This window comes from Oncorhynchus clarkii, chromosome 22 (assembly GCF_045791955.1).
Source record: "Oncorhynchus clarkii lewisi isolate Uvic-CL-2024 chromosome 22, UVic_Ocla_1.0, whole genome shotgun sequence".
Classification (NCBI taxonomy): Eukaryota; Metazoa; Chordata; class Actinopteri; order Salmoniformes; family Salmonidae; genus Oncorhynchus; species Oncorhynchus clarkii.
In genome coordinates, this window is record NC_092168.1 from 8,891,790 (window position 1) to 9,035,968 (window position 144,179).

At 41.7% G+C, this 144,179-nt stretch overlaps 3 protein-coding genes across 16 annotated transcripts in view; all 3 read left to right on the plus strand.

The window, feature by feature from the left end:
- Positions 1 to 8,797: 8,797 nt before the first annotated feature.
- On the plus strand, positions 8,798 to 76,383 carry LOC139380291 (RNA-binding motif, single-stranded-interacting protein 1-like). Of its 14 annotated transcripts, XM_071122874.1 has the most exons (15): positions 20,341 to 20,394; positions 20,650 to 20,668; positions 31,147 to 31,325; positions 41,554 to 41,612; positions 45,610 to 45,707; positions 59,278 to 59,435; positions 60,442 to 60,521; positions 61,175 to 61,290; positions 61,583 to 61,632; positions 61,714 to 61,801; positions 62,577 to 62,627; positions 63,855 to 63,965; positions 64,252 to 64,329; positions 64,519 to 64,597; positions 73,525 to 76,383. In XM_071122874.1, the coding sequence occupies exons 3-14, from the start codon at positions 31,174 to 31,176 to the stop codon at positions 64,588 to 64,590; spliced, it is 1,113 nt and encodes a 370-aa protein (XP_070978975.1). In that variant the 5' UTR covers positions 20,341 to 20,394; positions 20,650 to 20,668; positions 31,147 to 31,173; the 3' UTR covers positions 64,591 to 64,597; positions 73,525 to 76,383. The 14 variants fall into 14 exon arrangements, with proteins under 14 accessions (XP_070978963.1, XP_070978961.1, XP_070978968.1 ...); XM_071122862.1 differs by lacking the exons at positions 20,341 to 20,394; positions 20,650 to 20,668 and adding an exon at positions 8,798 to 9,036 and having other exon boundaries at positions 45,610 to 45,701; XM_071122860.1 differs by lacking the exons at positions 20,341 to 20,394; positions 20,650 to 20,668 and adding an exon at positions 8,838 to 9,036.
- Positions 76,384 to 82,747: 6,364 nt separating this feature from the next.
- Positions 82,748 to 88,526, plus strand: LOC139380293 (CD302 antigen-like). The gene is made up of 6 exons (XM_071122875.1): positions 82,748 to 83,171; positions 85,371 to 85,496; positions 85,662 to 85,772; positions 86,340 to 86,522; positions 86,874 to 86,891; positions 87,056 to 88,526. Exons 1-6 carry the CDS (start codon positions 83,081 to 83,083, stop codon positions 87,244 to 87,246), a joined length of 720 nt encoding a protein of 239 aa, XP_070978976.1. The 5' UTR covers positions 82,748 to 83,080; the 3' UTR covers positions 87,247 to 88,526.
- A 9,923-nt stretch (positions 88,527 to 98,449) lies between these two features.
- LOC139380322 (bromodomain adjacent to zinc finger domain protein 2B-like) overlaps positions 98,450 to 144,179 on the plus strand; it is an 85,890-nt gene continuing 40,160 nt past the window's right edge. Inside the window, exons 1-2 of the mRNA XM_071122920.1 lie at positions 98,450 to 98,647; positions 114,736 to 114,779. The gene's annotated coding sequence lies outside the window, so the exon portion shown is untranslated. The remainder of the gene's footprint in view (positions 98,648 to 114,735; positions 114,780 to 144,179) is intronic.

Here is a 144,179-nt window from a genome sequence, read left to right on the forward strand (position 1 = left end):
AGCTAGGACATCAGGGTTAAAAATAATAAAACAAACTTAGGGAGGAGGCTTCTGGTGTTAACATGCATGAAACCAAGGCTTTTACGGTTACAGAAGGCAACAAAAGATAGCTCCTGGGGAATAGGAGTGGAACTGGGGGCTACAGGGACTGGGTTAACCTCTACATCACCAGTGGAACAGAGGAGGAGTAGGATAAGGGTACGGCTAAAGGCTATAAGAACTGGTTGTCTAGTGCGTTGGGGACAGAGAATAAAAGGAGCAAATTTCTGGCCGTGGTAGAATAGATTCAGGGCATAATGTACAGATAAAGGTATGGTAGGATGTGAGCACAGTGGAGGTAAACCTAGGCGTTGAGTAACGATGAGAGAGGTTTCGTCTCTGGAGGCACCAGTTAAGTTAGGTGAGTCCTCCGCATGTGTGTTGGGTGGGACAAAAGAGCTATCTAAGGCATTTTGAGTGGGACTGATGGCTCTACAGTGAAATAAAACAATAAGAACTAGCCAAGACAGCAGTAGACAAGGCATATTGGCATTAGAGAGAGGCATCGAGCAAACACAGGTGGAATGGGCAGAGTGGGTTAGTTAGGTACATACAGGATCTGAGTTCGAGGCTGGGGCCGACAGGTAAACAAAATGAGGTACCGTGTTATTTAAACAGTCCAGGGGGCATCAGCTGTGTAGCCGAGTGATCATAGGGTCAAAAGAGCAGCAATAGGTGAGTCAGGGTGCCGTTCTGTAGTCACTACTATGCTAGGCGAGCAGGGACACAGCTATCAGAAAAGGTAGCGGGCCGGGGCTAGTAAATGGTTCTTCGGAGACATTGTGACAGCCTGTTGAAGCCTGTTGAAACCCCCTCGGTCGGACGGTTAGGTCAGTAGACCAGTCGGGATGGATCGGCGGGGCTCCGTGTCGGCAGTAAAAGGGTCCAGGCCAATTGGAAAAATAGGTATTGTAGCCCAAGAATTGGCTGAAAGACATCTTTGGCTAGCCGGGAGATGTGCCATGCTCGAGGCTAGCTCCAGGCTAACTGGTGCTTGCTTTAAGACAGAGAAGTTAGCCAGGAGTAGCCACTCGGATAGCAGCTAGCTAGCTGTGATGATCTGGTGTAAAGGTTCAGAGCTTGCGGTAGGAATCCGGAAATGTGGTAGAGAAAAAGCAGTCCGATATGCTCGCGCTGTGCAGACTGGCAGGAATTGACCGGGCAGAGGCTGGCTGATGTCCAAGTAAACGGTGATGACCGCAAAGCAGTGGCTAACTGACTACTAGCTAGTTAGCTGGCTGGCTAGCTCTGATGGGGGTTCCGGTTCTAAAATGTAAAAAATAGCAGATCCGTACCACATTGGGTGAGGCGGGTTGGAGGACAGTATGTTCAGTCCGTAGATGGAAAATGAGATTAAAAACATAAAAATATATATGAAATATATATGAAGAAAACGATGTATACATGGGACGGGACAGGACAAGACAAATAGACGTCCTACAGCTACACCATCTTGGAAAGTTGTTTATGATGATACCATCTATCTTTTCATACTTGTGAAAATCTTAATAAAACAGAAAATGGATACAATTCAATGGATATCAATCAACAAAGAGGTAAGAATATGTAGGCTATAAAAATATGTTGAAGGCTAGTTGTATTGGGTGCAAATGACTGAACTGCTCACTTTTGTGTCTATGTCTGCAGGTATACAAAGGTATGTCAATTGGTATTGGTATGTTATGCAGAGCACATTTACCATCCTCCCTTAATGAACCTCTTCAATTAATATCCCACAGTCCTCTACATTATGGACAAGGTATGTGTATGATAACCACAGTTTTTTAAAATTCACATTTACAACAAACCAAGTTATGAATACTGTCGTGTATGAATACTGGAATGTTTTGTTAATCATCTGTATAATTACAATTTGTTTGGATTCACAGACTTCACCCTCCCTACACCTCTGATGAATATAACAGGAAACCTGTTCGATCACCATGCACTGCAAAATCATTCTGGCTATGGATACGGAGAACATCAACACATTAACATCAACAAGCCATTGGACTGGGAGTATACCTCATATTTTTATTCTGCTTTGCCACTAAAATCATAATAAACACTGGCAACTAAAATATTGTGATATTGTTATGCATATTATTATTATTGACTGGAATAGATTGAAAAATTCACTGAAGCTGGAGTCTTATATCTCCCTCTCTACCTTTAAGCATCAACTGTCAGAGCAGCTTACCGATCACTGTACCTGTACACAGCCCATCTGTAAATATCACTACCAACTACCTCATCCCCATATTGTTATTTTTTTGTTGTTGCTCTTTTGCACCCCAGTATCTCTACTTGCACATCATCATCTGCACATCTATCACTCCAGTGTTAATGCTAAATTGTAATTATTTTGCCACTATGGCCTATTTATTGCCTTTCCTCCATAATCTTACTACATTTGCACACACTGTACATAGATTTTTCTATTGTGTTATTGACTGTACGTTTGTCTATCCCATGTGTAACTCTGTGTTGTTGTTTTTGTCGCACTGCTTTGCTTGGCCAGGTCGCAGTTGTAAATGAAAACGTGTTCTCAACTGGCCTACCTGGTTAAATAAAGGTGAAATAAAATAAATAAGTACAAAAAATAAACAAATTGTACTCCGCCCTATGGGACTCCCAATCATGGCCGTATGTGATACAGCCTGGATTCAAACCAGGGACTGTAGTGACACCTCTTGCACTAAGATGCAGTACCCTTGACCACTACGCCACTCGGGAGCCTGAATGTCTATACCCTCAGTCTGTGGTGAAGCTCAGCATGTATCTGCTGCACATCCTGGCACAGTGACTCTTTCTCCGCAGACTGTATCCAGGGATCACCCTCTTGGGAGCCCTGCTTTGTAGTTGTCATCCATGACCCTCTGAGACATTCCAACCCCGACCTCTTCACCTGGTGTGGATGATTTACACATCCAGATAGGCCACAACAACCACAATTCAGATTACACCTCTGATGTTTCCTGTCTCGAGGGGACTATACGGCAGTAGGGTTGTGACTCTCCTCCACAACTCACAATATTAGTTTAAGTGGTTGCTTTGACCATAAGGCTAGTGGGTACAGTCCAGTACATTACTGGGGCCAAGCTTCCTGCCATCCAGGACCTCTATACCAGGAGGTGTCAGAGGAAGGCCCTAAAAAGGGTCAAAGACTCCAGCCACCCTAGTAATAGACTGTTCACTCTGCTACCACACAGCAAGCGGTACCGGAGTCCAAAAGGCTTCTTAACAGCTTCTACCCCCAAGCCATAAAACTCCTGAACAGCTAATCAAATAGCTACCCAGACTATTTGCATTGCCCACCCCCGCTTTTACGCTGCTGCTACTCTGTTTATTATCTATGCATAGTCACTTTAATTCTACCTACATGTACATATTACCTCAATTACCTCGACTAACCTGTTCCCCTGCACATTGACTCTGTACCGAGTTCCCTCTGTATATAGCCTCGCTACTGTTATTTTTCTGCTGCTCTTTAAATACATTTTTTACTTATCTATTTTTTACTTAACACTTATTTTTCTTAAAACTGCATTGTTGGTTAAGGCTTTGTAAGTAAGCATTTCACTGTAAGGTTGTACCTGTTGTATTCGGTGCATGTGACAAATAACATTTTTTATTTATTTTGAATGCTAGACTTGAAAGAAGTATAGGTACGCCTATCATCCATATTCCTTCTGGTTTCTGTATGCATACAGAATTTCTTTATACTCCCAAGTTAACTAGATGTAAACCAATTCTGACAGATGCCATGTGCTGCCCCTCCCCCCAGCATATTAGTGTCAACTTGACACCTCAAAAAAGCAAATTTTCCATTTAAATGTCTCTGCTATCATAAACCAAGCATGTTCTGTAACACAATCCTTGTCACCTTTTTCTAGATAGATCCGACCCACTTGGTTAGGTCTGAACACAGTCAGGGGAAGCAGGAATCTGATTTGCTGCTTTCCTTCTTGCATTTGCACACATTTTTATGAGATCAAAGGAAAACTGACAGTCATTGGATTCAAGTCGGCGCAGTCCACTTTTCCACATAATCTCAATGACATTTCATACTCAAAGTAATTAAAGGTGTCATACATACTATGTTCAAAATATATTGGAAGTGTTCACTAAATGTTCAGTAAAAAAACTATTTGACCCAGCAATACGCATCATAAAGTGTGAGAGAGAGAAGAAATGCAATGCCGTCAAAAGAAGAATTTCTAAAACTGCTTGTCTTGTAACGCTCTGCCATGAAGCCTTCAGTGATATAGAAAGAAGGACCCCATACATTTTTGTGTAAAAGTCTATGGGGAAAAGGAGGTCTCTAAAGGAGGTCTCTAAAGGGGTTCTCTAAAAGAGTCACTAAAGGGGGGCCTTTAAATAGGGTCTCTAAAGGAGGTCTCTAAATAGGGTCTCTAAAGGGGTCTCTTAACTCAATCATAAGACGTCAGCTGGTGAGGTCAAATAAGGTTCGTAATTGCCCTAGTTCTCCTGGCCATTAGGTCATCCTGTGACAAGATTATAGTATATATGTCAAATGTTCAACGTTGGCAATATCCTTTGACTTTAATTAAAGGGCACTGAGTGTATGCAACAGTAGATTCCCTAACTGTCTACTTAGCAAAATGACTCCTCTGAAACATTTAAATGGCTGGGCCCCATCTGAATTAAAACACTGATGGCACTGATCTGTCAATTGAATTTCTGCTACAGATGTAATGGCACTTATAAACATTTTATTGATTGTTTGTAACAGGTTATAGTATAGAGGCTATTCATTCAATCTCCATTGCCAGTCCTTAAATGAATGCAAGCAAGGCGTGGGTGGATGTCTTCTTCTGGTTTGCCAATTCCAGACAAGGAACTCCAGATATTTTTATTGCACGATGTTCTTTACATGAGTGAGTCTTGAATGACAACACTGAAAGAGACACTCCATTTCTAGTCGAGATGGGGTCTGTCCTGTTGGATGCACAGCCCTCTGGAGCCGGACCTAAGCAAGCCAGTAAATCTTGGACCATCTGATGGTTTACCCCATGTCTTCGAAGCTAGCAAAATAAACAAACTGCTGTAGGTCTGCAGAAACGGGAGATCAGGCTGAGGGCAGAGCAGAGAGAGAAAAAGCTCAAGCATGCCGGGGGGAGGGAAGAGGAATGCTGAGAGAAATCTCACAGATCAAATTTCAGGAACCTGGCAGTCCTGAAATGAAACTCTAAAGTCAAATGAAATCCACAAGGTTTTGGAGGTCGCAGAAAATATTATACTACATTTTGGCTTTTTAGTCAATTATTTGTGTAAAAATGTTCAATTCTGGAAAACAGACCCCCCAACTCAAATATGTTTTGGTTGGTCCAACAGTAGAGTGATTACGTTATAAGTCGGTATCCGTCATGTGGGAGATATTGTGAGTGGAGTATGGGGCTATTTTTCACCTGTACACATTTTGCCCTGGCCCCTGTAGTGAATTATTCAGTTTGATAAATGAGCATGTCATCTATGTACATCTGGAAGTGAGTAGCAGGACACATAGACAGCAGATAATAAATGGACAATGAAGGGAGCACCAAGACAACCAGTGACCCGTAACAGACCCTCCTGAGCCTTTAAAATGTAACGGATAAACCAAGTCCATGGTCATGCCATTGCCTACAGAGCTCCGGTTAGATGGCAATGGTGAAGAACAATGAACACGGATAATTGTTTGGAACAAACGTGCCGTGTGCTTGTTTTTCCCCCATCTTGGTTTGAAGCACAGTGCAAATCTTCTGATGGTTGATTTTCAGGAGGACTACTTTTTGTACTTGACAAAAGAGTCATAACCACTACTACAATATACTGTAGTAGTGTTATGTAGTAGTGGCCCAAAACCAGTCACTGCCGCAAACCTGTGGAAGGTTAGTTTGGCTCCATGTGGCTATAGCTTGCTCTAATTACTACAGGATCAAAGAAGAGAAGAAGCTCTTTATCCTCATCAATGGATTCAAACAACATTTGCAACAGACAGCAATAAGACCATGTGCGGACATCATCACACCATCATCACACTGCACTTTAATGAAGATGAATATTACTACTCCACCTGTGTTTGGATATTTTTGGGAGGAATTTTTAATAAAGTTTTATTCAAATGAGGTTGATGAGTCCTCTGTCTTTAAATCAGAGGCGTCATGCAGAAATAGACCAAGCCTTTCCTGGCTGGGCGATGGGAGTTTCCTGTTTCTGCTCTCACTGGTCCCTGACCGTTACCACATAGGACTGGGGTTGAACTTCGGAAAAGCTCCCCACAGTTCTAAACAATCAAGAACCAAATGTCAGGGCTTCATATTCCTGAGACGGAAAAAGTGGTGATTATAATGTAAAATGTCTCTCCCTTTATATGAGTTGTGGTATTGCAGAGGAATGCAGATGATACTGTACAGTGTATCCTATATTTTGTACAGTGATACTGCGGCTTTGTGTCCTGAACTCTGTTCTACAAAAACACAATACAGTTCCTCATTCTATGTTCTCATCAACAGCCCTTCTTAGTTGGTACTACCCAATAAGAAATGCATAATGTGTGGCTGTGTATGTGTCCTTACTACTTGAACAATTTGTTGATAACAAATTCATGCAATAGTACTTCAATAGGACTTTCATAATTCAAAGAACATCCCTGGAGCCAAATCTGGCGACCATTGTAGGCCTATTTCCTGTTGTGACCTTTCACATAAATGTGTTTCATTGACAAAAACCCGACATAATATGCTCCCTTCCCTTGCAGTTTCCATGACTAATATGTGAGGATATGATGGTGATTTAAAGAAAAGCTATCGAAGTAGAATCTTGGTACTTGTTCTTGGCTTGGCAGATATTTGTTGGTATACAACTGTGATAGATTGGTTTGATTAAATGTGCACAATGTGATCTGTGCATTGTGATGATATCAGGCTTAGTTTTAAGTTAATGACTTTAAATGGCCTTGTTTTGATGCCATGAAGGGTAGTGTACTGTGTAGTGTACCATCACTCATTGAACCAATATGAGTGCTTCATTACAGTCAAGCACTTAGGGAGTGAACGCTATATACGGATTACATGGAGAAAATCGAACCACCACCTGTTGTATTCAGCGCATGTGACAAATACACAATTTGATTTGATTTGTAAAAGGTAGGCCTATGGCATAGCCCCTCATTTTGAGTATTTTTTAATGATTTATGGGGGTGCAATTTTAGCCTTTAGGCTATAGATTGCGTGACCCATCGGAGAATCAAGAGATGAGGGGCGGCATCGGGCACACATCGATATATAGTCTAATAAGCAACTAATTCTAAAACACTGAGAAATATTGAAATTGCATCAATAACAATTACATGACCCTCCCCTAGACTTGACTTTAAAAATATAATACATTGGGATCTATTCCTGGATACTGATTGGTTAAAACCGCATTCCAGCCGGCTATTATAAACTGTTTACCAATTTAAATAGAGCAGTAAAAATAACAGTTTTGTCATACCCGAGGTATAAGGTCTGAAATTCCACAGCTGTCAGCCTATCAGTATTCAGGGCTTGAACCATACAGTTTAAAATCCTAAAATTAAATCTATGACGTTGAAATGCCTATTTACTCTGTTCTATATCACTCTGGCATCATTTGTATGGATATATACAAAGAAATGTCAACAGAAAACTGGTAAAACAAAATTAAATGCGGACAGTTTGCAGTCTTTCCAGCTTCAGTTTGAAGTGATTGTGTTAGTTGTGTTGTTGGCTAACTCCTCTGAACAACAGTGTCGTGATGAGCACATGTTCTATGCCAGGCGAAATAGCGCATCATTAGCTCATTGTTAAAATCAAAACAAATGGTATTGGTCACATACACACACGGTTAACAGATGTTATTGCGAGTGCATACGCAAATGCAGCTACTTTGCTGTTATTCTGGCTGCACTGTTTGACGTGACTGTAAATTTGCAGCAGTTGGCTGGCTAGCAACTAGGGGATAAGGACGTTGCCAGCCAGTATGGCCATGGTACATTTAGTAGGAACAACTGGGTCGCATACATAGATACAGAACAAGAAGACTTAATGACTGGGTAGTGTCTCTGGCAACCTAAACGACAGAACAAACGACCAGTCGGCTTGGGTAGCAACCTTAGATGTCTGTCGGGACTATATCTGGTGGAAGAATGAAATAGTATGAATAAATTAATCAAAATATATATTTGTATTAAAATATGTCAATCATTATTTGAATATGTTGGTAACTCGTTGTATAAAAGTGATAATGCCCTCGAAGCTGGTGTTTGGAGGATATATTGGCACGGTTTGCCAGCCCGAGAGGAACACCCGTGCCAATATATCCCCAAAACACCGGCTTCTCTGGCATTATCACTTAACTAAACCCTCCCCTTGACTGAAATTGAAAAAGCATTTCAATTTCCTCAAAGTAACCATTCTGTAAATGTCGATCCTTCACTTATTGATGTCACATGGCAATGTTTGGATTGCTGGTGAAAAGGTGAGTACTTGTCCAACATCGGAGACTGATGTCTGGAGAGTAACTATAGGCCTATGGAATTCCAATTCATCATTGACTGAAACTTCGTTATTGTATCTTCAACTACAAATTGTATTATCTAAATGCATAAAACTGTTGTATTTAAACTATTCTGAATGAGGTTTCATGCATAGCCAACTGGTCAGCATTAGCTCTAGTCAGAATGTACACACACCAGAGAAAGCCCATTACCCGAATCAGGTCCAACTCCCACGCAGAAACGCAGTTCATTTGCACTGAGGCTGGCTGACATTGGGACATTCCACTGTTTCGCTGTTTGGTTCCAGGGTGAGGTCTCCCGCCCCAACGAGAGAATTGACTTTGGAAAAACGGAATAGACGGAAATATTGAAGTAACCGACTGGTTCATATTTCTATATTCATGGGAAAAGCGTGGCAACAACAGATGTACCCCCAGTACTCGTATTACTACCCCCAATACCTGCAAGCGAAGGTAAAGTAAAACAGTGTTCAATGTACTTGAAAAGTAGCTACATTGTAAAAAATGATCAATGCGCGGTTAGATTCGACAATTGATAAGAAAATGTTATTCATCATCTGCCCCGATTATTGTACTCTAGTTTGTCTGTAAGATTTCTTGTTCGTTAGGGTTATGTTTATGTAATTTGAAACGCATATTCAGGAAAATATGTTGAGATGACTATGACTTGAAGCACAAATGAATGCTGTAGGCTATTTAGTGCATCTCAACACCTGTCAAACTCTTCTGACATACATATTTGTTGTTACTATTTATTACTATTGACTTGGATCATTTAGATTCACATTGGCCAGATTGTGGCTCTCCAGGGTTAGCTAATAGAAAGGACATTCAATTTATAGGATTACTGTTATTACCAAATCCCTTAAACACTGCCATGTATAATTAAAGGTGCAGTGCAGTCAACAACGTGAATTTCTTGTGTTTTATCTATATTTCCACACTATGAGGTTGGAATGATACTGTGAAACTGTGAAAATTGTGATAATGCCCTTTTAGTGTAAGAGACCGTTTTTGTTAGATGGTGATGTCACCAGGCAGTAAATTAGTTAATAGACCAATAAGAAAGCGAGTTCCAAACCTCACTGCCAATAACATCTAGTTTTCAGTATTCCCCTCCCCACTCCAAGACAGTCCTAGCAAAATCCGTGCTTAAGAAATGGGTCTTTGCTAAGAAGCTATTTTTGGTTTCTTTTTGACCATTTTAATTGAAAACAATCACTGTAAGGTACTTAATTGTTACCCAGAAATGATTGGATATTGAGATAAAAAAAAAACGCTGCATTGGACCTTTAAGTATTAGATCAAGATACACCCAATTTTTTCAACTATTATGAATGGTTTATGTAGTATTTGATATTCTGTTTTGTATGTATTCATGGTCATAAGAGCGCAAGTCAGGTTTCATAGAATTCTTTATAGCATCATTAATACATTTTGTGTTGAAAATCAGAGGGTATATGGGGTCAACTGACAGTCCTCAGTTGACTTACAGACATCTCGTATGATCATCAAGAGGCTCCTACAGAATACTTTGCATCACTTAGTCTCCATACATGTTTAATCAGCTTGGCTGCCTATTAAATGACAAGGTCCCAGAGCTCCAGCCCTGTAGGCTACTTAGTATGCAACTGTAAAATGAGGATATGTTTTCAAACAGGGATAGACATCTGAGTGTGTCGATCCAATGAAAAGGACATTAAACAGGATTTTAGAATGACATTGTGTTAGCAACAGCCTATTATAGCTGTGTTATGAATGCATGGGCTGTTTATTTACCACTTGGATATAATTTGAAGTAAAAATAAGTGATACTAGCAAGAGCAGGTTACGGGTTTCTCTTTTCTTTGAAGATATCGTCTGAAGAGAAAGTATTAGCTTATTTGCCAAAGTTAGTCAACATATCACCTGCATTCACAGCTGCTGGTCATTTAGTCATAAAATGCTTCCTTAACTCATTCTTCCTACTGATGTGCAATATTCCTCAATGTTTGTTCCTTCTAATCCCATTCTTCCATTGACTAAAGACTCATTCTTTGAATTTGATTCAAGAATAGGGCCATTCATTTGATTTCCGCATGGAAAGGGATGTGGCCCCATTCACTTTGTTTTATGACACACCAGATATGTGTGGGGTGGCCTTAATACAGAAATGGCTTGTCCACTTCAAACAGGGCCCTGCTTTGTGGATAACTGACATGGTGGTTTACATTATCACTGTCCTGCTGTGTCCTGCTGGCCTCTTTGCTGGGATCCAAATGAAATGACTCTGTTATTGTCTTATTGCGGGGGCCTGGCACAGATTTCTCTCCATGGCTGTAAACACGCCGTCTATTTAGGTGTGTATCTGATGTTTGAAGCATTTAACACTTAGTGATATTCTATGGTCTTTTTTGGTGATATTAATTTTGTATAGAAGAGCTGTAATCACATTCAGGCAGTGCATAAATATTGCATTATTCATTGTTTCTTGTTTACTGTCAATTTGTTATGAGATACAGTCACAGGAATGAAAAGCAGTGACAAAGCACAGAAAATTTGAGCATGTTTTTGATGCAACTTTCTGTCTCGGCAGGAGACCAGCTACCGTACTGTGATTGAGGAATTCAAGTGGCGCAGAACAGGCTGCTTTTAAGTTAATAACCGAGTACTTGAACACTGGTGTCAGTGCAAGTGACATCTATCTATGTGAGTGATCCAGTATTGGATTGAACAGCTAGACTAGGGGGTCACAGATTTGCAGTTGAAACAACTGATTGTCCTGACTGCTGAAAGAGTGTTTACATTGACGTAAATAAGCTTTTCCAAGTTTAATCACGGTTCAAATCCTCACAGCTCCCAGTCCTGAAATAAATAAAAATCAATCTTATTTGTTGTCAACACAAGCCTTTAATCAATGAAAAGTGAACACATGAACTGCCATCGGACATTACATACAGAGACTGTGAACAATGGCATTATGCTGAGCCTGAAAAAGCCCTATACAATGTTTACAATAAAGTTTGGAGAGTTGCTTGGCAGCGGAATGTATACAATTGAACAGCACACAGAGGTGCTGCTCTTTATGTTGGCGCAGGGCTGAAAGAGCACCCATTGTGCTCCTATGATTCTCATTCTTGGCGACTTTTGACATGAGCAAAATGATGGCCTACCCAGTGCACAGTAAAACCCACCCTGCTGTTGAGTCTCTCTCTGCCAAGAGGCTCTCATAAAAAGAGAGAATACATTGACAAGTCCCATCAGGGTTAGAAAGGTTTCAATGGTGACACGTGGGCCATAAAGGTAATCATGTCTTATTCATTGCTTCTCGTGTAAATAATGTAAATGAGTATGCAACTAAATAAAGCAACAACGGTTATAATATCAATCGTAATATAGCAGGAATATTGCAATCTATGTTGTTGATTTTTACTTTGCAAAGACAATTATTATGGAGGCAGAGCGTAGTCGGGGTTGAACAAACGTACATTTTCACTTCTCATCAAGGCCCTTATTATCTTTTTTCATGAGAACATGTCTTATTTATGAGGAAAACCAATAAACATCTCGTATCAGGCTATTTCATCGATAAATAATTCATGAAAGGGGAAATTGATTATGAAAAACGGGGGATAGGAAAGAGTATTGAAAATGAGTGCATGTCAATCATGTATTTTCTAGCAATACAGATATTCATTATTTCTGCTTATAATCAACTGAATATCAGATAATGAATGTGGGTTAGTCAATGTTCACTATTTGCTTTCAAAGTAAAACAATAAATAACAAAGGTCTATTTTGTGGCCACGATAGTATGAAATGAAAATATATATTTTTTCCCATTTGGAATAAATTGCATGCTCTACATTAAGTCGTTGCTAAGTTTTGGGCACTAGATGAAACGTCCTTAGAATTCTTACAAACATTCTTCAAATATGAATGTGTCTTTCATCATGATCGCATAGAAAAAACGTGACAAGTGAGTTTGCAATGTTCTATTACAACCCCTCTCAACTGACCAACAATTAAGCCAAAGCTCTCTGATTGAGCAATGTGCTGTTGACAGCAAAACATCAGTGTTTGATATTCTATCCCCCTGTGCTGTAAGTCAAACATAGATCACTTGCCACATGATCACATCCCTTTGGTGCAGACATCACATGACCAGTGAGTGCTGGAGACAGATGGGCAGAGTGCTGTCTGTCATGGGGATCTACAGTGCAGCATGTTAACTCTGTCCTGTCCAAGCTCCTCTCTGTTTATTGTTGAAAAACTGTCTGCAAAGCAGACTTCTGGCAAAACTAAGACTGATTTACATTTTTATTATGAGGAATTTGTGTAGTTTTAGTGCTGTTTTTCTAAAGTAAAAGTTTGTGTTACAAGACGGACATTATCATGAGTGTAGCATCCACTCTAAAAAGCTTTTATTGAATTGTCTCTGCAATTTGATACACCTGATGGCCTGCAGAGTCTCCTTTAAGACTAATCGAATGTAATACTTTGATAATGTTTTGTGTGAGATTTCCTAACTGACTAATTTTATTATTTTAATTTGATGAATTTGGAAGTATGGAAAGACTTTCCATTCATCTACTCTTAATCTTGGATAATGAGAACTTTAGGTTGAGCTTTCCTACCCCACCCCCATGCCTTTATTGTTTGTCTTCCTGTGTGTGACACACACACACATTTGTCTTTGTGGTTTACTTGTTTCCACCCTAACGCGCTGGGAGTCGTCGAAAATGATTCTGTCGCTGCCTCAGTGGGGCTTTGGCCCCCTAACTCACCCCTTCCATCCAGGCAGGAAGGTAAATATACAGAGCTGTTTGTAAAGACTTCCTGGGACTGCTGGGACTCTCTTTCCTCCACTTGAATTTCAGGGTTCCGTGGTATTGCTGGATCACATTCTGAGCGAGCTAACGGAGAGGAAGGAAATGGATGGGAGAGAGATGTGAGCCTTTCAGAGGAAGTATTGTTGTGTTAAACCTTATAGCTGCTCTTAGGCTCGAGAAAAACGTAGGGCAGTCTTATGGTTCTATGTGCTGTGAGTGCCTGATTCCTTTTAACTGACGAAGTAGCTGATTTCCTTACCATCAAAGGGTGTTGCAGGCTAATGTATACCGTTCCCATAAATGTGCATGTACACTGTAATGGTGTGTATAGTTGTCATCTATTATTCAAGCTGCTAGATTCTGTGTAAGAGCCCTGGTGTCTGTAGGGTTTGATCTGGCATAGAGCCAGAACGAAATTGAAAGGTATGCACTGCGTGGGAGGGGCCTGCTTCCTGATCATTTGTTTGTTCTGCCGATTCAGCAGAGACAGCTGTATCATGTCAAAACAGCATGCTTAAAAGAACCGATTTGTGGCCGTGTGAGATTGGATCTCACCGCAGGCTTTTCTGTGATTGTAGGTTCACTCATAGGTGAGATGTTTGTCATACCTCATGAAAACAGAAAGACTTGCTTTGAGTCCGTAGAGCAGCAGCTCAAATCTTTAGTTTTATTTCATTGTCAGTATCAATTCCTAAAGAAAATAATAAATGAAGTTTCAGGTAAATAAATGCATTCACAAGAAATAACAATTACAGTTGGCTATATGTTTTATGTAATAACTTTGAAAGCTGTAGACCAGTGGAGGCTCCTCAGAGGAGGAAGGGGAGGACCATCCTCCCCAGTGAATTTCATAAAAATAAAAAGTTAAACATTTCAACAGTTTTCCTTTTCAGATAAAACTATACAAAATATATTCAGCTCACCAAATAATGTATTGAAACACACTGCTTTGCAATTAAGGTCTACAGTAGCCGCAACAGCGCTCTGCTAACCCGTGTTCTACACTGCATGATTGTAGCGGGTTTACTAACGCGTTAGTTATATTAGCTATGTTGACTATGATGTTATTTTAGCTAATATGGTGAGCTAGCTGCGGTTATGATACACTATACAGTATATACAAAACAGTGTGGACACCACTTCAAATTTTTGAATTCGGCTATTTCAGCCACACCCGTTGCTGACAGGTGTATAAAAGCAAGCACAAAGTCATACAATCTCCATAGAGAAACATTGGCAGTAGAATGGCCTTACTGAAGAGCTCAGTGACTTTCAACATGGCACCTTCATAGGAGTCCACCTTTCCAACAAGTCAGTTCGTTGAATTTCTTCCCTGCTAGAGCTTCCCCGGTCAACAGCAAGTGCTGTTATTGTAAAGTGGAAAAGTCTAGGAGGAACAACGGCTCAGCCGCGAAGTGGTAGGCCAAGCTCACAGAACAGGACCGCCGAGTGCTGAAGCGCGTAGCGTCTAAAAATCTGTCTGTCATCGGTTGCAACACTCACTACCGAGTTTCAAACTGCCTGTTGAAGCAACATCAGCACAAGAACTGTTCGTCGGGAGCTTCATGAAATGGGTTTCCATGGCCGAGCAGCCGAAAAAAAGCCTAAGCGCAATGCCAAGCGTCGGGTGGAGTGGTGTCGGGTGGACTCAGGAGCACTGGAAACACGTTCTCTGGAGTGATGAATCACGCTTCACCATCTGGCAGTCTGATGAACGAATCTGGGTTTGATGGATGCCAGGTGAACGCTACAGTTGAAGTCGGAAGTTTGCATACACCTTAGCAAAATACATTTAAACTCAGTTTTTCACAATTCCTGACATTTAATCTTAGTAAAAATTCTTAGTAAAAATTCCCTGTCTTGGGCCAGTTAGTATCACCACTTTATTTTAAGAATGTGAAATGTCAGAATGATAGTAGAGAGAATGATTTATTTCAGATGTTATTTCTTTCATGGGTCACTCACTTAGTATTTGGTAGCATTGCCTTTAAATTGTTTGACTTGGGTCAACACACTTTTTCAGTTCTGCCCACACGTTGTCTATAGGATTGAGGTCAGGGCTTTGTGATGGCCACTCCAATACCTTGACTTTGTTGTCCTTAAGCCATTTTGCCACAACTTTGGAAGTATGCTTGGGGACATTGTCCATTTGGAAGACCCATTTGCAACCAAGCTTTAACTTCCTGACTGATGTCTTGAGATGTTGCTTCAATATATCCACATAATTTTCCTGCCTCATGATGCCCTCTATTTTGTAAAGTGCATCAGTCCCTCCTGCAGCAAAGCACCCACCCAACATGATGCTGCCACCCCCATGCTTCACGGTTGGGATGGTTAACTTCGGCTTGCAAGCCTCTCCCTTTTTCCTCCAAACATAACAATGGTCATTATGGCCAAACAGTTCTATTTTTGTTTCATCAGGCCAGAGGACATTTCTACAAAAAGTAGGATCTTTGTCCCCATGTGCAGTTGTAAACCGTAGTCTGGCTTTTTTATGGTGGTTTTGGAGCAGTGGCTTCTTCCTTGCTGAGCGGTCTTGCAGGTTATGTCGATATAGGACTTATTTTACTGTGGATATAGATACTTTTGTACCTGTTTCCTCCAGCATCTTCACAAGGTCCTTTGCTGTTGTTCTGGGATTAATTTGCACTTTTCACACCAAAGTACATTAATCTCTAGGAGACAGAACGTGTCTCCTCCCTGAGCGGTATGACAGCTGCGTGGTCCCATGGTGTTTATACTTGCATACCATTGTTTGTACAGATGAACGTGGTACCTTCAGGCATTTGGAAATTGCTCCCAAGGATGAACCAGACTTGTGAAGGTCTACAAATTGTTTTCTGAGGTCTTGGCTGATTTCTTTTGATTTTCCCATGATGTCAAGCAAAGAGGCACTGAGTTTGAAGGTAGGCCTTGAAATACACCCACAGGTACACCTCCATTTGACTGAAACAATATAAATTAGCCTATCAGAAGCTTCTAAAGCCATGACATCATTTTCTGGAATCTTCCAAGCTGTTTAAAGGCACAGACAACTCTGTGTATGTAAACTTCTGACCCACTGGAATTGTGATACAGTGAATTATAAGCTAAATAATCTGTCTGTAAACAATTGTTGGAAAGATTACTTGTGTCATGCACAAGTAGATGCCGACTTGCCAAAACTATAGTTTGTTAACAAGAAATTTGTGGAGTGGTTGAAAAACAAGTTTTAATGACTCCAACCTAAGTGTAGGTAAACTTCCGACTTCAACTGTACCTGACTCAATGCATAGTGCCAACTGTAAAGTTTGGCGGAGGAGAAAAAATGGTCTGGGTCTGTTTTTCATGGTTCGAGCTAGGCCCCTTAGTTTCAGTGAAGGGAAATCTTAACTCTAAAGCATACAATGACATTCTAGATTATTCTGTGATTCCAACTTTGTGGCAACAGTTTGGGGAAGGCCCTTTCCTGTTTCAGCATGACAATGCCCCGGGGCACAAAGTGAGGTCTACAGAAATGGTTTGTCGAGTTCGGTGTGGAAGAACTTGACTGGCCTGCACAGAGCCCTGACCTCAATCCCATCGAACACCTTTGGGATGAATTTCAACCTCATATATAGAGAACATTTTAGTATCATATAGTAGCCTAAACCAGTCAATGTTAAACTTGGTGAATGGATTATGAATGACAGTCATCCAATATGCTGTAATAGAAATAAGGCATTGCTAATAAAAAAATGTGTCCTCAATAATCTTAAAACGGCAGCGACCGCTACTGCAGTAGACATACAGTACCAGTCAAAAGTTTGGACACACCTACTCATGCCAGGGTTTTTATTGATTTTTTTACTCTTTTCTACATTGTAGAATCATAGTGAAGACATCACAACTATGAAATAACACATATGGACTCATGTAGTAACCAAAAAAGTGTTAAACAAATCCAAATATATTTTATATTTGAGATTCTTCAAAGTAGCCACCTTTTGCCTTGATGACAGCTTTGCACACTCTTGGCATTCTATCAACCAGCATTTCAATTAACAGGTGTGCCTTGGTAAAATTTAATTTGTGGAATTTCTTTCCTTCTTATTGTGTTTGAGCCAATCAGTTGTGTTGTGACAAAGATATTTGGTAAAAGACCAAGTCCATATTATGGCAAGAACAGCTCAAATAAGCAAAGAGAAACGACAGTCCATCATTACTTTAAGACATGAAGGTCAGTCAATCTGGAAAATTTCAAGGACTTTTAAAGTTTCTTCAAGTGCAGTTGCAAAAACCATGAAGCGCTATGATGAAACTGGCTCTCATGAGGACCGCCACAGGAATGGAAGACCCAGAGTTACCTCTGCTGCAGAGGATAAGTTAATTAGAGCTAACCTCAGATTGCAGCCCAAATAAATACTTCACAGAGTTCAAGTAACAGACACATATCAACATCAATTGTTCAGAGGAGACTGTGAATCAGGCCTTCATTGTCAAATTGCTGCAAAGAAACCACTACTAAAAGACACCAATAAGAAGAAGAGGCTTACCGGTGGAAATCTGTCGTTTAATCTGATGAGTCCAAATTTCAGATTTTTGGTTCCAACCGCCTTGTCTTTATGAGACGCAGAGTAGGTGAACAGATTAACTCGGCATGGGTGGTTCACACTGTGAAGCATGGAGGAGGAGGTGTGATGGTGTGGGGATACTTTGCTGGTGACATTGTCTGCGACTTATTTAGAATTCAAGGCACACTTAACCAGCATGGCTACCACAGCATACACAGCATCACTTGTCTTTCAACAGGACAATGACCCAACACACCTCAAGGCTGTGTACGAGCAATTTGACTAAGATGACTTGTCCCCCAATATCACCCGAACTCAACCAAATTGAGATGGTTTGGGATGAGTTGGACCGCAGAGTGAAGGAAAAGCAGCCAACAAGTGCTCAGCATATGTGGGAACTCCTTCAAGACTGTTGGAAAAGCATTCCTCATGAAGCTTGCTGAGAGAATGCCAAGAGTGTACAAAGCTGTCATCAAGGCAAAGGGTGTATACTTTAAAGAATCGAAAATATTAAATATATTTTGATTTGTTTAACACCTTTTTGTTTACTACATGTTTCCATATGTGTTATTTCATAGTTTTGATGTCATTTTAGGAAACCATTTGACAACCTCAAATGCAACTAGGAAAAAACAGGAAGGAAAGATTCATTGGAGCTTTTAGTAAATCACCTCTATTGTTCAGGTTTAAAGTGAGCCCATGCTGAAACCAAAAGGAAACATTTTACTGGGATTGCCTTTTCGTTTTTTTGGCTGATTTGGTTTTAGACCAATTTTGACATTGCTCTGTTTGCAGTGGTCAAAAGACCAGATGTTGCATAATCTTATTAGCAGTTGGTTCAAAGCCCCTGACAGAAAATGCATGATGAGGGTGAGCTCTGACACTGTGCCTAGTGGGTAAATAACTACCACTCTACCCCCCCATGGAATTACATTGAGAGTTGCTGATGCTATGATGACCAATAGATTTACTTAAAGACAGGAATTGCAGCTTGGAGAAGGAGAATGAAATCTGTAAAGGATGACAACACACTAGGTGAAAAGAAAGAGCATGGCGGAACAAGAAATAGGTCAAAAATGTAACCACAAAGGCAACGACCACTGAAGGTCAGCAGGAATTCACATTCTGTCTTCACCACCACTGTTGGTTTTCCAATCAGAGACTGAGACTGGCAGGTGAATGGGTTTCGATTTATAGCCTAGTGCTGCCTCTGAGTGTATGTTTTGCTGTATTAAAAACCTGGGTCTCCCTTTCACTTACAATTTCGGGTGGCTCGATCCTTACTGTTGCATGCAGTCTCTTTGCACATTTACTCCACATCCGTTGCATCCCTAGACTGTGTAACGATTACTGGATTAGAACTGTGAAAATTGAAAACATTTTCAATTGGTTATATATATTTTCAATTTCATTTTCCCAGGTGTATTTTTTTCTGTGTTTGCTATTTTTGTCTGCTTTCATCAATCTGATTCATATTTATTTTGAGGGGTTAATATGTATTATTATTGTGTTATAAATGTCCTATGGATTTAACCCTCAATTGCCAATTTGTTTCAGTGTTGTTTATCTACATATCAATTCAATCATTTTAGTTTAATGTACTATGGTGTGGCCTTCAAATTAAAATTGTAATAACATATGGGTCCTGCATCGGTCAAAATATCGTCCTGCTCCTTTAACTATCTAATGGCCGCACTGTGTGGTCCTTGCTATCAGGGATCCTTGGGACGTCCATACCCCATTGAAGTTGAAAATTGTTAGGGTTAAGGTTAGGTAATGGTTAAGGTTAGGAAAAGGATACGGATAGGGTTAATTTAAGGTTAGAGTTTAGGGTAGGGACGTCCCAATGAACTCCGATAGCTAACCCTGTGGAATGTTTGGTATGCATTCCAGACTAGACGAAGAGTAGGGAAAGGGGAAAAATACATTGTAACATTGTCTCTTGTATAGACCTATTATTCAATTATACCAGCTAATGGTACTTACACCTTCCATAGGCTGTATTGTAGTAGATTATATTCTTGAAAATTGCAGAAAAAAATATAATATAGTGTTGTTTTCATGTTATCCACTGAAGTCATTATCCCTATACCGTATAGAGGAATGGTTTCTTCCACCAGGCAGGGTCTGTTCTGCGGGGTTTCCACTAGTTACCACAGCCACAAACTATGGCTCTATCATAAAGACAAGAAAACATGAAATAAAAAATGCGCTATTTGGTTTTAAGCATAAGCATTTTAGGCATAAGGTTATCAGTGTGGTTAAAGTGTGGATTGAGGTTAGGTTTAAAATCACATTTTAAAAAGAGAAATTGTAGATATAGGCGGGGTTTATGACTTTGTGGCTGTGGTAAATAATGAGGAGCGTTATGCGGGGGACTCAATGCAAATCAATGAACTCCAGAAACTGGGTTGGGAAATCGAAGTTCGGACTAATTCGCGCATACGTTGACATCGCTATATTTTATGGTAGTATATGATACTATATGTCAAATACAGTATACCATATAGGCCTACAGTAGCCTATAGTAAACCTAGTAGTCTTTGCTTTAGTATAGCAAAGATACTATTTTTGTTACAAACACATCTATGTAGCTAGTCAAATTTACAACTTCACCTAAACAGCCATTTGATACAAATAGTTTTAAATAAATTAGTAAAACAATCGATCTTGGGTCTTTGGAAACCGATAATGATTTTTGCGAATTCTTGCAACCCATTGAGGACTCCGTATCGTAAGCAGGTAAATAGCCTATTTGATTATACAAAATGTATGTAATAGGCATTCATCCTCATCATCAAGCTGACTCGTTGATGTCGCCAAACATGTCTTTTTTGATCAGCCTATGGGGACAAATAGCCTATTCCCAGAGAGAATTGAGGAACAGAAAGTTTAGTTTGAATTAGTCGACAGAATTTCACTAGGCATTTTAAAACATATTTCTTACTCGTATGGTATTAGTGGGTTACTCTGAAACTGCTGTATTCTCGTTGTATTCTTTCAGTAAACTAGTAGGCTATTGCTGCTGTTTTTATTTCAATGATTTTGTTAGAATATCCATAGTTGGTCCTGATGTCAGTGTATTTAGCCCTTTAACAGTGCATTCAATCTAGCTACTCATCAACCTTTTCTTTGACCTGGATTTTAATCAACAATTAATTTAGTTTATGGTTTATATGTATAGTTTATGTTATCAAATTCATTTAATTTGATATGTTAGAGAAGTGAAGGCATTCTCAAGAGACTTTCTGAAATCTTTGGAGATTCAAGAGCTTGTCCTCACTACTGTGTGTTCCAATGTAGAACTAGTTCAGTAGAAGTGCCTTACCAATGTTGATATTCGGCCACTTTATATTTACATTTTAGCCATATAGCAAACGCTCTTATCGAGAGAGACTTACAGGAGCAATTAGGGCCAAGTGCCTTGCTCAAGGGCACACCGGCAGATGTTTCACTTAGTTCGCCCAGGATTTGAACCGGCAACCTTTTGGTTACTGGCCCAACACTCTGAACCGCTAGGCTGTAAGGATTCTATATAAACCACCCTATATCCCATATTTTTTTAAACGATAACAATGTAATAAACCACCCAGATAACATTGAGGTCATGGAGAAATGTATTGGGTATGACCTTGTGATAATTGAATGAGAGCTTTGAACATATGATGTGCCTCTGTAGGTTGCTGTTTCACATGTAAAAATTTATGCAAAGCGGCGGAATGTAATTCAATCATGCGTCCAATTCTCCCAATTTAGATATGGATGAACATTTTTGACATGAAACTGTTGATGGTGTTGAAGACTTATTCATATTCAGGATTATTCAAGTCTGCTGTCATAATAAGAGGCTAGTTTTAGCTGAGGGCTTGGATAGTTCTGTGAGGGCGAGGCCTGTGTTACTGGAAGCCTAGTGTATTTCCAGCTCGGATATGACGGGCTCTGCTGGTCTGGAGCATGCTGATAAGACACTGGGCTCTCCCCATCACACTCCCTCAGACTCCTGGTGCTCAATAGGCAGGCGGATGTATGAAAACAAACTGGCTTTCAGTCCTGCGGAAAAGGGAGTTTCTCTCCTTGGGTGTGTGGATTTAGCCGGGACTGAGAAACCAAGGGCACTGCTGGCATTCTCCTCAAAGATTGTCTTTGTTCACAAATAGCTTGAGCTGGTGGCACACTTCCTAGTTGGGAGCCTGATGATGATATCAGATGATTATTTCATGAGCTCCAGTATAACAGACAGTAAATGTTCTCTCTCTCTCTCTTCAATATTACAACAGAATGAAAGTCATGTATAGGAAGTTAAAACAGACCCTTGAAGACATTATATTGCTATAAATGACATACATGATAAATACGTGTTAGAAATGTTCATAAAGCACAAGAATCCAACAACATCATCATTGACTTTTATGAGAAATATCAACATGGCTCTCAACATATACCCAAATGCTCTCAATGCTAAGGCTTTTCAGTACCACACGCCCTCTCTAGCAGATGCATCTGTTATGGGTTCAAAAGGTGACTGTGATTGAGGGACCTTCACAGTTGACAGAAAACACATGAAAGAGTTGACTGTTTTGTAAAGCGAAGTGACCTGTCTGGATGTGACACTCTTTGACAGATAGCCTGGAGATTACATGTGATCCTTCCTCTTGCATGCTACCTGGATACATGGTATTTTTGGGACATGTTTAAAAAAAAAAAAATCATAGAATGATTTTCAATCAGGTTCTACTGTTAGTGTCAACGATGAGAAGAGATGTCAGCATTTACCTTTTTTTCTCCTTTTTCTCATGTCTTTTAGGCTGACTGTCTATTGAGTTATGATGCCAACTCAATAGGAGATTGGTCAATGTCACCTTCGTGTCCAGACTTTCAATGTAATCTTTTTTTTAACGCATTAGTATTGTAACATTGTTGTCCACAAAATGAGACGTGTTGCTGAATGATTAATCACATGGATGCATGGGTAGTGAAATGCTGTGAACGGAAGAATGTGATGTGAAATGAAAATTGCTGTTCCCTATAGATCCCAACATGAGATTTATGCCTGAAACCCAAACATCCAGAGAGTGCAGGATAAACATGGAATACATACTGGAGTGTAGGGTTTCACCATGAGAGAGCCATATTTCCAACTTATACAGTACCAGTCAAATGTTTGGACACACCTAGTCATGCCAGGGTTTTTACTATTTTCTACATTGTAGAATAATAGTGAAGACATCACAACTATAAAATAACACGTATGGGATCATGTAGTAACCAAAAAAGTGTTAAACAAATCCAAATATATTATATATTTGAGATTCTTCAAAGTAGCCACCCTTTGCCTTGATGACAGCTTTGCACACTCTTGGCATTCTCTCAACCAGCTTCACGAGGAAGTCACCTGGAATGCATTGCAATTAACAGGTGTGCCTTGTTAAAAGTTCATTTGTGGTATTTTTTTCCGTCTTAATGTGTTTGAGCCAATCAGTTGTGTTGTGACAATGTAGGGGTGGTATGCAGACGATAGCCCTATTTGGTAAAAGCCCAAGTCCATATTATGGCAAGAACAGCTCAATTAAGCAAAGAGAAACAACAGTCCATCATTACTTTAAGACATGAAGGTCAGTCAATCCGTAAAATTGTGCAGTCGCAGCAACCATCAAGAGATATGATGAAACTTGCTCTCATGAGGACAGCCACAAGAATGGAAGACCCAGAGTTACCTTTGCTGCAGAGGATAAGTTCATTAGAGTTACCAGCCTCAGAAATTGCAGCCCAAATAAATGCTTCACAGAGTTCAAGTAACAGACACATCTCAACATCAACTGTTCAGAGGAGACTGCGTGAATGAGGCTTCATGGTCAATTGCTGCAAAGAAACCACTACTATAGGAAACCAATAAGAAGAAGTGACTTGCTTGGGCCAAGAAACACGAGCAATAGACAGTAGACCGGTGGAAATCTGTCCTTTGGTCTGATGAGTCCAAATGTGAGATTTTTTGTTCCAACCACCGTGTCTTTGTGAAACGCAGAGTAGATGAACTGATGATCTCCACATGTGTGGTTCCCACCCTGAAGCATGGAGGAGGAGGTGTGATGGGTTGGGGGTCCATTGCTGGTGACACTGTCAGTCATTTATTTAGAATTCAAGGCACACTTAACCAGCATGGCTACCACAGCATTCTGCAGCAATACACCATCCCATCTGGTTTGTGCTTAGTGGGACTATCATTTGTTTTTCAAAAGGACAATGACTCAACACACCTCCAGGCTGTGTAAGGGCTATTTGCCCAAGAAGGAGAGTGATGGAATGCTGCATCAGATGACCTGGCCTCCACAATCACCCAAGCTCAACCTAATTGAGATGGTTTGGGATGAGTTGGACCGCAGAGAAAAGGAAAAGCAGCCAACAACTGAATATGTGGGAACTCCTTCAAGACTGTTGGAAAAGCATTCCAGGTGAAGCTTGTTGAGAGAATGCCAAGAGTGTGCAAAGCTGTCATCAAGGCAAAGGGTGGCTACTTTGAAGAATCTCAAATATATTTTGATTTGTTTAACACTGTTTTGGTTACTACATGATTCCATATGTGTTATTTCATAGTTGAATGTCTTCACTATTATTCTACAATGTAGAAAATAGTAAAAATCAAGAAAACCCTTGAATGAGTTGGTGTGTCAAAACTTTTGACTGGTATTGTACGTCTTATATATTTCCCTAGTAATTGCAAATATGCATTTAAACTCAGCAAAAAAAGAAACGTCCTCTCGCTGTCAACTGCGTTTATTTTCAGCAAACTTAACATGTGTAAATATTTGTATGAAACTAACAAGATTCAACAACTGAGACATAAACTGAACAAGTTCCCCAGACATGTGACTAACAGAAATGGAATAATGTGTCCCTGAACATAGGGGGGTCAAAATCAAAAGTAACAGTCAGTATCTGGTGTTGCCACCAGCTTCATTAAGTACTGCAGTGCATCTCCTCCTCATGGACTGCACCAGATTTGCCAGTTCTTGCTGTGAGATGTTACCCCACTCTTCCACCAAGGCACCTGCAAGTCCCCAGACATTTCTGGGGGGAATAGTCCTAGCTCTCACCCTCCGATCCAACAGGTCCCAGACGTGCTCATTGGGATTGAAATCCGGGCTTTTCACTGGCCATGGCAGAACACTGACATTCCTGTCTTGCAGGAATTCACGCACAGAACGAGCAGTATGGCTGGTGGCATTGTCATGCTGGAGGGTCATGTCAGGATGAGCCTGCAGGAAGGGTACCACATGAGGGAGGAGGATGTCCTCCCTGTAACGCACAGCGTTGAGATTGCCTGCAATGACAACATGACAACAAGCTCAGTCCGATGATGCTGTGACACACCGCCCCAGACCATGATGGACCCTCCACCTCCAAATCGATCCCACTCCAGAATACAGGCCTCAGTGTAACGCTCATTCCTTCGACGATAAACGCGAATCCAACCATCACCCCTGGTGAGACAAAACCGTGACTCGTCAGTGAAGAGCACTTTTTGCCAGTCCTGTCTGGTCCAGCGACGGTGGGTTTGTGACCATAGGCGACGTTGTTGCCAGTGATGTCTGGTGAGGACCTGCCTTACAACAGGCCTACAAGCCCTCAGTCCAGCCTCTCTCAGCCTATTCCAGACAGTCTGAGAACTGATGGAGGGATTGTGTGTTGCTGGTGTAACTCGGGCAGTTGTTGTTGCTATCCTGTACCTGTCCCACAGGTGTGATGTTCGGATGTACCGATACTGTGCAGGTGTTGTTACACATGGTCTGCCACTGCGAGGACGATCAGCTGTCCATCCTGTCTCCCAGTAGCTCTGTCTTAGGCCTCACAGTACGGACATTGCAATTTATTGCCCTGACCACATCTGCAGTCCTCTTTCCTCCTTATAGCATGTCTAAGGCATGTTCACGCAGATGAGCAGGGACCCTAAGCATCTTTCTTTTGGTGTTTTTCAGAGTCAGTAGAAGTAGAAGTAGAAGTTTTCATAACTGTGACCTTATTTGCCTACCTTCAGTAAGCTGTTAGTGTCTTGGCAACCGTTCCACAGGTGCATGTTCATTGAACAAGCATGGAAAACAGTGTTTAAACCCTTTACAATGAAGATCTGTGAAGTTACTGGATTTTTATAAATGATCTTTGAAAGAAAGGGTCCTGAAAAAGGGCAGTTTCTTTTTTTGCTGAGTTTATACATACAGTGCCTTGCGAAAGTATTCGGCCCCCTTGAACTTTGCGACCTTTTGCCACATTTCAGGCTTCAAACATAAAGATATAAAACTGTATTTTTTTGTGAAGAATCAACAACAAGTGGGACACAATCATGAAGTGTAACGACATTTATTGGATATTTCAAACTTTTTTAACAAATCAAAAACTGAAAAATTGGGGTTGCAAAATTATTCAGCCCCCTTAAGTTAATACTTTGTAGCGCCACCTTTTGCTGCGATTACAGCTGTAAGTCGCTTGGGGTATGTCTCTATCAGTTTTGCACATCGAGAGACTGAATTTCTTTCCCATTCCTCCTTGCAAAACAGCTCGAGCTCAGTGAGGTTGGATGGAGAGCATTTGTGAACAGCAGTTTTCAGTTCTTTCCACAGATTCTCGATTGGATTCAGGTCTGGACTTTGACTTGGCCATTCTAACACCTGGATATGTTTATTTTTGAACCATTCCATTGTAGATTTTGCTTTATGTTTTGGATCATTGTCTTGTTGGAAGACAAATCTCCGTCCCAGTCTCAGGTCTTTTGCAGACTCCATCAGGTTTTCTTCCAGAATGGTCCTGTATTTGGCTTTCTTCTTGCCACTCTTCCATAAAGGCCAGATTTGTGCAATATACGACTGATTGTTGTCCTATGGACAGAGTCTCCCACCTCAGCTGTAGATCTCTGCAGTTCATCCAGAGTGATCATGGGCCTCTTGGCTGCATCTCTGATCAGTCTTCTCCTTGTATGAGCTGAAAGTTTAGAGGGACGGCCAGGTCTTGGTAGATTTGCAGTGGTCTGATACTCCTTCCGTTTCAATATTATCGCTTGCACAGTGCTCCTTGGGATGTTTAAAGCTTGGGAAATCTTTTTGTATCCAAATTCGGCTTTAAACTTCTTCACAACAGTATCTCGGACCTGCCTGGTGTGTTCCTTGTTCTTCATGATGCTCTCTGCGCTTTTAACGGACCTCTGAGACTATCACAGTGCAGGTGCATTTATACGGAGACTTGATTACACACAGGTGGATTGTATTTATCATCAGTAGTCATTTAGGTCAACACTGGATCATTCAGAGATCCTCACTGAACTTCTGGAGAGAGTTTGCTGCACTGAAAGTAAAGGGGCTGAATAATTTTGCACGCCCAATTTTTCAGTTTTTGATTTGTTAAAAAAGTTTGAAATATCCAATAAATGTAAATAAATGTAAATCACTTCATGATTGTGTCCCACTTGTTGTTGATTCTTTACAAAAAAATACAGTTTTATATCTTTATGTTTAAAGCCTGAAATGTGGCAAAAGGTCGCAAAGATCAAGGGGGTCGAATACTTTCGCAAGGCACTGTATATACTGAACAAAAATATAAACGCAACATGCAACAATTTAAACCATTTCAAGGATTTTACTGAAAATCTGTCATTTTAAATATATTAATTAGACCGTAATCTATGGATTTCACCTGACTGGGCAGGGACGCAGCCAGCGGTTGGCCTGGGGGTGCACCCACTTAGGAGCCAGGTACCCCCACTGGGGAGCCAGGCCCAGCTTATAAGAATTCATTTTTCCCCACAAAAAGGCTTTATTACAGACAGAAATACTCCTCAGTTCCATCAGCTGTCCGGATGGCTGGTCTCAGAAAATCCCTCAGGTGAAGAAGCCGGATGTGGAGGTCCTGGTTTGGCGTGGCTACACTTTCACTATGTTCACATTGACATCAGCAAAACGCTCACCCACACAATGCCATACACGTGATCTGTGGTTGTGAGGCCGATTGGACGTACTGCCAAATTCTCTAAAACGTTGTCGGAGGCAGCTTATGGTAGAGAAATTAACATTAAATTATCTGGCAACATCTCTGATGGACAATCATTCCTGCATTTAGCATGCCAATTGCATGCTCACTCAAAACTTGAGACATCTGTAGCATTGTGTTGTGAGACAAAAATGCACATTTTAGAGTGGCCTTTTATTGCTCCACAGCACCTGTGTAATGATCATGCAGTTTAATCAGATTCTTGATATGTCACACCTGTCAGGTGGATGGATTCTCTTGGCAAAGAAGAAACGCTCACAAACAGGGATGTAAACAAATTTGTGCACAACATTTTAGAGAAATAAGCTTTTTGTGCATATGGAACATTTCTGGGATCATGAAACATGGGACCAACACTTTACATATTGTGTTTATATTATGTTTGGTTTTTTACAGTGACAAAGGCCAGGGTTATTTGGGCAGATTGGGATAAGAAAGTTGCATTTATGTTAGTTGCATTCTTTGTCTCGATTTTGGAAACAGTGTCTAGCCCGTCTGTCAGACATGATGTTAGACAACATGAGAATGGTTCAGTAATATACAATCTATCTTTCCTCAAAACCCCTAGCCAACATAGTATGACCTCAAGCATGCACTGCATGGTGATTAATGTCTTAATCTGTCCTCCCACCATATAGAGGGAAAACACAGTGGAAATCTCAAGGGATCCTTCAAACGCCAACAGTCCCGTTAGAGTGAATTTCTTGAGGACAGTCCTCAGAGATAACTGCAAAGTCATTGCAGAAGCCTTTGTGAAAAGGTCATTTCATTTGAGGAGTTACGTTCACAGCATACATAAAAATTCCCTGGCAAAGAGCTGTTTGTGACAGGAAGGAAAATAATGAATGAATCCAACAGCAGGTCAAGTTGGTTTCCGTAGTAAAGGCATGTGGACCGGAGAAGAAGAAGATCTCTTGCTTGGGCCGAGTCCAGGTTGACGATTGCTCAATTCTGTCACCACGTATTGCTTGGGATTCCATCAGCTTCCTCTCTTGTGATTCCTCGGAGGGGGAGGGGTGATAAACAGTGTCAGACTCACAGAACAGTCTTAGAAAGAGGGCAAGCTTTTCAGATCCAAACATCTGTGGCCCTACAAACAGGAAGCATGCTATACTGGCTTATTGCTCAATCACACGAGGGCTCTCCTCTGAGATGTGGAGGTACTCTTGATACGGCCCATATGATTTACAGATGTTCATTGAATGAGATCAGGGGCGTCAATTGGGTAGGGCAGTCACCATATCCTAGCTCAACACCACCAATTTAAAATAGACTACTAAAATCATTCCAATCCTGATTAAATGTCAAATGAAGTTTAGCGACTAGTAGTCAGCTGACTTTAGGACCATGCAGACACCTAGGAAGGCTGTTTGTATGGTTGACTAGCTTTATGGAGAGTAGAGATCTGTATTTTTGTTTAACTAGGCAAGTCAGTTAAGAACAAATTCTTATTTATAATGACCACCAAACCCAGACGACGCTGGGCCAATTGTTCGCCACCCTATGGGACTCCCAATCACTGCCGGATATGATTTAGTCTGGATTCAAACCAGGGACTGTAGTGACACCTCTTGCACAGAGAGGCAGTGCCTTAGACCACTGCACTACTCGGGAGCCTGTATAATAATGACGAGGTGATCATGTCTCCGCCCTAACAATGGGAGTCGTTGTCCCAAAGGCAGGAAGACAGGCGACAAGTTTAGGTCCAAAATAAGCCCATAGAAACACACTGGGCTTATTTTCGACAGATTTTGTCTAGTTAAACCTCTCGCTTTGCCTCTTCCTTTCTGTGGAGAGTGCATTGACCCAGCTGCAGGGAACAGCAAGTCTTTTTCTCAACAGATTGCAGAGGTAAAGATGGCTGTAGTGGATGGCTTTGGCTAGGAAACTGCTGTTTGACTTGACATAGCAGCTAATTATTGTATGGCATGTGTTTGTAGAATGTTAAGTCCCCTATTGACTGATGTGAATGAAGCTACAGCAACATGGTGATAATGGCTGGAGTCAATGCTGTTCTCCAAATTGAGTTTTTTTTAGTTGTGTAGAAATGCAGTAAATGACCTTACTCATACCCTCGGTTTAGCTGGAATGAAGCCCCTGAATGAGACCAAATATATCTGAAATTCAATGCTTGAAGAACTGGTCGATACATTTTCCATGCACATTACAGAACTCATCTCTTTCCAATCGATTGAAAAGGGTATATCTTTTTTTTGTATTCTGCAAGTTGCAGAAATCAGGTGGCATATCATTGTTCCAAACACGCTGATCCTCAGTGTTCAAAAGAACTGGTCGTTGAGGTTGAGTTACATTCTCCACCATGCCTCTCTAACTGGAACCTAATGCAATTAAGCCTGTGTGTAAGTGTAGGGGTGGCAGTGTGATGGTAAAGAAGGCTATGCTGGAAATGTAGTCGTTGGCGTGTCCAGTTGGGAAGTCAGCCAGTCACCAGGGGATTGGTGGGAAGAGCTCTCTAATTCACGCACAACCTTCCACTGTCACGTCAGTATCAGAGCAGATCTGCACACCCCTCGGTACCCAGTTTGTGCTGACTTCCCGACTTCTGATGGAGATTGCTCAGCAGATATGTATCACTGCTCTGTTCAATATTAATCCTCACACGGGGCACCCATTCGATAGTGCTAAATTATGAAGTAGCAGGACAGTTCATTTGTAGCATGCACCAATGTAGAAGATTTAGCTGGGCCACAACGATATGCTTGTAGTGAAGACTGATGGCTTTCTGGGCCAGCGCACTAAAATACTGTTATGGTTACAGCGGGAGTCAGATCAAGAATCTCTCTGAGTAACTCACGGAGGTGACAAGATTCATAGACAAAGCTGCGCTAAGGGTTGGAATAAAATCCAAGCACGTTTTTCTTAACCCACTAATGAAATGCAAACGTGTATTGTTTCATGGTTACTCACTGGCATTCAGTAGCTCTGCTAGACGTCAATCAATATTGAACACGTATTTATTTGCGCACATTATAATGCCCACGTGACCGCGCGTCCACGTGGCAAGACAATGTAGTCCGTTTCATTCCGAGTAGTCTCTTTCTCTGTGTCTGTCTCTCTCTCTCGTTCTCCCTTTTGTTTAGCAGGGAACAACCAGTATGTTTGCACTTCTCACCGACATGTCGTTTTGTCTTGGACTGACACCATTCTGTGTGTTTCCCCTTCGGCAGCCACCTGTAGCCCTTTCCTCACACCCCATGGCTCCACCCATCCCCAGCACCAACAGCAGCACCAACAACAGCAGTAGCTCCAGCACTGCAGGCTGGGAGCAGCTCAGTAAAACCAACCTGTACATCCGAGGCCTTCCCCCAGCCACGACCGACCACGATCTGGTCAAGCTCTGCCAGCCGTGAGTACACTTCCTTCCTCTTATGATTAGAACTATTGATTGTTTTTTGACTTGTCGGCTGTGGTCACCACCACCATGACTGTGGTAGAGTTCAAAGCAACAGTTACTTATTTGACTTGAGATAGCAATAAGAACAGCCTGTTCAATGTAATTCCGAAGTCTTCATAATATGTTATTGTTTGTCGGATCGTTGCCAGCCTCATTTATTTGAATCTAATTTGTAGTCAGAAACGTACATTGAGAATCTCCTGTAAATGCATCCATATCGGGATGTGTTTGGTGACGTCACATTACTAGATGACGAATATGACCTCAGTTACCAGTGGACCATCTCACTGTGCATTCAGTAGATACCAAAAATGTTAGATGACGCACTGGTAATAAAGCTTATTTTCACTGCCTTGTTTTAAGTAGAACCATGGCTAACTGGGACAGGTCAGATCACTTGACCACACAGAGAGATGGAGAGAGGGAGAGCTGTGAGTTAGGGGGAAGGGACCGAGATATTTGAGAGGATGACGGCCAACACTGCAGGGGGAGAGCTGACAGGGGCATTACATCTGAATTTAAAATGAAAAATGATATTGGAAGACTACAAGGGCAAACCCAGAGAGCTTTAGCAGCTGATAGCATCTGAAGCGATACAGTGGGTAGTTCATATAGTTAATGCAGGGGATAAAGGGGCAATCTCGGCCCGCTCTCGTCCACAGCCACATTGTTATTGTGTACTGTGTCTGTGGAAAAAGACCACCGAGGTGACTTTGAAATCTAATTTTCTTTTCCCAGACCCCCCGCTTTCCCCTCCCCCACCTCCACAATACGATGTTGACTTTGCGGCACATTCAACCCCTCGATCTCCTGAACGGCTGGCATAGATCCTCTATCCCGTGTTTAGGAAGAGAGATACAGAGCGATAGCTGCGATTTAGCTACCTCCAACACCATCTCTTTGTTAACTTTTCATTAAAACATAAAAAAAGACTAAATGGGGAAGAAGAGGGAATTGATTGAATGAAGAAAGCAAACAGGTATTGTATGTTAGAGTCCTGCACGGGTCTGTTTTTTTTGGGCCGCACCCACCCCGCGCCGGCCACATCAATTCCAAGCCCCACCCAACGTCAAGACAGTTTCCACGATGGTGTATTCCACCACTATAACTTTACTTTTTATTTCCACAGTTAATCTATGTTAGCCATTTTTGCATGAACTAGGCTAACCAGGGAAAGTAATGTAGAGTCACGTGGGGGGGGGGGGGGTATTAGCTCTGCACATAAACAAATTAGGAATGTTTCAGCACCATGCAAATAATGGACAGTTCATTGTTCCACTGCGTGCATGGCTGGCTGGAATCCTAGGCCTATAGCCTGGCCTACTATGTCTGTTTTTATGTTTTATCTTGATTTAAAACGTTTCCGACCTGCAAAATATAATTGTTCTGAACCGCGAGCCAACCCTCTGGTTGAAATAATGTTTTCATTCCACCCGCCAGCTGTTTGTTTTTTTTCGTGTCACCCGCAGGGAATCGTGGGTATTCGACCCGATGCAGGTCTTTATTGTGTGCACAGTGAAAGGCAGTTAGATTCATACTGATAACATCATGTACATAAGATAAGTCATATCCTGACCATCTCTTGCACTGTTGATGGTTTGCCAGAGAGCAGCCTCTGGCTGTTGCCATTTAAGATTTGGGATTAGAGCTCAGCTTAGAGATTCAGAGTCAAGGGTTCTTTTACCTTCAGTTGTGTTTAGCTTAATCCTTCCCCTGACTGAAATGTTCTCAGCATATCAACTCACTCTAATCAACATTATATCAACGCTGCTTTTCATTGAATAGCAGACTAAATACTGGCAACAGTTCAGCCACGCTCTCCCAAAATCAATTCTTAAGAAAGTCACATGAAGAACGTTGTGTTCAACAACCAGTCAGCAACCCCACACTTGAAATGGGAACGCATGTTAACGTTGAGATTGCCGAGGCCAGTCTGTTTGGCATTACCATGAATGGACACAAACAGAAGTTGGCTAACGCACAGACTGGACCACCAGGCTACTCAGTCAGTTGGTCAGGGGTAATGCAAGCTAGATAGTTGTTGGACAATCTAAAGAGGTTGGAATGGGTCCCTGTGTTTTTCTGACGATTCCCATCTCCCTCTCATAATTGTGTCTCTGACCTGAGCTGATCCACCACACAATCCCAAAATATCCCGAAATTAAATCCCAATTAAACCTCTGTTTAAAATGCTGAGGCAACGGTTGAGGACTCAAGAAGGACAGGGTATAATCAGTTCTTGTAGGTAGCAAGACGAGGCTGTTCCTTCAGGCTGTTCTTTCAGGCCATAACTCAATCTTTTGCTATTTTCAGAGCAGACAGAAGAGTATCCCTTAGCGGTGTCCCCAGGAATCAATAAGCATGCAGCGAATAGTAACCAGAGACTTTTTAACCAATGTAATGGGATAAAGGCAGGAGATGAAAGGCAGGTGGAATGGGAGTGCATTGTTCTCCTAGCTGCTGCTGCCTCTCTCTCAGAGACGGCTTTCTACCTGATTCAAGCAGCTCTCTCTGTCTGACAGCACCAAGCAGCACTGTGATAGATGGTTAGTGAAAGCTAATGGAACGGGGGGAGTCTAATGGCTAAGGTTAAAAAACACATTTCCTGGAAGCTGTGTTTGACAGTGCCTTCAGAAAGTATTCATACCACTTGACTTATTCCACATTTTGTTGTGTTACAGACTGAATTCAAAATTGATTAAATATATTATTTTTTCTCACCCATCTACAAACAATACACTAGAGGTCGACTGATTAATCGGAATTGCCAATTAATTAGGGCCGATTTCAAATTTTCATAACAATCGGTAATTGGCATGTTTGGACACCGATTATGGCCGATTACATTGCACTCCACGAGGAGACTGCATGGCAGGCTGACTACCTGTTATGCAAGTGCAGCAAGGAGCCAAGGTAAGTTGCTAGCTAGCATTAAACTTATCTTATTAAAAACAATCAATCTTAACATAATCACTAGTTAACTACACATGGTTGATGATATTACTAGTTTATCTAGCTTGTCCTGCGTTGCATGTAATCGATGCGGTGCCTGTTAATGTATCATTGAATCACAGCCTACTTCGCCAAAAGGGTGATTTGGATTGTGGAACATTTGCCCATTATTCTTTTCAAAATGCTTTAAGCTCTGTCAAATTGGTTATTGATCATTGCTAGACAACCATTTTCAGGGCTTGCTATATACAGTATTTTCAAGTAGATTTAAGTCAAAATTGTAACTAGTCCACTCAGGAATTGGAAAACCTCCCTGGTCTTTGTGGTTGAAATGTACTGCTCGACTGAGAGACCTTACAGATAATTGTATGTGTGGGGTACAGAGATGAGGCAGTCATTCAAAAATCATGTTAAACACTATTATTGCGCACAGAGTGAGTCCGTGCAACTTATTATGTGACTTATTAAGGACATTTCTACCCCTGAACTTATTTAGGCTTGCCATAACAAAGGAGTTGAATACTTATTGACTCAAGACATTTCAGCTTTTCATTTGTTAACATTTTGAAAAAACATCATTCCACTTTGACACTATGGCTTATTGTGTGTAGGCCAGTGACAAAAAAAAAATCTAAATTGAATCCATTTTAAATTCAGGCTGTAACACAACAACATTTTGGAAAAACCAAGCGATGTGAATACTTTCTGAGCTCACTGTAACGCAGGCACGCACACACATATACACACGCACGCGCACACATACACGCAGCTTCAGCCGTTGTCTTACCCTTAACGACTGTGCTGGTTTCATGTACTTTCGATGCTAATCCATTGTTTTTTTTGTGGAGAGTTAAACTGTGTCCTCTCAGTCACCCCACGGTGGGCCAGATCAGGAAGCTTCTTTTTTATTTTTTTTTAACCTCTTTCTTTCAAGCTTTCGATTTTTGTGTCCCTTCATCGTGAGCTGCTCTAGGGTGAGGGGGTTTGCCGTTGACTCTGTGGTGATTCCTGTAATTGATTAGTTTGGAGTCAATTAGTGGAAACCCTTCATCCTCGGGGCTCTTTACCCAGTAGAACACAGGGTAAGGTCACTCCAGCCCGCAGAGACTAACAAAGCACTAGTGCTGAGCGATTAAAGCTTTTTGAGGTCAGTTCGGTTTCGGTTAGATTATTACAAAATAATCACGTTTTATTATTTCAATATATTTTTTTATTTTTTTACATGAATTGCATCTATGCATAATGTGGGTTGAATACTCTTAACACGGAATAAAACAATTAATACAAGTCCCATGATGGCAGTGACTGCCCATTACTGCTTATCACTTTAATTAAATATTTCAGTTGTTGTGTATATTACATTGGTTTTAATTGCTGACTTTATTATTTAATTCCAAGTCATCATCTCATCTCTGTAGAGCTGACTGACAAAATCACTATTTTAGTAGTTCTTCAAAGTAAATAAGGCATACTGTACTTTACTATTTATATTTTTGACTACTTTTACTTTACTACATTGCTAAAGAAAATGATGTACTTTTTACTCCATACATTTTTCCTGGCACCCAAAAGTACTCGTTACATTTTGACAGGAAATGGTACATTTCACACACTTATCAAGAGAACATCCCTGGTCATCCCTACTACCTCTGATCTGGCAGACTCACTAAACACAAATGCTTTATTTGTAAATTATGTCTGAGTTTTAGTGTGTCCCTGGCTATCCTCCAAAATACATTTCAAAAGTAAAGTTGTGCCATCTGGTTTGCTTAATACAGTATAAGGATTATTTAAATGGTTTATACTTTTACTTTAACTTTTGATACTTAAGTACATTTGAGCTATTCCATTTACTTTTGATATTTAAGTATATTTTAAACCAAATACTTTTAGACTTTTACTCAAGTAGTATTTTACTAGGTGACTTTCACTTTTACTTGAGTCATTTTCTATTAAGGTATCTTTACTTTTACTCAAGTATGACAATTGAGTACTTTTTCCATCACTGTGTATTTTCAGGTAGAGATACCTTGCGAAGCAACTGCTCTCTATCCCTCTCGATTTCACATTCTTCTCTCTTTCCTCTCTCGGTGTCTGTCCCACACTAACCTCATGTAGCATATGTAAAAAAAGAAACACACAGACCGGAGAGTAGGCACGCAATGGATTATGGTCATTGTAGTTAATTACCACGTTTTCTGTGTTAAACTATGTAGAATATTGGCCTGTTGGAAACTACAACTCCCTACTATATTGCACAGTTCAGGCTTGATCTGATTCATCTATAGAAAAACCGTGCAATGTGCAAAAAAAAATCAAATAATTGAACCAACATTCTGTCAATTAGTTGTTTAAAAATGTAAAAATAACCGCCATTTCGGTTAATTGCTCTGCATTTGGATAAAAAAATAATGGACTTATTTGCTTATTATTAAGCCACTGCTGATCAGCGATCATTATGTCGAAGGCACTAAGGCAGTGTTTTCCATTAGCACCGGCTGTTGGCTAATCAGCCAGTTACAAACTGATTTTCAGCAGGTTAAATTTCATTTCTAAGTTTCAATTCGTTAGACCATCGAGCCCTATCCCGCTAGAATAAACGATATGCATCTTCTAGCGAGCTATTGATAGCACCTCCTCCCAGCTGCCCACTGCACTGAGGCTAGGGAAACACTGTCACCACTGATAAATTAACTATAATTGAGAATTTCAATAAGCATTTTTCTACGGCTGGCCATGCTTTCCACCTGGCTACCCCTACCCCGATCAACAGCCCTGCACCCCCCACAGCAACTCGCCCAAGCCTCCCCATTTCTCCTTCATCCAAATCCATATAGCTGATGTTCTGAAAGAGCTTCAAAATCTGGACCCCTACAAATCAGCCGGGCTAGACAATCTGGACCCTCTCTTTCTAAAATTATCTGCCGAAATTGTTGCAACCCCTATTACTAGCCTGTTTAACCTCTTTTTTTGTATTGGCTAAGATTCCCAAAGATTGGAAAGCTGCCACGGTCATCCCCCTCTTCAATGGGGAGACACTCTAGACCCAAACTGCTACAGACCTATATCTATCCAACCCTGCCTTTCTAAGGTCTTCGAAAGCCAAGTTAACAAGCAGATTACCGACCATTTCGAATCCAACCGTACCTTCTCCGCTATGCAATCTGGTTTCAGAGCTGGTCATGGGTGCACCTCAGCCACGCTCAAGGTCCTAAACGATATCATAACCGCCATCGATAAGAGACATTACTGTGCAGCCATATTCATCGACCTGGCCAAGGCTTTTGACGCTGTCAATCACCACATTCTTATCGGCAGACTCAACAGCCTTGGTTTCTCAAATGATTGCCTCGCTTGATTCACCAGCTACTTCTCTGATAGAGTTCAGTGTGTCAAATGGGAGGGCCTGTTGTCCGGACCTCTGGCAGTCTCTATGGGGGTGCCACAGGGTTCAATTCTCAGGCCGACTCTCCCTTCTTTGGGCACTGTGTTAACTAACCTCCAGACAAGCTTCAATGCCATACAACTCTCTTTCCGTGGCCTCCAACTGCTCTTAAATGCAAGTCAAACTAACTAAATGAATGCTCTTCAACCGATCGCTGCCCGCACTTGCCCGCCTGTCCAGCATCACTACTCTGGACGGTTCTGACTTAGAATATGTGGACAACTACAAATACCTAGGTGTCTGGTACGACTGTAAACTCTCCTTCCAGACTCACATTAAGCATCTCCAATCCAAAATTATATCTAGAATCGGCTTCCTATTTCGCAACAAAGCCTCCTTCACTCATGCTGCCAAACATACCCTCGTAAAACTGACCATCCTACCAATCCTCAACTTCGGCGATGTCATTTACAAAATAGCCTCCAACATTCTAATAAACAAATTGGATGCAGACTATCACAGTGCCATCGTTTTGTCACCAAAGCCCCATATACTACCCACCACTGCGACCTGTACGCTCTCGTTGGTTGGCCCTCGCTTCATACTCGTCGCCAAACCCACTGGCTCCAGGTCATCTACATGTCTCTGCTAGGTAAAGCCTCGCCTTATCTCAGCTCACTGGTCACCATAGAAGCATGCGCTCCAGCAAGTATATCTCACTGGTCACCCCCAAAGCCAATTCTTCCTTTGTCTGCCTTTCCTTCCAGTTCTCTGCTGCCAATGACTGGAATTAACTGCAAAAATCATTGAAGCTGGAGACTCATATCTCCCTCACTAGTTTTAAGCACCAGCTGTCAGAGCAGCTCACAGATCCCTGCACCTGTACATAGCCCATCTGTAAATAGCCCATCCAACTACCTCATCCCCATAACTGTATTTATTTATTTATCTTGCTCCTTTGCTTTACAGTAGCTTTACTTGCACATTAATCTTCTGCACATCTACCATTCCAGTGTTTAATTGCTATATTGTAATTACTTTGCCACCATGGCCTATTTTTTGCCTTACCTACCATATCCTACCTCATTTGCACACACTGTATATAGACTTTTTCTACTTTATCATTGACTGTATGTTTGTTTATTCCATGTGTAACTAACTCTCTGTTGTTGTATGTGTCGAACTGCTTTGCTTTATCTTGGCCAGGTCGTAGTTGTAAATGATAACTTGTTCTCAACTGGCCTACCTGGTTAAATAAAAGGTGAAAATAAAAAATAGGTGTCACGGCCGTTGAAAGAAGAGGACCAAGGCGCAGCGTGGTTAGCATACATTCTCTTTTTATTAGAAAAGACGCCGAACAAAACAATAAACACTACCGAACAAAACAATAAACACTACCAAACAAACCGTGAAGCTAAAGGCTATGTGCCATAAACAAAGTCAACTTCCCACAAGGACAGGTGGGGGAAAAGGCTACCTAAGTATGGTTCTCAATCAGAGACAATGATAGACAGCTGTCCCTTTGGACAATAAGAAGACACAGTGGCAGAATAAATTCAACCACACCTTTGTTTCATCACAAAACCGGAGAGCAACATCTGTCCGGTGAAGTCCACAAAACATATTGCATGTAACAAACAGTTACATGACCTACAGCATGGTCAAGCAAGTTAATGTTTCTGACATTTTCAGACTACACCCTTCTTGTAGAGAAATGCCAATGCCATCCTCCTCTCTTTCTTGTTGACAAAACGGTCTATCACTCTGTCATACAGTACACACTTTTTACTGTATGACACTTTTTTATCCTAGGCTACCTGGCTAAAATGCCTACTCGCTAGCGTAACTTCCTTTCATGGGCAACGTTAGCTAGTTAACATTAGCCTTCTACATCTTGGTACATATTGGACTTCCATCCTCTCAGGCCAGGGGCACAACAATGTATAAATTAATGGTTAGATCAGAAACGCTGTTATAATCATTGGCCAGTACGGAGAATTAATAAAAATCACAAGTCCAAATCTCATCTCCTTCCATGGCTAATTTAGTAAACGGACAATTTTAGCTTTCTAGCTAGCCACCGGAGGACAACAACACAACGAGATACAACAATTAAAGTTGTTTCTGTCAATGATGTATGCTCTTGATGTGATTTGATAGGAGTGATGCCAAATCCAAACTGCCTTCCCTGGACAGCTTTTTTTTGGTGCGCCAGGACCATTCCTAGTGGAGATCACTCAGTTTAGCTCTGATTGGATATTATTTTATATATTTTTATCAAGGGAGGCCAAATGCTCGCTGGCTTCCTTTGCATTCAATGCTACGGGAGGCAACAATGTCATACTCTTTTGGACTAGACAGCAGAGGGGTGTTGTTTCACTCGCTCGCATGCTTTCTCCGGTGAGATACATTCAGCCTCTTGCAAATTGAAGGAACATTCTGAAACACAGAGAGACAAAAGAAATGTTGGTAAATGTTTTGGGGAAGCCTGGGATCCTTTGGCATCTATGAATACACGCCACTCACACCTTGTATAGTCCATGCCTTGACTAATTGAAGCTGTTCTGAGGGCAAAAGGGGGTGTAACGCAATAGTAGGAAGGTGTTCTTAATATTTTGTACACTCAATGTATGTCCAGTGTATGTCTAAAGGATTTCCTACATTTCCTTTCCTAGGATGTCGGGGCTTGCCAAACAGTGATTCTAAAGTGAGGTACTCTCATCTTGTCAGTCAGTGTCAGTCAGTGTTATTTAAATGGTAAAGTCATGTCAAGTATTAAATCATTTCGCGGTGTATTTCATATGGAATAAAAGGCATTAGAATGTACCAGAGGCCACCAAAATTGAGCTAATTTCTCAGCAGTGTGCACCTGGCTGCCTACCTTTTCTATTTGGCTGGCTACTCTATGTACTTGTGGAAAACACTGCTATAGGTGACCTTTCCCTTTGTGGCAAACATAAAACCATGCCACACAACCAGATCTGTCACAATCTGTTCTATCTACGACTTGGGGTCGAGATGGAGGACTCATTTTCATAAAGCCGCCACCTGCCCACCTCCCAGCTCAGGTCAAAGCTCACACTTCCTCCTCCATCTAGAGAGCCAATCCCCTCATCAATCATTTGTCTACCGCGCTGATTACTACCAGGGAGGTTCATTTACTACGGTCTGATGTCTGTGTGTTCCTATTTGTAGCATTCATCATTGTACAGAGAGAACGTCGTCATATGTAATTGTTGTGTTCTTTGCATTGATTTTCTATTCATTCTGAATAGAGTGCACTGGCTTAGAGCTGAAAAGAAATGCAGTGAAGCCGGGGTTTAGGGGTCACCGCAAAGTTCATCTGTCAGAGCTGGCAGCAGCAGCAGTAACACAGTGCACCAAATAACTGTAAAAGCACAGGATGTAGCTGTGGAATGCCACTCGGTCCGCTCTGTCCCTACGCTGTCAAGAGGTCGTAAATCCACAGTGTGTTATGCACATTTTATACACGTTTTTCCACTGAAGACTTACACAAAATGTTTTTAGATGTTCTGTATGTTTATATGTTCTGAATGTCATTTTCACTTGTTTTGAAATCCCTTTGGATAGAGGATAGTTAGTCCTGCATAATATCGTTGCATGGTAAAGAATCAAGGCAACCTTTGCTTGAGCGCCGCCGAGATTCTAAATCCACACGGAAAAGACGTCCTGTTTCTCGTGCTTTATTTTTGTGATGTCATAAATTATTGTGCAAGCCAGGCCTCACTCTTTGTGGGTTTTTTTTTATTTTATGAGAGGCTGTCTGTCTGGTACGGTAACACAGCACAACTAACAATAGCGCTCTTTCTCTTCCTCTCGTAGGTATGGCAAAATTGTGTCAACAAAGGCCATCCTGGATAAGACGACAAACAAATGTAAAGGTGTGTATGGCTTCAACAAGTCGTGACGTAGTGGAGACATTCTGTAAAAAGATCTAGACCCCCCCCCCATCCCACACACACACACACAAAAATATGCACACAAATCAAGAAGTCATGCTCATGCAACAACCGTCAGGCTTAAAGCAAATAAAAACTCATCACATGCATCATTGAGAGGATACTGGATGTATGTATCACAATGACTCATTGTAATCCAGAATAGCAGTGCAAAGGCTTTGGAGCTTCCAGTCTGTGATATGATGACACATAGGACTTTTACCATAATTCTCCTAATGCTATTATACTAAAGACAATGGCCATGCTAAGGAATGGATGAAGAGCCTTGCTTAAGGCCCTCTTTGACTCGTGCAGTGGGTTTGGCGGCCCAGTACTGTCAGAATGCACTGGCCCGGCCTCGTTGAAGTCATTCAGTCATTCAACAGCTATGTGGCTCATGGGGGGGCTGGGCTAGTCAGGAAACAGACAGGCAAAAGGCTGCCACCACTTTGTGTTATTTTAGTCCTGGCCCTTTACTGATGGTCTGTCTGTTACCATGCGTTGTGCTAGCGGCGGATCCCCACACGAAGTGACAGCTCGTGCCCCTCCCTCTGGAGCGTGACACAAAGTCTTGGCTCCGGCTGCAGCCCTTGGCCCAACACCCTGTCCTGACTACCGAGGAACACACTGACACGCAGCCCAGCCCAGCCAGCACGCACCACAGATGGGCTGAGAAGAAAAGAGCTTGGTCACTGTCCTGCTAGGGATTACGATACGCTAACTAATCACAGGTGGCGGCTGAGAAACATCCTGTCGTCTTCCATTCCGATTTTTACGTCAACTCGCAGCTTGCTCGAAGATACCTATTCAAAAAAACTCCCAAAATCACAACTTGAAAGGAAAATAAACATTTGCCATTTATCTGAATGTCCTTAATAAAAACAAATATCTGAATGTTCAGATTCATGATGTTCTTTGGGCTGTTTATCTTCAAGATCAAACTGGGATCTGTAATTAGATTCCACAGTGAGCAGCGGAGAGGTTGCTGTTGGCCTGCGAGGTTGTTTGATGGTTAAATATAGCAACACAGAGTAGGGAGCAGGGAGGAACTGGACTGCAGGTCTGACTCTAGACTGGCCTGGCCTGCATGTAGCCCCAGGGGACAATGAGCTGACCTGAGCCCTGGGCGTCATCATTGCAATCTGCAGCCTCAGCACTGTTCTCTGCTCCCCCGTGCCTACTACACTGTCTCACCACCAGTCATTGACTGACCACCGTTATGGGCCACAGATACAGTAGGTGGGGGTCAACCACACGACAGAACATGGTGGCCTCTGGCCTGGCCTCGCTGTGGTGGGTGTCAAACACAGCCTGCCACTTACTGCCGTATAGATGGCAAGTTAGACCTGAGATTTAGTTTCCCTCCCAAATGGCACCCTATTCCCTATATTCTCATAGTGCTCTGGTACAAAGTAGTGCACTATGTAGGGAATACGGTGCCATTTGGGAGGCAGACTAAGTCAAGATTTCACCATGCCCGTTATTGTTTTACTGTTAAAGACTTCCTCCAGCTATTTCAGAACTCTTACAGTTGAAAAGCGATATCCCAAATATAAACACAGTAAAGTACACACACTAAAGTTTTTTATATTTTTTTAAAACTTCTGAGCAAAACATGTCTTTTGTTTTTTCACGACTGCAAACTTCAAGGAGTAGGAGTTCTTATGGGAATCTGTGATGTCATCGGCCTCCCCCTTTGCTTGAGGAACAATAGAGGAGCAGTAGAGAACAGAAGGGGAAAGGCCCACCCCATACATGTACCATGTCATGACTTACCTTGACCACCTATTGAGATGTTCCTTTTGTTAAGTAAATCAGGTGTTACATGGTGTGAAAAGGAGACTGGAGTGGCACTGTAGGGATATTCCCTGGTACTTTTGTATACTTTTTAGCCAGTAGTTCTGAAAGTAGGGCTGACAAACCAAACGTGGTCCCCAAATATGTCGTAGTAAGTCACATATGTGCAGATACAGTGGGGAGAACAAGTATTTGATACACTGATGATTTTGCAGGTTTTCCTACTTACAAAGCATGTAGAGGTCTGTAATTCTTTATCATAGGTACACTTCAACTGTGGGAGATGGAATCTAAAACAAAAATCCAGAAAATCACATTTTATGATTTTTAAGTAATTAATTTGCATTTTATTGCATGACATAAGCATTTGATCACCTACCAACCAATAAGAATTACGGCTCTCACAGACCTGTTTTTCTTTAAGAAGCCCTCCTGTTCTCCACTCATTACCTGTATTAACTGCACCTGTTTGAACTCGTTACCTGTATAAAAGACACCTGTCACACATTCAATTAAACAGACTCCAACGTCTCCACAATGGCCAAGACCAGACAGCTGTGTAAGGACATCAGGGATAAAATTGTAGACCTGCACAAGGCTGGGATGGGCTACAAGACTATAGGCAAGCAGCTTGGTGAGAAGGCAACAACTGTTGGCGCAATTATTAGAAAATGGAAGAAGTTCAAGATGACCCTCGGTCTGGGGCTCCATGCAAGATCTCACCTCGTGGGGCATCAATGATCATGAGGAAGGTGAGGGATACACCCAGAACTAAATGACCTGAAGAGAGCTGGGACCACAGTCTCAAAGAAAACCATTAGTAACACACTACGCCGTCATGGATTAAAATCCTGCAGCGCACGCAAGGTCCCCCTGCTCAAGCCAGCGCATGTCCAGGCCCGTCTGATGTTTGCCAATGACCATCTGGATGATCCAGAGGAGGAATGGGAGAAGGTCATGTGGTCTAAACTCCACTTGCCGTGTTTGGAGGAAGAAGAAGGATGAGTACAACCCCAAGAACACCATCCTAACCGTGAAGCATGGAGGTGGAAACATCATTCTTTGGGGATGCTTTTCTGCAAAGGAGACAGGACGACTGCACCGTATTGAGGGGAGGATGGATGGGGCCATGTATCGCGAGATCTTGGCCAACAACCTCCTTCTCTCAGTAAGAGCATTGAAGATGGGTCGTGGCTGGGTCTTCCAGCATGACAACGACCCGAAACACACAGCCAGGGCAACTAAGGAGTGGCTCCGTAAGAAGCATCTCAAGGTCCTGGAGTGGCCTAGCCAGTCTCCAGACCTGAACCCAATAGAAAATCTTTGGAGGGAGCTAAAAGTCCATATTGCCCAGCGACAGCCCCGAAACCTGAAGGATCTTGAGAAGGTCTGTATGGAGGAGTGGGCCAAAATCCCTGCTGCAGTGTATGCAAACCTGGTCAAGAACTACAGGAAACGTATGATCTCTGTAATTGCAAACAAAGGTTTCTGTACCAAATATTAAGTTCTGCTTTTCTGATGTATCAAATACTTATGTCATGCAATAAAATGCAAATTAATTACTTAAAAATCATACCTCTACATGCTTTGTAAGTAGGAAAACCTGCAAAATCGGCAGTGTATCAAATACTTGTTCTCCCCACTGTATGTACACTACGTCATTGCTCTCCCTCTCTCTGCTGCGTCCAGAGAGTCGTTGGGCCCGCCCTGCAACCTCATTGGATAACGCTGGGCATGCCTCTTGTTAGCTGTCACTCAAATGGCAAGGGCTTGAACCTCACTGGCTAGAACTCGAATTGCTAGGGGGCTGACCCACGTGGTCCAAGCTTGCAGTACTCTAAATGGTTCACATAGCTTCCAGAAAACGGTTGCTTTCAAACTAGGGATTTCGTGGCTAATTGAGGTAAGACAGTAATTCTGCTCATAGATTATGCATGTATGAACTACACATAGAAACATCCAGCCCAAATAAGTTTATTAAATACTTATTGAGTCGCCAAAGTACCGGAGCACATTTTTAACAGTGTTAACAACATAAAATACCTATGATATAGCTGAATGATGAATTAGGATAGTTGTGCATGGTGGTCTTTCCAGGTAGACTGTGTAACAGTCTTATATGGTGTGGTGTTCTGTCCCTCAGGTTACGGCTTTGTGGACTTCGACAGCCCTGCTGCAGCTCAGAAAGCCGTCACTGCCCTGAAGACCAGTGGGGTCCAAGCCCAGATGGCTAAGGTGAGGGTATGCTTCCAGTCTATTTGTATTCTCACACACAAACACCTGACAATACACAGCCTTCAATGGATTTAGGTTGTCCATTTATAGGCAGCAACAACCTGACCCACCCATCATTACGTAGAGGGATAGGAATCTCCATGCCAGGGGTGCATGTGTACCTCTCGAGTTGGTTTGCAGCCCCCCCCCGTTGACTCTGTGGTCACTGTGAAGTAACATTAGCCCATAGGGTGTGTGTGTGTGTGTGTGTGTGTGTGTGTGTGTGTGTGTGTGTGTGTGTGTGTGTGTGTGTGTGTGTGTGTGTGTACATATGCGTGTGTTTGTTTGTGCATGCGCGCGTGTGTGTGCTCTTACGTTCGCGCGTACTTGCATATGCACTATACAGTGTATTCAGAAAGTATTCAGAACCCCTTCACCTTTTACACATTTAGTTTTGTTACAACCTTATTCTAAAATGAATTACATGTCATTCTTTTCTCATCAATCTACACACAATACCCCATAATGATGAAGCAAAAACTGTTTTTATATATATCTGCACACAGAAATAAAACAACGGAAATATGACATTCACATAAGTATTCAAACCATTTACTCTGTACTTTGTTGAAGCACCTTTGGTGGCGATTACAACCTTGAGTCTTCTTGGGTATGACGCTACAAGATTGGCACACCAGTATTTGGGGAGTTTCTCCCATTCTTAACTGCAGATCCTCTCAAGCTCTGTCAGGTTGGATGGGGAGCGTCGCTGCACAGCTATTTTCAGGTCTCTCGGGTTCAAGTCCAGGCTCCGGCTGGGCCACTCAAGGACATTCCGAGACTTGTCCCGAAGCCACTCCTGCGTTGTGTTGGCTGTGTGCTTAGGGTCGTTGTCCTGTTGGAAGGTGAAACTTCACCCCAGTCTGAGGCCCTGAGCAATCTGGAACAAGTTTTCATCAAGGATCTCTCTGTACTTTGCTCCGTTCATTTTTCCCTTGATCCTGACTAGTCTCCCAGTCCCTGCCAATGAAAAACATCCCCACAGCATGATGCTGCCACCACCATTCTTCACAGTAGAGATGGTGCCAGCTTTCCTCCAGACGTTTTCTCAGACCAGAGAATCTTGTTTCTCCTGCTCTGAGAGTCCTTTAGGTGCCTTTTGGCAAACTCCAGCAGGCTATCATGTGCCTTTTACTGAGGAGTGGCTTCCGTCTGGCCACTCAACCATAAAGGCCGGATTGGTGGAGTGCTGCAGAGATGGTTGACCTTCTGGAAGGTTCTCCCATCTCCACAGAGGAACTCACCTCCCTGACCAATGCCCTTCTCCCCTGATTTCTCAGTTTGGCCGGGCGGCCAGCTTTATAAGTAGTCTTGGTGGTTCCAAACTTCTTCCATTTAAGAATGATGGAGGCCACTGTATTCTTGGGGACGTTCAATGCTGCAGAAATGTTTTGACACCCTTTCCCAGATCTGTGCCTCGGAGCTCTACTGACAATTCCACACCGTTGCTGACAAGGGGCTAAAAATCAAGGACACAGCCATGCAACCTTCATAGACAAACATTGGCAGTAGAATTGCCTTACTGTTCTGTGACTTTCAATGTGGCACCGTCATAGGATGCCACCTTTCCAACAACTCATTTCGTCAAATTTCTGCCCTGCTACAGCTGCCCCAGTCAACTGTAAGTGCTGTTATTGTGAAATGGAAACGTCTAGATGCAACAATGGCTCAGCCCTAAGTGATAGGCCATACAAGCTCACAGAACGGGACTGTTGAGTGCTGAAGCATGTAGTGCATAAACATCGTCTGTCCTCAGTTGCAACAATCACTACCGAGTTCCAAACTACCAATGGAAGCAATGTCAGAACAATAACTTTTTTCTCAATGGCCGAGGAGCCGCACATAAGCCTAAGATCACCATGCGCAATGCCAAGCGTCGGCTGGAGTGGTGTAAAGCTTGTCACCATTTGACTCTAGAGTGATGAATCACGCTTCACCATCTGCCAGTCTGAAGGACAAATCTGGGTTTACCGGTTGCCAGGAGAACGCTACCTTTCCAAATGTATAGTGCCAACTGGAAAGTGTTGTGGAGAAGGAATAATGGTCTTGGGCTGTTTTTCATGGTTGGGGCTAGACCCCTTAGTTCCAGTGAAAATAAATCTTAATGCTACGCATGACATTCTAGACGATTCTGTGCTTCCAACTTTGTGGCAACAGTTTGGGGAAGGCCCTTTCCTGTTTCAGCATGAAAATGCCCCCGTGCACAAAGTGAGGTCCATACAGAAATGGTTTGTCGAGATCGGTGTGTAAGAACTAGCCTGCACAGATCACAGACCTCAACTAGACGTTGACCGATTAATCGGAATGGCCCATTAATTAGGGCCAATTTCAAGTTGTCATAACAATCGGAAATCTGTATTTTTGGCCGCCGATTTGCTGATTTAAAAAATATATATATATTTTAAATACCTTTTATTTAACTAGGCAAGTCAGTTAAGAACACATTCTTATTTTCAATGACGGCCTAGGAACGGTGGGTTAACTGCCTTGTTCAGGGGCAGAACGACAGATTTTCTTGCAACCTTACAGTTAACTGGTCCAACGCAATAATGACCTGCCTCTCTCTCGTTGCACTCCACAAGGGGCCTGTTACGCAAATGCAGTAAGCCAAGGTAAGTTGCTAGCTAGCATTAAACTTACAGTGCCTTGCGAAAGTATTCGGCCCCCTTGAACTTTGCGACCTTTTGCCACATTTCAAGCTTCAAACATAAAGATATAAAACTGTATTTTTTTGTGAAGAATCAACAACAAGTGGGACACAATCATGAAGTGGAACGACATTTATTGGATATTTCAAACTTTTTTAACAAATCAAAAACTGAAAAATTGGGCGTGCAAAATTATTCAGCCCCCTTAAGTTAATACTTTGTAGCGCCACCTTTTGCTGCGATTACAGCTGTAAGTCGCTTGGGGTATGTCTCTATCAGTTTTGCACATCGAGAGACTGACATTTTTTCCCATTCCTCCTTGCAAAACAGCTCGAGCTCAGTGAGGTTGGATGGAGAGCATTTGTGAACAGCAGTTTTCAGTTCTTTCCACAGATTCTCGATTGGATTCAGGTCTGGACTTTGACTTGGCCATTCTAACACCTGGATATGTTTATTTTTGAACCATTCCATTGTAGATTTTGCTTTATGTTTTGGATCACTGTCTTGTTGGAAGACAAATCTCCGTCCCAGTCTCAGGTCTTTTGCAGACTCCATCAGGTTTTCTTCCAGAATGGTCCTGTATTTAGCTCCATCCATCTTCCCATCAATTTTAACCATCTTCCCTGTCCCTGCTGAAGAAAAGCAGGCCCAAACCATGATGCTGCCACCACCATGTTTGACAGTGGGGATGGTGTGTTCAGCTGTGTTGCTTTTACGCCAAACATAACGTTTTGCATTGTTGCCAAAAAGTTCAATTTTGGTTTCATCTGACCAGAGCACCTTCTTCCACATGTTTGGTGTGTCTCCCAGGTGGCTTGTGGCAAACTTTAAACGACACTTTTTATGGATATCTTTAAGAAATGGCTTTCTTCTTGCCACTCTTCCATAAAGGCCAGATTTGTGCAATATACGACTGATTGTTGTCCTATGGACAGAGTCTCCCACCTCAGCTGTAGATCTCTGCAGTTCATCCAGAGTGATCATGGGCCTCTTGGCTGCATCTCTGATCAGTCTTCTCCTTGTATGAGCTGAAAGTTTAGAGGGACGGCCAGGTCTTGGTAGATTTGCAGTGGTCTGATACTCCTTCCATTTCAATATTATCGCTTGCACAGTGCTCCTTGGGATGTTTAAAGCTTGGGAAATCTTTTTGTATCCAAATCCGGCTTTAAACTTCTTCACAACAGTATCTCGGACCTGCCTGGTGTGTTCCTTGTTCTTCATGATGCTCTCTGCGCTTTTAACGGACCTCTGAGACTATCACAGTGCAGGTGCATTTATACGGAGACTTGATTACACACAGGTGGATTGTATTTATCATCATTAGTCATTTAGGTCAACATTGGATCATTCAGAGATCCTCACTGAACTTCTGGAGAGAGTTTGCTGCACTGAAAGTAAAGGGGCTGAATAATTTTGCACGCCCAATTTTTCAGTTTTTGATTTGTTAAAAAAGTTTGAAATATCCAATAAATGTCGTTCCACTTCATGATTGTATACAGTTTTATATCTTTATGTTTGAGGCCTGAAATGTGGCAAAAGGTCGCAAAGTTCAAGGGGGCCGAATACTTTCGCAAGGCACTGTATCTTATAAAAAACAATCAATCATAATCACTAGTTAACTACACATGGTTGATGATAATACTAGATATTATCTAGTGTGTCCTGCGTTGCATATAATCTGACTGAGCATACAAGCATACAAGTATCTAAGTATCTGACTGAGCGGTGGTAGGCAGAAGCAGGCACGTAAACATTCATTCAAACAGCACATTCATGCGTTGTGCCAGCAGCTCTTTGTTGTGCGTCAAGCATTGCGCTGTTTATGACTTCAAGCCTATCAACTCCCGAGATGAGGCTGGTGTAACCGAAGTGAAATGGCTAGCTAGTTAGCGCGTGCTAATAGCGTTTCAAACGTAATTCGCGCTGAGCCTTCTAGTAGTTGTTCCCCTTCCTCTGCATGGGTAATGCTGCTTCGATGGTGGCTGTTGAGTTGCTGGTTTGAGCCTAGGGAGGAACGAGGAGAGGGACGGAAGCTATACTGTTACACTGGCAATACTAAAGTGCCAATAAGAACATCCAATAGTCAAAGGTTAATGAAATACAAATGGTATAGAGGGAAATAGTCCTATAATTCCTATAATAACTACAACCTAAAACTTCTTACCTGGGAATATTGAAGACTCATGTTAAAAGGAACCACCAGCTTTCATATGTTCTCATGTTCTGAGCAAGGAACTTAAACGTTAGCTTTCTTACATAGCACATATTGCACTTTTACTTTCTTCTCCAACACTTTGTTTTTGCATTATTTAAACCAAATTGAACATGTTTCATTATTTATTTGAGGCTAAATTGATTTTATTGATGTATTTTATTAAGTTAAAATAAGTGTTCATTCAGTATTATTGTAATTGTCATTATTGCAAAAAAATATATATATATTGTCCGATTAATCGGTATTTGCTTTTTTTTCGACCTCTAACCTCAACCCTATCGAACACCTTTTGGGATGAATTGTGAGCCGACTGCGAGTCAGGCCTAAATGCCCAACATCAGTGCCCGACCTCACTTGGGCTCTTGTGACTGAATGGAAGCAAGTCCCCTCAGCAATGTTCCAACATCTAGTGGAAAGCCTTCCCAGGAGAGTGGAGGCTATTATAGCAGCAAAGGGGGGGACCAACTCCATATTAATGCCCATGATTTTGGAATGAGATGTTTGACGAGCAGGTGTCCACATTCTTTTGGTCATGTAATGTGTGTGTGTGTGTTTGCCTAATGTCATCCTGTCAGCGGAGTGCTCACCCGCTTTGGAGGGGCTCCAGGAGTGAGTGGCGCCGAACTGTGAGGTGGAGAGGACAGGCTGATGATACGCTGCGATGACAACAGGGTGACGTGCTGAAGAAGGAATCCTCTCTGGGGGCGTGTGTCTAAGCCTCAGTAGGAGCAGAGAGGCCTCAGTGTCCCATTTCTAAAAGAGGCGCATAGGGCAGTCAGTGTCTGCGTCCCAAAATGGATTCCTATTCCCTATTTAGTGTAGCGCACAAGTTAGGGAATAGGGTGCCATTTGAGACTCAGGCAGTGTGTATTTTATAAAGGAGGCTCATTTCGTCTGCTCAGAGGGCTTCCTCCGGCCAACCGGACTTTCGGGCAAAACCAACCAAGGCACAAATTGTTGGGAAATATACTTTCCCGTGTCCTCTCTCCACATCCAAAGATGATAGATGTAAATGTAAATCAACAGGGTTCCAGGTTTAGAAAGTCTTAAATGGGTTCAAGTACAGCCTGGCACTGAGACAAGTTTGATCGCCTTGGCTTTAGGCAAGACAGGTGAAGGCCGGGCTGCTTTTTGACACAGTGCCGAATATTCATGTCTCACAGACTTTTCCGTAATTACTGGAAAATCATGTGCTTGCATAAACATATTTTCCAGTTTATAGTGCGAAGAAGTAAAGTGTATATATTAAATGAGCCATTAGTTTCTCTTTCAAGCTTCTGGAAGTATTGCTGTGGAAATTTGGAAGGAAAAAAGGGTAAAAGTAACGTGAAACTATGAATAAGACAAGGTGGTGAGATGGATCTTAGTTTGAGAAGCATGAGTCATGAGCCTTGCATTTTGTGTGTAACCGATCTAGCTTGGTGCAGCAGTACTCCCTGAAGTCACACCAGTTTGTGCCACTTTAAAAAGGCCTGACTAACTAGACTGCCTGTAATGAAAGGGCTATGATCAGGGTACGTATAGCCAGTTTGCCCTGTTATAGAATGTCCTTTGAAAGTCTTATATGTCAGGTGGACTGAGCTCAGTAAGACTGCCACAGTTTTGAGGCCAGTTTCTGGTGGGAGTCAATTGGGCAGAGATTTCACATTGTTGGTCTTCAAAGGTGCAGCAGGCCCTGTAATAACTTTGAACAATGTAGTTTACATTCTTGGACAGAAGAAAGGGAAGTAAATAATTGGAGGTTGTCGTGGCAACTCCGCCAGTTACATTTGTGGGGGGGGGGGGGGGGGGGAAATCAGGCCTGAAAAGTCTGAACAAGAATCCTAGAAAAGATATTCCCCCGTGAATCTCTGCGGCTTCTTGACATCCCTCCGTGCACCTATTTAACTTTTAATTCAAATAAAGCCATTTTGTAGGGCATCCCTAAGTTTAATATAGGCATTGTTCAAGGTAAAGGCCATTAAAAAGTCAGAGCCTTTTCAGTTAAATGTTTTCTCATTATTACAAGGGCTTGCTTGGGCTTAATGGACACTCCAAACAAACGGCCATTTTTCCTGAAAGTGTTTTTTTCTCTGCCTGGGCACCATTCAAAAGGCATTCACTCATTATTATTTCAAAGGCAGGTGGGTGGAAAGTCAGCATAAGGGTTTCCTGTTGAAAATGTTCTCCTAATGTTATTCCCATGGATGAATCACGCTTAGATTGGTTCCTTTTCCTCAATGCATGCATACTTATATTCTCACATGGCGTCGGAGAAGAAGGCAGACGTTTTACGTGTCCCCAACCGATTGTGTTTTTTTTATTCGCGTTGTTTGTAACTTATCTTTTTACTTATTTTGTACATAATTTTGCCGCTACCGTCTCTTATGACCGAAAATAACTTCTGGACATCAGGACTGCGATTACTCACCACGGACTGGCAGTATCCTTTTTTTCCTTTAACGAGTCTGACGAGGCGAACGATATACTGCTTTCTCGGGAACAGGCCCAGATCCCTGTGATTTACCTGAAGAAGAGGTTGGAGGAAAAGGGGCCAGAGGGCAGGCCTTCTGAGAATTCATATGCGATCAAATAAACCCCCACTTCCTTCCATTCTGCTAGCAAACATGCAATCTTTGGAGAATAAAATCGATGACCGACGCGGAAGATTAAACTACCAATAGGACATTCAAACTGTAATATCTTATGCTTCACGGAGTCGTGGCTGAACGACGACACTATCAACATACAGCTGGCTGGTTATAGGCTGTACCGGCAGGATAGAACAGCGGCGTCTGGTAAGACAATAGGCGACGGACTATTGTAAATAACAGCTGTTGCACGATATCTAAGGAAGATCATGATCAGCTGTAGACCAATTATCTACCTAGAGAGTTTATCTGTATTTTTCCTAGCTGTTTACATACCACCAGCATTGACTGAGGTGTTTTCCGCCATAAGCAAACAAGAAAATGCTCACCCAGAGGTAGCGCTCATAGTAGCCGGGGACTTTAATTCAGGGAAACTTAAATCCGTTTTACCAAATTTCTATCAGTATGTTAAAATGTGCAACCAGAGGGGGAAAAAACTCTGGACCACCTTTACTCCACACACAGAGATGCATACAAAGTTCTCCCTCGCCCTCCTTTTTTCTAATCTGACCATAATTCTATCCTCCTGATTCCTGCAAAAATTAAAGCAGGAAGCACCAGTGACTAGATCAATAAAGAAGTGGTCAGATGATGCAGATGCTAAGCTACAGGACTGTTTTAATAGCACAGACTGGAATATGTTCCGGGATTCCTCCGATGGCATTGAGGAGGACACCACATCAGTCATTGGCTTCATCAATAAGTGCATCGATGATGTCATCCCCACAGTGACCGTACATACATACCCCAACCCGAAGCCATGGATTACAGGCAACATCCGCACTGAGCTAAAGGCTAGAGCTGCCGCTTTCAAAGAGCGGGACTCTAACCCGGAAGCTTATAAGAATTCTCGCTATGCCCTCTGACGAACCATCAAACAGGCAAAGTGTCAATACAGGACTAAGATTGAATCGTACTACACCGGCTCTGACACGTCTGTAGCTATGAAGTGCTTTAAAGGCGGGTCATGGCTCACAACACCATTATCCCAGAAACCCTAGAACCACTGCAATTTGCATACCACCCCAACAGATCCACAGATGATGCAATCTCTATTGCACTCCACACTGCCCTTTCCCACCTGGACAAAAGGAACACCTATGTGAGAATGCTATTAATTGACTACAGCTCAGCGTTTAATACCATAGTGCACTGGGACTAAACACCTCCCTCTGCAACTGGATACTGGACTTTCTGATGGGCCACCCACAGGTGGTAAGGGTAGGTAACAACACATCCCCCACACTGATCCTCAACACAGGGGCCCCTCAGGGGTGCGTGCTCAGTCCCCTCCTGTACTCCCTGTTCACTCATGACTGCACGGTCAGGCACAACACCATCATTACGTTTTCCGATGACACAACAGTGGTGGGCCTGATCACTGACAATGACGAGACAGCCTATAGGGAGGTCAGAGACCTGGCCGTGTGGTGCCAGGACAACAACTACTCTCTCAACGTGATCAAGACAAAGGAGATGATTGTGGACTACAGGAAAAAGAGGACCAAGCACGCCCCCATTTTCATCTATGGGGCTGCAGTGGAGCAGGTTGAGAGCTTCAAGTTCCTTGGTGTCTACATCACCAACAAACGAACATGGTCCTAGCACACCAAGACAATTGTGAACAGGGCATACAAAACCTATTCCCCCTCAGGAGACTTAAAAGATTTGGCATGGGTCCTCAGATCCTCAAAAGGTTCTACAGCTGCACCATCGAGAGCATCCTGACTGGTTGCATCACTGCCACCCCCCCCCTCCCCCCTCTTTTACACCGCTGCTACTCTCTGTTGTTATCATCTATGCATAGTCACTTTAATAACTCTACCTACATGTACATGTTACATCAACTAACCAGTGTCCCCGCACATTGACTCTATACCGGTACCCCCCTGTATATAGTCTCGCTATTGTTATTTTACTGCTGCCCTTTAATTACTTGTTACTTTTATTTATTATTCTTATCCATATTTTTTTTAAACTGCATTGTTGGTTAGGGGCTCGTAAGTAAGCATTTCACTGTAAGGTCTACTACACCTGTTGTAGTCGGCGCATGTGACGAATACAATTTGATTTGACATTCTAACATGTTGCAGAAGGGTATATCTGTCACAATCGTCGTATGAAGCGGACCAAGATGCAGCGTGGTATGTGTTCATGATGATTTTTTAATAAAAGAAAGCACTGAACACTGAATACAAACTATACAAAACAATAATCGAAATAACGACCGTGAAGCTATAATGAGAACTGTGCTGACACAAGCAACTAACATAGACAATCACCCACAAACAAACAGTGAAACCCAGGCTACCTAAGTATGATTCTCAATCAGAGACAACTAATGACACCTGCCTCTGATTGAGAACCATACTAGGCTGAAACATAGAAATCCCAAAATCATAGAAAAACAAACATAGACTGCCGACCCCAACTCACGCCCTGACCATACTAAATAACGACAAAACAAAGGAAATAAAGGTCAGAACGTGACAATATCATATATCAATAGCATTGGCTGATACAAATAACATCCTTAATAATATGTGCATAAACTTGTTTTGGATTGACTAGTAAACATCCTCTTGTGTTGATGGATGAGGAAGATCTACTTCACTACTTATTTTGGACATAAACAGATGACCGGAGTAATAACCCTGTGCCCTAAACACACCATTTGGAGGGACTCCCTCTCAGGCTAGACAAGCAAACACTCCCCTCCACCCCACCCCCCATCCCCTCCCATCAGCCCGCCACTGGCCCTCGGTGAGCACGCCTCGGTCACATGACTGCTAATGACTGTTTTGCTGTTGACCCCATTCACTGCTGCACAAACAGATGTCTTATCTCGCTGCCAAATTTTGGTTCCTGCGTTTTAAGAGCCGCTCCACACGCACAGGAAGGCTTTCTTCTCTGTAATTTCTCTCAGATGATGACGGAATTAGGAGTTAGCCGGGGTTTATACTAAGAGAACTCCTATTCGGGATGACTCACGGGTAAACCATGTGGAAATTATCCGACACTCAACCCCTTCCTTTGATCCATTGACTATACTACTAGTCAAATTCCCTGTGGAATACAGGTTGCGTGTTGACTATTCCCTAATTCCTATGTTTTAACACATAATGTAGGCAGCCTGCTATCTGAATGGATCTACAATTACTATCTACTATTCGATATTACATCTCTAAAGCCCATTTAATTGGATGAACGCTTCACCATTACCCTTTAGATAAGGAAGTATTTTTGAGCTTGAATATAACGTGTGTGTGTGTGTGTGTGTGTGTGTGTTGTTTGGTTTTGATTATCCTTGTGGGGACCAGAAGTCCTCAGAAGGATAGCAAAACAAGGAAAATTCGGACAAGTGGGGACATTTCGCCGGGTCCCCACAAGGAACAAGTTTTTTTTAGGCTTAGGGGTTAGGTTTAGCGTTAGAATCAGGGTTAAGGGTTATGTTTAGGGTTAGGTTTAGTTTTAGGATTAAGGTTTTAGGCGTAAGGTTAGGTTTAGGGTTAAGGGTTAGGGAATTAGGATTTTGAATGGGACATTTTTTGGGGGTCCCCACGAGGATAGTAAAACAAAGGTGTGTTTGTGTGGTGAACAGTGTTGCTGACCCCTCTTTCCATTCCAGAGAGCTCTTTAGAGTTATTAGAGCAGCACACACACACACTCTGAACACTGGTGCTGCTGAGTGCTGAAACACACTCCTCCCTTCGCCTAGCCATCGATCTCACCTTTACCTCCTCACCAACCCCTCTGATTCAACACATGTTCTGGGTGCGGCTTTGCTCTGCTGTTCTTTTCTGTGTGGGGCCAAATTCATTGTTCCTAAATAGTTGGATGTTGTTTTTTCTGTCGGCGTATTACTTTAGTGTTAGGCTGGGCTCTGAATACAGCAGGACGCTGATGAATATTAATGGGGAGCGGCTGCTCCCCGGGTACCCGTAACTGTGTCTTATGTTTCTGCTGATGCTATTGAAATACAGGAAGAAATCAGCTGATGTGGGTCTCAACCAGCCGTGGGCTGCATGCAAATCACTACTCATCACTATTCATGGTGACCCTTTATTAGCGAAAAACACAGGCAGACAAAGACGGCAAAGCGGGAGAAAGACATCATGGCCAAGGTTAACCCAATCACGGTAGTCAGATGGGTCTCAGAGTGTGCATTCAAAATGGCACCCTATTCCCCATCTTCTTTTAACAACGCTGGTGTATTTAAAACGGAACAGTCCACGGGAAGCCACAAATTTAATTTCAACTTACTGTGCCAGTGGGCTGGACTGTTGGTCCTTAAAACAGGGGGAATTTAAGACAAACTATCTCAAGGAGTGGTCACCAATGCAATCTCCAAGACATTCCTCATCGAACACCAAACATTTCTGATAAAGCCTTTCTCGCTGTCGGAGGTATGTGCACTTGATTCAGCAGCCTTAGCGCGGGGAAGGCAAAAGTGTTCCCATTTTGAACCATTTCATATGTCTGAAGGTAGAACTCCACCTACAAGGCAGGCCCAAAGAGCAAATCACGTGCAACTATAAGGCCTGCCGCTGGCCAATCAGATGGCTCAGATCACCATGCCTGCACAGTTTCCTCGAGCCATAGACTCTGTAAAAATAAATCTTGAACGCACAACAAAGTTGATGCTGTAAGACTTCCAAACTTGTAAAACCCCGACTACAGAGACAGCTAATACAGAAAAGAGCTGCCGTTTTTTTTTATGAGTAAGCGTACGTTTAAATTGTTATTCAGCACTGCCCAAACGTTGTTCGACAATTTTTATAAGCAATAAAATGCCTTCTTCCTACTTCCATTTACGCTATAACCAGCACTGCAGCTGCAATGAATAAGCACAGCAAAGTGTTCCGATAAGCTTGCATTGTTATTATTAGCGGTTTGTGTCTTTTTTTAATATTGAGGAATATTTTACTTTCTCTGCTCATAGGAGTAACAACACGAATTGGTGCATGAGGCAAAGATAATGCTGTTCGACTTGAGTTTCACCATCACCTGGAAGACGGTGTCCCCCGTTTCTCAGCGGAGGGAGGGTGAGTCGGATGAGAGACAGCCTCGCCGCTGTTCCCTCCCTCCCCTCAGACTGACCATCAGATGCAGGCCATCAGTCCAGTAAAAAAATAAATAATCTAATTACTATGCTCAGTCAGCTATGCCTCACAAGTAATACAACAAATGATCAATTACCAGTGATTATATACCACTTTTAAAAAAAATATATATATATCATTTCAAAATGGTCTGAGAACAACATCATTGGCAGGGCAATTCAAGCGTAGCCAATATGCAGTGATAATGTATTGGGCCTATAAATTACTGCACAAACCTCATTGCTACAGTACTATTTTTAATTGGTTAATGTTGCATAGGCTTATGTTTTTTTTTACGTCATGTTTAAAAAAATTAAAAATTAAAAAATCTGAGCGGTAGATCTCGCATGATCTTGACTCACCAAAAGGTTGGTGTGACCACTTTCCAAATGTGGGTCTGTTGTCGACCCACTTACTCTCTGCTTACCATGTCAAAAATAAGTCACCCACAAGTTATTCCTTGTTTGTGCACATACAGTATGGCACACGTACAGGATTGAGGTAAGCAGAGAGAAATGGAACGAACGTCTGTTTATGAATAATATGAATAATAACTTCTGGCTTCCCACAATTGCGTGCTAGTGTAAATACACCAGCGTTGCTAAAAGCAGCTACCTATTTCCTCTACAGCGCACTACTTTTTGAGCCCTATGGGCCCTGGTCAAAAGTAGTGCGCTAAAAGCAATAGGGTGCAATTTGGGACTCGGACAGGGAGAAGGAATTATTCATGGGAAATGACTGTGTAAGCAGTTCTGGTGACCTCTGGATAAACTACGTTGAAACAGAATCCAAAATCCTCCCTCACACTTGCCGTGCCTAAAACTGAAATGAATGCCAATAAAGAGATTTGAGTTGGAAAGTTTGAGATGTTGGTGTTTTTCCAGGTGTGTCATGGTGGTCATTAACACCGTTGAATGTTTCCTGTCTTTTATCACCACTCAGCAACAAGAACAAGACCCCACCAACCTGTATATCTCCAACCTGCCGCTGTCGATGGACGAGCAGGAGCTGGAAAACATGCTGAAACCGTTTGGCCAAGTCATCTCTACCCGGATACTGAGGGACTCCAATGGAGCCAGTAGAGGAGTGGGCTTTGCAAGGTCAGCCTCTGGCATACTGTGCTCAAAATGAACTTATTATATTTGATTCTATTCTAAATGACCACGTACTGTAGTTGTAGAATGAACAGGAGTCCCCACATTCACAACCCCACATTCCTGATTATTATTTTTTTAATCCACATGACAGAAATTGATAGCGTGAGTTTGTGCTATTATGCCAACTCCTTGTCACTCCTTGTTATGCAAATGTATGTTGGGCTTGGCAAGGCCAGCAATGGAGTTTACAAGTGCACAATAATAATTAATAATCAAAATACAACAAAGTAATCAAAATACCCAACAATACATGGCTTCCCACTGGGCATAGACGTCAATTCAATTTATATTCTACGTTGGTTCGTTGTAATTTCATTGAAATGACGTGGAAACACGTTGATTCAACCAGTGTGTGCCCATTCGTTTGCAATAAAGTGTTATTGTATTTCCACTTATTTTAATTCAGTTTTTCACAAGAGAGGTTGAGTGAACACAGTGTGGTTAGCTGTTGATCCTAGGGGACGACAAAGGTTTAATGCAAGGGCTCTGGTGGCGCGCGCGCGAGGGAGAGAGAGAGAACGCGAGAGAAAGAAAGGGAACAAAGGGAGAGAGCATGCATTCTGTTGAAAAGGGCGTAATTATAGTGTTAATCGGGGCCTCCTCCTTTCAAGCTCGCATAACAGGACACCAGGCCAATCTAAAAGGGTTTGATTCACAAATTAGCAACATAGGATCATAGGAATGTCTGTCTATGAGAGGATGTGTTGTCAAGTCCCTTTACTACATAAAGTAGTAGAATATATGAATATATACTAACCTCAAGTGCACTCTAAGACCTGTCAACCGAGATAAAAGTCCAGTATATTGATGTTTAAAATAAAACTACATTTTATGGAAACGCCTGCAATTGTGTTCACTCTTCAACATAAAGCAGTGTAGGATGCCCCCATGTGATTCTGCAGTATATGTCGTGGATTTGATTTAACTTCATTTAACCTGCATATTTCAGGATGGAGTCGACAGATAAATGTGATGCCGTTATCTCTCACTTCAACGGGAAGTTTATTAAGACACCACCTGGAGTTCCTGGTAAGAGACCGATTTCTTCAGTTTTTTTCACTCTTTTGAGCAGCAGCACTGCTCTCAAGGGTTCGCTCTTTTATTAAATAGCTTCAAATTACAGTAAATGGTGGATTGCCTGTCGGTTCATTGGGATGAGAACCAAGACATTGAGTCGTCAGGCAGCGAGGGGTCAAGCATGATAATACAGCGAGGGGTCAAACTGATAATACTGGGTATGTGTGTGGTGATGGCCCCCATAGGGCCCCATAGACCCAACGTTATAAGGCCCCCATAGACCCAGCACTAAGAGGCAGAGTGCAGAGCTGCCTTGTGTGACCAGAGAGCTGCCTGCCTTCTTTCCCACTCTAATCTATTTAATTGGATTATTTGACTCAAATAGTGTCCTCTGGCCCTGCTGCCTTTAGGAGAGGACGGGGATTACAGGGCCGCAGCTGCCAAATGTGATGTCTGTGTTTCCCAGCCGGGCGTCTTAAAGCCCACTCCCAAGCTCAGCAAGAGCTGGCCGCCTGATTGACAGTACAGTAAGCAATGCAGACAGCACCGTGCATACTATGGTAGCATTTGTGAAGCCCCTCTCTCTCTCTCTCTCTCTCTGCCTTTGTTCCCTTTCGCTCTCTCTCTCTCTCTCTCTCTCTCTCTCGCTCTCCCTCTCTCTCCAGCGCCACCGGAGCCCTTGCTGTGCAAGTTTGCTGACGGCGGGCAGAAAAAGAGGCAAAGCCAGAATAAATTTGTGCAAAACAGCCGCGCGTGGGCTAGAGACGGCGATGCTAGACTGGTGAGTGCTGCTGCCCTTTCGTTTCAGCATGCATTTTGGATGGAGTGTGAATTACTGTACATGGAGGAGCACATCTATCGCGGGCATTCTGGCTCCAGTTTTAATGAACATGCGTCAAGGTTAAATCTTATACCAAAAACGGACAGATTTACGAAGTGTAAATACAGTAGTTAGTCCACAGGTGTCAAGGGGAGATGTGTTTGTGTGTGTAGGTTGCCTCAGGGTATGGGTTAGCTCCTCTCATTAGGTTAGCTCGTCTCGTTTTAGCTCCTGTTATTTTGTATGTCCCCAGGCTGGAATGACCCTCACGTACGACCCCACCACAGCTGCTATGCAAAATGGGTAAGAAGAGCCACTGCAACAAATCCATAGTGTTCCTATTATCTTGTAGGACTTTATAAGCAGTTGAACTTCCTTCTACAGATTTTATGTGTCGCCGTACAGCATCGGAAACAGGATGATCTCTCAAACGTCCATGTCTCCATATATCTCCCCTCTCTCCACGTACCAGGTTGGCATCTACCTCATTCAATTTCAATGGATAGATGGGTTTGCATGACTTTGAATAGCGTTACTATTATATACACCCATAATACACATTTTCTGTAACTGACCAGGTATTTATGAACCTTTTATGACACGTGGGAGTGTTCTCCTTGGAGGATTGTGGTTCGGGATGTGAGAGGTCACTATGGCCTTTCTCAGAGCTATGTTTGTGTGTGTGTGTGTGTGCGTGTGTGCGTGTGTGTGTGTGTGTGTGTGTGTGTGTGTGTGTGTGTGTGTGTGTGTGTGTGTGTGTGTGTGTGTGTGTGTGTGTGTGTGTGTGTGTGTGTGTGTGTGTGTGTGTGTGTGTAAAGTCAGTGCAAGAGAGTCAGTGCAAATAGTCCGGGTATCCATTTGATTAACTGTTCAGCAGTCTTATGGCTTGGGGGTAGAAGCTGTTCAGGAGCCTTTTGGTCCTAGACTTGGCACTCCGGGTACTGCTTGCCGTGCTGTAGCAGAGAGAAAGGTGGCTGGGGTCTTTAGACAATTTTCCAGGCCTTTCTCTGACACTGCCTAGTATAGAGGTGTGCGTCCCAAATGGCACCCTGTGCTCCATATAGTGCACTATTTTTGACCCAGGGCTCCGGTCAAACTTAGCGCGCCACATAGGGAATAGGGTGCCATTTGGGACGCAGTCCTGTAGTGCTGAGCCAAACACAGAGGCGTGTGAGCTCCTGAAATAGCTCCCTCCCAGTGCCTGCCCTGTGCTAGTATATTTACAGAGTGTATGTGTGATGTTCCAGGTACAGAATCCCTCCTGGGTTACTCACCAGCCCTACATCATGCAGCACCCAGTAAGACCAAATATACTACCTTTCTCTCGCCATCCTTTACTCTACTGTCTCTTTCCTCACATCTCCTGTCCTTTTCTTTCCTCCCTCACTTTGTCATGTTTCTCCTCTCCTTTTTTCCCTTTCCATCTTATCTCTTCTGTTCTTTCTTACTCTGGTCAGATGCATAAATCAGCTGTTCCCTTCGCTTTGTGTTATTTCGAAAAAGAGGAGAAACGGGGATGTGGAAAGGGACATGAAGGGTGATGATGCCACACTTACAGTACAGTGTGTGACTGGGCTCTCTGCGATTTACTGGCACTACAGTGTTGACAAAAATACTAGCACCAGGATGCCTGGCTCCCTTGGTGTTGCTCACCACACGACAAGTTGGAAACACTTCAAACATCTTGTGTTTGATGACTGATTCCATTTGTATTTCCTAACAGATGGTTGGGAGCTGAGTAAGTATTGCTCTGTAATAAAGTATTTCTCATTTTCACAAGGAAATAGCGGTTCCCAATGGATGTTTTTACAAATAATCCTCCCCATGTGCCTCTAGCCTTTTCAGTGTTAATCAGCCAGGATTGTCAGTGTCTGTGTTCCAGTTGGCGCCCAATTCCTTATAAAGTGGCCCTACGTTTGACCAGAGGAATATAGGCCCTGGTCAAACGTAGTCCAATGTACATGGAATAGGGTGCCATTTGAGAGGCATCCAGTGACTTCTAAAGCCAGAATGGCCAGCTACCTTGTAATGTGGATACAGGATATGAAGTCCGACACACTGAGCTCAGTTGATCTCCCTCTTGGTCTGAAACCCAACACAGGGCAAGCCCTGGTGGAACGATAAATGATTCACGAAGGAAAAGGATTTCATCTAGGTATTACTGCAACCCTCTCCAGCCTCCACCTGTCTGCCCTGACTAGTGCCAAGAGACTGAACAGGATCCCAAATGGCACCCTGTTCCCTTTATAGTGTACTACTGCTGACCAGGTTCCCTTCGGGCTCTCGTCAAAAAGTAGTGCACTTACCTAGGACATGGGGTGCCATTTAGGACACAGTCAGTCTGTCCTTCTTTCTCTCTTTCCCTTTCTCCTGTTTCGGTCATTTAGATATTCGGGGTAGTAACCGTGAGTTTGTATTGCATTTACTTGTTATAAGTGCAAATAAATAGAGGATCTATGGATGATGTCTGTATGCCTCTGCTACCCTCTGCTGCTCTGCTCTCATCCTCACACTCTCCGTCCCAGGGAGCGGTGATATCGCCCTCTATGGACCATACTATGTCACTACAGCCTACATCCATGATGAGCCCTCTCACTCAGCAGATGAGTCACCTCTCCATGGGCAGCACAGGAACGGTAAGAGGGGAATGGGTCAACTAGGTCCAGAGTGGGTTCATGTGTTACATAATTAGAGCAAGGGCCATACCGTATGTATCTCAGAGTAGGAGTGCTGATTTAGGCCCAGTTTGGGCTAATAGATCAGGAATAAGAATACATGGACCTGATCCTAGACCAGTGCTCCTATTCTCAGACACTTGATAGATACGGCCCCAGACGTACATTTGATGTTGGGATCTGTATTGTTTATCGTCTTGAAGTAGAATGGGTTTATACTTACACAGTTCTTTCCTTCTTTGTGCAGTATATGGCTGCAAACTCTATGCAAGGAGCCTATATTCCCCAGTATGCACACATGCAGACGGCAAATGTTCCAGTGGAGGTTTGTGATTAACTTACTATATATAAAGTACCTGAGGTATACGATTATAGCTATAAGATTTTAGCTCTACGTACTACTCGGGTGTTTATAGACACTAGGTAAGAGAGGTCATTCACATAGATAACTATTGATGTATTTATAGATGATAAACTGCTGCTGAGCTTTATCCAGTCTTCATTTTCCTTCCAGGACAACAGTCAGCAACAACAGATGGAGTCATCCGGTGATCATTCTCCTTACACCTACCAACAAACCAAGTAACACGAAGGTATAGTCAGTGTCTTATATTGTGAATGGGGTGCGATTCAAATGGCACCTTATTCGCTATATATAGTGCCCTAGTGCACATAGTCCTCTGGTCAGAATTTTACAGAAGTGGTGCAAATTGCAGTTCCACCCACAAAAAAAAAACAATTAAAAAAAACAAAACAGTTAAGTCCTCAAACTTGGGACATCATGATTTGTTCTAATTTAATCCAAGGCCATAAGAAACATATTTGTTAAATGAATGTAGTACAAAGTCATTGTTTATACCACTATTTATATTAAGAGGTGGCTGTCCCAAACCCTGACTATAAAGTCATTTGTGATTTTTTTATATTTGTCACACTATTATTTGAATATAACATATTGAGTTGTTCTATTATTACATTGAAAGATGCTGATCTAATTAGTCGTTTTGTTTATTTTTAAACATATATGTCCCACCTTTTAATGTCACTACCAAAACAAACACATTCAAATACTGTGGAATGAATGTGCCTTAAGCCACACCCCTACAAATATCAACACGTGATGGGATTGCACATCATGGCCACATGATGAGTAGTCTGTCTGCAAAGATTAGGGAGAAAATGTGTGAGCAAGTTGGTAAATCTTCATGTACAGTGCCTTGCGAAAGTATTCGGCCCCCTTGAACTTTGCGACCTTTTGCCACATTTCAGGCTTCAAACATAAAGTTATAAAACTGTATTTTATTGTGAAGAATCAACAACAAGTGGGACACAATCATGAAGTGGAACGACATTTATTGGATATTTAAAACTTTTTTAACAAATCAAAAACTGAAAAATTGGGCGTGTAAAATTATTCAGCCCCTTTACTTTCAGTGCAGCAAACTCTCTCCAGAAGTTCAGTGAGGATCTCTGAATGATCCAATGTTGACCTAAATGACTAATTATGATAAATACAATCCACCTGTGTGTAATCAAGTCTCCGTATAAATGCACCTGCACTGTGATAGTCTCAGAGGTCCGTTAAAAGCGCAGAGAGCATCATGAAGAACAAGGAACACACCAGGCAGGTCCGAGATACTGTTGTGGAGAAGTTTAAAGCCGGATTTGGATACAAAAAGATTTCCCAAGCTTTAAACATCCCAAGGAGCACTGTGCAAGCAATAATATTGAAATGGAAGGAGTATCAGACCACTGCAAATCTACCAAGACCTGGCCGTCCCTCTAAACTTTCAGCTCATACAAGGAGAAGACTGATCAGAGATGCAGCCAAGAGGCCCATGATCACTCTGGATGAACTGCAGAGATCTACAGCTGAGGTGGGAGACTCTGTCCATAGGACAACAATCAGTCGTATATTGCACAAATCTGGCCTTTATGGAAGAGTGGCAAGAAGAAAGCCATTTCTTAAAAGTGTCGTTTAAAGTTTGCCACAAGCCACCTGGGAGACACACCAAACATGTGGAAGAAGGTGCTCTGGTCAGATGAAACCAAAATTTAACTTTTTGGCAACAATGCAAAACGTTATGTTTGGCGTAAAAGCAACACAGCTCATCACCCTGAACACACCATCCCCACTGTCAAACATGGTGGTGGCAGCATCATGGTTTGGGCCTGCTTTTCTTCAGCAGGGACAGGGAAGATGGTTAAAATTGATGGGAAGATGGATGGAGCTAAATACAGGACCATTCTGGAAGAAAACCTGATGGAGTCTGCAAAAAACCTGAGACTGGGACGGAGATTTGTCTTCCAACAAGACAGTGATCCAAAACATAAAGCAAAATCTACAATGGAATGGTTCAAAAATAAACATATCCAGGTGTTGGCCAAGTCAAAGTCCAGACCTGAATCCAATCGAGAATCTGTGGAAAGAACTGAAAACTGCTGTTCACAAATGCTCTCCATCCAACCTCACTGAGCTCGAGCTGTTTTGCAAGGAGGAATGGGAAAAAATGTCAGTCTCTCGATGTGCAAAACTGATAGAGACATACCCCAAGCGACTTACAGCTGTAATCGCAGCAAAAGGTGGCGCTACAAAGTATTAACTTAAGGGGGCTGAATAATTTTGCACGCCCAATTTTTCAGTTTTTGATTTGTTAAAAAAGTTTGAAATATCCAATAAATGTCGTTCCACTTCATGATTGTGTCCCACTTGTTGTTGATTCTTCACAAAAAAATACACTTTTATATCTTTATGTTTGAAGCCTGAGAGATGTATTGTTGCATGTATAGTTGCATGTGCCGTGCCCTACCAACTGAGCTGAGGACTACCATGTGGGTAGTGGACAAGTGCACACTTCAGGAAAAAGTATAGACTATTGAAAGGCATAGTCAGCAGGGGGCTCCAACTCTCCAAGAGCCCAAACATTGACATCTATTTGGCCAAGACATAGACTTCTCTAATGTGCTATACTGTACTGTACAGTGTTCCCCTAGGAATTTTTTCAGCTGCGGTGGCGAAGTGAGCGTAGGGATAGGGGGGACCCTCATAGAGGAGTTTTAAAGTAACTACCCAGTGTTTCCAGATATCTATCAAGTACAACCTATAATATCAAGTATGACCTATAACTAGTTTTCCTTACAGAAAAGTGTAATTATGTTTATTAAAAAGCCTAGTGTTGTCACGATACCAGAATTTTGACTCTGGTACCGATACCAGGCTTAGTATCACGATACTCGATACCATCACAATACATCTTTTGAGTTCAACTCATGACATATGGAATTTCTTACATCAACATTTTTTAGAGACATCCATGTATGTATTTAATGAATCAGTTATACAATCAATTTGTCAATTTGACTTTGTTTTTACCAATCTAACTACACAACAACATAATGCTAATCGTTTATTTGAATGGTAAATCTCTATTGATAAACTGGGTAAATCAAGATGTAGCTTAGGCCTGTTCATAATACAGATGAATGCAGATTCAATAGGAGTGTGTGCATGGGTTGAGTTATTGAGCCTGTTTGCATGGGGCTACAGATTTCCCTTCCATGTGGGATTTATTGTATTGTACTGATCAACAACATTGGCATAAAAGTAGTAGGCTTTTTAAAATTATTATAATTTATTTTATTAAGCTATGCACTGTTTCTTTAACCACTAATGACATCATACACGAGGCAAGAGGATGGGAGGTCCGTCGATTCGATGAGCCAATAGATCATCTTTGGGAGACGTGAGAGTGAGACTGATTAAGTGAATTAATAAAGTTTTGGTGGCAGTCAGCTTTGACATCCACATATTTTGCGTTATGGTTTGCATTTTATCACAAACAAAGTAAGTTACTAGGGTAGTGAATTGATGTTAGCTTCATCTGTAAGCTAGCGATGAAAGTTAGCCTAGAGAGCCCAACGAGCCCCCGCCCACTTCACTTCCCTCCATTTGAAAATAAATGGAGCTCCGTTGTTTCATCGCCTCCAACGTGTAATGTGGACTGCACTGTAAGTGGACCAGGCAAGATGCGGTATAAGGGGAACATCGGCTGCGCTGATAGATAGACTTGACCCGTGAGACACTGACAGAAGTACCGAAAGTAACAACAATTCTAATAACGGACCGTTTTTCATGTTCTAGTATTGAAAAAGTTCCTAAGGTTTCGGTATACCATGCAACACTAATAGGCATACCCCATCAACAGAGTGGTGTTGGCATATATATGCGATCAATATCACGCCAAATGTTTTTACAAATGTAAATCTCTTTCCACAAATGTAAATCGCTATCCACAAATGCAATTCACTATCCACAAACGAACACCTTTTGATTTGTATTTGTAAATCGATATATTGCATTATAATTGTTTTATAACTGCAGATATGCAGGTAATTTCTAAGGGCCTTAAGTAAAATGACTGCCAAAAAGATTTGCGCATAGGAGAGATATGAGCAAACATGACAGATATGGCAAACCTGCAACTCCATATTTTGGAAGCGTTTAGGTAACCTGATTTATGGCAGGGATTTGACAACAATAAAAAGACAAAGTTATCACGTTTATAACAAAAGTTCTCACGCTAGAAATACATTTCTCACTCAGTAGAAAGCGATTTATATTCATAGAAAAAAGGTTTGTACCCATAGAAAGCGATTTCTATAAATCGCTGGCAGCCTTTAGTTCGGCCATGTTGATGCCTGCCTTTCAAGGCTGCAGAAATTATAGTATGGTCACCATAATATGTTAACCATGTGTAACCATAGTATGTCCAAAGTCAATAATTGAAACCCTAGCCCTACATTACTCAACACGGTTCATCACCCAAATAGTTGAATTAGCTGGCCAGTGTGATAGCACCACTAAATGTGAAGGATATGTCATACATTGTAAGTGATTATAATCCATCCGCTGTCTCATGTTGCACGGACGATGAGCATTAAAGGAAACATAAGTATCCCTGAGGCCTCTAACCGTCTCCCCATGAGAGGCATATAGAAGGGAGGTGTAGGATATGGGATCAGACTTAGTAACATAATTGCTTCTGTCCCTCTCCTCGCCCCAACCTGGGCTTGAACCAGGGACCCTCTGCACTCATTGACAACAGTCACCCTCGAAGCATCGTCACCCGTCGCTCCACAAAAGCCACTGCCCTTGCAGAGCAAGGAAAACAACTACTTCAAGTTCTCAGAGCGAGTGACCTCACCGATTGAAACGCTATTAGCGTGCACCGTTAACAAGACATTTGTGGAGTTATAATGAAGCCGACCTAAGTGTATGTAAACTTCTGACTTCAACTGTACATAAGTATTCACACCTCTGTGAGCCTTTCTGGGTAAGTCTCTAAGAGCTTTGCACACCTGGTTTGTACAATATTTGCACACTATTCTTTTTACATTTCTTTAAGCTTTGTCAAGTTGGTTGTTGATCTTTGCCAGACAGCCATTTTCAAGTCTTGCAATAGATTTTCAAGCTAATTTAAGTCAACTGTAACTACTGTAGTCCACTTGGGAACATTCAATGTCGTCTTGGTAAGTAAATCCAGTGTATATTTGGCCTTGTGTTTTAGGTTATTGTCCTGCTGAAAGGTGAATTTGTCTCCCAGTGTCTGGTGGAAAGCAGACTAAATCAGGTTTTCCTCTAGGATTTTGCCTGTGCTTAGCTCTATTCCGTTTCTTTTTATCCTAAAAAAAAAATCCCTAGTTGTTGCTGTTGACAAGCATACCGATAACATGATGCAGCCACCACCATGCTTGAAAATATGAAGAGTGGTACTCAGTGATATGTTGTGTTAGATTTGCCCCAAACATTGCGCTTTGTAATTAGGACACAATGTCAATTGCTTTGACACATTTGTTGTAGTTTTACTTTACTGCCTTATTGCAAACAGGATGCATGTTTTGGATTTGTTTCCCTTCTATACAGGCTTCCTTTTATTCACTCCATCATTTAGCTTAGTATTGTGGAGTAACTCAAATGTTGTTGAGGCATCCTCAGTTTTCTCCTATCACAGCCATTAAACTCTGTAACTTTTGTAAAGTCACCATTGGCCTCATGGTGAAATCCCTAAGCGGTTTCCTTCTACTCCAGCAACTGAGTAGGAAGGACACCTGTATCTTTGTAGTGACTGGGAGTATTGTTACACTGTCCAAAGTGTAATTAATAACTTCTCCATGCTCAAAGGGATATTCAGTGTCTGCTTTTTTATTTGTACCCATTTACCAATAGGTGTCGTCTTTTGTGAGGCATTGGAAAACCTCCATGGTCTTGTGGGTGAATTTGTGTTTAAAATTCACTGCTCAACTAAGGGAACTTACAGATAAGTGTATGTGTGGGGTACAGAGGCGAGGTAGTCATTCAAAAAGCATGTTAAACACTATTATTGCAAACAGAGTCCAAGTAACTTATTATGTGACTTGTTAAGCAAATACATGTATTACTCCTGAACTTATTTAGGCTTGCCATAACAAATGGGTTGAATAATTATTGACTCAAGACATTTCAGCTTTTCATTTTTAATTCATTTGTAACCATTTCTAAAAACATAATTCTAATTTGGCATCATGGGGTATTGTGTGTAGGCCAGTGGCACAACATCTCAATTGAATCCATTATAAATTTGTGCTGTAACACAACAAAATGTGGAAAAAGTCAATGGGTGCGAATACTTTCTGAATGCACTTTACTGACACAATAGACATAATAGTAATAATAGTAGAGGGTGTTTCTGTAAATAAACACTTGCACTTACGTTTTTTTTTTCTTCAAACAAAGTCATTCCGTCTGTCCTTCCGGGTAAAGACATCAGTGACTGAGCTGTAAAACATTTCCCTGTTGGCCATCAGTTTTAAAACTCTAAATGGAGATGATGGCAAGGGTTGACAGTCGTCCTGGATCGGTCCGGTTCCCACTGTATGTCTTTATCCCTTTCAGCGCAGAAAATGACTTTTGTGGCTGGTATAGTGAGAACCAGTTGCAGTGACTTTGTCGCCTCTGTCCAGGTGATTTGTCTACCATTTGTGAACTGTACAATCCAACAAAATCAGCCTTAAATCTAACAAAATTAAGTTCACCAAAGTGGTCAAACCTGGCTCACATCTGAACATTGATATTGTCCCGTATGTTGTAGTAGATTCGCCCCCTCTCTACTCTGATTGGCTGTTTGCTATGAGTTTCGCTTTTTGCCAGGCCCAGTTTATTGCATTTCTGTTTGACTCTCTCATAGAAACGATCAAAGTCTTGTCGCTGGAGTTCCAGTGCTTTCATTGTGTCGCTGAGGGTACGGCAGACACCCATATCCATCACTTTGTTCTGCAGAACATGGAAAAGCGTGTCAGTTTCATTGAAAATTCCATCATAGGCCATGAGCAGAAAGAAAAACTGTGGCTCCTGAGTGGTGCAGCGGTCTAAGGCACTGCATGTCAGTGCTAAAGGGGTCACTACAGACCTTGGTTTGATTCCAGGCTGTATCACAACCGGCTGTGATTGGGAGTCCCATAGGGCGGAGCACAATTGGCCCAACGTCGTCTGGTTTAGAATTTGGCCGGAGTAGGCCGTCATTGTAAATACAAATTTGTTCTTAACTGGCTTGCCTGGTCAAATAAATAAAAATGGGTTGCTAACTGTTCAAAGGGTTAAGGCATGTAATATTTCCACATAGTTGCCCCTGGTCCTGTTTGATGAGCTGACATTCTCATCATTACCACAAAATATCAACTCGGCAGCATGCAGCATTAATTAACTAGATCTTTCAAAATCTCCTTTAGCTTTGCATTGTGCATGCTGATGTTCAATCTCTGTTGTTCATTGCCAGATCTATCCGTGAGCTGCCAAATGTTTTAAAAGCTATCTGCCTTTGGATATGAGTCACAGATTTCTCGTGCTTGTTGAGTGCTGTAGACTAGTTGTTCTAGTCGCAGTATCCGGCTCTTGTCCACACGCTGTCACTGGTGGAGAACAGCAAGCGGGGGAAGCGGAGTCCACTGCTAGCAGTGCAGCCACAGAGCCAGTCTTTCTGGGCGTTGATATCGCTCAGATTGAAATAATCGTGTTCGTTTCTGTCCCTTCCTTTGATGTAGCTCCCTAAACCCAGGTGTTGTTCTTCCCTCCCTTATCACACCCTGTTTTGCTAGAAAACTGTTTCAGATGCAATATGTTAGCCATCCTGATCAGCTTACTTTAGCTAGCAGTAAAACGAACGTAACCGCCAAAAAGGTGGCAGATGACATGTGACGTCCATAGGCAGGAGCGAGCTCTTCCTATCCTCCTTGCCTATCCTCCAGCCTATCCTCCTGCCTATGCTCCTACCTATCCTCCAGCCTATCCCATTACATTTTTTCACTATAATATAATATTTATATGTATTCATTTTTCATGACAGTTGTTTTTTAATTCATTTTCACAGGGTAGGCACTGTCTACCCTCCCAACCCTGACCGCACGTCACTAATCTACTATACTGTACCCTACTCTACTGTACCGTACTGTACTCGAGTTTACTCTACTTGAGTCTCTTACAATTAAAGAAAGGGCCCATGGACTCTCAGATCTAGTGGTCTTGAGACCACTAAAGACCACATAAATTCGGTCTTTAACTTGTCATGGACTCAGCTCACTAGGTCTGGGTCTGGACCTTGGGACCGATGTCCTGTTATAAATCTTGGTCGTGGCTCCTGGATATTACCTTAGTCTTTGGTTTACAAACCATAGGCAACCCAATTTGAGGAAGACAGTGCTATCTGATCATTGGTTGATCGCTTCCAACACATAGGAATCCACACCCAGTTGACTACTTTTAAATGGTGGAAACAGTCAATGGCAATGTCTACACTAAAACGAGTCTTCCATTTATCTTTATGATTGAAACTTGACACTGAAATGCCTGTTATCTTGACAAAATAAAGATTGGTAAAGTGACCATTTAAACATCTAACAATATGATTAGATATGCAAGTAATAAAGTCATTCAATTAATCAGAAAGTTTCAGATTCATACCATCAACATTGAACATTTTACAGAGAATAATAGAGTTCAAAATTCAATTTTAGAAAATCTGTTTTTTACTATTTTATTAATTTGGTATGCAAGTTCAATCTCTAAAATGTGTCTGTAATTGAAGGTTAATCAAAATGATCACTACTGTGCATGGTTTTCCTTTTATTGCAACTTTTTCACTATGGTTCGGTAGTGACAAATTTAATGGGGTGGTAAGGAACTCGGGTAAAATATTATATATTATTTTTTAATTGTGTGAGTATGTCTACCTGGCATATGTTGTAAGACATCTGTCCTGAAAGTTTGGGAAAAATAGGATACAAACGTGATTTTTTTCTTCTTCTCCAAACCCCAATTTGCAACACTTCTATAGAATCACCCGTGTATATGGTTCCATTGGGGACAGAGCCATGGAAGGAGCCAATGCCCCCAGCCTGTATGGTTGTGGGTAAATGTTTCATATGATAGAAAGACACTTAGTACCAGAGTTTAACTCATCTGATTGTCTCTCTGGTTGTGTCCTCTCAGGTGTGGTAGGAGCCCAGAAGAATGAGTTGTATGACAGCTGAAACAATCATGGCTTCCTCTGGTGATGGATTGTGCGTTAAGGATTTATCCCAGTTTTTGCACAGGTTCCGCAATGATTTCCTTTTGTTTGTGATAAGAAAAACAAGTGAGACTGTTCTGTTATAAGTTCCATGAGGTGCAAATAAGTGATCGTTTCATCGAAGGATACTATAATTCTCAAAAAAAGAATAAAAAAAATAGTTGTATTTTAATAAAGAAAGAATGTTTATTTTTTACAGAGGATTGTCACATGGGATGCAAGAACCTAGAGCGGATCATGTGACTTGTTGTTTAAGGTGCATGATAGTAAAGATGTCTTGTTAATATTGTTTATGATTTCAATTTTGTTTTTCTCTTATTTTGTACTGAAATAGATTTTTTTCTGAAGATTTATTAGCCAGACATCTTGAAAATGATGTTTTGTGCTTGCTGTGTGAGTGTTGCTATGGTGAAGTGTTCAATGTTTTTTCTTGTAAAGTGATTTATCTTAGTAATCTAGATTGATCTTTCTGTCTCATACAATTTGCCTTAAAACATTTCCGTACAGGAGCTGTATAGGCAACCTCCGAGGCTAGAAATGAGCAAGAAATGTTAAGAGCTATTGCCTTTTAAATCAGCTAAATAGGGCTTTTCCTTTGAGTATAGCTTATAAAATCTGCTGTGTTTAGAGATGTAGGATCTTAATTTGATCACCCTGTTGCCAGAGAACTTTCCTGCAATGCAGGACATTTTAAACTTGTGGTGTATTTGAGGTTTCAAAAGGCTTCTGAAGTGTGTAATTTCCATTTTGTAATTTCCCTTTTGAAAATTATATTAACCACTACAAAAATGTCCATTCAATATAAATCGACATAACAATTCACATTTCCTATTGCTGCTGGATTATTTTCCTGCTGTAGCAAACTGGCTCAAATAAAGATCCTACATCTGTATGTGTTTTGCTTTTCCCCTCTAAAAATGAATCTAAAATATAAGTATTTGAAAAAAATGTTTCAAGTGAAACGACCCTCTGAATCTGATGATGATTTTGAATAGGATGTCATGTTTGTATTATCCGAGGGCCTTAAAGGTCTTTGGTTGTTGAATGTGGTAGATATCCTGCTGAATGATCACATTTTGAATTTTGCCTTTCAATTACTTGGTGTTGTAGATTAGCCTAAAATGAACTTCTTGGGGTGGGGATGGAATAAGGGAGGGCGTGGTTGTGTCTTTTTTGGGAGATGTTGTCGTTCTCTGTCAGCTTGGCAGGATGTTTCTTTTTCACTTTCAGTTGAAATGCAAACAGGCAAACTTGGATATATTATTGTGCAAAAAAAACTATCAAAGCCTTCACGTACAACATGGAGTTTGAGTTGGGGGAAAACGGAGATGAAAATGTTGATTTTATTGCACCTAGATGCTCTTTGATAGGAAACAAACAAGCTCGGCACTTCCAATTATAGTTTACTTCACCAAAGAACTGAGCTAGTAAATTGAGGAAAGTGTCATTTCTCTCTCACAGGGATGTGATTGACTTTTTGCCAGACTAGATTGCAGTTTGGAAAATGTGCCTTTTTTTGTACATTTACTTTCAGTTTTCATACGTTTTATGAAAGTATGTACACAAACAAGCTTGAAGGACGATTTGGATCCAACAAATGCCACACGCTGATTTCATCACTACAGAAAAATGGAAAATGCAGTGTTAGAAATACAAAGAAGGCAGTTTGAAACTATGAAATTACAAAAAAAATCTTATAATAATCTGTTTGACATTGTGCAACAGATAATGTTATTGCTAAAAGTTTGATTATTTTTTATCATAGTAGATTTGAACAGGCTTTATGATTGAGTTGTCTTCCAGAAGCTCGTTTTCTGGCCTGATGGTCGGACAGACTGACCAGTTATCTACCTCAGAGTTTCGTTTCTCCTCTGTATTGGGCCGGGTTAGCAGGTCCAGCCTGCCCTTCCAGACCAAACGCCATGCTCAGGAGCTGGCAATATACACTTGTTTTCTTTCAGGTTGTTTTTAATACTTTTTGATTTTCTTCACTAATTTTATTTTTAATTATGATATATTATTAGAATCATTTTGAGGACAATTGTGCGTTGAGCGTTTTTTAGTTGTGTTCAGACATTAAGTTTCATAGTTTCAAAAGTAGAACTGCTGCTTTCATCACAAGACATACCTGAGGCTAATAAAAGTGGTTGAAGACAAACAAAAGCTAAAGCTGAAAGTGGTATTTCCTGGATCTGTGACATCTCCTGAGAACATCATTGTTGCTTTGTCAGTCCAGACAGACTTGCAGCAGCATTTCCTCTGCAGTCAGCTTGAGTTGAGTTACCAAAGTAAAGGGCCATTGTGACTATACTTGAGATTTCTGTGTAAGGCCTGAGAGTGATAACTAATTCTGTCGAGTGCTTGTGAGGGTTATGCTGCTAGTAATGTCTGAACCAAGTGCCATACTGCGTCTGGATCAAGGGTTTGGAAAGGTTCACAAAGAAAGAAAAATGCTAATTTAATCAACCATCGTGTTAAAAAGTCATTAAGTTATATTGAAAAGTAATAATTTATGAAGAAAGACGTTTTGTACAGATCGTTTTGAAGAAATAAAAGATTTTCATAGAGATATCTATATGAGAGTTAATTTTTGATTTTGTTTTACATGTGCCACACATTTCCCAGTGGTAACATATGTCCAGTTTAAGGAAACCATCCTCTGTGTTTTTGTTTTATAGTGTTTGTTAAAGCCAAAAATATTTTCAGTAGATTGTTACATAAGCTTTATTTCTGTTCATTTCTTTGATTATTATTTTTTTTAAATAAAAACTTAAATTGGACTTGTTCTGTGTTCTGTTGGTGTGGGAGGGAAGAGATCTCATTATATTGATATCTGGCTGTAAACAAACCCTCAGAGCTGAGCCAGTTGCACATGAAGAGCTTGTTTATTTCCATCCTAGCAACATGACAAAAAAGAGTCGTAGTTACAAGTTAGCATTATCTAAGTTATAGGATCTCTATGCCTAAAACTATACAGGCCGAATCCCCCAAAGTAAATGGGCGCGTTTGACATTGCAGCCGACTTGAAAGGCGAGTTGAGACTGACTGATCTACAAATCACCTTCCATCATAAATAACTACTCAATATGATTTGTAGATCGGCCAGTCACAATTTACCCACGATACAAACCGGCTTTGATGATCTCAAACACGGCCAATGGGGGAGTTTGATTAGACTGAACCTGGGTAAACCGGGCTACGGCCCATTACGTCACCGGGAAAAAGTGGTGAAGTGAAGTGTGGAGTGCCCACCTCAAGTCGAGCATGCCCTGGCCATAATGTCCACAAAACAGCACAATGAATCGTTCAGAAACATAAAACATGTATTTTCTATAAAATATATAGTTTTTTTCCTTCAGAAGGCAGGTAAAGCGATATGAGTTTTCTATAAAGAGCAAACACTTTTGCATGTGGAAACACTGAATCCTAACTCATTACTTTACGTGCTTGACATACATCACTTTTGTTTTCGGGCGTGTTTTCCGTCGAATTTGACCGGGGCACCCCGGAAGGCAGCCGGTTTTAAAACGAGTGCAATCAATGCTAACCCGGTTCGCCCGGGGCATTAATGAAATCCCCTCAATGTTTTTAGCTATAAAGTTTTGCCTCCTCCCTCCTTATTGCTGATCATTACCCCATCAATCCACTTTCTCTATTGGATGTACTTAATTTAACCAATGGCAGCTGCTCCTGCTCTACATAAACATACATTTCTGAGTAAAAATGTTCAGTAACAATCAGAAGTAACAAGTGGAAGACAAATTACTTTGAAGATTAAAAAAATATATGAGTAGCTTATTATTTTACATTTCCATACTGTGAAATGTGTCAAGACCAGAAAAAATTGGAAGCATATCAGAAATTCAGCATATCTTTGAAAGTGTATTATATTTGAACCTTTCTTTGAGTCTCCCTTTGTACGTAAATGATACCGATAACCTCTGTTTCCACAGATAAGGTGCTGAATGAAAACAATTTCAGCAGTTACCGCTGACATAGCCTTTGCAGTGATTTTCTTATGGATCTTCCTCACAAAACCAAAAGCTTTCAGGAATGATTGGAGCGACAGCACAGCATGGCCTGTGAAGGCCTATCTCCTTACCAGAGACTGGCTCACCAAGGCCCGGAAGTGAGATTATTCCCCCACTACCAATTTCCTCATAGTACATGAGAATTCCAGTCATTTGCCTCAATACACTGACACTGACCTTACCTCACACAGAGTTGAGATTGACACCGCTGCCGCATACAACGAAGACGTGACACACGTCCTCTTGCGACAGAGGGGAAACTTATCTATGTGGTCCGTTACGGCAGCAAATGACATGTACAGAAGCCTCAGGAAAAGGAAATTGGATATATGGGGTAGAATCATGGCAATCCAGCCGAGCAATATAACTCTGACAATGCAACTTATCATTAACCTTTCGTCTGTTTCATGTCTCATCTTGTGCACTGTTTTGTAAATCCGGTATGGAGGCAATCTGATCAACATACCAGGCCTCACTTCGCTAGTCTGTCCTTAGAATGCCTGAACAGGCCTTACTGTTGATGAGACATTCTGTTGAGTTGAACTTACAGTGTGTTTGGCATTAGCACATTCACAGCCCTGAGGGTGAGGGCAGTGTAGAGATTATCAACACCATGTCCTGGCCATGGTGTTAACATGCATGTCCCAATCTCAGCCAGTGTGAGTGGTGACAGGAGGGAGGATAAATGAATGGGGGCTTGGAGAGGGCTGTGACCAGGCCTGGGTAGGTAGTGGATGGGAGGGAGGATAAATGGATGGGGGCTTGGAGAGGGCTGTGACCAGGCCTAAGTGGGTAGTGGATGGGAGGGAGGATAAATGGATGGGGGCTTGGATAGGGCTGTGACCAGGCCTGGGTGGGTAGTGGATGGGAGGGAGGGAGGATAAATGGACGGGTGCTTGGAGAGGGCCTTTGTGGCCAAGCCCTGGACTGGCAGATGGGTCTTCCTGGTCTCCTGCAGGGTGTGGTGCCACCCAACGGGGAACCGTGAGCAGACAGACGAGGAGCCAGATCCATGCTGCAGCTGTCTGTGGCCTGCAGCCACCTGCGTCTAGCTGATACAAGTCGGACACGCCTCTTCATCTACTACAGCTATGGCACACTACCCATTCTGCCCCTTTGTCTGTCTGCAGGTAATATGAGCGATCTCAACAAAGGTGTAATGATTGTGTGGTGATGTGTTGTCTTTGAAATAACCATGTCTTCGGTTCCATCGAAAAACGTGGCCTTTACACAGGGAGAGTACAAAGGGCTCTTTTATCTTTTTGGGATCTGGCAAGGTCTATCTCAGTGGAGAGTGAAATTACGAGTGTTGCTCTTTCTGTCTTCGCTCACACAGGGTTCGATCTAAAATGGCTGCCTGGTCTCAGGTCCTGGAGGGCTCCTGAGGATAATAACAGGATATTCATGTTTATTGTTATTTTTTAGATGAGATGTCTACTGGACATATTTGCTAAGTGGGTTCATGTGAGTTACCAATCAGTCTTGTCCATTGCTACAGTAACTTGTGTTCACTTTAATAAAAACAAAGTGTGCAAGTTTAAACCATTCAGGCTGGCTGTTAAACCGCCAAAGAATCTCTGGCATTGCTGAAGAATTTCTGCAGTGGATGTGCAGCAGACATCGTGTCTATGTTCCCTGTTGATTTTGTCTTCTTTATGAATGTAGTGTCTCAAGTCTTCTTTTGTCTAGAGCTGTGGCTTTCGTATACACCACTGAGCTCTCTGCCATTCCAGCTCTCACCAACATTCTTCTCACTTCTTAATGTCTTGCGCCTTGTTTATTTTTCACTGGGAGCTTTGGATGAATTAATGAGACAATAATTGTATTCATCATTTGAGTCGTGGTAGGCCGCCTACAAGTAAGGATCTGGCTATACAACCTAAGAATGGGTGAAATTGACTGTGCTTCTTATTTACATCCAGTCAGTAATTTCAGTTGAATATATACGTAAAATATGTTCCTGTGTGACTATGACATATTTATACTGTAATTTATCAAATATAAAGAGGCACTCTGCGAGCTTTCAGGCAGCATGTTATCCTACTGGGTTGCAATCACTGAAATCTGTACAATTGATGTACTTATGGCACCATCTAGAGGACTTAATGGGTTATGCTGTAAATCAATGTCCTCCTGGGGCCCAACTCCTTTATCAAAACAAAACATAACAATAAAACCACTTCTCCCTTAATTAACATGTTGTTGTTTCCTTCTCCACAATCTATAATACAATTATATAGAATGAAATGCATGTACAATGATATTCTTCAACTTCCCAATCATTTTAGCTGGTGCATTAAAAATGTAAAAGGGAGTTGCTGCATAATCATTTGCTTTGACAAGCTTCAAACATACACTGAACTTTGCAAGCCTACTTTTTAGAAGGAACATGTCAATTCAGGCACTGGCAGTGGTGGATTTACCATTAGGCAACTAAGGCAATTGCCTGGGGCCTCACGTCATCAGTGTGCCTCGTGAACTTGGCATACTTACACTAGTTTAATAATACATTATTTATCTTATCTTCCTCCTCTGCTTGAGGCCATCTTCTGCTTGTGAGTAATCTCCAATGTGCACTCTTAAGCAAATGGATGTTTTTTTTCCCTCCGAATTTGGCTGTAGCTTTTGTACGGTTGGCGATATTAGCTTTCACGACCCCATAACTGAAAGCTAATAACTGGAGTGGATATGCAGAAGACATCAAGTCTATGTTCCCTGTTGATTTTGTCTTGTTATTTCCCTCTACGATGCTCACAAGCAGTGCAAGACACGTTAGAAGGGACTGACAAAATCGCATCTTTCGACGACGCATAAAGATGGCAGCCCCCATGCACTTTCCACAATCGCCGTATTGTACATTGGTCTCTGTTACTCTATTTTTGTATTGTCATTGGCAGGGTATACATCAGAGTCGGCTCAAGACATAAGCGACATACACTGAACTCAGTTGGGGTCTCAACTTACTGTTGAGGGTTAGAAGAGTAGAATACACAAAGTGCAAGTTTGAAATTTGGCTGTGGATCAGCAGTTTTTCTCTTGTTTTGTCAGTCACTGAGAGTCACTCAATTAGCATTTTCAGCCAAATTTAGCTGACAGATATCATTAACATGGCATAAGGTATGCAAAATGTGTAGTTTTACAGGAAATTAGCTTTAGATTTGCACAAATGTATCTCTGCCCCATGGCAAAATGAGTAGAACTGCAGAAAACTTGCTTTAAAACGGAAACATTTTCTCTACGCCCCATGTGTAGAATTGCAGGAAATGTACTTTCAAACGTACATTTTTCTCTCCAACATCAAGAGGGAGGCCCCCCAACCAAATCTCGCTTAGGGCCACCAAAAGGCTTGGGCCGGCCTTCGTATACATGATCACAATTTTAGCTCCAAGACCCCAGCCATTTGAAATAAACAAAAAAGTAGGTTGTGCTGATTTATTGGCGCATTGAACCATGTTGCGCGCCTTACTTTAAAAACTCTATGAATAATGCTAAAACAATGACGTCATATCTGAATTCTGACATATTTATACATGTTTACCACTGAAAATAAGGCAGATCTTTTTTTCTACACACATAATTATTACCTAATACCTGATCTTCTCTGATGGTTTCCCGAACTTTCCAACACCTCTTTGATGCATTTCACTCACTTTGTGATGCAAATAAGAAATGTTCCACCTTTCCCATATTCAAGTCAATTGACATATTTTCTTATTAACCTTATGAACATAAAAACTTGGTTGCAGTTTGTATCTGTGCTAGAATAGTTTAAAAGTCCATAAAATGAACTAATATATATGTATTGGTCTATATTGCAAAGAAAATATCAGATATAGGTATTGGCCCAGAATTTACACATCATGAATCCCTAAATTGAAAGTGTTAAAACAGAATAATTTTGAAAAAATATTCTACCAACTTTGCACAACTCTTAGGGCAACAGATATCCATGATCTTTGTCAAAATTGCTCATGCTCAGTAAATTTGGTTGGGAATCATTGATGGACAGCAATATTCAAACCTTGTCTCTGATTTTTCAAGCTAATCTAAGTCAGGACTGACACTGGACCACTCAGGAACACTCAACACCTTTCGGAAAGCCCTTCTGGTGTGTCTTAAAATGTTTGTAATTGTCCCGCTGATAAATAAAACTCTATCCCAGTGTTAGATTTCCAGAAGACTGAGGTTTTCTCTAACTTTTTACCTGGGCTTTGCTCCTTTCATATTTGTTTTTTTTATCCTGACAAACTCCCCAGTCCATTCCAGTGACAAGCATACCCATAACACTGCAATAGTAGATATAATTTTAAGGCAGCAAAATTTGAAGACTGTGCAAGGGGTGTGTAGACTTTCAGAAGCGACTGCCCTTCTTTAGGCCTGCAAATTGCTTTTGACAAACAAATCGGTCTGGAAAAAAATCTGTGCGATCTGTTGATTTTTTTTTTTTTATCCCTGTGTGGCCCTCAAACCAAAATTATTACCAACCCCTATTCTATGTGGTGATGCAAAGACATTTAGTAATGGAGGGCATTTCAAGTCTTTCCAGTTAGCATTTTCATTCTGCTTCGTTCACCTGAAATAGCTGGCTCCGAATAGCTCTTTGTTCAGCAGCTCTAGGCCTCTTCCTGGGGTCTCCAAATCTGCCCCTGGACACTGGCACCACTATTTAAAGTTAGTGGGGTGGGATTTAATTTCAACGTGAGATGCTGCAACGTGGTCTCAGGGCAATTTGTATTATTTGTACGTGAAGCTCCATTTAGTATGATATGTTACACTATTAGGTTACATTATGATTGACACAGCGGTCGTACATACATCCCCATGCGACTCAAACATGCAACCTTTGCATTGCTAGACGGTCGTGGATTACGCCTGCCCATATAGTTAAGGGATTAAAAAAAAAATGTATTAACAAATATCTACAAACAAAAGAGGAATAGTCACATCCAAATAAGCATACAAACAAACTATTTACATTGCCAGGAGCCTGCCCATATAGTCACATGCTCTATCTCAGACAGCACTGACACGATTTTGACCAAACTTGCCACCGAAATTAAACTGATTGGCCCAAGGTGGGAGAGCTATAGTAATTCACTGATATGTGTTAGTCACATGTGATATCTCACTTGGCCCAAGAGGGGGGCGCACTGCATCATTCGTGGGGGACGAGATGTTTTTTGTTGCCTTGCTTTTTGTTTAGTTTTCTATGTTGTTTCCGGAAGTTAGAGGGTGTTAAAAGTTTTGGATTTCCACCTTTTGTTTTCTGAGTACAGTAGTGGGCGGCAACAGAGATACTTTTGAGGAGATAGGAAACTCCTTGGAATCATATTTACGTCCGCTGTGTACGTTTCCCGTTCGTAATATCTCTGGCGGCAACACAACTTTTCAGGAAGTAGTCCGTCCTAATACCACACCGAAGAAGAACATTTTGGAGCTTGCGAACATGGAGTCACTGAAGGAATGTCGTCTTTGCCCCATATATTTATGCAATTTCCTTTTTGTTGTTGTTTGTTGGCAATCTACTCAAGCTGGTGGTAAGTCGAGATAGTATATTTATTTTAATCAGAATTGTATTGTTTAAAACCGGATGCGAAATGCTCTTTACTCATCGGTATTGTTCGAGAAAACAACTGGAAGTTGTTGTTTCATTTTAAACTTAGACGAAAACTTTTCCACACGGTTTCCTGCTGAACAAATGTGTAACATTTTACTGTTGCGTTGCGCACGATAATAATTCCTGTTTTATAGGGCTTCATTTTTTTGTCTGATTACATGCCAGATTTGCTAGTTTTTATTAGACGGTGACTTGGCTTGTAACCAAGTTCGGACATCACGAGGTATAAGGTTTAAACAAACAGTAATGTGACCCTAATTTCCAAAGGAAGCAGGAAGTGTGTAGTCTAAAAAACACACTCAGTAAAATGTGCTTAGACTATTCTCAAAGTGGGTCCACATACAAAATGTAAACAATCAATTCATTACAAGGGATTAGTGCCGGTGCCAAATTTACAATTGCAGGAATATTGGAGTATTTGAAGTAGAAATGTACATTTAGGCAGGGATTAGGAGAAAGTGACTAGCAGGATAAATAATAATAGTAAACAGTATGGAAGCAGCATAAGTGGTGGTGAGTGTGAGCGCAAGAATGTCAGCATAGGCGTGATAGGTGAATGGATATATATGTAAACAGGGCTGAAAAGTGACTAGTTGCAGGAATATATAAATAATTATGGTAATATACTAATGTAATATATACATGTAATAGTGATAATATTGCACTTGATTTCTATATGACAATTTAATAAGTGTGCCTGTTGATTTTCATGACACTATATTAATTTGGGAACAGGTTAAAACACACATGAAACATTTATGGAAATGTTGCTAGCTAGCTAATTTGTCCTGGGAGATTAACATTGGGTTGTTGTTTTACCTGAAATGCACTTTTAAATATTTTTTTTGTTGCTGGATCTTTGTAGAATTGAGTCACACAAAATTGTGTGTTCTCTACTCCGACAGTTAATCAAAGAAAACTAACTGAGTTTCCCTTTTTTATCTGTAGATTAATCTCTCGTTGTTCATTCTTCTGAGGATTTTATATGACGTTTTGGCAACGAACTTTAAGATGCATTACCGCCACCAACTGGATCATATTTTATCCGCCTGGCTACACAGACGCTTGCCAGCAGTTTGGATTAAACGATTGAATAACATGTATGTGTACATTTTATTTTGCATCGTACGCAACACGGGCTGTTTAGTCAGTATGTAACCCTGCATCTCAGTGCTAGAGATGTCACTACAGACACCCTGGTTCGAATCCAGGTTGTATCACAACCGGCCGTGATTGGGAGTCCCATAAGTCGGCACACAATTGGCCCAGCGTCGTCCAGGGGTTGGCCGGTGTAGGCCGTCATTGTAAATAAGAATTTGTTCTTAACTGTCTTGCTTAGTTAAATCAAGTACAAATCCATTGCATTACATTGAGCCATTGGCTGTCCCATTTAGCCTTGTTTGGCAATTACCCCGCCGCTGTCCAAAAGCTCCGTCTAGATGCAAATACGCCTCGCCGTTTTGGAAACGTTTGGAACGTAACTTTTATGTAAGCGAGAAATAATACTTTTTTAAATACAAAAGACACACTTAATGTATGCAGTTTAGGAAAGTTTCCCCCAGCTGTATTTTGAGAAATGCATGCGATCCGGTCAAATGGAAACGCGAGCACAAGGCGAGAGGATGTGTCAAAGCTGAGGCAGTGTGCGAAAAAACAACCAGGTGCAACTTTGCTAAACTGCGAACGGTTGGTGTATCTTTTGCATTTGAAAGGTTATTTCTTGTTTATATGAAAGTTAAGTTCCAAGGGTTTGAAAAACCGTACCACTAACAATGATTTAATCCAGTTTCTAGACGTTAAAACAGAGCGCCGGTATTGTAGTTCACATGGAGCCACCTGTCCTCCATACATCAGGTGAGAACCCCAAGATGGGGACCTGCTATAAGCCACCTTGGGTTCTCGAGATGTATTGGATGTTGCACTAAAGTCTCTCTCGCTTAACAAAGTCAAACATACATCCTTGTTTGTCATTCACGTCCCTACTGATAAAACGGTCACTTGCTTGACTAGTTTGTGCAGGTTGTTGGAAATGTAAGTTGAACCAGGGACGCCTAACTTTGTTTGAAAGTGGATGTAGAAAACGATAGTGGTTTTGTCTCATAATTAACTCTCTGCACAGACTGTCCTGCAGATGGGCGCACCTGGGTGCCTTTCAGACAAAGATGCTACCACTTCGTCCATGGAGAAGAAGACGTGGCAAAAAGCTATACGATTGACGCTGCGAAAAACATCTGCTCAGGATATGGTACTCCGACGCCCCCGATATGAAGTTGTCTTTTTATTCCATAATGTTACACCTTTCTTATTATTGTGCATTAGATGAAAGGCTATAATTGAATTGAACTATTTCAAACTACTCTCAATGTTAGTTTTCAATTGCCACAGATTGTCCTATGTTGTCTCTCTTTAGAACTGTTGAGTGTCCAAAGTGCAGAGGAGAATAATTTCATCACCAAGTACAGTCCGCAGGTGTGGAAAGGCAACATACACGTGTGGTTGGGCATGTATTATGACAGTGATGGTAAGTACTTTTAGATGTAGGAGAAAATATGACACCTCCGTATTATGAATTTTACTTTGCCATATCACTTGGTTGTACAGTATAATGCGGTCACTTGACCCACTGCCACAATCCATATTAAACTAGGCCTTGGGATCAGTGTTTGTAATATTTGTAACATAATGAGTATTGCGAGTACATTTCTTTGCTAATAAGGTCCATCAGGTCTTGTACACTTTGACAGTAGTGCTTAAACTGCCTGGAAAGAGTTTTGGTTTTGTCAAGCTTGGCTAATGCAGCTGTCCCATTTTTGAACTGCACAATGTCAGGAAATCCTGTTTTTTTATGAAGTTCTAGGAGGATGAAAAAAAGAAACTCAAACTGTGATCCACACCCAGATATTAACGGCTTTCATGTGGAAAAAACGCAGACACCACTGATTTTTATTTGAACAAGGTTGTTTTGACTGTGTATATCTTCTCTATGACGATATATTTTTGGGGTTATGAAAGGTGAAATTAAGAGAGAGAATAAATGGTCATTGCTATTTTTCTAAAATTTGATGTCTTGGTTTATTTGTCTGATAAGATGAGGACTTTAAGTGGCAAGATGAAACGGGTCTGAGCTTTAATAACTGGGGGAATAACTCCAGTGAGTCTGAATTGATTCCCATGGACACCTGTGTGGCCATGCACAGCAGCACAGGGGAGTGGATGAAAGTCAGCTGTGTCGAAAACCCAGAGAATGGCGTGGTCTGTGAAACTGCTGAAAGTAAGGCCCTATTTTTATCAGCATTTGTGAACCATAACCTTTCTACTCTTAAGAGACGGGGCACACCATAACAAATGTCGCCCGTGCGCAGTGGGCAGCCATCAAATAGCCTCTGACCACCGAATATTGGCCGCCATGTTCTTTTAATTTCCCAACAATTACACATTTTGAATCGCAGGTGATCTTCGTTATGGTGTGTCCTGCTTCTAATAGCTTTGTTGACATAAATCCACTGCAGCAATATGTTGTTTTGTCAGTTTGATTAACAAGTGGTTGCAGATTTATTTTCATTTCTGAATTATTTTTTGTCATGTTTCACTGATATGATGTTCCTTTCTTCTTCAAACGCAGAGAAGGACGGCAAACTTGGTAAGTGAAGTGAGGCCATTTTCCTTTAATTTGTTCTTAGATAGCCATACAGTCATATAAAGACTGAATAGAACAGGTGTCCCAGCCCGTTCTATTCATTATATTTCTATAAATACAGTAAGCTCAATGGTGACCTATCCCTGCATTGTTTTTTGTGCGCTCAGCTCCCAGTCCACTGCTTTCAGCTCTGGTAATTCTCAGTGTGATCGGAATCATGGGGATCTCTGCAGTCTTTTGGTTCCTGCACCAGAAGCACCAACACGGTACCGTCCTCACGTCATTCGAGTATCACCCCCCGTTCAGGTCTCCCACCTCTGACGAGGCCTGCCTAGTGGAGACTGATGACATGGCTTAGTGGGAAGTCCTCTTAGATTATGCTGTGTGCAGTCACTCTTGGAGGAGAGGACTAGGAGAGAAAAAGGTGACCTTAATTGAGGCGGGTTCCATTGTCCAGGAGAGATGATTTGACAGATAAAATAACATACTGCGATGGAATGACACGTGGCAAAACTTTTACCACCAACTAGAGCCACCGTCTGCTTAGGTCCTTTACACCATTGCCTGTCTGAATGGGCTCCCTTATGGATATTGGGTCCGTCTGCTTTTTTGAAGATGTATGCTTTTAATTATGGATGTTTGTGTTTGCCGAACAGGATCCTAATGAAAGTGTGTTTTCAGAAAACTTTCCTTCAGAAAATCCTGGTTTCATAGTTCAGGGTGCCCTAAAGTCCATTACTGTGAATGTAGACTATCATTTGCTTGCAGTTAGAATTCATTCAATATTGAATTGTGAGAATCGCTGTTTTCAATCTTCAAAGACATTCGGTCTCCTGTTGTTTTTTGTCTGCATCTGCATACAATTTGTGATCTTTGTACCGCATGGCGAGTCCGATTTGAAAAGTTATCATTATCAAACATCTTCATGTTCTATTGCCCTTGTAAGTGTTCATACTTTTCAATGATTGTATCTCTTCCCCTAGTGTCCAGGCTTCAAATGTCTTAGTTCTCGATTTAAGAGATAAATACAAGTAATTGAAATTACAGAGGGATAATCCATCATTTATATCTCAAACAAACAGATTAAGGCTTGTCAAAGAGCCAGATTCTTCAACCAGTGTGCATTTTCTCAACAAAAAAAAGGGGATCTCTGCAGACCTGTGTCCCATTGTTTGCTGCTGTAACTTAGTTCAAAGCATTCTTTGGCGATTGTCAATGTACTGACAAGCTTTTAAAGATGATTACATTTATAATAGATATGATTTTTTTGTGCATTAGTCTGTAGTGACATGCATTAACGTCCATTCATGGGAGAAAACATTTTAGAGAGGATCGTTTGCCTTTGACCTGAACCATCTCCTTGTTCCGACTTCCTAAATAATCATTTTTTTTTTTTTTTACAAAGCTATTAATCCAAATTCTAATTTTTGGTATGGTCGGTGCTTTTACTAATGCATTAGTGATACAGTATGTTACAGTTTGTGGAGTGGGCCTAAAATTGTGTTTTGACAGAACTACACCCTCATAAGGTCTTGAATGTCTGTGAAAGCTTTTTGCTAATAACTGTGCAATATTAATTTAATTTGGCTTTAGCTAAGCCCTATTTGTTACTCAAAATAAAGTTTGGAAATCACCTGTTATGGACCCACCCGCCTGTTCTTTTTTTTGATTGACTTGTGCGAGTGTCTCATCTTGTGGGCAAACATGGTTGGTTACCTTGTGCTTGTTTTGAGATTTCATAATGGATGAAATTGCAGTCAAAGTAGTTGTGCGCATGTTGCTTCTTTGACACGTCTGACAATTTGAGGTTGTCATACTGACAATGAACAAGTCGACATGGTTAACAATGTTACATTAATGGAATCTTAAAGTAATCCCTCATCTAGATGTGTTTACACAAGCAGCCCAATTCTGATTTTCTTCTCACAGATTGGTATTTTGATCAATCAGATTGGCTGTGAAAAGATCTGTTAGGTCAAAATACCAGTTATTGGAAGAAAATATCAGAATTGGTTATATTGGTGTGTGTGTTTGTGTGTGCAGATTTTGCAACCCTAACTGATCCCAAAGTGCAACACTTGCAAACAATTGATGCCAACCATATCCATATCAGCACTATTCTGTCCATTCCTGCGATCGTTATAGAACATTACAGCTAAATATACATCTGTCAATGCATAATTAAAAAGGACCTGATGAATTAGGACACCGGATTGAGGACAGTCTAATTACTCCTTAAAGGCATATAGATTATAAGTCACTGTCATCTGTCAAGCATGAGATGGGGTCACACCCACCCTCCCACTGACTACATGTCCTGGCTCTGCTATAGCACTAGAGGGTTGTAGTCATTAGGCACCAAACGGGGGAAAAAACTAACAAACAGGGAGAGCTCTCTCAATTTATCCAATAAGAAACGTTTCCTTTTCCGTTGCAAAGTGTTTTGATACGGTGTGCACTAATCAATGGTAGTTTTCCCTGTTCCTTAGGGTTAGGCTCATTTTTTCTCTCAGAAAATACAACTTCCATCTGGAAAATATGTAAATGTTGGTCATTCAGTCCTCCAGTAAGGATACATTAGTGATATACACAGTTATATATTCATAACATCTGATATCTCACAGGGTGAAATCTTTCTGTTTAGGAAATTATTTTGGTCATGTAGTGTATGCTCGTCGAACATCTCATTCCTAAATCATGGGCATTAATATGGAGTTGGTACCCCTTTGCTGCTATAACACTCTTCTGGGAAGGCTTTCCACTAGATGTTGGAGTGTTGCTGCGGGGACTTGCTTCCATTCAGTCATGAGCATTAGTGAGGTCGGGCACTGATGTTGGGTGATTAGGCCTGCTCGCAGTCGGCGTTCCAATTAATTCCAAAGGTGTTCGATGGGGTTGAGGTCAGGGCTCTGTGCAGGCCAGTCAAGTTATTCCACACCGATCTCGACAAACCATTTCTGTATGGACCTCACTTTTGTGCACTGATTCAGCATTGCCATGCTGAAACAGGAAAGGGCCTTCCCCAAATTGTTGCCACAAAGTTGGAAGCACAGAATCATCTAGAATGTCATTGTATTATTCCTCCTCCACCAAACTTTGCAGTTGACACTATGCATTCGGGCAGGTAGCGCTCTCCTGGTATCCGCCAAACACAGATTTGTCCGTCAGACTGCCAAATAGTGAAGCGTGATTAATTACTCCAGAGAACGCATTTCCTCTGCTCCAGAGTCCAATAGCGGCAAGCTTTACACCACTCCAGCCGACGCTGGCATTGCGCATGGTGATCTTAGGCTTGTGTGCGGCTGCTCGGCCATGGAAACCCATTTCAGGAAGCTACCGACAAACCGTTCTTGTGCTGATGTTGCTTCCAGAGGCAGTTTGGAAATCGGTAATGAGTGTTACAAATGAGGACAGAAGATTTTTACGCGTTGTGTTCTTCAGCACTCGGCAGTCCCATTCTGTAAGCTTGTGTGGCCTACTACATCACAGCTGAGCTATTGTTGCTCCTAGATGTTTCCGCTTCACAATAACAGCACTTGCAGTTGACCGTGGCAGCTCTAGCAGGGCATACATTTTACAAACTGACTTGTTGGAAAGGTGGCATCCTATGACTGTGCCACATTGAAAGTCACAGCTCTTCAGTAAGACCATTCTGCTGACAATGTTTTTCTATGGAGATTGCATGGCGGTGTGCTAGATTGTATATACCTGTCAGCAACGGGTGTGGCTGAAATAGCCTAATCCATTCCTTTGAAGGGGTGTCCACATACTTTTGGCCATGTAGTGAATGTAACTCCTAATATGAAAGGAGACATCCGCCCCGTGATGTAGGAGCTTGGCCACTAGGCGGGACAGTAGATCACAATTCCAGCCTGTACTTTCCAGGAACAGCAACAGAAACCGATTGCATGAACTCTTTCAGGTAAACATGCATTGTGTATGTTTTTTAAAGTTTTTTTTATGTAAACAAAATCTTGATAATTGTCTAATCAAATCAAATCAAATTTATTTATATAGCCCTTCGTACATCAGCTGATATCTCAAAGTGCTGTACAGAAACCCAGCCTAAAACCCCAAACAGCAAGCAATGCAGGTGTAGAAGCACGGTGGCTAGGAAAAACTCCCTAGAAAGGCCAAAACCTAGGAAGAAACCTAGAGAGGAACCAGGCTATGTGGGGTGGCCAGTCCTCTTCTGGCTGTGCCGGGTGGAGATTATAACAGAACATGGTCAAGATGTTCAAATGTTCATAAATGACCAGCATGGTCGAATAATAATAAGGCAGAACAGTTGAAACTGGAGCAGCAGCACAGTCAGGTGGACTGGGGACAGCAAGGAGTCATCATGTCAGGTATTCCTGGGGCATGGTCCTAAGGCTCAGGTCCTCCGAGAGAGAGAAAGAAAGAGAGAATTAGAGAGAGCATATGTGGGATGGCCAGTCCTCTTCTGGCTGTGCCGGGTGGAGATTATAACAGAACATGGCCAAGATGTTCAAATGTTCATAAATGACCAGCATGGTCGAATAATAATAAGGCAGAACAGTTGAAAGAAACTGGAGCAGCAGCACGGCCAGGTGGACTGGTGACAGCAAGGAGTCATCATGTCAGGTAGTCCTGGGGCATGGTCCTAGGGCTCAGGTCCTCCGAGAGAGAGAATTAGAGAACGCACACTTAGATTCACACAGGACACCGAATAGGACAGGAGAAGTACTCCAGATATAACAAACTGACCCTAGCCCCCCGACACATAAACTACTGCAGCATAAATACTGGAGGCTGAGACAGGAGGGGTCAGGAGACACTGTGGCCCCATCCGAGGACACCCCCGGACAGGGCCAAACAGGAAGGATATAACCCCACCCACTTTGCCAAAGCACAGCCCCCACACCACTAACATCTAATCTAGTGGAAGAATAATTTTATTAATTTAAGTATACATCATGATAACAATGAAGTGTTAATATATCACATGGAATTTGATTAAGATAAATATTCCTGGCTGCTATCTATTCAGTTTGATTGATGGCACATTTGTGCCTGTTGTGAGCAAAACTGTAACAGGATTGGTTTTAAAGTCTGACAAAACCCAAAAGTCAACCCATTTCAGCATAAATGGTCTACAGAGTGAACACATTCAAACGCTTCATTTTTCAACTGCACCATGTAGACTGTGTTTGAAGAAGTGGAAACATGACTGAGTAGGGTATAGCCATAGTGTAGATTCAACATAGATATCTCATTCTGTTTGAAAGTTCAGTTTTGTGGGAAGACATCCATTAAACTATTCGCACAGATGGACTGGCAACAAAGAACAACAAATTATGAGGTCAGGTGAAACACAAGGCACAGTGAAGGTCAGGACTCCCACTATACACCTCTTAGGAAAAGGTAGATTTCAGTCCTTTAGTTTATTGGGAATTTTCCTCTGCGCTCTCGTGCCTATTCGCTTGGAAATGTAAACAAATAACTTCTTGGTCTGGAGGCACTGTGGATATGTTTCAATGTTATGAACACATATCCTTCAGACAAAATGCAGTTAAACAGAATATTATGTTTACAAAATCCTCTGTATATCTTGCTCTAATCATGACTCATTGTGTCTTGTAGATGAGTCAAATTGAAACGGTCAGTCTGGTCTTTTTTTGCCACGGTGTTTTACATACAACAATAACACAACCTAGAAACAGTGTCCAGGCGGAGCTTAGAAATGAGCTTCTGTCTGGATGGGATTTCAGCAGATGTGTTGTAATCACAGAGGAATGCTTTGTGACATATCTACTTGTTCAGCCCAATTTTCCCAGGACCCAAGAGTCTGTCTCACCCTCCTCACTCTGGACAAGGCAGCCATGAATATGCAACAAAGCATAATTTAGTAGATAGGAATACAATAGCAGCTTGCTGTGAATGCAGTTGTCCATGAAAGGAACCTTGAACGACGCTTTTAGAATGGGTTTGAGTGTGTTTGGAAGAAAATGAGTTTGGAGCTGAGAGAACATTCAAATGTTTATACAAACCCATTGCAGCGAGTGTATAAATATGACAAGACATTTGACTCAATTTGCTTTGTCTTTATTTGGTGGCAATAATAATAATACCAGATCAATTCAAACATTCAACCATTTATTATAGAAGTGGTCACAAAATTAAACACAGTTCACACAGTTTTGTATATACAAGTTCAACAATAAAATATAAAATAAATATTTATCTCCAGGATGTAGTGCCAGGCCAGGTTTTCTAAAGTAGATGTTCGTTTTCATGCCCAGAAGTGATTATCATAATTAATTGTAGTGTTAATGTAGGCAGGAAAAAGCCTCGCTTGAGGTTTTTTGAAAATGATGGGACTTGCTTACATTATAATTACCTTGTCTAGCATGGGTCCTTTATTTTTTACAAACAGATCTGTGCTTTTGTGTTCCTTCATGGTTTTCTGCTTCTTCACCAATATAAGTGTTGCTGTTTCACCCCAAGATGAATTGTTTCTGGAGAGCAAACATTACAGAGAGGCTGTTGCCATTATGATTATGGCTGTAATGGCCTATTTTTGATCAAATTACACTGAAGGCATTTCATTCACACGTCTGCCTTGCCACAGCCTGGAGGAGGATGGGTTTTGCACTGACCTGAAATTGCTAATTAAAAGGGACAGTGGTATGCATACGTAAATACGATATGACACAGAGTGACAGTTGGCATGAAAATGGGATGCACAGAGCCACTGCTGTTCACCAGGGGTTATCAAGTAATTATCAAGTAATATGTGTATTGCTGCATTCCTTTGTGAACAAAAGATGCTAAACTCACCACAAATATTCCAACAATTACTCTGAAATGTTCAATAGTTTATGCATCGCTAATAACAATACATCTATTTACAATTTCTAAAATGTTTTATGTAATTGTATAGGCTCTAACAACTGGTAAAACACTCCTGAAATACTTCTCAGAATCTCATGCGTTCAGACTTTAATCTACTCTGAAATACGTGACAGTTATCTAACCGAAAAGCAATGCTGTCTCCCAAACCATTATTTTCCTCAGAGTTTCAGGTTTTACCCCAGGCAAATCCAGCTTTCTTTTAAGACTCATTATTTCATTAGATTTCAACTCTCTCTTCTTTATTATTCTCTTTTCATCCCCCTCTCTTGCCTTTTCAAACCGAGGTAGACAGAAGTGGGGAGCATCTGTTTCCCATGTTATGGAAGGCTCATGTTTCTCCTCCACTGTCTTCCTTGAACATGCTCCAATTAGCAGAGGGAAAACAAAGGCCAATATTTACATGGCCGTCCACTGCAGAGGCATTTTATAAGTAAGTCTATTCTGAGCCACAATTAGTCTGTGTAAATAAGTCTTGTGATCTGATATTTAATAAGTGCTCGTTATCAATGTACGGATTAATTTTGCTTCCTTGATAGCACATTCCATGCCAGATCTTTATTTCCTGATAATTTCTCTCTTCCTTCTAGGTCAATAATTTGCTGGGAATGCTTGTTATTATGTGAATGACGTGGGAAATGAGTACGTTTTCATGGTGGAATTTTACAATGTCAAGATGACAGGTTAGTCAATTATGTTGTATGAATCTATCAATATTCCACCAATGCACATCTGTATTAATCCTGATGATGTTTGTGTCATACTGGGTGATGTTTCCTTTGATTAATCATGTCCTTTTTAATGCCGGGCGAAGGGCTATTTGAAATCCCCACACAGATGTTAAAGCCTGGCCTATCTGTGCTACATGCATTTCAGAAATATTTTCGAGGAGTGTGGGACTTAGGACATTTTGAATGCAATTTTTTATCATCCCAGTCCTGCCGCTATAGCGACATAACACTTCATGCTGTAAGCAGAGACAGTGGCGTGGTGTTTAAAATCTGATGAAGTCATTTCGCTGAATAAATATTATATTTATACATATGTAGTTAACAGGAATAGCACATCTTAAATTAGAGATTGATCTACTTCCCTTGGTACAAATGTCTGATATTGTAACGCTTGTCGTCTGGAGATAGAGAGGAGGACCAAGGTGCAGCATGGTAAGTGTCCATATTTTAAATATTTTAATGAACACTGAAAACAAAACAATAAACAACCAACGAACAGTCCTGTAAGGTGCAACACAACACTAAACAGAAAATAACCACCCACAAAACACAATGGAAAACAGCCTACCAAAATATGGTTCTCAATCAGGGACAATGATGACAGCTGCCTCTGATTGAGAACCATACCAGGCCAAACACAGCAATAGAAAATCATAGACAAACTAACATAGACAACCCACCCAACTCACGCCCTGACCATACTAAAACAAAAGACAAAACAAAGGAACTAAGGTCAGAATGTGACAGATATCCCCTGAAATTAACTTCCAACACCGTGTGGGTTGATAAGCACACCTGAGGTACCACTGGCATTGCACCAGATCAGTTGTTATATTAATATCTTCACAAATCTTTTGGGATCTGACACAGGCAGTACCTCACACACAGTACCAATAACATTGAGTTTTTGTAGCATATATCTGGTGTCTTTGCAGATTGACTGACAGGTTAACACTTTTTTTTGGCTTGGCTAGCTAGCTACATAGCTGGCTAATGGTTTTGTTTGAAAAATGTATCTGGACACAGTACCAGCTTTGTTTTGCTTCACCTGGCTGCCAATTCCTAATCTTCTGCTAACATCATTTGAGGAGTCGCCTGAAGCGTAAAAGCAATGGGAGACAGAGGAATACAACAATGCTGAGGCAGAGGGCTGGTAGTGGATGACTGAACTTTGAACTTTGTGCGGTGAGCTTTCTGCCACCCAGAGCTACTGAGGCATCACCCAAGTTGGTGTTACACAGAGTGGAAGAGGAGAAGTCCAGCGGCTATAAGAGACAGGCTGGTTCCCTGACTTGCCCTCTACAAGATCATCAGCGGGCTCCATCACCATCATCTGCCATCCTCTGACCAGATCCCTACACTTGAGCCATGAACTGACCCTCTCAATCTTCGGAGGATGCAGCTTACAAAGACTTGGCCTCTATTGAGTGACCTGTCATGACATATTGCTTGTTTTTTGCTCTTAAAGCGCTTTGAGATTCTCAGATAAGCGCTATAGAAATGTAATAACTTATTATTATTATTATCATTAGTGTTGGTCCAAGACAGACAAGCATGTCATCACTAACCCACATGACCTATTTGGAGAGGATTGTTTTGTGCTGAGAACAAAGGGCAATATATACCTTATTGTCGTGAAATTCTCCTGAGGCTCATATCATCAAATAGCACAAAACCAGTGATACTTAAAATATCTATGGATAAAAGAAGTTAACACCATTGCTGCATGAAAAACAGACCATGCTCTTGAAAATGTGAAAACACTGATTTGCAGGGCAATATTTCCATAATATGTAAAGCACTAAATGTTTTAATTCACTGTAGATTAGTTGGTCCACAGTAGAAAACTGTTCTGTATTTATTGTACTGTTAAGCTTTTAAAGAGGCCAAGCGGATTAACCCTGAGCGTAATTATGTACAAAAACCTTGGACTGCATTTACCCTGTTTGTAGCTCAGAGATGAATTTGTGTCATTTAAATTAAATGTATGTGTGGTGCTGGAAGGCTCTGTTTTTTTTATTGGAATTATAAGGTGTTGTGTACTGAAATGATTAAAATCTGTATTCTTTGAATGTGTCAGGCAAAAAATCAATAACGGCAAGCACAGCCCCAGCCACACTGGCTTGTGGGTTTCCTGGGCTTGCCATGGACTGATGCTAATTCAAACCAAATCACCACATTCATTTGTCTTCCATCAGCCTCCGGAGACATCATCTTTACTATGTCTTTTGGTATCTCATTATACTTTCTAATCAAGACTGTTTAAAAATGTTGTCCCAAATAAGGGGACAGACTGTTTGCCCCCCCACCCCATGTGCTTGCATTGCAGTCATTGGACTTGCACTTATTATGTTACAAATGACCTAGGTAATGCTAGACATTTTCATTGCATGCAAAAAGGCCTGGCCAGTGAAGCCTCTTATAATGATGCAGCTCTGAGCTCTTTCATCACTCGGTATCCCTAATGATGATTCTCCAATACAATTAAAATCCCAGCATCCCGCTGTTACAGTGACAAAATCATCAAATTATTTTTTCTCTCCCACCATCTCTGTCGATTCAGGCAAGCTTGATTCATCTGTTTCAGGCCGTCTGAATGCAGTGTCGAAATTGACTCAGAGGAAGGGGAAGAAAATCAATGAGCACAAGGGATGGTGAACAAGCAAATAAACCTGTTTTAAATTCACAATGCTGAATAAGGACCCCCCCCCACACACACACATCTTTAAGTACTTTGTTTCTTAATTACTGTCTCCAATTACCTCCAGTGGATGTACAATTTGCTTAAGAAAAAGCCACAGTTCCCTTAATTCAGAAGCATTTTGCTCCCTTGAACATTCAAACACAAAGCAAAGATCATTTCTGCTTTCTCTGAGCAATTTGTTGCCATCTGTGTAAAAGCCACATATCAACAATTGAATTAAAGGTTTGGGTGATTATATGTAGCCTATATGTCTCATAATAGCGTTAAAATATATATATTACAAAAAAAACTAAAATCTAGAATATTTCCTGATAAGCACTAAATTGAGTCACAAACATAATATTATTTTTTTGTTCTACCTTTCCACCTGTCAATTGATTGATTGATTGCACAGTAGGCCTATCGACATAAACTATCCACATTTTTCCAGTTTCTGGAAGAGAATTTGCAGCATATTGCTCTTCAGTTGTTTGTTGAATTTAATAATTTGCACCCCCTGTCTAACCCAGACTAGGTCACAAGGTCTCTGCTCAGCCTGTTGCTGATTGTCTGACCAAAGAAAGGAAAAACACAATTAGGCACAGATGGCAGTCTTTGCTCAACTGTAGGAGATGTGTTAATACATAAAGATTTCTTTGAGTTGTTGTATTACTGCAAGTCACTTACTCAAAGGACCAAAGGTACAGTATATTCAAAGAATTCACTGGGATCTGTGAGTATGTAATGTTTCAAGATGTACCTTTTCATTTATCTCCTATTTTATGATCCTAAGACAAAAACAGATATTGTAAGAGTCACTTGTTCCCCACAGATGAAAAGAAAGTGTATATGTGTAATCTCCTCACTTATTATTTGATTAATTATGCCTTTTGCTACATAATTGCAGTGACTTATTGTACAAATAAATAATCACAGTGTATACACTGCCAGATCTTTCCCAGTTCTTTCTCCCACACCTGCATTCCTCATTCATCCTATTAGTTTACCACAATAAACGTTATTTGCTTTTACAGAGTCCATTTAACTTTTTATCTTGTTAAAATGCTATATCAATCATAGATCGCTTCCAGGATTAAAAACAAACAAACGAGTAATACCTACCAGATGCCTGGTATCTGCTTACAGTCATTTATAGCACTGAATTGTTAATTAATCAGACAAAAGTTGGTATTGTTGGAGCTTTTTAACTGACGTCACTTCGTCGTTCCTTGAAGTGAAGCTGAACAAACCTTGAGGAGTCTGGAGTCTCCCTCAATCTGCCGTTGGTAACTAACGCACTCACACATAGCAGCTACCCACTCTCACCACGACTCAATTAATGCCCAATTCTCGTCTTTATCATCTCCTGCCACTGACTTCAACCCAACGCAACGCAAATCGCGAAGGAGAGGAACATAAAGGCTCTTTTGAATAGTAACTGACGGAGTATACATAAAGTGACGAACATTAAGGTGAGTTTCCTTATGTTTTGCAGTGTGGAAGTTAGCTTGCGTTATCATTCACGGCGACGTCCAGTTTTGTCATTTTGATAGGGATGCATGCTAGCTAGCTAGCACCTCGTTCTATCAGCGCTGTCCAGCGGCTTGCTCTTTTTCTTCATGTAACCTAACCTGAGTGGTGCAGCTTGATACAAACTTGTCAGGAATGAGAACACTTGTAAATATAGCAATAATAGCAGCACTCTCGTGACTTTGCAACTATTTACAGTACAGCTAGTTGGTAGCCAACTTAATGACGAGACAGTCGATTTCCATCACTTTTTACGGGGTGGACCCGAGTCGGTTGCTGTCAGCTTGCTGTTCAGCTAGCGAACCTTGTCTTTTGTGATGTAGCTGGTGCGGCTTAACTGCCCTTTTCTTACGCTATCTATTTGGCAGAGAAATACATTTTGGTGTTAACTAGGTTTATAATCACTTGAAGTGTTAAGTTTTTTGAAATGTTTTAAAACATTGTTGCAGGTCATGTGGATAGTGTCAACCCAATGTCGGTGTCTCTTTACCGAATATGCCAGCGTCTGCTCGTCATCGATGAAACCTAATTAAACCACAAATTAAACATTAGTTCGTTATTTCTTATTTGTGGTGTAGCATAATTTTTTTTATATATATATATATATATATATGTTTGGAGGTGTCAGTGGAAATCAGCAGTTTCAGCCAGTCCACTGCTTGGGTCTGTCCGAAGCTCCTTTCCTCTTGTCTTTTGTGTTGCTTCCTATAAAGAAAAGCAACTGCAGCCCGGCTGAGTTGATGAAATGTATCCCTTTGTGTAATATTACAATATCCACCATTTTTCTGCGATCTAAACAACAAGCCACTCGCCATTTGGGCAATTTTAACCCACCCACTCTTTTCGCTTCAAAGATCCAGAATGCTTATGACCGAAAAGTTGTCAAACGTTTCAAGATATGACGTCATCTGAAGTTCTGGTAACATCTGATTCTTTGTAACATTTGGACTGAATGAGGCGATTGATTTCATATTTCTAAGACACCTTTTTCATGAAGTGAAGGTTTTAACAATGCAAAGGCACACATTTGCCTAATAGGGCTAGTCATTTTGAGTGGTGGCAGGATGATTGAGTCAAGTGTTCTCAACATTTGACTTATTAGACTGATTTTCACTTTCAATAGCCTTCAGTATTTGGTTAATTAGTTAGGGCAAGGAATCAGTTTTATATGACATTACATTTGATTGAATAGACCCCGTTTTGGCTAAGCAGGCTAATGCTCTACAAAGTTACAGTCCAGACTGACATCTTATGTATGGTGTATGGTGTTGTTATGTCGACCAGGCTATGTTTAGGTCCTATGTACTTAACGTGTCCTGTTTTTCACTCTAACCTTGTCTTATTCACTTCAGTGTCCAAAATGTAACCTGATATTTTACCAACAATGCTTACCTACTTGGCTTTGCCAATCTGTGGTTCATTCAGGGGATTCTTTTAAAACTGCCCACCCCCCCAAAAAAATAATATTCTGAGAGCAGAATACCTCTGCTCTAAATGCTAATTGCTCCACCTCCCATTTCTTTGTTTGAATATTCACAGCATAACTCAAATGTAAAGGAGCAGATGTTTAGCCAAACAGCTTTCTCTTATGGGAATGCCTTCCACTTCCCTCGGATGAATCGACTTGACATCTGCTTCATTACAAGTTTCAAGTTTTATTTGTCACATGCACAAGTACAGTGAAATGCTTAACTTGCGATCCTTCGTTGAGATGTTAGGAAACCATCGGTGGCACTGGCAATGAATTTAACCCCCAGCACACACACTCAAATGCACATGCCTGCACTTACGCATGCACACGTGCAGTGACGTGCAGGACACTCATGTGCCCACAGTTTAAACTCTGATTGCAAATGCCTATTGTTGCCTTGTTGATGGAACTGAAGGTATAATAGCTTAAGTTATTAATAGGCCTTTAGGCTCTTTGTTATTTGACCTCTGCACAAGTGATTGAACATATCTGTCGAGGCTTGTTCAGATCCAATACTACAGAGCTGTTAGACTATAAGGTAAATCTAGCTAGCCTGTAATGTCTACAGGTTGTGTCCGGCCTTTCCCCATTAGGATGTCAAATTTAAAATGGACTTGGCCAGTAACTTAGTAACAGGCCTAGATCCAATTTTGACCAAAGCGTATTTTAAGAAAAATAAAGACTGTATTGCAAAACGTGTATATAGTGAGGTAATAACCTGGGAATCAAGCTTTAAACACAACCAGCTTCTGAGTTTAAAAAAAAGTTTTAGTATCACTTACACCACACTCACTGAATGGAGAACATGATTGTTTGTTTGTGCCCATTGATTTCACATGTCACATTTGTGAACTTCCTTTGGCATTGCTTTGCTTTTGCCACTAGTGCTACAGAGGGATTGATTGGTCTTTTGTAAATAGTTCATTGATTAACTATTGCATACCGTCTAAGTGAAATGGCAATAGACATTATTCCCCATAAAGTCGATTCATTTAAATGGCTCAAGCAGCCAAGGATGCAAGATAAATCAGATTACAGCCTTGATATGTTATGCATGCATCCAGTAACTGCCAATGAATCAACCAATAACCAGATACAATGCTGGAAGGTCACTGAATTTGCCTCATATTTATTCAGAGCTCATGTCCTTGAAAACAGTCTCAGAATGAGGAAACAATAATGCATCACAACAAGTCACCAGCTCCGGATGTGAGCTTTAGCATTAATAAAAATAGCAGTGGCGCATTTGAATGTTTGGAATATCGCAGGGTATTGTTCTTCAAGGATGGAAAATCTTAGCATTATCTCTCAACGTTGCTGAATTGCTTGAAGCGGCACGTTTAAATGCTACCAGCCCCAGTGGTGTCATTTTAATAAAATGTATTTTTAGCTCCATTATTTTCACCCATTCAACCACTTGGTTAATTACAGCCTATTCCTTGCATGTGGTGTAATAATTTGCTTCTTATTGTTAAGGTAGGCTATTAGGCACACAACAAAAGTAAATTCATTATAATTTACCAACAACCTGTTAGTTTAACTGGTAGGCTAATTAGCAGATATGAGGTGTGTGTTTTTCCCCCTTAGTCTGCTTGAGAACATGTAGCACAATATAGCCTGTACCAGAATGTAAAACATTGATATTTGTTTCCTGGTAGATGTCCTGCTTCTGATGACAACATTAAGTTAGCCGAATTGACAATCCAAAATATGTCACTGTACTAAGCCTAGTCTAAGTGAAACAGCGATACACATTATTGCTGTTTATCATTCAAGGTCAATTTCCAAGATAAAACTGATTTTTTTTCTTCTCTTTTTCTGGTTGGTGTTCCAAACAGGCGAGATGGAAAAAGTTTGTCACCAACATGGGTTATCTGGATTTAACAAGATTGTTTTTTTGTCATTTAGTGTCTCTGAATAGTCACCATTGCCATCTCGAAGTCGAGTGTGAGGATTTTAACAAGACTGGGGGGGTCAGCCTCTTTTCAATCTTTTGGTGGGGGTTGTGAAAGGGGTCCAAGTGTGTTTGGCTCTTCTAAAAGGAGGAACTAGACCCATCAGTAATTATGGCAGCCGTCCTATTAAAGGACTGGCAATTGTGCATTTTCACACCATTTCTTTCTCCTGTCCCTCCTGTTCGTACCCTCTTCCACAAGCTTGCACTCATTAATCAAAGACGCTGAACTCCTGCTGAGGGCTGAGAGGTCCATCAAATTGGCAGCCGGTTCACTGTAAAGAACAGCGCGGCGAGGCCCTTAACACACAGGCATCAATAAATCTAAGGTCTTTGTATGCAAACCCTAGAGGTTAATACTGTATAATTCAACGTCCTCTCTTGTTTTCATGATGGATGTTTTTAAACATTTTTAAGGTTTGACGTGATCCTTTTGTAGGTCAGGGTTGACACTTTCTGATTGGCCGAGCTGGAGAACTATTAAGGAGGGTTGTTTATCAGGAACATGTCAGGGAGTGGGAGATTACTTCTTTTTTTTTTTTTTCCCTCTTGTGTTTGTTTCCTCCTGGTTTATTTTTCTGCTCCTGGAGATGCTTTTCATAATGTCTTAGCTGAAGAACGGATGCTCCAATGATTGAAGTCTCCTGCTGTGATAAGTACTCCATGTTTGAAACGATAATAGTTTGGACTATTTGTTTGGCTGCTTACTGCTATTTGTATCCTTAGGTGAAATTGCATGTAGTACATGTTTAAACTGCTGGAATTGTGGAGGCAGAGAGGACACTGGGATTTGGTGAATAGACTCCATGTAGACTATTCATAATTCAGATGGTTGCAGGATGAGCGCAGACTCTCACTGGCTATTATAGGCCTAACCCATTCCACTCACACACCAAGATTGTGCTACAGCACAGCAGGGCTCCTTTTAATTTATTGATCTTCCTGCATTTAAAATCTGGTCACTGCTGCCACAAAGGCTTGCCATTTAAGCTGTGCTAGCAAGCTTGCTGCAGCCACGATTTTAAATATTTAATTTTCACCGAACACTGCATGAAATTACAAGGAAAGGGGGGTGGGGGGGGGAGTGAATGTTTTGAATCTGTCCTTACCGAGTGTGTCTGGGTCAGTAGAGACCAACCTCGGATACATTCTGCTTTGTTGATTCAAGCTCTGCTTAATGTGTCTCCCAAGATAGAGGAGGGGGAAGGAGGCAAAGGGACCCTGCCACTCCACATGATTGTAGGGAAGACGGATGACATTTGTGCATTTAGAACGATGCGACTCCCTTTTTAGCTAACATTACAAAAATCTTCCTGACACTTTTCCATGTTAAGACAACACTTGTTCAAGTTATTTAGTTAATAGCCTACACGGCTTATTTGAGGTAAGATTGAAAGGAGACATCGCCCACTGTAAATAAACCTATTTTTATTCAATTATGGCACCAAGTGTAGGACCCTGTTTTAGATGAGTGGTTTAAAGAGATCCCCAGTTTGGAAGGAGTGGATTATCAGGAATAATCTGTATGAGCACAGAGGTGTCTCACGTGGACCTACACTACAGTAGGCGTGATTATTAGGATATTCCTCATTTTTCCTATTGCTGCTTAATTTCCACCACAATGCCGAAAACAAATTAATATCACCTTCAAAGCATTTCAAAAACCACAAACAAATGTAGGAACCTATCATGAATGAAAGTGTTTGAAATAGGCCATAGTGGGTGCTGAAAAAGGGTTTAGATGTTTTGAGGTTGGTAAATGACCCGTTAAGACACTGTTAGTTTGACAGACAAAACGGTCTTCCCCACTGAACTCCGTATTAAATGGTGAAACTCGGTAATCCATCACAGCTGTGCGGAGCTAGGATGGAAAAGCAAACCTCTTGGAAAATAACTGTTATTTATTACTTAACATTTTTGTTGTTGAGCTTTCTCTCAAGGCAGTCTCATGCTCTTGTCTCTATTCTTTAAATTATGGCATGGAAAGACAGCTAGCCGTAACATGAGAAGGTTCAGCCCAAGCAGCAGTTCAAAGGAGCTACTGGGAAAGACCTTTATTTGAGGCCAGGGAGTGACATTTTGTGCTTCCAGTGCTGGATAAAACATCAGAGAAGAGAAATAATATCTGCCTATCTCCCCTCATCCTCTACTGATGTTCCAACCACAAAATGAAACAGATGTAGTTGCAGGAAGGGCCTGTCTGTTTTAGGTGAGGTATAAACGGTGTATTCATTGCGTTTTGCTGAGGTTGTTATTGACGTGCGAGTTGTGTGGAGATGGATGTGTGGAGATGGCTTCTCCAGGCTATGGCAAATCCTGTGTGAGAACTCCCTGGTGTAATCCAAGTATTTAGAGCTAATTTAAGCATACAGACAGGAACACCGGCATCTTTTAGGAAACATATTTCTCTCTGAATGCCATTTTTTGGCACTCGGATGCAACTGAACTCATCACTCTCTTGTCAGAACATCACTACATTCCTCAAGTGGATTTTAATACTTTTGGACTACTGTTGCTGATTGAGATGTGAGATTGTGTTCTGGGAACTCCACACAACCAGGGATCTAAACTGTTTATTGTTTAAGGCCTATTTCCTCCAATGATGTCTCAAAGGACGTGTAAAATAGGATGTTTTCAAGAACCTCTCATGTTCTTTTTCTGGTCATGTTGTATGCCAGTGTGGCAGGGAATGGTTTGTCCTGGTGGAAATGTGAGAAATTACTTTGGTAGTTTTTTCTGCATGTGGAAAACATTACAGCTGTGTAGGACTGTTGGTTTTATCATCCTACATAGTAGGATTTTAGGGGCTCCTAACCAACTGTGCTATTTTTTTCCCCGCATTGTTTAACTCATTTTGTACATAATGTTGCTGCTACCGTCTCTTAAAAGAGCTTCTGGACATCAGAACAGATTACTCACCTTGAACTTGACAAAGATTTTTTTTAATTTAATGAGTCCGACGCAAAGGATATACTGCTTTGTCGAGAATAAGGCCCAACTCCCTGTCATCCACGTGAAGAAAAGGGGGAGGAGGGCAGAGTGCCTCATGAATTCTCAGACGAGTAGGTAAACCACCTCTACCCTCTGTATTAGTGGCCAAAGTGCAATAATCTGAAAACAAACTGGACGATCTACGATTAAGACTATCCTACCAACGGGACATTACAAACTGTAATATCTTATCTTTCACCGAGACGTGGCTAAACGAAGACACGGATAATATAGAGCTGGCTGGCTTCTCCGTTTTTTTGGCAGGACAGAGCAGCTGTGTCTAGTAACACGAGGGGCAAGGGTGTGTCTATTTGTGCGCCATGTATAAAAATTAAAGAAGTCTCGCGGTATTGCTCACCTCAGGTAGAATACCGCATGATAAGCTGGAGACCACAGTATCTACCAAGAGAGTTCTCATCTATATTCTTTGTAGCTGTCTATTTACCACCACAAACTGATGCTGGCACTAAGACCACACTCAACAAGTTGTATAAGGCCATAAGCAAACAAGAAAATGCTCACCCAGAAGCGATGCTAGTGCCCGGGGACTTTCAATGCAGGCAAACTTAAATCTGTTTTACCTAATTTCTACCAGAATGAGACGTGCATCCATAGGAAAAAAACAAACTCTAGACCACTTTACTCCACACAGACACGTACAAATCTCTTCCTAGCCCTCCACTTGGCAAATCTGACCATAATTCTATCCTCCTGCTTACAAGTAAAACTAAAGCGGGAAGTACCAATACAGAAGTGGTCAGATGATGCGAATGCTACGCTACAGGACTGTTTTGGTAGCACAGACTGGAATATGTTCCGGGATTCATCCAATGGCATTGAGCGGTATACCACCTCAGTCACCGGTTTCATCAATAAGTGCTTTGACGATGTTGTCCCCACAGTGATTGTACGTACATATCCCAACCAGAAGCCATAGATTACAGTTAACATTCACACCGAGCTAAAGGCTAGAGCTGATGCTTTCAAGGAGCGGGACACTAATCCAGACACTTATAAGAAATGCCCCTATGCCCTCAGACGAACCATCAAACAGGCAAAGCATGGACTAAGATTGAATGCTACTACACCAACTCTGACACTCGTCGGATGTGACACGGCTGAAACTATTACAGACTACTAAGGGAAACCCAACCGTGAGCTGCCCAGTGACGCAAGCCTACTAGGCGAGCTAAATGCGTTTTATGTTCGCTTCGAGGCAAGCAACACTGAAGAAAGCATGAGAGCACCAGCTGTTCCATATGACTGTGTTCACGCACTCATTAGCCTACATGAGCAAGACCTTTTTTAAACAGGTCAACATTCAAAAGGCTGTGGGGTCAGACGGATTACCAGGACGCGTACTCAAAGCATGCGCGGACCAACTGGCAAGTGTCTTCACTGACATTTTCAACCTCTCTCTGACCGAGTCTGTAATACCTACATGTTTCAAACAGACCACCATAGTCCCTGTGCCCAAGAAAGTGAAGGTAACCTGCTTTGAAGGTAACCTCCCTCTGCAACTGGATCCTGGACTTCCTGACGGGCTGCCCCCAGGTGGTAAGGGTAGGCAACAACACATCTGCCACGCAGATCCCCAACACTGGGGCCCCTCAAGGGTACGTGCTTAGTCCCCTCCTGTACTCCCTGTTCACCCACGACTGTGTGGCCAAGCGTGACTCCAACACCATCATCAAGTTTGCTGACGACAACGATGAGACCACCTATAGGGAGGAGGTCCGACACTGCCAGGACAAAAACCTCTCCCTCAATGTGAGGAAACCAAAGGAGCTGATTGTGGACTATAAGAAAAGGAGGGCCGAACAGGCCCCCATTAACATCAACGGGGCTGAAGTGGAGCAGGTCGTGAGTTTCAAGTTCCTTGGTGTCCACATCACCAACGAACTATCATCGTCCAAACACCCCAAGGCAGTCATTAAGAGGTCACAACACCTCCCCCCCCCCCCCCCCCAGGAGACTGAGCATCCATCATCCATAGCATCCTGATTGGCTGCATCACGGCCTGCTATGGCAACTGCTCGGCATCTAACCGTAAGGCGCTACAGAGGGTAGTGCGTACAGCCCAGTACATCACTGGGGCCAAGCTTCCTGGCATCCAGATCTCCTTGCGGTGTCAGAGGAAGGCCCAAAAAATTGTCAGACTCGAGTCACCCAATTCATAGACTGTTATCTCTGCTACTGCACGGCAAGCGGTACCAGAGCGCCAAGTCTAGGGCCAAAAGGCTCCTTAATCTCTTATGGCTGCGATTCCCCCGTACAGGGATCAACATCAGGGGAAATTTCAGAGTGACAACTAAAAATACAATGTCGTAACATTAAACATTCTTGAAAATGCTAGTGTCTTACATCCAAAAGATTAGAATCTTGGTAATCAAACTACGTTTTCCGATTTAAAATAGCTATTACAGAGAACAAATACCATGCTTTGGTTTGAGAAGAGCAATCAAAAACATTTTCCGCCATGACAGTTTTTACACATTCACATCTGAAGGTAAAATTATGACTTACATTCTGATATCTTGCTCTTATTTCTCTTCCTGAGGGTCCCAGTGATCAAATTAAGTGCCGTTTTCTTTGATAAAATAAATTTTTATAGCCTAAAGCTAAACATTTTGTAAACAGTTTGTGCCGTGAATTCCATCTCTATCAATTTTTTACAGAGCATTCAACGTAATTACACACCGTAAACAATCGTTTATCTAGTCATGGTTGGTTTCAGTGCATTCCTCTGGATGTTTGCAACACATCCAAACGTCATTGTTTTTTTTGCGGGGAGTATTAACCGACTTGAACTGATTTGAAGACAACGAGCAATTACTTCCTTGCGCACCAATAATTTTAGCGAAGCTTCATTGATTGACTGTATTTCTGCCCAATGACCACTGATCTTTTTGAAATCTAGCTGGCCAATGAGCTGAGGTAAACGCCAGTATGTAATGGTTTTGGGTTGGACCACCATTCCTTGTTTGTAATCGCACGCGTAACGAACTCCATTCTCGCCTTGACGATCAGAGGAGTTGCTGTGAGGCTTGTTACGCGCAGCAGTATTTCCAAAAGTTGTATTTTCAACGATTTCATTGAAGATATCATGGCGGATAAATCAGGAAAAGCGAAGTCAGAGTCTAAAGTGAAAGTGAGACAGATTTTTTGTTTGAGGAATCTTTGAGTTATGATTCAAACAGGAGCTGAGGAGCTGTTTCTGCAAGGACAGGACGTACTTCTGGACAGGTAAGTGCTAATGCCATTTTATGAAATATAAATATATATTTTTGCAACAAAAAATAAAATAAAAATATATATATATATATATATATATATATATATATATATATATATATATATATATATATATATATATATATTATATATATATATATTATTTATATATATATATTATATATATATATTATATATTTTGCAATGAAATGTGTGGTTTGTGTGTTGGTTTGGAGATATATATATATATATATATATTACTGCTCAAAAAATAAAGGGAACACTAAAATAACACATTTTAGATCTGAATGAATTAAATATTCTTATTAAATACTTTTTTCTTTACATAGTTGAATGTGCTGACAACAAAATCACACAAATTATCAATGGAAATCAAATGTATCAACCCATGGAGGTCTGGATTTGGAGTGACACTCAAAATTAGTGGAAAACCACACTACAGGCTGATCCAACTTTGATGCAATGTCCTTAAAACAAGTCAAAATGAGGCTCAGTAGTGTGTGTGTGTGGCCTCCACGTGCCTGTATGACCTCCCTACAACGCCTGGGCATGCTCCTGATGAGGTGCGGATGGTCTCCTGAGGGATCTCCTCCCAGACCTGGACTAAAGCATCCGCCAACTCCTGGACAGTCTGTGGTGCAAGACATGATGTCCCAGATGTGCTCAATTGGATTCAGGTCTGGGGAACGGGCGGGCCAGTCAATAGCATCAATGACTTCCTCTTGCAGGAACTGCTGACACACTCCAGCCACATGAGGCCTAGCATTGTCTTGCATTAGGAGGAACCCAGGGCCAACCGCACCAGCATATGGTCTCACAAGGGGTCTGAGGATCTCATCTCGGTCCATAATGGCAGTCAGGCTACCTCCGGCGAGCACATGGAGGGCTGTGCGGCCCCCCAAAGAAATGTCACCCCACATCATGACTGACCCACCGCCAAACCGGTCATGCTGGAGGATGTTGCAGGCAGCAGAACGTTCTCCATAGCGTCTCCAGACTGTCACGTGCTCAGTGTGAACCTGCTTTCATCTGTGAAGAGCACAGGGCGCCAGTGGCGAATTTGCCAATCTTGGTGTTCTCTGGCAAATGCAAAACGTCCTGCACGGTGATGGGCTGTAAGCACAACCCCCACATGTGGACGTCGGGCCCTCATACCACCCTCATGGAGTCTGTTTCTGACCGTTTAAGCAGACACATGCACATTTGTGGCCTGCTGGAGGTCATTTTGCAGGGCTCTGGCAGTGCACTTCCTGCTGCTCCTTGCACAAAGGCGGAGGTAGCGGTCCTGCTGCTGGGTTGTTGCCCTCCTACGGCCTCCTCCACGTCTCCTGATGTACTGGCCTGTCTCCTGGTAGCGCCTCCATGCTCTGGACACTACGCTGACAGACACAGCAAACCTTCTTGCCACAGCTCGCATTGATGTGCCATCCCAGATGAGCTGCACTACCTGAGCCACTTGTGTGGGTTGTAGACTCAGTCTCATGCTACCACTAGAGTGAAAGCACCGCCAGCATTCAAAGTGACCAAAACATCAGCCAGGAAGCATAGGAACTGAGAAGTGGTCTGTGGTTACCACCTGCAGAACCACTCCTTTATTGGGGGTGTCTTGCTAATTGCCTATAATTTCCACCTGTTGTCTATTCCATTTGAACAACAGCATGTGACATTTATTGTCAATCAGTGTTGCTTCCTAAGTGGACAGTTTGATTTCACAGAAGTGTGATTGACTTGGAGTTAGATTGTGTTGTTTAAGTGTTCCCTTAATTTTTTTGAGCAGTGTATATTTTCCATGTCAGATATAATATTTTCCATTTTTTTTATTCAACTGGAATGGAGTAGAACAGCAAACACACACATGGCCACTGCGCCTGCTACTCCTCTCCATTTCCATATGAAATAGCCATTGGGTGCTGTTCAGGGGAGGGCAGGCCCACAACAATGGCCGGAGTTGAATGGAACAGCACTTCACCTTAGTGACTGTTCCCTCTGCTCTATACAGTACACATCTGTTTATTTTATGTGATGATAAAAGGCTCATACAATACAAATATTTTTTTCATGTTTTCTTTCACAGTGATAGCGACTCCGACTGGGAGCCCCCGGTGCCAAGCTGCCCGCTCTACCTCTGCCCCCAGTGGTGTTCATATGCCACAGTTCATTACTGCAGGCATGACTGTGCCTCAGGGCCAAAAGGGCACAGCATGGAGGCGTCGTTGTGTTCTGTGTCGCATTAACTGCACCACTTGTTCAGTTTGCCTCTGCTTTACATCAGAAAGAGACTGCTATGGGATATGGCACAGGCAGCAAAAGTGTGTAGAGGACTTCCAAAGGGTGTACTGTTTTTTGAAAATATTTATTTTCCAATATTTTTTTAAACATTTTATTTTTGTGTGTGTTATAATTGCTTTTTGATATGTTGTATATAGTTATTTGCACTGTTGTATATAGTTATCGGTCATTTCACCAATTGTCCACTTGGGTACATTTGCGCAACTTGTATGGGACACCTGGGTGACTTCATGCTAAATGTCATGTAGCTCACCCATTCCTGAAGTTATCAGTCTGAAACTTTGCACACCTACAGTTGCCCTCTTGTGTTATCCATCAAAATTATCTCCAGCATCCTATCTGACTGTGTGGCTATTCTAGTACATGTGAAAGATGATGCTACAACAATAAAAAACAGAACGTATGTTCTTTCTCTTTTCTTCCACCAGATCTACTGTGTTATATTCTCCTACATTCAATTAACATTTCCACAAACTTCAGAATGTTTCCATTCAAATTATACCAAGAATATGCATATCCTTGCCTCTGGGGCTGAGCTACAGGCAGTTAGATTAGGGTATGTCATCAGGCGGAAATTGAGAACAAGGGATGCAGCCATAAGAGGTTAACAGCTTATACCCCCAAGCCATAAGACTGCTGAACAATTAATCAAATGGCCATCTGGAATATTTTTTACACTGCTATTCGCTGTTTATCCATGCATAGTTACTTTACAAATTACCTCGACTAACCTGTACCCCTGCCCAGTGACTCGGTGCTGGTACCCCCTATATATAGCCTCGTTATTGTTATGCAATTTTCTCGTTACTTTTTGATTTACATTTTTTTAAACTTTAGTTTATTTTAGTAAATATTTTCTTACCAACAATGCAATTTCTTAAATAGAATTAAGGGCTTGTAAGTAAGCATTTCACAGTAATACCTGTTGTATTCTGCGCATGTGACAAATACAATTTGACAAATTTGACACCACTATTGCGATACTACAATACCTGATTTTCCATGGAAAAAAGGAAAACCCAAACCAGACTAAACTCGTTGGTCTTTTTAAAATAACCTACTGTATGTAAAATATTGTGTGCTATAGCTTGGAAAATAAACATGTGATTCTGGATGACATTAGGCTGCTTTTTTTTCCACCACTAGGACAGTTTTCCTCAAGAAATTCAGTTTGCTTCATGTTCTTTTCCTCTTGCCATGATACCTTTTTGTATATCTCTACTGGTATCGTGACAACCCTGCTGCACAGTGTAATGACTTAAGATTTGTGGCTGGCTGGGCCATAGAATCTGTGTCAACTTGGATTCATGACAACTAAAAAAGCACAAGAAACAGGGTTTAGACACCCACCATCTCACATTGTTCTGAAATAGTTTCTATAGTGTAGGAAGATGACCATTCCTGAAACATTATTTTGGCAAAAATATAATTTGATCTCTGAGAAATAAGCTAATTGATTGCACTCAAATTTACCATTTTTAATTTATATGATTCATATAATCTTCAATAAATATTTGACCTAACATCAGATTTGGACCATAATTAACCTGGCGGGTAGGAGCGTTGGGCCAGTAACCAAAAGGTTACCGGATCAAATCCCAGAGCTGACAAGGTAAAAATCTGTCATTCTGCCCCTGAGCAAGGCAGTTAACCCACTGTTCCCCGGGCGCCGAAGACTTGGATGTCTATTTAAGGCAGCCCTCCGTACCCCTTAAATTCAGAGGGGTTAGGTTAAATGAGGAAGACACATTTCAGTTGAATGCATTAAGTTGTACAACTGACTAGGTATCTCCCTTTTTAATAATTCTACCTAACAACGAATAAGACATGAGGAATCCAATAAAATGGTCACGAGTCGCCCACAAACCACCTATTGTGGCATCAGTGGGCAAAACTTCGTACTTTCACACTAATTTATGGAAATAATGCAAGTGACTTCAATGATGAATTTCTCTGAACAGGAGAAGAAAAAAAAATACTCATCACATCCTTAACATTTCAAACATAGAGAACTGATACGGCATAATGGTTGTTGGGGTGGGGTTGGCTTGGGGGTCCGTGGGTGACTTTTTTTTATTTTACTGGATGTCTTAATCATTGTTACAAATAATGATGGTCAAAATTGGATGTTATGTACTATATTTCTTGAAGATTATATGAATCCTATAAATGAAGATGGCTATTTTGGGTGCAATCAATTAGCTTAATTTCTTAGATCAAATGTATATTTCAACAAAATGTTTCAGGAATGCTAATCTTATCAGTTTCTAACTACAGAAAGGATTTCAGAACAATCTGACATGGTGGGTGTCATGGCTTGCTGAAATGACATGGAATGACCCACTTACTCTGTGAATAAGCTCATACTTAAAGGGCCAGTTTGCAAGGGCCTCAGTTTTGGCCTGTAGCCCATTTATTCTAGATTTGTCTGGTTTTCTTAACCAGCACCGTAGCCCATCCAATGCCTATGCATTCCTTAGTCCGGTCGGTCAATGTCCACAAAGTATGATTCAAGACCACTTAAGCCTAGGACTTGATACAAGTCATTAGCCTATGTTTTTCTCATAGGCTACGGGTCAACATTACTTTTCTTCTATGTTTTTTTTCTTCTTCCCATCTGCTTTTAATCTCCATAAACCTCACTGTAGATGGACGACTAATGGGATGACTTGGTTTGGCGCAATGACTATTCTCTTCGCTGAGTTTACAGGCAGTCAAACCTTACTACTAGCCTTCCTCTATGGTGTGTAACCTGAGATGCTGTTAGGTACTGATAGGTTATGCTAAACAGGAAGCGAAAAGAGGACATCGTCATCCTCCGAATGTGTTCTCCATCGACAAAGGGTGAATCCGGATGGATTTGTTACCAAGCCGTAGCAGGAGGAGGCATATTTCTCTAATTAGTGTGTGAATGATACCCATCCTTTGAGTGAATGAAGGTAGAGGCACACTCCTAAGATACCCATAATTAGCTTGAAGCCATTTTGAGTGAAGCATCTGCTAGGATAGGGAAATAAGGAAATGGCATAGCATCCACAGCAGCAGCAGTCAGAGCAAATTGCCTCCTGAGCTGAAAAGGCACAAGTGCAGTTTTAACAGCATCCTGTTTACCTCGCTCTGTGCTCACTGAGAGGATTGTCCAGAAAGCAACAGTTGGCCCTGATCAAGTGCACCGAGAGGTGAATGACATGTTGTTTGAGGTAATATGGCATAGGCCTAGGTTCAGACGAATCCTAGCTTGTCCAAGCCTAGGGATCTGATTCCATACTTGCCAATTTAAAGTAGTTTGTCGTGATTTGTAGGCTACTCCTGGAGCACTGAAAGATTAATATAGAAAGCCTTTGTTGTTCATCACCTCTTCGTTTTTATGTTGAAAATAAATTAGTCTAATATAAAGAAACAGACTGTCTTTTTAAATGATGACAATCATTGTCGTAACATTGATGTGATCGCTAACATTGATGTTGGGCCTTTTGCTGTCATTCATTGTTTGTGCTGCTATAATCGTCTGTTGTAGTATGAACACAAGTCTTGTCTGTTTCCCTTGGCTCCGTGTGATCCTGCAGTTGTCCTGTAGACAGGTTGCATTGTGGACTAGGGGAATTTGAGTGATGCGTCAAGGCTGTAAATCATTGGCGCTTAAGTCTGCTGCTGACAGCGGGTGTTAAACTGACGCAGTCTTTGTTTACTTCACGTTCAAATTGAGACAAACACCGATGGAAACGTTGAATGAAAATAAGACGTTTGCTGGCTCGCCAGAAGTGTTTGGAAGCGCTTACTTACGCAAGTGCTGTTGTATTCCAATTTTAGTTGAAATTTGTTGTCGTGTTTGAAATACACCCGTCTTTGTTTTGTTTGCGCTGTTATATGACCATGTTGCAGCAGCAGGGCTTTGATTCCCAGCTGACGTTTGCATGCATAAGGTATAACCCCCCCCCCCCCCCCCAGGCCATAAGCTTGTCCAAATTAGCATTTTTATTTTATTTTAATGGAGTTTCAGGCAGGAATTGTGGTGAATGAATAAATCAATAAAATAAAGCAATTAAGCTGACTGTTGTCTTCTTTTTCAGTTTGCAGAGCCGTGATGTCACAGAGCTGAGGATCCTCTCGAACAGTAAGTGTTTGGTCACGTTGGCTGCGTTCTAATCACCCATCGCAGCTGTAAACAATATGGTCCTACTGTTTGTGTCTTGAAGTCCCCGTTGTAATTATTGTGTCCAGAAATCAGTTTATGAAAGGATAGGCTAACTGGATAAGCACAACTCTTCAATTTTAAAGCATTATTTAGGTATAGGATTAGAGATTTTTCCAATTAGGCCTAGATTTAACGAGGTCCTCTTTAATGGAATTAGTTTGTGCTACATTACACTTTGCTTTCAGTTTGCGAATTTCTAATTAGTTCGCCGTCTTGCATAGAATTAGCATGTCGACGTTTCATAACATGTATGAAAAGAAGCATTCTTTTACTTTTGGCTATTTCTAAAATAAATTACTGTCAACCAAATTGGGGTAATTGGTAGAGTTTGAGCTGTCCTTTTGACTTTGTTTTGAATTTGAAAGTGAGTCACTTTGCATACAGAAGCTTTGAACAGTGGTTGCATGGCTGCCTCTGTAAATTGTGTAGTGTTGCACCCCAGACGATGTCAGGAGGGATCTGAAAGCTTCAGCTCCACTCCTATCAGACAGTCTGACTTTTCTCTCCCGAGTAACGTCTCGAAGCCCTTCGATGTCGGAATCACGCAAACCTCTGTGGTGTTATTGTAAATACATCAGCATTTTGGAAGTCATTGGTTTCTGAACTGGTCAGAGAAAGATCAGGTGGTATCAGGCATCTAGTGTGTCACTGATAGCAGGACAGTGTTATCGCTGGACTTCTCCTTTCCACTTGGCTGCCCGTCGTACCTCGGGGCTACTAGCGAAGGCTTGTTGTTCTATCTGAAACATTCACTGTTCCAGTCTTCAATGAGAAACTTTCATCAAAAACAGTTTGTCACAGACCTGTTTTTCTTTCTCTGCAGTATTTCAAATGTGCAGTATTTCAAATGTGCAATGTGGAGGGTTGAAAGTAAAAGGGCAATGCAAAGTAACTATAGGCAACATGCTATTTTCTATTGGAGTTGATATGCTGAAAACTAAGTGTGGTGACATGCATCGGGCCACTTTGTGATCATGAGGAAAAAGCCTGTTAGAATCTTTGTGTGCGACCTGCCAGGAGACGGGTCACCCACAGCGTTCCGAACAAACAGAGTTGGAATGGCAACGGGAAATGAGGAGAGGAATCCCATCAACCCCGGATTCTGATCCTGCCCAGGTTGTGTGTAATGGAAACCTCCCAGGATTTATTTAAAGTCATCAGTAACCTGTAGTTTAACTAGAAGCCTGACTCTCCTCCTGCTCTTACTGCTGAGGAGACTGGAGGGGGAAGTGGGTAGATCAGGAGAGGCGAAGAGGGGGTGGTGCCCTATCGACTGGTGTTTTACAGCCCCCCGTGGGTGTGTTAGATGGGGGAGGGAGTTTTTCTATCCCTCCTTTTTAAATTTTTTATATTGATGTCCTCCTACGGTTAACAGTGTGGCTTGAAAGAGGTGTATTCTGTGACGGGCCTGAGTGGCTAACAGATTGCTGGGCCTGTGTAATATGATGTGGTAGTAAATACTGGCACCTCAGCCCCGCTCCTCCTCCTCCCTTCCCTTGGCCACGGGATGGGGAGGATAAGGCGAGAGAGATGGTGATGAAAGAATTCCTGTCAAAGTTGAATCATAACGCTGCACGGGATACTGTTAGGTGGTATCAATCTACTACAACACCAGTTATTAACCTACGTAGATCTCAAGACATCCTGGACAGAACAGAGCTGTCGTGAGGTAGGACTCATGGCGATCAGGAAGTGTAGTCAAGGCGAGGTGTATTCCAAGGAGTCCTCTTAAGCAGGGAGCCCCACCTCCATTCCATTGGGACCGCGTGGTGTTTGAATGACTGAGGGTATGTCCCAAATGGCACCCTATTCCTTGGGTAAGGACCAGAGCCCTATTGGCCCTTGTCAAAACAGTAGTGCACTGTGAAGGGAAGAGGATACCATTCGGGACACAGACAGATAGTCAATAGCAGACGAAGTCCATGGAGAGGAGACCAAACCCTAAAGGTCACGAGCAGTGGGCAGCCGGGCTGCGAGATGCAAGGACTTCAAAATGGATTGCATCAGCCCAGCCAGCCACCCCAGACGCCCTGCCTGTGTCTCCTGTCCTACAGCCAGAATGTTAATGGGTTACAGATCTGTTATTATACTGCTGGGATCCTCCAACCAAACTTTGTCTTCCTCCCCCTCCCCCCTTTTTGATTTTAGTGCTGTTTGCTCACATGCCAGTTAGGTTACGCACTGTGGCTTATGCCAACATTTTAACCTAGGCCATTCATTCAGTTAAACCTCACTTCATATTAAGAATAAACCCATAGATTCATTGATCTTTGAGCAAGTGAGCTGTAAGGGGAAAGTCTGTTAGGTTTGTGAGCACTCTCGACCTCTCAGCATATCAAGAGGTTTGAAAAAGGATGCTAGCGTGAGAAGCGTTTTGCTACACCCCGCAATAACATCTGTGCAAAACATGAATGTAACCAATAAAATGTGATTTAAATGTTTTGTTGATTTGAAATGATTTTGCCGTTAGTAGACGAGGCTCTTGGCAATCCCTGACGCAGCACGCCAGATGCTGTGCTACAAATGTGAGCTGGTGTCGACCGTTCTCTCTAAGGCGACGTCTATGGGACACATCAGTGGCGCTTTAGACTCTTGTGAATTATGCATGCAACACGCCTGGTAACCTCATACGGCACTGAACGCCTCTGTTTTACGCTACCTTGTAACTTGCTAATTGTCAACAAACGTGCTGTGGTGTGGTGGACCAATATCCCCAGCAGCTTTAATGCACTTTGGAGATTGGGAGAAGTCCAACTTAGTGACTTCTCATCCGGCCTCGCTGCATTGTTTGTTCAATGCGTTCCCGGAATGAATTCATCCTGCGATCTTCCGCAGAGACGTTAGATATCGCGTGTCCATTAAAAGGTTGTCAACCTCTCAATTCATCTCCCCTGTGTGAATGTGGCGCATGCAAGCCTCGCTGCTAATGTTTGCGCAAACGGAGCTGAATATTTGTGTCTCCTGAAGGGCAAATACAGCAGAAAATAATGTACCTTTTTTAATGAAGCACACTGCTTCACAAGTGATTGTAGATAATCCGCAGCGAGCCATCCATCTGCAGATGGACAGGAGCCATTTGGAGGCCATCGGGCCTAGGTGGATGAGTGGGCTTTAAAAGCAGCCAGGCTGAGGATGACTGCAGGAGGGCCAGGGTGAAGATGGAGGGAGGCAGGGGATTTGTGTTTCTGCTGGCTGGGGTCAGGGGGGCTGTGCTCCACAGGGATCAGGTTGGAGGGAGGGGGTCACTTACAGCCTGCTTTAAGTGCTGTCAGATAGGATAGATCCCACTGACCCCCCCCACCCCCGTTCGGTGTTCAAGCCCTCTGCTGCGTACACAGCCGCACCATTCCCGGGGTGTTTCGCGTCCCCCTCCCCTCTTCATCCTCACCCCTCCATCCCCCTGTTGTTCAGCACAGACACCCGGCCTGATTTCAGGAGCCCCCCAGGCGACGGTATCGCCGACTTGAAACAAAGCCAGTAGAAACATTTAGTTTGACTAACGTGTGCTTGGTACAGGGCCCAGTGTGTTTTTTTTCTTCTTCTTTGAGTCATGTTGAGATGGGCTTGGAGACCGTGAGGAGTAGACATGAGAAACAGCCCCATTGAGGCAATTGGGCATCAGGGAATTTCCATGCCTCATTCTGGCTATGATTGGATTTGTGTGCAGTTCCCCTTTGTTAAAAGCAGTGGTATAAGGTATAACTGAGAACGTGAGGGAAGTAATTACAGAATCGGTATTTGAAGCTGAGGGATGAGCTCCGGTCCAGCTGCGCCCACCACCGAGGCTAATTTGTTGTCAATAAACTATAACTAATCACAATGTTTCCCCTCGGGGGTGAGAGGTCAGGGAAGACAGGGTCTTGGAACGGCTCTGGCGTGGTCTACACTGGGAGGTATAGAAGCAGAGGAGGGTCATAAGTGCCTCTCTGTGGTTTGGTGTGCAGATGGTGAAGGGGAAAATTGAATTTTCTTTAGTATCATTGGGTTGTTAGGGCCAGCTGCCTGCCTTCCTCTTAATGCTGGCACTGGTACTTCAGCAGAGACCAGGGGATTCCCCCCCCCCCCCCTTCTCTCTCTCTCTTTACCGCCTCAGAGGGCTGGTAAAATGCACACCACACACTTTGCACTGCAAAATGAAAATCCTTTCACACAGACGGTGTTCCCTGAAATCACTGTAAATTGCAGGTAAAGCATTCCACTCTCTCGTTACGTTGGCATGATTTAAATCCTCCCGACCCCAATCCCCTCTTATTACTATTTGAGTGTGAATTCAGATGCGTTGGAAATCTCGCAGGGCCCGGAACACCAATCTAGAAAGGCTCCAACGATATCGATGCTAATAAAATGCTCTCCTACCAGGAGCTGCATAAATGCCACTTAGCTGGATGAAGGCTGTGCTCTGCTCTGCGCCGTGCTGGGCTGGCTGCCTGCAGTGCACTGCTGCCTACAGAGTGGAGATCTGTAACGTCAGCGCCTCAGACGTGCGTAGAGGTGATACCAAGGTGAACGCTAGACTTGCAGAATGGTTGGGAATCATTGATATTCTGACTCTGAGGCTGCGAATGGCTCAGTGGCAGATGGAGTCTTTGTCAAGGAGGAGGAATGGCAGCACTGGAGTACGGTGGCTGTTTTCCCTATCAGCTCTTTCAGCTGGCTGGTGGGGGCTGACCTTCCACCACTGCCTCACACTTTGATCAGTTAACCCCTCCCTTTGTTTACTAGGAATGTGCCATTTTTAAGGGAAATATCTGTATATGAAGTCAGAACGGGCATTGTTGTGGGTGCTGTGTAAGGATGAGGCCCTGAGAGGGACCTGTATTTAATTACTTACCACTAGGCTACCTGTTTTGTCTAAAATGTAGCCTAGTGTTCAGCTGTTTTAGTCAGGCCTTCTCAACCAACCAGTCTAGCAAAATGCTAGATGCAGTAGGAAAAATATGTTGAGCGCTTTGGTTCTCTCACTCCCATTGGTCCCATCCTCGACTAAATACACGTGTGAATGCAAGTGTTTTCACGGACATCAAAATGTCAACACCGGCATCTTTTTCTTGCCAAAGCATAGGAGAAACACTGTTCGTAATTAGATTCCCTGTATTTGTTTGGTTGAACAATTATGATAAACTCTCTATTTTTATTTTATTTTTTGCAATGGATTAGCCTTCTTTAATTGACCTAAACACTCTGTTATAAATGAAGTAAATTGCATAAGTAAGCTTACACTCTTTTGGCACAAACGGATGTTTAGTAGAATGGCAACCACAGTCAATTTATGATATTTAGAGTAATGGATTTTCTTGTCTAACCTTTATTTTTATGCATTGTTTGTGAAAACAACCTTAATACTGTCAGAAAATGCAAGCTTTCTCAGAGGTTATGTGTACATGCCCAGAATAAAACCGTCATTAAAATGCAATAATCACTCTTGGCTGAGAGCAAATTCAAGGAAAGACAAAAATATTGAAAGGTCAGGGAAAGAAATGAGGAAAAAGAACAAACCATGGATGGGAAAAAAAGCGAGTGACACTGAGACCCTGGTTTAATATGTATGTATTTCAGCTTGATGGTTGATTTCATTAGCCGGTCTCATTGTTATGCATCAACTGTTCTCCTGCAGCAAAATGAATATTGTATTCACTTGGCCTGAATATTCAGGAGGAAATGTTTGGATTTAGATGGCATCCTTCAGACAAATAAGAAGAAGCGTTGTTTCCCCTTTCCTGCCGGCCCTCATGGTCACAATTAATACGATTCGAGGGATTTTTGTCATTCACTCCAGATGTCGGCTAATTTGCAGTGTTAAGTTGCTCTCGCTAATTTGGCCTTGTTTTCCCAGGCAAGGATATTATGGTTTTCGTGTAGTCCACCAAATATGTATGTGTTGTACAAATTAATGGTTGACCGATGCTGTCATTGTACAGTGCCTTCAGAATGTATTCACCCCCTTGACATTTTCCACATTGTTACTTGCTTGAATTTAAAATAGATTAAATTTAGATTTTTTTGTCACTGACCTACACACAATACCCATAGTGTAATTATGTTTTTTGAAATGTCTTTATGTTATGGCAAGCCTAAATAAGTTCAGGGGTAATCATTTGCTTAAATCAAATAAAATGTATTTATATAGCCCTTAACAAGTCACATAATAAGTTGCAGGAACTTACTACTACTTACTATTGTGTGCAATAATAGTGTTTAGCATGATTTTTTTTGAATGACCATCTCATCTCAGTTCCCCATACATACAATTATCTGTAAGGTCCCTCAGTCGAGCAGGGAATTTCAACCACAAAGACCAGGGAGGTTTTCCTAATGCCTCGCAAAGAAGGGAACCTATTGGTAGATGGGTTTAAAAAAAAAAAGCAGACATTGAACATATTAATTCCACTTTGGATGGTGTATCAATACACCCAGTCACGACAAAGATACAGGCGTCCTTCCTAACCCAGGAAGGAAACGCTAAAGCAGTTAGTGTAATGGCTGCGATAGGAGAAAACATGTATTAACAACATTGTAGTTACTAACCTCAATGACAGAGTGAAACTAAAATATTCAAAAACATCAGTGGGGAACCCTGAGGGCCTTTTTAGGCTTTCAGAGAAGGCCTAGACATGTTGCTACTGACTCCTTGAGCAATAGCCTAGTTTCCCCATGCTTTTGGTGTGTGTGTGTGTCTCACACACACACACACAATGCCAGTGGCTGTAGCAGGTGTTATCGAGGAGGATGTGGTGGCTAATTTGTTAGCGTTACCCTTTTCAAGACTAACTTTCAACAAGAAGTTAAATGTTGTGCAGTGGCCAACACCAGCACCGCCAGGATTGGTGCAATGAAGAAAGGGCTAACGATTATGAGCGCTATCCATGGATAACTGGGTGTGAGTAAACCAAGAAGCTGTACTGCTGAGATTGCATCATCTTCAGCACCGACAAGACGTCACCTGGGCCAGTACTGCTTTCAAAGAGACATATTCAGTGATACGAAGTCAGCTCTGTGCCACCAAGACTCAACTTTACAGCTGCGAGCTACGGCGAGTTCAAAAATGTTTTTATTTTTATTTAACCTTTATTTAACTAGGCAAGTCAGTTAAGAACAAATTCTTATTTACAATGACTGCCTACCCTGGCCAAACCCTAATCCGGACAACGCTGGGCCAATTGTGCTGCCCTATTGGACTCCAAATCATGGCCGGTTGTGATACGGCCTGGAATCGAACCAGGGTCTGTAGTGACGCCTCTAGCGCTGAGATGCAGTGCCTTAAACCGCTGCGCCACTCGGGAGCCCTAACATGGAGGACACGAGTAGACCTTCAGCTTAACGAGCAGCAGTGCAGAGAGACAATATCGCACAATGATGAAATTCTGCGTTCTCAAGTTTAAAGGAAAGCTGAACTCAGTGCTGTACTCCATGTCTGACTTTGAGGGTTGGAGCCCGGCCGACGACCTCCACTTTCTCCGGCAGAAGAGGCAGAATGAGAGGTACAGTGGGGCAAAAAAGTATTGTCAGCCACCAATTGTGCAAGTTCTCCCACTTACAAAGAAGAGGCCTGTAAATTTCATCATAGGTACACTTCAACTATGACAGACAATGAGATTTTTTTTCTCCAGAAAATCACATTGTGGGATTTTTAATGAATTTATTTGCAAATTATGGTGGAAAATAAGTATTTGGTCACCTACAAACAAGCAATATTTCTGGTTTATCTCAATACTTTGTCATTGCCAACAAAAGGTATATAACAGAGGTCAAATGTTTTCTGTAAGTCTTCACAAGGTTTTCACAAACTGTTGCTGGTATTTTGGCCTATTCCTCCATGCAGATCTCATTGCTGGTCAACACGGACTTTCAACTCCCTCCAAAGATGATCTATGTGGTTGAGATCTGGAGACTGGCTAGGCCACTCCAGGACCTTGAAATGCTTCTTACGAAGCCACTCCTTCGTTGCCCGGGCGGTGTGTTTGGGATCATTGTCATGCTGAAAGGCCCAGCCATGTTTCATCTTCAATGCCCTTGCTGATGGAAGGAGGTTTTCACTCAATCTCACGATACATGGCCCCATTCATTCTTTCCTTTACACGGATCAGTCATCCTGTTCCCTTTGCAGAAAAACAGCCCCAAAGCATGATGTTTCCACCCCCATGCTTCACAGTAGGTTTGATGTTCTTTGGATGCAACTCTGCATTCTTTGTCCTCCAAACACGACGAGTTGAGTTTTTACCAAAAAGTTCTATTTTGGTTTCATCTGACCATATGACATTCTCCCAATCTTCTTCTGGATCATCCAAATTCTCTCTAGCAAACTTCAGACGGGCCTGGACATGTACTGGCTTAAGCAGGGGGACACGTCTGGCACTGCAGGATTTGAGTCCCTGGCGGCGTAGTGTGTTACTGATGGTAGGCTTTGTTACTTTGGTCCCAGCTCTCTGCAGGTCATTCACTAGGTCCCCCCGTGTGGTTCTGGGATTTTTGCTCACCGTTCTTTTGCTCATTTTGACCCCACGGGGTGAGATCTTGCGTGGAGCACCAGATCGAGGGAGATTATCAGTGGTCTTGTATGTCTTCCATTTCTTAATAATTGCTCCCACAGTTGATTTCTTCAAACCAAGCTGCTTACCTATTGCAGATTCAGTCTTCCCAGCCTGGTGCAGGTCTACAATTTTGTTTCTGGTGTCCTTTGACAGCTCTTTGGTCTTGGCCATAGTGGAGTTTGGAGTGTGACTGTTTGAGGTTGTGGAGAGGTGTATTTTATACTGATAACAAGTTCAAACTGGTGCCATTAATACAGGTAACGAGTGGAGGACAGAGGAGCCTCTTAAAGAAGAAGTTACAGGTCTGTGAGAGCCAGAAGTCTTGCTTATTTGTAGGTGACCAAATACTTATTTTCCACCATAATTTGCAAATAAATTCATTAAAAATCCTGCAATGTGATTTTCTGGATTTTTTTTTTCTTCTCATTTTGTCTGTCATAGTTGAAGTGTACCTATGATGATAAATTACAGGCCTCTCATCTTTAAGTGGGAGAACTTGCACAATTGGTGGCTGACTAAATACTTTTTTGCCCCACTGTATGTACCAACTGTATCTGCTTACCTGTCTGGTCTTGACTATTCCCGTGTTCGCTGACTCAGTTGAGAGGATCAAGACTTACTCCAGGAAAACTACTGGGCTGGCCCAAGTGTCAGCCTTGGCTTTGATCTCAATCGAGAAAGTACTTCTCTCGGATATAAAATCAAATGACCCTGCATTACCCATTTCATAAAGGACTGAAGGATGGGCTTCGTTTTCAAATGATCTGGTGAATGGCACAGTTTTGAATGGGCTGCTTATTCTTTAACATTACTTGATGCTGTGTTCGACTGTTTCTATTGGCGCTTTGTTTCAGCATGGTACTGAAATAGCGGGGGCACCGCGGCTGTTTCCTCTGCTCTGACTCGCAGTAACTGTCCATGGTGCTGAATCAATAGTTAGGCCTGTGTGTTTATTCCGCCACTGTGTGAGTGGGACTGTTTGTCTTTTTGGAACTGTTTCTGTGTGTGGCTTTTCGGCCATATATATCATAGTGGCGTATGAATGCATTTCTAACGGGTTATAGAGTAGCCTGAACAACGCAATTATCACAACATTCTTCATGGCTGTTGATGTGCCAGTGTTGTCTCTGTGTGAGATGTCTCAGGCCTGTTTTTGATTTTGTCATCAAAAAACATTGCTACTACTAATGCAGTATGGCCTAAAAATCATACTACTTATTATTATTATTATTATTATTATTATTATTATTATAATAATACTTCTGGCCAATTCACAGAATTGTAAAAAATATATATATTTTATATATATATATATATATATATATATATATATATATATATATATATATATATATATATATATATATATATATATAAATAAAAAAAATCTCTCAATCCCACATGCTAGTGGTTAGCCAGCTAATCTTTTCTATTTCAAGTTTAGCCAACTTGGATCTATTTGCTAGCTAACAAGGTTGAGCAGTTGTTATGAACACACCGTTCTGTCTGTCTCCAAACTGTTTGAAAAGCATGTTAGCCTTTCCACTTTGTTCAGATGTTGTTAAACTCATAATACGCTTTGGCTTATGCTTTCAGAATCAGTGTTAAATGATACTCTCCTTTTAGTAGTGTGCTCTATGCGCAATTTGAGTAGTTAAGACGTAAAAAGGGTATCGCTAGAAAAGGTAACTTCTCCTCTGTTACAGTAAAATGTCTCAATGTGTTTTGGTCTCCGTATGACCGATTTTCTGTTGGACCAAATCTCAAATGCAAATAGCGAGTTGAAACCGCTTGTCAGAGAGGAAGACGTGATCTCTCAACTTTGTTGGTGTGGGAGGCAGGCGGAGGGGCTTGGTGTGTGTCTGTGTAAACCATAGAGGAAGAAGCGAAGCACGAGTTGTCACTCTCGCAAAAATCTGTCCAAAATAAGGCTAGCGTGTTTCTATGGGCTTATTTTGGACTAGTTTTTCGCCTGCCTTCCCGCCTTTGGGATGATGACTCCCATTGTTAAGGCGGAGACGTGCATCTGTTCATTAGATACAGATCTGGTGTAAATGCGCCCTATAAAGGCAAAGTGCAGTAACTACAAATTTGTAGTTACTGCACTTAGAGCTGTTGTAATGGCCAGGTATATTATCATATTAATATGGTATTGAGAGTCCTGAAACAAGAACAAGCCAGTTGATCAGATTCAGAATTTATTAACCCAAAATTGCTGTCAGTCTAGACAGAAAAATACTTAAATCAGATTTGACAATAATACATTATATATATTTTTTTACATAGTTACTGCACTTTGCTTTTGTAGGGCAGAATACACGTTAGCCTATATTGACGATTTGTCAATAGGGGTGAAACCTAGCATTTAAAATTGATGTGAGTTTAATGCTGATGCAGTACAGTGTCCTGGCCCACTGCTGTGGTGTTTTTCAGCTCCCAGCTTTCACAGACAGATTAACCTGCCAGTTAGCTGGTCCCGCTCCACTTTACGTTCACATTTACAAATGCATGACCGGACTCAGCCAGCCAGCCAAGCAGCAGGGCTGACTCCTGTCTCCTCCTGTCTCACTCCACAAGAGCAATCTAATGAAATGGATATCATCGAGATCCATTTACCCACATTGGAAAGGAATCAACCAAAGCTCTAGTGCAGAAGTGACTCGCCCTTGTTAAATTCACTCGCTGCCAAATTCCCCTCCTACAGTAAGCCTTGTACAATTGCTCAAGGTTAACTGAGCTGAGTTGTATCTCAATAGGAGAAGCAAAACGGGGCTGAATAGTATTGACTGGGCTAATGTGGTGTTTAGGGAAGGCATTGGTGTGTCCTTGGTGAGAGAATGATAACAGCACTGACTGGGCACATTGGCCATGGAGCTGATGAGGGGCACACCAGTAGGCCTCACGACTGCTTGTCATAGATGAGAGGACGTAGACCGCATCCCAAATGAAACCCTATTTAGTGCGCCACTTTTGACAAGTGCTCTATGAATTGATTGTTTCACGTTCCCATTCAAAATCGGTCGGAAATTCAATTCTTCATATTTGGAAAATGCTATAGCTCAACGGCAAAGAAACATCTTGAAAAATAGCATTTCTAAGTACAGGTGGTCAAAGTAATTGAGTCTATCGAGGCCCATTTCATATTGCCATACAAGCCCCCATTTTAAGTGTAGCTTAGCCAATGACTGCAGAGGTGTATGCCTATGTGTCGTTTGCCCTCGAGATATTGTTGTCGATGTGAAACCCTGGAACTGAAGAGGGAGTAGTTATTTTCTTTCTGTATTAAGGGTGAGATTGTCCTGTGATGTCAGGCATCTGTCCTCCCCTGTTTCAGGCCCTGCTGCACACAGCACACAGAGGGCACTGCCTAGTGAGGTGCTACTTGCCTGCTGTAACAGGAACTGGGTGTGTGGATGAGCAGTTTCCATTAGCACGACTCCTGTGTGTGTGTGCAAGGTGCTCTGTTTCACACCATCCACCATCAACCTGGCCCTGCTAACAAAACACACATAGTGAAGTCGCTCGTCTGCTTAGTAAAGGTGGCACAAATTTCTGTAGGACTTAAAATGTGTGTTTTAAAGGTAGGCCTAGTCGACTCCACGATTTAGCCCATTTTGATTTATGGTTTCATTTGCTGTTATGGTTAGGCCTGTCCATAGATTGAAACTCTTTATGACAATGTAAAAGTATCTCCCCTGTACCAATTCAGATGGAAGCCTTTGGGAAATGAATATTCCTCACCTTGTGATGACTGACTGCACTGAGATTCTGTGGCAAGGAAAGGGTTAACATGGGGGGTGTTGCCCTGATAGTAAAGGGGAGTATTAGGGAAGGCAGAGAGGGCAGTGAGACTTCAGAGGAATTGTGAGGCTTTATGTGGTCACAGGTTACAGACGAGTGCCAGTTGATGTTTTTGCATGCAAATGAGTGTTGAGCAGCCAGAGCCTCTCCCGCTGAGAATTCACTTCATTCATTTCAGCCTGCCCTTCACTCTCTGTCAGCACACCGCAGTTTGACATCTTACCCCAGGATGGTGTCCTGTGAATGTTGAGCGTTGGGTGCACTCTAAGTAAGAGGGTGCGTGTGCTCTTGCGTGCGTTTGTGTGTGTGTGTGTGTACCGTCTGTGTGTGTTCCCGTGTACGTGTATCGTGCCCACCTCTACCCTGAGATCACCTAGACCTAGCATGCATATCAGAAATCCCAGACCACTTTTGAGGTCTAACCTGGAAAACCGTGTGACTATCTGTTTTTACAGAGCTGTGACTGAGCAGTGAAGTAGTCAGAGATGTTGGGTGGAAATTAATGGGCTAGATTGGCCTACTCACCGTAGCGTCATTCTCAGAAATCGGGTGATGTGGGGGAAGATGTGGGCTCTGTCCAAGTCCACAGCCAAACATATCATTATGCCATCAGGCCGCACCGCTTTAAACAGGTTTAGTAACATGCCTCTGTCAAGGTAAAAACAAGCTTTTTGGATTTGCATCGCTCACAAGCAACTACATAAAGGTTTATTGGCCTATAGTAGAGCTGTGAGTATTTATGATTTACAGACATCGTTTGTCATGTTCTATTGATCTGAAGTAGGCTGTTTTTATGCTGTCCCGCTGCTTGCAAAGGACCAAGTCCTTGTGATTGATTTATTTTTGCCAATTCATATGAATCCTTGACATTTGTAGTTCTAGTTTGATGAAGCTGAGTCCGACAATGTTGGATAAAGAATTCTAGACAAGAAGAAGGCTGAATTCAGATCTACCGTATGAAATATTAAGATGGACATTTTATAGCCTTCTAAGCCGGTAGAGCGTTCAGCAGTGTCCAACACTAGAGACAGTCGTATTAGGCTACACATTTTAGCTAGGATATGAATTAGAGCACTGAGACCCAGAGATGCATACTGGGATGATGGCAATGTTAGTTTAGCAGAGACAAGCGCTTTTTTAAAATTTAATTAATTAATAAAAAATTTTTGAAGATGGCTCAGAGGCAGACAGGAAATTAGTTATTTTCTCTGCACATTCATCAAAATAAAAATAGTCTTGAGTATCCCAAGTGACTCTTTCAGCCCTGAATACACTGTGTAAAAAGCCACAGCTGCACACACACACGCGCCTCACTGTTAACTCTCCTATGACTTTCAGGTGTTTTGGAGCAATATTAAAATCAACTCTCTGTTCTCTGCTGCTTCCCCTTTCAGTCTCCAATCTTTTGTACTTCGTTTTTCCTTCTGTAAGGAATAAAGGATTTTGAAATACAACGGTCTATTTTTATTTGAGAACCTGAACAGCATGACCGGGAAAATATCATCAGACCACCAGGCCTATGTTATTGTAAAACACAGCTAAGTATGGGACCAAGCTTGAGAAATTCACTGCAGATGATAATGGTTCATAGTATTACCTGTAAGGTTCTGACACCACTGTCTGATTAACCTTTCGTTTTAATGGCTACCAGAAACACAGTGCAGACAGAGGTTGCATGCGCCACATGACTCGCTGGCTCTCGTCCGGAGACGAATGGAATCCGGGATATTGGAGAGCTCACATAATGGCGTGTTTAAAAAAAACAAAAAAAAAATGTGGTTATCTTCTTTTTGCTGTGGCCTGATGCCTGAAAGGTGTACAGCAGCCTCTCTGCTTTTCAGATCAGGAAGTGCAGTGCAGTGACGGCAGCAGCCTGGTTTCTGCTTTCTGTTATGCATGTCAAAATAACCTGGAAAAAGCACCCTATTCCAAATCCGCTCTCAAATTTTATTTGTCTTTGATAGCAGCTAGTCCTACAGTGATCGGCTCAGCTGTTGCTTGAACACGTTCTCTGTGTTTCTCAGTGGTAGTTAATGATAGTCTGGTTTATCTCCTCTGATCGGTCTTTGTACCAACATTTGCTTGGCTCAGCTATTTGAATGGATAGGCCCTGCATAGCATTAATAACACTGCCCTAACTGTTTGTTAGTATTTTATTGACGTATCCTAACAAGTCTTTCCTGTTCAAGTTTGTATCTGTGATTGAGCAGGGGCGGGCAATCGTCTAGGCTCGAGGGCCATACCGGGATTTCAAAATTCAGCAGAGGGCCACGCAGATTTTTTTTCTCTCTCTCCCCGGACCGATTTGTTTGTCAAAAGCAATTTGCGAGGCAGAAAAAGGGCAGTTGAAAACATATAGGCCCATCATAATTTCGATGTAGTTTTTATCTATTTTTAGAGTGTCTGGAGTAAATTATTGTTACCCATTTCCACTTTTGATGTTGAGGAATCCCCCATTTGTTGAAAAAAGAGCAACGCTTTTCTTTCCTTTAACATCTCTGGTTGCCAAATAAAGTTCAGTTGTCTCTGTGATGCTTTACAGCGGGGGGAAAAATTGATGTTGTTTTGGAGGTTCAAGTTGATTTACACGTAACATCTGTCTTTGACAGGTGTGAGGTACCACCAAGGCTATGCCCTGACTCTTTCCTTCTCTAAATTATATAGATTAATCAAACTGGGGCATCTGTAGCTATGCAGGCCAGGGCCCATATCTACAAAGCGGCTCAGAGTAGGAGTTTTGTATCAGTTTTGTCTTTAAGATCATAAGATTATATGGTGGCAATTCCACGGTAACGGAATTGTGTGAGATGTATGCAAACACAAACCATTGAAATCAAAGTTTAACAAACCACACAACTCTATGCTCAAGGACTACTTTTAAGAATTTACACTTTTACAAAAACACATTTACTGGAACAACTTTGCAGATTTTTGTGTCCACGTTTTCCAAAAGCTCTTAAATATCAGCTCCGAATTTAGATTTGACGATTTCTGCAGAAAGAATGGGGTGTCAGCTATGACATGACACATCGACTTTGAAAAAAAGTATATTTTGATCTGTACTACACATAAATACAGAATGCCATTCTCTTCATGGTGATGTATCCTAAACAGGTACACAAAGGTAGAAATATGCAATATCCTCCTGTTGCATATTTGGGTATTATTCTACACACGGGCTATTATTTTAATAAACTCTGCCCCCAAACAAGACCACATTTGGTTGGACCAGACCAGACCACATCTGGACATCAAATTACAGCACAGTAGTGCTCAGAGTACAGCACAGAACCTTAGAATTCAGTAGAGTACTGTATAGTGCAGTTCAGTAGAGTTAAACACAATACATTATAGTGTATTCAACTCAAGTGTACTCTGTGTACTGTACTGAACTAGGACCTATACTCTTCTTTACACTAGTATATGGTGCTGTACTCTACTGAACAATACTCTACATTTCTTTAATGTACTAACCTAACTGTGGTTTGTGACTACTATGATTTCCCAGCGTAGCCAATTCATTTGCAGACATTGAGTTTTAATCACTTAATAATTCATAGACAGATGTATCAGTAAAAACACTAATTGATAGGTCTACCTTTTACTTGTTACTTCTGTGAACTTGCATTATCCTCATGAGGAGAGAAATTAGAAAGTATCTTAAAGATATGTGTGGTTTTGATAACGGAAGGCAGTGTTTCTTAAACTTACAGAAGGCAGAAACATTTCTCAAACTAAATATGTGATGATATTAGATGGCAGGAGTCTTTTACTTCAACATTATTGTGTTTTGATATATTTCTAATTACCTTTTTGACTTTTCTGGAAAATGTTTTTAAAACCCCTTTTCCATCTGTTTGATCAGAAATCAAAGCCTTTGCTTATTCCAAATTTTTGGGATGGAAAATGGTTGAAAAATGTAAACTCAGCAAAAAAAAGAAATGTCCTTTTTTCCCTGGCCCTGTCTTTAAAGATAAGTAAAAATACAAATAACTTCACTGTAAAGGGTTTAAACACTGTTTCCCATGCTTGTTCAATGAACCATTAACAATTAATGAACATGCACCTATGGAACGGTCGTTAAGACACTAACAGCTTACATACATAGGTAGGCAATTAAAAAATATTAAAAAAAAAAAGTTTTTTAACCTTTATTTAACTAGGCAAGTCAGTTAAGAACAAATTCTTATTTTCAATGACAGCCTAGGAACAGCGGGTTAACTGCCTGTTCAGGGGCAGAACGACAGATTTGTACCTTGTCAGCTCGGGGATTTGAACTTGCAACGCTCTAATCACTAGGCTAACCTGCCGCCCCAATTAAGGTCACAGTTATGAAAACTTAAGACACTAAAGAGGCCTTTCTACTGACTCTGAAAAACACCAAAAGAAAGATGCCCAGGGTCCCTCATCTGCGTGAACATGCCTTAGGGCATGCTGCAAGGAGGAATGAGGACTGCAGATGTGGCCAGGGCAATAAATTGCAATGTCCGTACTGTGAGATGCCTAAGACAGAGCTACAGAGAGACAGGACGGACAGCTGATCGTCCTCGCAGTGGCAGACCACGTGTAACAACCTGCAAAGGATCGGTACATCCGAACATCACACCTGCGGGACAGGTGCAGGATGGCATCAACAACTGCCTGAGTTACACCAGGAACGCACAATCCCTTCATCAGGGCTCAGACTGTCCGCAATAGGGTGAGAGAGGCTGGACTGAGGGCTTGTAGGCCTGTTGTAAGGCAGCTCCTCACCAGACATCACCGGCAACAACGTCGCCTATGGTCACAAACCCACCGTCGCTGGACCAGACAGGACTGGCAAAAGTGCTCTTCACTGACGAGTCGCACCAGGGGTGATGGTCGGATTCGCGTTTATCGTCGAAGAAATGAGCGTTACACCGAGGCCTGTACTCTGGAGCGGGAGCAATTTGGAGATGGAGGGTTGGACTGCGCTTGTTGTCATTGCAGGCAATCTCAACGCTGTGCGTTACAGGGAAGACATCCTCCTCCCTCATGTGGTAGAGGATACTGTAATCAACTGTCTATGGCCTCAAACGTTCTGTCTGTGGCCTCAAACTAGGCTGCTGATTGGCTCTTGAACAGGAAGACGTGGCAGGACAACAGATTAGCGTAACCGCTACTGTTGTCATAGGTTTACTGTAAAATGCAAATAAACAATAGGCCTAGGCCATAATGCACTGGTATTCATTTTGCAATGTTTTCCTCTCAACCAGAGGGAGAGATAAGCACCCTGACTGTCTAGCCACTGTCAGTTTACATATGGTGCCTTCAGAAAGTATTCATACCCCTTTTTCCACATTTTGTTGTGTTACGGCCTGAATTTAAAAATGATTAAACAGATTTTTTGGGGGGTCACTGGCCTACACACAATACCACTTAATGTCAAAGTGGAATTATGTTTTTCAATATTTTTACTAATTTAATAAAAATACAAAGCTGAAATGTCTCGAGTCAAAAGGTGTTCAAGCCCTTTGTTATGGCAAGTCTAAATATGATCAGTAGTAAAAATGTGTTTAAGTTGCCTGGACTCCAGTGATTTTCCAATGCCTCGCACAGAAAGGCAATTATTGGTAGCAGACATTGAATATTCATTTCACTTTAGATGGTGTATCACATGTGTCCTTCACAACTCCGTTGCCGGAGAGGAAGGAAACCGCTCACGGATTTCACCATGTGGCCAATGGTGACTTTACAGAGTTTAATGGCTGTGATAGGAGAACTTTGGATGGATCAACATCATTGTAGTTACTCCAGAATACGAACCTAAATGACGGAGTGAAAAGAAGGAAGCCTGTTTGTGACAAATCCAACGCAACAAAGTGTACCACTCTTCATATTTTCAAGCATGATGGTGGCTGCATCATGTTATGGGTATGCTTGGTATCGGCAAAGACTAGGGAGGTTTTTTTAAAAATACAAATACACAGAATAGAGCTAGGATCAGGCAAAATCCTAGAGGAAAACCTGGTTGTCTGCTTTCCACCAGACACAGTGAAATGAATTCACCTTTCAGCAGGACGATAACCTAAAACACAAGGCCAAAACTACACTGGAGTTGCTTACCAAGAAGACAGTGACTTTCTGAGTGGACTTATGCATCCTGTTTGCAACAAGGCGCTAATGAAATATTGCAAAAAATCCAATACAACACATTACTGAGTACCACTCTCCATATTTTCAAGCGTAGTGGTGGCTGCATCATGTTATGGGTTCGCTTGTAATTGTTAAAGATTGGGGAATTTTTCAGGATAAAAAAAATAAACAGAATTGAGCTAAGCACAGGCACAATCCTAGATTGAATACTTATCTATTCAAGATATATTCGTTTTTCATTTGTCATTGAATTTTTTTATTTTTAGAAATGTTACATTTTCTTCCACTTTGACATTAGAGTATTTTGTGTATATCATTGACACAAACATGTCAATTAAATCCATTTTAGTCCCACTTTGTAACACAACAAAATGTGGAATAAGTCAAGGGGTGTGAATATTTTTTTTGCGGCTATTTAATAGTGAATGCCAATTCACAGCCTAATTGGTGGGGTGATTGTACCAGTGTGGCGGTTAATTTCGAATTGGAAAAACCTCTTTACATCCAGATATTTAAACCGTCACCAAGAACACAATGCATCATTTCCCATTCGTTTAATGTCCCGTTATTTGCACATCTTTAAAGTCTTGACTCTTGCCTCGACTCCTTCCAGCTGTATTGGGATACTTGGGCTACTTTTTTTGTGTTTACTTAAACGGTAATGTTTGCTCTCAGAGAGGCTTTAGATGTTCACATTGCGACGTTCACGGCTTCTAAATTGTCATTTTACACTTAGCCCTGGGCAAGCCCCCGGCTAACCTGGGATTGGGATTTAAGTGTCTCTCATACAAAGTAGAAATTAGGCCAAATGTGAAACACTCCATTTTATTCATCACAGCTGAATACAAATTACTTCACTGTGTGACTTTTTTGTCCACAAACATCATAAGGACACATACCACTTGTTTCCCCTAATTGAATTCTTTCGGAATGAAAAACAGTGGTAATAGTCGCTACACTAGCATATTTATTGAGCGTCCAAGTTGTTTTGTCTATTAGTCTATTCCCTTTTTGATTTTTTTGACCGATGCAAGATAACCGGCTGAGGCGTGACCAATCACAAAGATCAGTTGGGCAACACCATTCAGACATTTGGCGAGAATCGTATCTGCTTGTTTATCCATCTGTTGCTGTGTACACTTATTAGTACAACGCAACAAAGTTGCATGTGTGATTTTATTTCCGTTTTATACTCTGCTGTAATGGATTGTACCGCAGGTAGGAATTCCTAATAGGAATGGAGGACTACTGACTGCGCTTTCACAGACCCGCATGTATTTTATTCAAGGTTCTGAAAGGATCGCCTGCAGAAGGTGTAATGATCATAGTTTTCCGTGCGATTTGAGTTTTATTCCAATCAAGCTCTATGAAATCAGACGGCGTATTCTTTAAGGCTGTTCTATTCATGCAGGGATGAAATATCCCTGTGCAAGGTATTTTTCTGGCCCGTTTCTGTTGTTACAGACGGCTCTCTGGAGTGTTACCCGCTTGATTATAAATGCACATTTCTCACATTAAGGAAATGGGTTTAGTTTAAGGTTACGCAGGGTTATATGTTTCAAGATAATTACTCTGCAACACTCAAAAACAGAAATGATACACAAATGATTTCAAGACTAAAAGACCAAAGAGGTATATTGGTTGAAATGAGAGTTCTCTTTCATAATTGCATACAATGTTGTTGAGTGGTGTGTGTGTGTGTGTGTGTGTGTGTGTGTTGTGGAGATGAATCATAGAAGCAACTTTAAAGATATTGCTAGCCTAATGCTAAGCACGTTTTATTTTCTAGGTAGGCCTATCTATATTGCTGGAGTTAATTTATGATATAGGCCTAGGCAGCATGTTGAGATGAAGGCTAAACCAATTTCCAAAATGCAGAAAGCAGCTTGAAAGACGTTTTTATAATGAGCAACATGCAGTCTTTGCATTTCCATCAGTGAAAGGGCTAAGTGATTATATTAGACTCTTAACTGACACAGTAGGGAAAGCACAACACAGTAGGCTAGATTTTAATGGGCATACAGAATAGCTATTCCGTTTCATTGGAATACATTTTTTTCTTTGCATAATGCTTCTCTATCGGTTGTTTGTAGTGGTAGCCTTTTTAAAAATGGGCTGTCAGTTTTGTATTAGTAAAAAGAACAACGCGCTGTGTGCTTCGCTAGGGTTAATTGTGGGAAGATGCGCTCCTGGTAATTAGAAGTCAATTCACAAAAGTGATTAGATTATGCTAATCACGGGCGATAATATCTTTAAAACGGAGAGCAGAAATGACAATGCAGCCACCTTCTGAGACTATTTCCTCGGTTGTGTGTCTTGAGATGTGTGCCTTATTTCCCGCATGACTGGCTTAAAGATGGCCGTGTGAGAAACTGTCTGTCAGCTGACCAACAACACCCGGTGTTTAGAAGCAAAAAACGCATGTGGCTTCTCAAATTGTATTTATTTTTTCTCTCTCTCATTTGCAGATATCGTTTGTCACATTTTTCTGTTATTCGTGACGCTTTTATTTCTCCCTTTAGGATTCGGTAAGGTAATAAGCCTATGCTTTTGGCTTGGTTAGCTTCTTCAGAGTTTTTTTATTTGCTTTGTGTATAGCAATAGTGTGAAAATCTACTTCCACGCAGAGATAGTGCTGTGAGGTTGATTGACAGATTAAGGTGAATGGCCGGTGTGCTGGAGATGAGTGGGGGGTTGTCGTTGTGTGCTGTGACGAGCCAGGGTTCCTTTCTTCCCATTGTGCTAAAGCAAGGACCATGGCTCTGCTCTGCTCTGCTGCAGGTTCACTGAGTGCCTCCATGCCTCTCAAATTACGAGCCTGCACCACTCAAACAAGCCACCCAGCCACAGCACCCTACACACCAGCCCTCATGTCTGCAATCCTTGAAACTGCTCTCTGTCTGATTCACCCTGCCAAACCCTCCTTCTCATTCCTGATCGTTTCTACCATCTTTGATACTGTAGCCTTAGGTTTTTGGCATCGTAGGACACAAAGTTCACAAAACCAAGGCCTCAGTTATCCACCAGTTAGCACCACGTATAGTTGGATGTTGTGTTAGAGGCGGCCTTGGGCGAGCCAGTGTCTCCCTGAGTGTGGAACTCCCTGTTGTGCTAGAAGAATGTGACGGGGCTGCTGGCCTCTCCTTGCCCCAACTTCGCTGCTGCCGCCCATGCTATCTTAATCATGCTTCGTCTTATCTGGAATTTCTAGGGCCTCTCCGGTCTCACTGTGGGACAAGAATTTGGTTTCAGGATTTGGAATCGTAATCCTGTGTTTTCCCCATACTGATTGGTGACAGGAGAGGAGAAAACTGCCCTATTCCAAAAGAAAGCTGAGGAATAGGCTAAACCTTATACGGTCTTAGGAAATTGGCATGTCCTACATATCACCTGTTTTCTCTGAGCAATGAGAATGCATGACGTGACATGTACCTCTATTGAAGGTTGAGTTTATGCCACAGATTGATCAACTCTGCACTTTTTCGGTTTAGTCATAGTTGTAACACGCTGTGTAAGGCTCCGACAGAGCCCAGTCAGATTGACACACGTTAGCATCGAGGTGAACTGAACGTTTCACTTCAGTGGTTGAGTGTGTATTATAGCCTCTCAGTGTTTCTGGTGCCCACCAGTCTTTTTGACTGTACCACTGGATATATGGAGTGACGAATGCCCCGCCCGGGATGCTTTGCTGTGGATCTGTTTTTTTATTTTTTTTATTGCTTCACTCCTCAGACGCGTCCCAAATGCAACCTGATTTCCTTTTTAGTGCCCTTAGGGAATACCCTAGGGCTTAGGGGGCCATTTGGGACGCAGACCCATGTATAGTGCTGCAGATAGGAGATTTACAGTGTATGCTCCTGGCTTCCTCTGGTGTTTACCTTGATCCTGGCCCGCCTTGTCTCTCAGCCCCAGCACCTGACAGGGTCAGAGAACTGGCATAAAAGGTGTTTGTTGCCCCTCTCATTCCCTCCGTACGTACATAGAGTTGAAGTCGGAAGTTTACATACACCTTAGCCAAATACATTTACACTCAGTTTTTCACAATTTCTGACATTTAATCCTAGTAAAAATTCCCTGTCTTAGGTCAGTTAGGATCACCACTTTATTTTAAGAATGTGAAATGTCAGAATAATAGTTGAGAGTGATTAATTTCAGCTTTTATTTCTTTCATCACCTTCCCAGTGGGTCAGAAGTTTACATACACTCAATTAGAATTTGGTAGCATTGCCTTTAAATTGTTTAACTTGGGTCAAATGTTTCGGGTAGCCTTCCACAAGCTTCCCACAATAAGTTGGGTGGCTTTTGGCCCATTCCTTCTGACAGAGCTGGTGTAACTGAGTCAGGTTTGTAGGCCTCCTTGCGTGCACATGATTTTTCAGTTCTGCCCACACATTTTCTATAGGATTGAGGTCAGGGCTTTGTGATGGCCACTCCAATACCTTGACTTTGTTATCCTTAAGCCATTTTTCCACAACTTTGGAAGTATGCTTGGGGTCATTGTCCATTTGGAAGACCCATTTGCGACTAAGCTTTAACTTCCTGACTGATGTCTTGAGATGTCTCAATATATCCACACCATTTTCCATCCTCATGATGCTATCTATTTTGTGAAGTGCACCAGTCCCACCCGCAGCAAAGCACTCCCACAACATGATGCTGCCACCCCCGTGCTTCACGATTGGGATAGTGTTCTTTGGCTTGCAAGCCTCCCACTTTTTCCTCCTAACATAACAATGGTCATTATGGCCAAACAGTTCTATTTGTGTTTCATCAGACCACAGACATTTCTCCAAAAAGTACGCTCTTTGTCCCCATGTGCAGTTGCAAACCGTAGTCTGGCTTTTTTATTGCAGTTTTGGAGCAGTGGCTTCTTCCTTGCTGAGCAGCCTTACAGGTTATGTCGATATAGGACTCGTTTTACTGTGGATATAGATACTTTTGTACCTATTTCCTCCATCTTCACAAGGTCGTTTTCTGTTGTTCTGGGATTGATTTGCACTTTTCGCACAAGTACGTTCATCTCTAGGAGACAGAACGCTTCTCCTCCTGGATGAACCAGACTTGTCGAGGTCTGCAATTCTTGGCTGATTTTCTTTTGATTTTCCCATGATGTCAAGCAAAGAGGCACTGAGTTTGAATGTAGGCCTTGAAATACATCCACAGGTACACCTCCAATTGACTCAAATGATGTCAATTAGCCTATCAGAAGCTTCATATCATTTTCTGGAATTTTCCAAGCTGTTTAAAGGCACAGTCAACTTAGTGTATGTAAACGTCTGCCCCACTGGAATTGTGAAATAATTTGTCTGTAAACAATTGTTGGAAAAATTACTTGTGTCATGTACAAAGTAGATGTCTTAATTGACTTGCCAAAACTATAGTTTGTTAACAATGAGTTTTAATGACTCCAACCTAAGGGAATGTAAACTTCCATCTTCAACTGTAAATAGCTACGAGATGTTTTATTTGGTCGTACCTGAGCCTGAAGGTCAGTGACATTGCGCCGTGTTTCCCAAAAGCCCGGCGGTATCCTTGGACTTTGTCTCCCATTTTGTTTCTGGCAGTTGTAGGCTAGCTTGTGAAAGTAGCAATGTGTCAGACGTGACCTCACAACCTAAGGAGCTACACCATTGCCAAAACTACTGCCTAGCCCACTGGCAGAACTAGGGCCTAATCTGGAAACCACTCGATTACAAATAACGTGGAATTACTCATCGATTTACGTTCAAAAGAAAGGAATTTTCTAACTTGCCTTTAATGTATTAAACCGTTGTTCTACCTAATGGGATATTGCCAGTGAAGATGTCGTTCCTGTATTACAGTAGAATTAGCAGAGGGAAAATGCCCTTGGGTCTGACGTGTTTTATTCAGCGGTGTAGAAGGAAGGATAACCTTTGCACCAGCAGCCTAGTCTCATGTTTAATTTGTATCTCTGTCTCCTCCCCTGTAATGTGATTGCGTTCTATTTATATTCAAGCCTCTTCTCTCCTGTTAAAATATACACTCTCCTCCCCCATAATATTACACGGAGGGTTTTTAAACGCTGAATGTATTTCTGAATAGGAGTCGTGGTCCAAATGGGTTAACACCTTTTTGCTTTGTGTGGATAATTGAAGTCGCACGTTAAAGCTGTATGCAAATTATGTTTTCCTGAGACGCCAATACTTTGGTTGTTGTAACACATTTTTGGTTTTGAAAAATCTAATAGACAAGTCAAACGTCATAGTCCACACTACAATATTTTTTTTCGCTAAGAAAAAACTGTTTTTTTGCTCAATGAAATTGCAGTTGGGAGAGCTGCACAGTTTTGAGTAGCCTATCAATAGGCCTAATATAGGTCACTTAACATTTGATGTAATGCAGCACAGGAAATGTGTTTACCAGTGTGTTTATGTAACAAAATGTGAGGCCTCTGTGTAGCTTAATTTGTAAAGCATTTTCCTCAAGCTCTGTAAAGGTGGAGCCGCATCTTGGGTGACAATGGCACATTAGGCTGTTGCTTTTAGAGGCCCTCATTTTTCCAGGCTGAAAGCAGTAGCCATTTGCTTTTTGTCTTGCCTCACATGCGTGTCATCTGCATTATGCACATCATGACCGGAAAAGGCTCCAATCAGAGACCACTGATGAAGGTCTTTCTCTCCTCCTGTAATTTTTCTTCCCTTTGCCTTCTCTCTCGCTCTCTCTCTCTTGCTCTCTCTCTTGCTCTCTCTCTCTTGCTCTCTCTCTCTTGCTCTCTCTCTCTTGCTCTCTCTCTTGCGCTCTCGCGCTCTCTCTCTCTTGCGCTCTCTTGCGCTCTCTTGCGCTCTCTTGCTCTCTCTTGCTCTCTCGCGCTCTCTCTTGCTCTCTCTTGCTCTCGCGCTCTCTCTCTCTTGCTCTCTCTTGCTCTCTCGTGCTTGCTCTCTCTTGCGCTCTCGCTCTCTCTCCCTCCCTCCCTGTGGTTTTATTGCCTTCTCTTTCTCTCTCTCCATCTCTTTCTCTGTGACTATGAATACTATGTAGATTGAAATAAATCCGTTTAGATTATATAGTTTATAGGCCTAGTTGGCTAAATACACTTCTTGTATCTTAAACACATTCTGTACTTCATTCTACAATGTCAGGCTCATCGCTTCACAGGGTGTATCGGCACCATAGTACCATTTCCTACTTTTGATTAAACAGAACTTGAACATTAACACTGTTGCACCATGGCCCTCATTTAGACTCTTATTTTCTAATTTCTCCCTTATCAGCAACAGATAATCATTGTGACTTAGCCTGGGGAGAGGAACAGTTGAGCAAATGGTTTAGGAGTAAAGAAGAGATGGGGAATTGATGTAATGTACAGTAATAACAATGTGACTATCTCTAACAAGCATTGGCTTGCCAGTTGCCATCATGCTCTCTCCTCCCTGCATTTGGGATGTGCACCATCCCCATGAACAGCTTCTGTTGTAATGGGCCTCTCTAAATATAGTTACATTTTAGTCATTTATCCAGAGTGACTTACTGGAGCAATCCGGTTTAAGGGCCTTGCTCAAGGGCACATCGGCAGATTTTGTTCACCTAGTTGGCCCAGCAACCTATCGGATCTTTCGGTTACTGGCTCAACGCTCTTAACCGCTAGGCTACCTGCCACTACATACATTTTAAGAAGTCACATGAAAGCAGTTGTAATGTGGGAGGAATCACTTGGAAGGTACCATGGAAAGGAAGGTAGCCTATATTCCAGGGTCCGCACAAAGTGCTTAAAGTACTTGATTTCGGCACTCTGAAGTTCAAGTACTGGAATACCTTTTAAAATCAGACATTTTTTTTCACTAGTTGGTACTTGAAAAGTACATTAAAATGAGAGGAGAACAGAAAATTATCAAATAGTTATGTTAATATGAAAGTCTTAGAACAATTTATTGGTCTTCCGAATTAATTTCCAGTCAGACTACAGCGTTTTATTTCCTCACGTTTGATGCTCTGGTTGCCAGGCGAGCCTGCTCATTTCACCCGCACTGTCACTCTGCCAGGCAGGTACAGAACTGTCTGATTAGTCACCGCCAAACGTCACATTTGATTAAAATGCTGATGTTAATGTTTATGACTGGGTTTTGCTTTTCACAGACCCAACCAGGGATGTAGTGGAGGATAAACGCGGTATACACACCTTTTTTAAAATTGTATTTGTGAAATAGCGTTTACTCACCTTTTTTAAATTTGGTTAGTTTGGTTAGTTATCGTATACCCACTTATTATTGTGTTCCCAGGGCTGATTAACGCTCAGAAGGCTTTTCATCTGAGTTCTAATCACGCCTACCTCTGAACGAGTGGAATCATGAATGATTCATGTATACTCGTTATGTTCGTTTGCTCCCCAGGATTTGCCTTGTTAGCAGCACATTCATTCACTACTCTGTCCAATGGGAAACTCCGCCCACGACATAGGTTGAGAGGTGAAACAAACTACCTCAGCCCAGACCTACAGTGGCAAGTGGCAGAAAGATGCCGCTAACAGTAGGATTTTGTTTTAAATCCCTCAACTCCTGCCGTGTCAACAGACATTCCCCAAACAAAACCCCACCTGCTTCTCGGAGAATGAGTGTACAACCTAGTAAATAGTCGCTGATTTTTCAGTCTGATGTCTAGCTAGCACGGTAGCTCAAGGGCACTGGCTAGAAGGATAAAGTTAGAAGCTAACATTGAACGGAGCCTGACCTCAGCAGGAGCAGTTGACTGAAATTAAGCTAGCTATAATCAAAAGATGAGCTACTATACTTTCTCATAACAAAATACCTTTTCTTTACAGATAGTAGTGAGACAGACAGTGGTGAGTCAGGCTGCAGTAAACGAAGCAAAGGTGATACACAGAGAGAGAGGAAGCATTTAGGGGTGGCAGGTAGCCTAGTGGTTAGAGCGTTGGGCTAGTAACCGAAAGGTTGCCAGGACGGATCCCCGAGCTGACAAGGTAAAAATGTTGTTCTGCCCCTTAACAAGGCAGCTAACCCACTGTTCCCTGGGTAGGCCGTCATTGTAAATAAGAATTTGTTCTTAACTGACTTGCATAGTTTTTTTTCAATAAAAAATTTAAGCAAGCAGGGCGAGAGGTCTGGGACCCATGTGGGGTCCACAAAAATGTAAATGTGGTCCCCTGAAAGAATCTTTAATCTTATCAAACACATTAACATGTATTCTATACACATTTGAAGATTAACAACATTTTAGTCAACTAAGGGCCTTTTACACTGCCCAAATTCACTTTCATGTTATTCTATTGAAACCCTAAAGAAGCACTAGTGCAATTGTCAAAATTCTTTGTAATGCACATATCATTTTTCATCACAGAATTCAACGTTTTGAAAGAAATGCTTCCAAAACTATTGGGAATAGTATGGTCTTGTTTGACTCTAGCACCGGTGCATATTAGTGCTCTTCAAATGGGGCCCCTTCGTAAGTGTGTTTTGTAGTAGAGGTCGACCGATTATGATTTTTCAACGCCGATACCTATTATTGGAGGACAAAAAAAGCCGCTATCGATTAATCGGCTGATTTTTTTTTTTTTTTTTTGTAATAATGACAATTACAACAATACTGAAGGAACACTTATTTTAACTTAATATAATACATCAATAAAATCAATTTAGCCTCAAATAAATAATGAAACAGGTTCAATTTGGTTTAAATAATGCAAAAACAAAGTGTTGGAGAAGACAGTAAAAGTGCAATATGTGCCACGTAAGAAATATGTGCCACGTAAGAAATGAGTCTTCAATATTCCCAGGTAAGAAGTTTTAGGTAGTAGTTATTATAGGAATTATAGGACTATTTCTCTCTATACCATTTGTATTTCATATATTGACTATATGGATGTTCTTATAGGCACTTTAGTATTGCCAGTGTAACAGTGTAGCCTCCGTACCTCTCCTCGCTCCTACCTGGGCTCGAACCAGGAACACAACGACAACAGCCACCCTCGAAGCACCGTTACCCATGCAGAGCAAGGGGAACAACTACTCCAAGTCTCAGAGCGAGTGATGTTTGAAACGCTATTAGCGCGCACCCCGCTAACTAGCTAGCCAATTCACATCACATCGTTACGCCAGCCTAATCTCGGGAGTTGATAGGCTTGAAGTCATAAACAGCAGAGCTGCTGGGAAAACGCACGAAAGTGCTGTTTGAATGAATGCTTATGAGCCTGCTGGTGCCTATCATCGCTCAGTCAGAGCAGTCTATCAAATCATAGACTTAATTATAACATAATAACACACAGAAATGCGAGCCTTAGGTCATTAATATGGTCGAATCCGGAAACTATCATCTCGAAAACAAAACGTTTATTATTTCAGTGAAATACGGAACCGTTCGGTATTTTATCTAACGGGTGGCATCCATAAGTCTAAATATTCCTGTTACATTGCACAACCTTCAATGTTATGTCATAATTACGTAAAATTCTGGCAAATTAGTTTGCAATGAGCCAGGCGGCCCAAACTGTTGAATATACCCTGACTCTGCGTGCAATGAACGCAAGAGAAATGACACAATTTTACCTGGTTAATATCGCCTGCTAACCTGGATTTCTTTTAGCTAAATATGCAGGTTTAAAAATATATTCTTCTGTGTATTGATTTTAAGAAAGGCATTGGTGTTTATGGTTAGGTACACATTGGAGCAACCGACAGTCCTTTTTCGCGAATGTGCACTGCACCGGTTTATATGCAACGCAGGACACGCTAGATAAACTAGTAATATCATCAACCATGTGTAGTTATAACTAGTCATTATGATTGATTAAGTTTAATGCTAGCTAGCAACTTACCATGGCTTCTTACTGCATTCGCGTAACAGGCGGGTTCCACGTGAGGCAGGTGGTTAGAGCGTTGGACTAGTTAACCTTAAGGTTGCAAGA

Coding starts and splice junctions, on each gene's coding strand:
- LOC139380293 (XM_071122875.1), top strand. CDS start 83,081: ATGGAGTCACTGAAGGAATGTCGTCTTTGCCCCATATATTTATGCAAT. Junction 83,172..85,370: donor GCAATCTACTCAAGCTGGTG/GTAAGTCGAGAT, acceptor CTCTCTGCACAG/ACTGTCCTGCAGATGGGCGC. Junction 85,497..85,661: donor AAACATCTGCTCAGGATATG/GTACTCCGACGC, acceptor GTCTCTCTTTAG/AACTGTTGAGTGTCCAAAGT.
- LOC139380291 (XM_071122860.1), top strand. CDS start 8,965: ATGGGAAAAGCGTGGCAACAACAGATGTACCCCCAGTACTCGTATTAC. Junction 61,633..61,713: donor ACAGCTGCTATGCAAAATGG/GTAAGAAGAGCC, acceptor TTCCTTCTACAG/ATTTTATGTGTCGCCGTACA. Junction 63,966..64,251: donor CCATGGGCAGCACAGGAACG/GTAAGAGGGGAA, acceptor TTCTTTGTGCAG/TATATGGCTGCAAACTCTAT.